Below are 140,867 nucleotides of genomic sequence, written 5' to 3'. Positions count from 1 at the left end.
TTAATCCCAATCCGATAGGGAAAAGGCTGCCGGGTGAGTGTAAATGGGGAGAGGTGTGTGAGACGGTTAATCCCACTCCGATAGGGAATAGGCTGACCGGTGTGTGGAAACGGGGAGAGGTGTGTGTGAGGGTTAATCCCACTCCGATAGGGAACAGGCTGCCTGGTGTGTGTAAATCGGTAGGGGTGGGTGAGAGGGTTAATCCCCCTCCGATAGGGAACAGTCTGCCCAGTCTGTGGATATGGGGAGAGGTGTGTGTGAGGGTTAATCCCACTCCGATAGGGAACAGGCTGCCCGATGTGCGTAAATGGGGAGAGGTGTGTGTGAGGGTTAATCCCACTCCGATAGGGAACAGGCTGCCCGATGTGTGTAAATGGGGAGAGGTGGGTGAGAGGTTTAATCCCACTCTGATCGGGAACAGGCTGCCCGGTCTGTGTAAATGGGGAGAGGTGGGTGAGAGGGTTAATCCCCCTCCGATAGGGAACAGGCTGCCCGGTGTGTGTAAATGGGGAGAGGTGGGAGAGAGGGTTATTCCCCCTCCAGTAGGGAAAAGGCTGCCCGTTGTGTGTAAATGGGGAGAGGTGGGTAAGAGGGTTAATCCCACTCCAATAGTGAACAGACTGCCAGGTGTTTGTAAATGGGAAGAGGTGAGTGAGAGGGTTAATCCCACTCCGATAGGGAACAGGCTGACCGGTGTGTGTAAATGGGGAGAGGTGGGTGAGAGGGTTAATCCCACTCTGATAGGGAACAGGCTGCCCGGTGTGTGTAAATGGGGACCGGTGGGTGAGAGGGTTAATCCCACTTCGATACGGAACAGACTGCCCGGTGTATGTAAATGGGGAGAGTTGGGTGAGAGGGTTAATCCCACTCTGATAGGGAACAGGCTGCCCGGTGTGTGTAAATGGGGAGAGGTGGGTGAGAGGGTTAATCCCACTCCGATTGGGAACAGGCTGCCCGGTGTGTGTAAATGGGGATAGGTGTGTTAGAGGGTTAATCCCATTCCGATAGGGAACAGGCTGCCCAGTGGGCGTAAATGGGGAGAGGCCGGTGAGAGGGTTAATCCCACTCCGATAGGGAACAGGCTTCCCTGTGTGTGTAAATGGGGAGAGGTGGGTGAGAGGGTTCATCCCACTCCGATAGGGAACAGGCTGCCCGGTGTGTGTAAATGGGGAGAGGTGGGTGAGAGGGTTAATCCCACTCCGATTGGGAACAGGCTGCCCGGTGTGTGTAAATGGGGAGAGCTGTGTGAGACCCCGATGTGTGCAAATGGGGAGAGGTGGGTGAGAGGGTTCATCCCACTCCGATAGGGAACAGGCTGCCCGGTGTGTGTAAATGGGGAGAGGTGGGTGAGAGGATTAATCCCACTCCGATATGGAACAGGCTGCCCGGTGTGTGTAAATGGGGAGAGGTGTGTGAGAGGGTTAATCCCATTCCGAAAGGGAACAGGCTGACCGGTGTGTGTAAATGGGGAGAGGTGGGTGTGAGGTTTAATCCCACTCTGATAGGGAACAGGCTGCCCGGTGTGTGTAAATGGGGAGAGGTGGGTGAGAGGGTTAATTCCCCTCCGATAGGGAACAGTCTACCCGGTGTGTGTAAATGGGGAGAGGTGTGTGAGAGGGTTAATCCCAATCCGATACGGAACAGGCTGCCTGGTGTGTGTAAATGGGGAGAGGTGGGTGAGAGGGTTAATCCCACTCCGATAGGGAACAGGCTGCCCGGTGTGAGTAAATGGGGAGAGGTGTGTGAGAGGGTTAATCCCACTCCGATAGGGAACAGGCTGCCCGGTGTGTGTAAATGGGGAGAGGTGGGTGAGAGGGTTAATTCCCCTCCGATAGGGAACAGTCTACCCGGTGTGTGTAAATGGGGAGAGGTGTGTGAGAGGGTTAATCCCAATCCGATACGGAACAGGCTGCCTGGTGTGTGTAAATGGGGAGAGGTGGGTGAGAGGGTTAATCCCACTCCGATAGGGAACAGGCTGCCCGGTGTGTGTAAATGGGGAGAGGTGGGTGAGAGTGTTAATCCCACTCCGATAGGGAAAAGGCTGACCGGTGTGTGTAAATGGGGAGAGGTGGGTGAGAGGGTTAATCCCACTCCGATAGGGAACAGGCTCCCCGGTGTGTGTAAATGGGGAGAGGTGGGTGAGAGGGTTAATTCCCCTCCGATAGGGAACTGGCTACCCGGTGTGTGTAAATGGGGACCAGTGTGTGTAAATGGGGAAAGGTGGGTGAGAGTGTTAATCCCACTCAGATAGGGAACAGGCTGCCCGGTGTGTGTAAATGGGGAGCCGTGGGTGAGAGTGTTAATCCCACTCCGATAGGGAACAGGCTGCCCGGTAAGTGTAAAAGGGGAGAGGTGGGTGAGAGGGTTAATCGCCTCCGATAGGGAACAGGCTGCCCGGTGTGTGTTAATGGGGAGAGGTGGGTGAGAGGGTTAATCCCAATCCGATAGGGAACAGGCTTCCCGGTGTGTGTTAATGGGGAGAGGTGGGTGAGAGGGTTAATCCCAATCCGATAGGGAACAGGCTGCCGGGTGAGTGTAAATGGGGAGAGGTGGGTGAGAGGGTTAATCCCCCTCCGATAGGGAACAGACTGCCCAGTCTGTGGATATGGGGAGAGGTGTGTGTGAGGGTTAATCCCACTCCGATAGGGAACAGGCTGCCCGGTGTGTGTAAATCGGTAGAGGTGGGTGAGAGGGTTAATCCCCCTCCGATATGGAACAGACTGCCCAGTCTGTGGATATGGGGAGAGGTGTGTGTGAGGGTTAATCCCACTCTGATAGGGAACAGGTTGCCCGGTGTGTGTAAATGGGGAGAGGTGGGTGAGAGGGTTAATCCCCCTCCGATCGGGAACAGGCTGCCCGGTGTGTGTAAATGGGGAGAGGTGGGTGAGAGGGTTAATCCCACTCCGATAGGGAACAGGCTGCCCGGTGTGTGTAAATGGGGAGAGGTGGGTGAGAGGGTTAATCCCACTCCGATAGGGAACAGGGTGCCCGGTGTTTGTAAATGGGGAGAGGTGGGTGAGAGGGTTAATCCCCTCCGATAGGGAACAGGCTGCCCCGTGTGTGCAAATGGGGAGAGGTGGGTAGGAGGGTTAATCCCACTCCGATAGGGAACTGGCTGCCCGGTGTGTGTAAATGGGGAGAGGTGGGTGAGAGGGTTAATCCCACTCCGATAGGGAACAGGCTGCCCGGTGTGTGTAAATGGGGAGAGGTGGGTGAGAGGGTTAATCCCACTCCGATAGGGAACAGGGTGCCCGGTGTTTGTAAATGGGGAGAGGTGGGTGAGAGGGTTAATCCCCTCCGATAGGGAACAGGCTGCCCCGTGTGTGCAAATGGGGAGAGGTGGGTAGGAGGGTTAATCCCACTCCGATAGGGAACAGGCTGCCCGGTGTGTGTAAATGGGGAGAGGTGGGTGAGAGAGTTAATCCCCTCCGATAGGGAACAGGCTGCCCGGTGTGTGTAAATGGGGAGAGGTGGGTGAGAGGGTTAATCCCCCTCCGATAGGGCAACAGGCTGCCCGGTGTGTGTAAATGGGGAGAGGTGGGTGAGAGGGTTAATCCCACTCCGATAGGGAACAGGGTGCCCGGTGTTTGTAAATGGGGAGAGGTGGGTGAGAGGGTTAATCCCCTCCGATAGGGAACAGGCTGCCCCGTGTGTGCAAATGGGGAGAGGTGGGTAGGAGGGTTAATCCCACTCCGATAGGGAACTGGCTGCCCGGTGTGTGTAAATGGGGAGAGGTGGGTGAGAGGGTTAATCCCACTCCGATAGGGAACAGGCTGCCCGGTGTGTGTAAATGGGGAGAGGTGGGTGAGAGGGTTAATCCCCTCCGATAGGGAACAGGCTGCCCCGTGTGTGCAAATGGGGAGAGGTGGGTAGGAGGGTTAATCCCACTCCGATAGGGAACTGGCTGCCCGGTGTGTGTAAATGGGGAGAGGTGGGTGAGAGGGTTAATCCCACTCCGATAGGGAACAGGCTGCCCGGTGTGTGTAAATGGGGAGAGGTGGGTGAGAGGGTTAATCCCACTCCGATAGGGAACAGGGTGCCCGGTGTTTGTAAATGGGGAGAGGTGGGTGAGAGGGTTAATCCCCTCCGATAGGGAACAGGCTGCCCCGTGTGTGCAAATGGGGAGAGGTGGGTAGGAGGGTTAATCCCACTCCGATAGGGAACAGGCTGCCCGGTGTGTGTAAATGGGGAGAGGTGGGTGAGACGGTTAATCCCACTCTGATAGGGAACAGGCTGCCCGGTGTGTGTAAATGGGGAGAGGTGGGTGAGAGGGTTAATCCCCCTCCGATAGGGAACAGACTGCCCGGTGTGTGTAAATGGGGAGAGGTGGGTGAGAGGGTTAATCCCACTCCGATAGGGAACAGACTGCCCGGTGTGTGTAAATGGGGAGAGGTGGGTGAGAGGGTTAATCCCACTCTGATAGGGAACAGACTGCCCGGTGTGTGTAAATGGGGAGAGGTGGGTGAGAGGGTTAATCCCACTCCGATAGGGAACAGGCTGCCCGGTGTGTGTAAATGGGGAGAGGTGGGTGAGAGGGTTAATCCCAATCCGATAGGGAACAGACTGCCCGGTGTGTGTAAATGGGGAGAGGTGGGTGAGAGGGTTAATCCCCCTCCGATAGGGAACAGACTGCCCGGTGTGTGTAAATGGGGAGAGGTGGGTGAGAGGGTTAATCCCACTCCGATAGTGAACAGACTGCCTGGTGTGTGTAAATGGGGAGAGGTGGGTGAGCGGGTTAATCCCCTCCGAAAGTGAACAGGCTGCCCGGTGTGTGTAAATGGGGAGAGGTGGGTGAGAGGGTTAATCCCACTCCGATAGGGAACAGGCTGCCCGGTGTGTGTAAATGGGGAGAGGTGGGTGAGAGTGTTAATCCCACTCCGATAGGGAACAGGCTGCCCGGTGTGTGTAAATGGGGAGAGGTGGGTGAGAGGGTTAATCCCAATCCGATAGGGAACAGACTGCCTGGTGTGTGTAAATGGGGAGAGGTGGGTGAGAGTGTTAATCCCAATCCGATAGGGAACAGGCTGCCCGGTGTGTGTAAATGGGGAGAGCTGGGTGAGAGGTTTAATCCCACTCCGATAGGGGACAGGCTGCCCTGTGTGTGTAACTGGGGAGAGGTTGGTGAGAGGGTTAATCCCACTCTGATAGGGAACAGGCTGCCCGGTGTGTGTAAATGGGGAGAGGTGGGTGAGAGGGTTAATCCCACTCTGATAGGGAACAGGCTGCCCGGTGTGTGTAAATGGGGAGAGGTGGGTGTGAGGGTTAATCCCCTCCAATAGGGAACAGGCTGCCCGGTGTGTGTAAATGGGGAGAGGTGGGTGAGAGGGTTAATCCCACTCTGATAGGTAACAGGCTGCCCGGTGTGTGTAAATGGCGAGAGGTGGGTGAGTGGGTTAATCCCACTCCGATAGGGAACAGGCTGCCCCGTGTGTGTAAATGGGGAGAGGTGTGTGAGAGGGTTAATCCCAATCCGATAGGGAACAGGCTGCCTGGTGTGTGTAACTGGGGAGAGGTGTGTGAGAGGGTTAATCCCACTCCGATAGGGAACAGGCTGCCCGGTAAGTGTAAAAGGGGAGAGGTGGGTGAGAGGGTTAATCCCAATCCGATAGGGAACAGGCTTCCCGGTGTGTGTAAATGGGGAGAGGTGGGTGAGAGGGTTAATCCCAATCCGATAGGGAAAAGGCTGCCGGGTGAGTGTAAATGGGGAGAGGTGTGTGAGACGGTTAATCCCACTCCGATAGGGAATAGGCTGACCGGTGTGTGGAAACGGGGAGAGGTGTGTGTGAGGGTTAATCCCACTCCGATAGGGAACAGGCTGCCTGGTGTGTGTAAATCGGTAGGGGTGGGTGAGAGGGTTAATCCCCCTCCGATAGGGAACAGTCTGCCCAGTCTGTGGATATGGGGAGAGGTGTGTGTGAGGGTTAATCCCACTCCGATAGGGAACAGGCTGCCCGATGTGCGTAAATGGGGAGAGGTGTGTGTGAGGGTTAATCCCACTCCGATAGGGAACAGGCTGCCCGATGTGTGTAAATGGGGAGAGGTGGGTGAGAGGTTTAATCCCACTCTGATCGGGAACAGGCTGCCCGGTCTGTGTAAATGGGGAGAGGTGGGTGAGAGGGTTAATCCCCCTCCGATAGGGAACAGGCTGCCCGGTGTGTGTAAATGGGGAGAGGTGGGAGAGAGGGTTATTCCCCCTCCAGTAGGGAAAAGGCTGCCCGTTGTGTGTAAATGGGGAGAGGTGGGTAAGAGGGTTAATCCCACTCCAATAGTGAACAGACTGCCAGGTGTTTGTAAATGGGAAGAGGTGAGTGAGAGGGTTAATCCCACTCCGATAGGGAACAGGCTGACCGGTGTGTGTAAATGGGGAGAGGTGGGTGAGAGGGTTAATCCCACTCTGATAGGGAACAGGCTGCCCGGTGTGTGTAAATGGGGACCGGTGGGTGAGAGGGTTAATCCCACTTCGATACGGAACAGACTGCCCGGTGTATGTAAATGGGGAGAGTTGGGTGAGAGGGTTAATCCCACTCTGATAGGGAACAGGCTGCCCGGTGTGTGTAAATGGGGAGAGGTGGGTGAGAGGGTTAATCCCACTCCGATTGGGAACAGGATGCCCGGTGTGTGTAAATGGGGATAGGTGTGTTAGAGGGTTAATCCCATTCCGATAGGGAACAGGCTGCCCAGTGGGCGTAAATGGGGAGAGGCCGGTGAGAGGGTTAATCCCACTCCGATAGGGAACAGGCTTCCCTGTGTGTGTAAATGGGGAGAGGTGGGTGAGAGGGTTCATCCCACTCCGATAGGGAACAGGCTGCCCGGTGTGTGTAAATGGGGAGAGGTGGGTGAGAGGGTTAATCCCACTCCGATTGGGAACAGGCTGCCCGGTGTGTGTAAATGGGGAGAGCTGTGTGAGACCCCGATGTGTGCAAATGGGGAAAGGTGTGTGAGAGGGTTAATCCCATTCCGAAAGGGAACAGGCTGACCGGTGTGTGTAAATGGGGAGAGGTGGGTGTGAGGTTTAATCCCACTCTGATAGGGAACAGGCTGCCCGGTGTGTGTAAATGGGGAGAGGTGGGTGAGAGGGTTAATTCCCCTCCGATAGGGAACAGTCTACCCGGTGTGTGTAAATGGGGAGAGGTGTGTGAGAGGGTTAATCCCAATCCGATACGGAACAGGCTGCCTGGTGTGTGTAAATGGGGAGAGGTGGGTGAGAGGGTTAATCCCACTCCGATAGGGAACAGGCTGCCCGGTGTGAGTAAATGGGGAGAGGTGTGTGAGAGGGTTAATCCCACTCCGATAGGGAACAGGCTGCCCGGTGTGTGTAAATGGGGAGAGGTGGGTGAGAGGGTTAATTCCCCTCCGATAGGGAACAGTCTACCCGGTGTGTGTAAATGGGGAGAGGTGTGTGAGAGGGTTAATCCCAATCCGATACGGAACAGGCTGCCTGGTGTGTGTAAATGGGGAGAGGTGGGTGAGAGGGTTAATCCCACTCCGATAGGGAACAGGCTGCCCGGTGTGTGTAAATGGGGAGAGGTGGGTGAGAGTGTTAATCCCACTCCGATAGGGAAAAGGCTGACCGGTGTGTGTAAATGGGGAGAGGTGGGTGAGAGGGTTAATCCCACTCCGATAGGGAACAGGCTGCCCGGTGTGAGTAAATGGGGAGAGGTGTGTGAGAGTGTTAATCCCACTCCGATAGGGAAAAGGCTGACCGGTGTGTGTAAATGCGGAGCGGTGGGTGAGAAGGTTAATCCCACTCCGATATGGAACAGGCTGCCTGGTGTGTGTAAATGGGGAGAGGTGTGTGAGAGGGTTAATCCCAATCCGATACGGAACAGGCTGCCTGGTGTGTGTAAATGGGGACCGGTGTGTGTAAATGGGAAGAGGTGGGTGAGAGTGTTAATCCCACTCCGATAGGGAACAGGCAGCTCGGTGAGTGTAAATGGGGAGAGGTGGGTGAGAGGGTTAATCCCAATCCGATACGGAACAGGCTGCCTGGTGTGTGTAAATGGGGAGAGGTGGGTGAGAGGGTTAATCCCACTCCGATAGGGAACAGGCTGCCCGGTGTGTGTAAATGGGGAGAGGTGTGTGAGAGTGTTAATCCCACTCCGATAGGGAAAAGGCTGCCTGGTGTGTGTAAATGGGGAGAGGTGGGTGAGAGGGTTAATCCCCTCCAATTGGGAACAGGCTGCCCGGTGTGTGTAAATGCGGAGCGGTGGGTGAGAAGGTTAATCCCACTCCGATAGGGAACAGGCTGCCTGGTGTGTGTAAATGGGGAGAGGTGTGTGAGAGGGTTAATCCCACTCCGATAGGGAACAGGCTGCCTGGTGTTTGTAAATGGGGAGAGGTGTGTGAGAGGGTTAATTCCATTCCGAAAGGGAACAGGCTGCCCGGTGTGTGTAAATAGGGAGAGGTGCGTGAGAGGGTTAATCCCACTCCGAAAGGGAACAGGCTGCCCGGTGTGTGTTAATAGGGAGAGGTGGGTGAGAGGGTTAATCCCCCTCCGATAGGGAGCAGGCTGCCTGGCGTGTGTAAATGGGGAGAGGTGGGTGAGAGTGTTAATCCCACTCCGATAGGGAACAGGCTGCCCGGTGAGTGTAAATGGGGAGAGGTGGGTGAGAGGGTTAATCCCAATCCGATAGGGAACAGGCTGCCTGGTGTGTGTAAATGGGGAGAGGTGGGTGAGAGGGTTAATCCCACTCCGATAGGGAACAGGCTGCCCGGTGAGTGTAAATGGGGAGAGGTGGGTGAGAGGGTTAATCCCAATCCGATTGGGAACAGGCTGCCCGGTGTGTGTAAATGGGGAGAGGTGTGTGAGAGTGTTAATCCCACTCCGATAGGGAAAAGGCTGCCCGGTGTGTGTAAATGGGGAGAGGTGGGTGAGAGGTTTACTCCCACTCCGAAAGGGGACAGGCTGCCTGGTGTGTGTAAATGGGGAGAGGTGGGTGAGAGGGTTAATCCCACTCCGATAAGGAACAGACTGCCCTGTGAGTGTAACTGGGGAGAGGTGTGTGAGAGGGTTAATCCCACTCTGATAGGGAACAGGCTGCCCGGTGTTTGTAAATGGGGAGAGGTGGGTGAGAGTGTTAATCCCACTCCGATAGGTAACAGGCTGTCCGGTGTGTGTAAATGGGGAGAGGTGGGTGAGTGGGTTAATTCCCCTCCGAAAGGGAACAGGCTACCCGGTGTGTGTAAATGGGGACCGGTGTGTGTAAATGGGGAGAGGTGGGTGAGAGTGTTAATCCCACTCCGATAGGGAACAGGCTGCCCGGTGAGTGTAAATGGGGAGAGGTGGGTGAGAGGGTTAATCCCAATCCGATAGGGAACAGGCTGCCTGGTGTGTGTAAATGGGGAGAGGTGGGTGAGAGGGTTAATCCCACTCCGATAGGGAACAGGCTGCCCGGTGAGTGTAAATGGGGAGAGGTGGGTGAGAGGGTTAATCCCAATCCGATTGGGAACAGGCTGCCCGGTGTGTGTAAATGGGGAGAGGTGTGTGAGAGTGTTAATCCCACTCCGATAGGGAAAAGGCTGCCCGGTGTGTGTAAATGGGGAGAGGTGGGTGAGAGATTTACTCCCACTCCAATAGCGGACAGGCTGCCTGGTGTGTGAAAATGGGGAGAGGTGGGTGAGAGGGTTAGTCCCACTCCGATAAGCAACAGACTGCCCTCTGTGTGTAACTGGGGAGAGGTGTGTGAGATGGTTAATCCCACTCTGATAGGGAACAGGCTGCCCGGTGTGTGTAACTGGGGAGAGGTGTGTGAGAGGGTTAATCCTAATCCGATAGGGAACAGGCTTCCCGGTGTGTGTAAATGGGGAGAGGTGGGTGAGAGGGTTAATCCCAATCCGATAGGGAACAGGCTGCCGGGTGAGTGTAAATGGGGAGAGGTGTGTGGGACGGTTAATCCCACTCCGATAGGGAATAGGCTGACCGGTGTGTGGAAACGGGGAGAGGTGTGTGTGAGGGTTAATCCCACTCCGATAGGGAACAGGCAGCCCGGTGTGTGTAAATCGGTAGAGGTGGGTGAGAGGGTTAATCCCCCTCCGATAGGGAACAGTCTGCCCAGTCTGTGGATATGGGGAGAGGTGTGTGTGAGGGTTAATCCCACTCCGATAGGGAACAGACTGCCCGGTGTGCATAAATGGGGAGAGGTGGGTGAGAGGTTTAATCCCACTCTGATCGGGAACAGGCTGCCCGGTCTGTGTAAATGGGGAGAGGTGGGTGAGAGGGTTAATCCCCCTCCGATAGGGAACAGGCTGCCCGGTGTGTGTAAATGGGGAGAGGTAGGTGAGAGGGTTAATCCCACTCCGATAGGGAACAGGCTGCCCGGTGTGTGTAAATGGGGAGAGGTGGGTGAGAGGTTTAATCCCACTCTGATCGGGAACAGGCTGCCCGGTGTGTGTAAATGGGGAGAGGTGGGTGAGAGGGTTAATCCCCCTCCGATAGGGAACAGGCTGCCCGGTGTGTGTAAATGGGGAGAGGTGGGTGAGAGGGTTATTCCCCCTCCAGTAGGGAAAAAGCTGCCCGTTGTGTGAAATTGGGAGAGGTGGGTAAGAGGGTTAATCCCACTCCAATAAGGATCAGACTGCCCGGTGTGTGTAAATGGGGAGAGGTGGGGGAGAGGGTTCATCCCACTCCGATAGGGAACAGGCTGACCGGTGTGTGTAAATGGGGAGAGGTGGGGGAGAGGGTTCATCCCACTCCGATATTGAACAGACTGCCCGGTGTGTGTAAATGGGGAGAGGTGGGTGAGAGTGTTAATCCCACTCCGATAGTGAACAGACTGCCCGGTGTGTGTAAATGGGGAGAGGTGGGGGAGAGGGTTCATCCCACTCCGATAGTGAACAGACTGCCCGGTGTGTGTAAATGGGGAAAGGTGGGTGAGAGGGTTCATCCCACTCCGATAGTGAACAGACTGCCCGGTGTGTGTAAATGGGGAAAGGTGGGTGAGAGGGTTAATCCCACTCCGATAGGGAACAGGCTGCCCAGTGGGCGTAAATGGGGAGAGGCCGGTGAGAGGGTTAATCCCACTCCGATAGGGAACAGGCTTCCCTGTGTGTGTAAATGGGGTGAGGTGGGTGAGAGGGTTCATCCCACTCCGATAGGGAACAGACTGCCCTCTGTGTGTAAACGGGAAAAGGCGGGTGAGAGGGTTAATCCCACTCCGATAGGGAACAGGCTTCTCTGTGTGTGTAAATGGGGAGAGGTGGGTGAGAGGGTTAATCCCACTCCGATAGGGAACAGGCTGCCCGGTGTGTGTAAATGGGGAGAGGTGGGTGAGAGGGTTAATCCCACTCTGATAGGGAACAGACTGCCCGGTGTTTGTAAATGGAGAGAGGTGTGTGAGAGGGTTAATCCCATTCCGAAAGGGAACAGGCTGCCCGGTGTGTGTAAATGGAGAGAGGTGTGTGAGAGGGTTAATCCCCCTCCGATAGGGAACAGGCTGCCCGGTGTGTGTAAATGGAGAGAGGTGTGTGAGAGGGTTAATCCCCCTCCGATAGGGAACAGGCTGCCCGGTGTGTGTAAATAGGGAGAGGTGTGTGAGAGGGTTAATCCCCCTCCGATAGGGAACAGACTGCCCGGTGTGTGTAAATGGGGAGAGGTGGGTGAGAGGATTAATCCCACTCCGATAGGGAACAGGCTGCCCGGTGTGTGTAAATGGGGTGAGGTGGGTGAGTGTGTTAATCCCCCTCCGATAGGGAACAGGCTGCCCGGTGTGTGTAAATGGGGAGAGGTGGGTGAGAGGGTTAATCCCAATCCGATAGGGAACAGGCTGCCCGGTGTTTGTAAATGTGGAGAGGTGGGTGTGAGGGTTAATCCCACTCCAATAGGGAAAAGACTGCCCGGTGTGTGTAAATGGGGTGAGGTGGGTGAGTGTGTTAATCCCCCTCCGATAGGGAACAGGCTGCCCGGTGTGTGTAAATGGGGAGAGGTGGGTGTGAGGGTTAATCCCACTCCAATAGGGAAAAGACTGCCCGGTGTGTGTAAATGGGGTGAGGTGGGTGAGTGTGTTAATCCCCCTCCGATAGGGAACAGGCTGCCCGGTGTTTGTAAATGTGGAGAGGTGGGTGTGAGGGTTAATCCCACTCCAATAGGGAAAAGACTGCCCGGTGTGTGTAAATGGGGAGAGGTGGGTGAGAGGGTTAATCCCACTCCAATAGGGAAAAGACTGCCCGGTGTGTGTAAATGGGGAGAGGTGGGTGTGAGGGTTAATCCCACTCCAATAGGGAAAAGACTGCCCGGTGTGTGTAAATGGGGTGAGGTGGGTGAGTGTGTTAATCCCCCTCCGATAGGGAACAGGCTGCCCGGTGTTTGTAAATGTGGAGAGGTGGGTGAGAGGGTTAATCCCCTCCCATAGGGAACAGGCTGCCCGGTGTGTGTAAATGGAGAGAGGTGTGTGAGAGGGTTAATCCCACTCCGATAGGGAACAGACTGCCCGGTGTGTGTAAATGGAGAGAGGTGTGTGAGAGGGTTAATCCCACTCCGATAGGGAACAGGCTGCCCGGTGTGTGTAAATGGGGAGAGGTGGGTGAGAGGGTTAATCCCCTCCCATAGGGAACAGGCTGCCCGGTGTGTGTAAATGGGGAGAGATGGGTGAGAGGGTTAATCCCAATCCGATAGTTAACAGGCTGCCCGGTGTGTGTAAATGGGGACCGGTGTGTGTAAATGGGAAGAGGTGGGTGAGAGTGTTAATCCCAATCCGATAGGGAACAGGCTTCCCGGTGTGTGTAAATGGGGAGAGGTGGGTGAGAGGGTTAATCCCACTCCGATAGGGAATAGGCTTACCGGTGTGTGGAAACGGGGAGAGGTGTGTGTGAGGGTTAATCCCACTCTGATAGGGAACAGGCTGCCCGGTGTGTGTAAATCGGTAGAGGTGGGTGAGAGGGTTAATCCCCCTCCGATAGGGAACAGGCTGCCCGGTGTGTGTTAATGGGGAGAGGTGGGTGAGAGGGTTAATCCCCCTCCGATAGGGAACAGGCTGCCCGGTGTGTGTAAATGGGGAGAGGTGGGGGAGAGGGTTAATCCCACTCCGATAGGGAACAGGCTGCCCAGTGGGCGTAAATGGGGAGAGGCCGGTGAGAGGGTTAATCCCACTCCGATAGGGAACAGGCTTCCCTGTGTGTGTAAATGGGGTGAGGTGGGTGAGAGGGTTAATCCCACTCCGATAGGGAACAGGCTGCCCGGTGTGTGTAAATGGGGAGAGGTGTGTGAGAGCCCGATGTGTGCAAATGGGGAAAGGTGTGTGAGAGGGTTAATCCCATTCCGAAAGGGAACAGGCTGCCCGGTGTGTGTAAATGGGGAGAGGTGGGTGAGAGGGTTAATCCCCCTCCGATAGGGAACAGACTGCCCGGTGTGTGTAAATGGAGAGAGGTGTGTGAGAGGGTTAATCCCCCTCCGATAGGGAACAGACTGCCCGGTGTTTGTAAATGGGGAGAGGTGTGTGAGAGGGTTAATCCCCCTCCGATAGGGAACAGACTGCCCGGTGTGTGTAAATGGAGAGAGGTGTGTGAGAGGGTTAATCCCCCTCCGATAGGGAACAGACTGCCCGGTGTGTGTAAATGGGGAGAGGTGGGTGAGAGGGTTAATCCCACTCCGATAGGGAATAGGCTGCCCGGTGTGTGTAAATGGGGAGAGGTGGGTGAGAGGGTTAATCCCACTCCAATAGGGAAAAGACTGCCCGATGTGTGTAAATGGGGTGAGGTGGGTGAGTGTGTTAATCCCCCTCCGATAGGGAACAGGCTGCCCGGTGTGTGTAAATGGGGAGAGATGGCTGAGAGAGTTAATCCCACTCCGATAGGGAACAGGCTGCCCGGTGTGTGTAAATGGGGAGAGGTGGGTGAGAGGGTTAATCCCACTCCGATAAGGAACAGACTGCCCTGTGTGTGTCACTGGGGAGAGGTGGGTGAGAGGGTTAATCCCACTCTGATAGGGAACAGGCTGCCCGGTGTGTGTAAATGGGGAGAGATGGCTGAGAGAGTTAATCCCACTCCGATAGGGAACAGGCTGCCCGGTGTGTGTAAATGGGGAGAGGTGGGTTAGAGGGTTAATCCCACTCCGATAGGGAACTGGCTGACCGTTGTGTGTAAATGGGGAGAGGTGGGTGAGAGGGTTAATCCCCTCCGATAGGGAACAGGCTGCCCGGTGTGTGTAAATGGGGAGAGATGAGTGAGAGGGTTAATCCCCTCCGATAGGGAACAGGCTGACCGGTGTGTGTAAATGGGGAGAGGTGGGTGAGAGGGTTAATCCCCTCCGATAGGGAATAGGCTGCCCGGTGTGTGTAAATGGGGAGAGATGAGTGAGAGGGTTAATCCCCTCCGATAGGGAACAGGCTGACCGGTGTGTGTAAATGGGGAGAGGTGGGTGAGAGGTTTAATCCCACTCTGATAGGGAACAGGCTGCCCGGTGTGTGTAAATGGGGAGAGGTGGGTGAGAGTGTTAATCCCACTCCGATAGGGAATAGGCTGCCCGGTGTGTGTAAATGGGGAGAGGTGGGTGAGAGGGTTAATTCCCCTCCGATAGGGAACAGTCTACCCGGTGTGTGTAAATGGGGAGAGGTGGGTGAGAGGGTTAATCCCACTCTGATAGGGAACAGGCTGCACGGTGTGTGTAAATGGGAAGAGGTGGGTGAGAGTGTTAATCCCACTCCGATACGGAACAGGCTGCCTGGTGTGTGTAAATGGGGAGAGGTGTGTGAGAGGGTTAATCCCACTCCGATAGGGAACAGGCTGCCTGGTGTTTGTAAATGGGGAGAGGTGTGTGAGAGGGTTAATCCCATTCCGAAAGGGAACAGGCTGCCCGGTGTGTGTAAATAGGGAGAGGTGGGTGAGAGGGTTAATCCCACTCCGATAGGGAATAGGCTGCCCGGTGTGTGTAAATGGGGAGAGGTGGGTGAGAGGGTTAATCCCACTCCGATAGGGAACAGGCTGCCCGGTGAGTGTAAATGGGGAGAGGTGGGTGAGAGGGTTAATCCCCCTCCGATAGGGAACAGACTGCCCGGTGTGTGTAAATGGAGAGAGGTGTGTGAGAGGGTTAATCCCCCTCCGATAGGGAACAGACTGCCCGGTGTGTGTAAATGGGGAGAGGTGGGTGAGAGGGTTAATCCCACTCCGATAGGGAATAGGCTGCCCGGTGTGTGTAAATGGGGAGAGGTGTGTGTGAGGGTTAATCCCACTCCAATAGGGAAAAGACTGCCCGATGTGTGTAAATGGGGTGAGGTGGGTGAGTGTGTTAATCCCCCTCCGATAGGGAACAGGCTGCCCGGTGTGTGTAAATGGGGAGAGATGGCTGAGAGAGTTAATCCCACTCCGATAGGGAACAGGCTGCCCGGTGTGTGTAAATGGGGAGAGGTGGGTGAGAGGGTTAATCCCACTCCGATAAGGAACAGACTGCCCTGTGTGTGTCACTGGGGAGAGGTGGGTGAGAGGGTTAATCCCACTCTGATAGGGAACAGGCTGCCCGGTGTGTGTAAATGGGGAGAGATGGCTGAGAGAGTTAATCCCACTCCGATAGGGAACAGGCTGCCCGGTGTGTGTAAATGGGGAGAGGTGGGTGAGAGGGTTAATCCCCTCCGATAGGGAACAGGCTGCCCGGTGTGTGTAAATGGGGAGAGATGAGTGAGAGGGTTAATCCCCTCCGATAGGGAACAGGCTGACCGGTGTGTGTAAATGGGGAGAGGTGGGTGAGAGGGTTAATCCCCTCCGATAGGGAATAGGCTGCCCGGTGTGTGTAAATGGGGAGAGATGAGTGAGAGGGTTAATCCCCTCCGATAGGGAACAGGCTGACCGGTGTGTGTAAATGGGGAGAGGTGGGTGAGAGGTTTAATCCCACTCTGATAGGGAACAGGCTGCCCGGTGTGTGTAAATGGGGAGAGGTGGGTGAGAGTGTTAATCCCACTCCGATAGGGAATAGGCTGCCCGGTGTGTGTAAATGGGGAGAGGTGGGTGAGAGGGTTAATTCCCCTCCGATAGGGAACAGTCTACCCGGTGTGTGTAAATGGGGAGAGGTGGGTGAGAGGGTTAATCCCACTCTGATAGGGAACAGGCTGCACGGTGTGTGTAAATGGGAAGAGGTGGGTGAGAGTGTTAATCCCACTCCGATACGGAACAGGCTGCCTGGTGTGTGTAAATGGGGAGAGGTGTGTGAGAGGGTTAATCCCACTCCGATAGGGAACAGGCTGCCTGGTGTTTGTAAATGGGGAGAGGTGTGTGAGAGGGTTAATCCCATTCCGAAAGGGAACAGGCTGCCCGGTGTGTGTAAATAGGGAGAGGTGGGTGAGAGGGTTAATCCCACTCCGATAGGGAATAGGCTGCCCGGTGTGTGTAAATGGGGAGAGGTGGGTGAGAGGGTTAATCCCACTCCGATAGGGAACAGGCTGCCCGGTGAGTGTAAATGGGGAGAGGTGGGTGAGAGGGTTAATCCCAATCCGATACGGAACAGGCTGCCTGGTGTGTGTAAATGGGGAGAGGTGTGTGAGAGGGTTAATCCCACTCCGATAGGGAACAGGCTGCCTGGTGTTTGTAAATGGGGAGAGGTGTGTGAGAGGGTTAATCCCATTCCGAAAGGGAACAGGCTGCCCGGTGTGTGTAAATAGGGAGAGGTGGGTGAGAGGGTTAATCCCACTCCGAAAGGGAACAGGCTGCCTGGTGTGTGTAAATAGGGAGAGGTGGGTTTAGAATTAGAATGTGAATTAGAATATTACAGCGCAGTACAGGCCCTTCGGCCCTCGATGTTGCGCCGATCATCTGACCTACACTATTCCATTTACATCCATATGTCTATCCAATGACCACTTAAATGCCCTTAAAGTTGGCGAGTCTACTACTGTTGCAGGCAGGGCGTTCCACGCCCCTACTACTCTCTGCGTAAAGAAACTACCTCTGACATCTGTCCTATATCATTCACCCCTCAACTTAAAGCTATGTCCCCTCGTGTTTGCCATCCTCATCCGAGGAAAAAGACTCTCACTATCCACCCTATCTAACCCTCTGATTATCTTGTATGTCTCTATTAAGTCACCTCTCCTCCTCCTTCTCTCTAACGAAAACAACCCCAAGTCCCTCAGCCTTTCCTCGTAAGACCTTCCTTCCATACCAGGCAACATCCTAGTAAATCTCCTCTGCACCCTTTCCAAAGCTTCGACAGGGTTAATCCCACTCCGATAGGGAACAGGCTGCCTGGTGTTTGTAAATGGGGAGAGGTGTGTGAGAGGGTTAATCCCACTCCGATAGGGAACAGGCTGCCCTGTGAGTGTAAATAGGGAGAGGTGTGTGAGAGTGTTAATCCCACTCCGATAGGGAAAAGGCTGCCTGGTGTGTGTAAATGGGGAGAGGTGGGTGAGAGGGTTAATCCCACTCCGATAAGGAACAGACTGCCCTGTGTGTGTAACTGGGGAGAGGTGTGTGAGAGGGTTAATCCCACTCTGATAGGGAACAGGCTGCCCGGTGTTTGTAAATGTGGAGAGGTGGGTGAGAGGGTTAATCCCCTCTGATAGGGAACAGGCTGCCCCGTGTGTGCAAATGGGGAGAGGTGGGTTAGAGGGTTAATCCCACTCCGATAGGGAACTGGCTGACCGGTGTGTGTAAATGGGGAGAGGTGGGTGAGAGGGTTAATCCCCTCCGATAGGGAACAGGCTGCCCGGTGTGTGCAAATGGGGAGAGGTGGGTTAGAGGGTTAATCCCACTCCGATAGGGAACTGGCTGACCGGTGTGTGTAAATGGGGAGAGATGGGTGAGAGGGTTAATCCCCTCCGATAGGGAACAGGCTGACCGGTGTGTGTAAATGGGGAGAGGTGGGTGAGAGGTTTAATCCCACTCTGATAGGGAACAGGCTGCCCGGTGTGTGTAAATGGGGAGAGGTGGGTGAGAGGGTTAATTCCCCTCCGATAGGGAACAGTCTACCCGGTGTGTGTAAATGGGGACCGGTGTGTGTAAATGGGAAGAGGTGGGTGAGAGTGTTAATCCCAATCTGATAGGGAACAGGCTGCCCGGTGTGTGTAAATGGGGAGAGGTGGGTGAGAGGGTTAATCCCAATCCGATAGGGAACAGGCTGCCGGGTGAGTGTAAATGGGGAGAGGTGTGTGAGACGGTTAATCCCACTCCGATAGGGAATAGGCTTACCGGTGTGTGGAAACGGGGAGAGGTGTGTGTGAGGGTTAATCCCACTCCGATAGGGAACAGGCTGCCCGGTGTGTGTAAATCGGTAGAGGTGGGTGAGAGGGTTAATCCCCCTCCGATAGGGAACAGTCTGCCCGGTGAGTGTAAATGGGGAGAGGTGGGTGAGAGGGTTAATCCCCCTCCGATAGGGAACAGGTTGCCCGGTGTGTGTTAATGGGGAGAGGTGGGTGAGAGGGTTAATCCCCCTCCGATAGGGAACAGACTGCCCGGTGTTTGTAAATGGGGAGAGGTGGGTGAGAGGGTTAATCCCACTCCGATAGGGAACAGGTTGCCCGGTGTGTGTTAATGGGGAGAGGTGGGTGAGAGGGTTAATCCCACTCCGATAGGGAACAGGCTGCCCGGTGAGTGTAAATGGGGAGAGGTGGGTGAGAGGGTTAATCCCCCTCCGATAGGGAACAGGCTGCCCGGTGTGTGTTAATGGGGAGAGGTGGGTGAGAGGGTTAATCCCCCTCCGATAGGGAACAGACTGCCCGGTGTTTGTAAATGGGGAGAGGTGGGTGAGAGGGTTAATCCCACTCCGATAGGGAACAGGCTTCCCTGTGTGTGTAAATGGGGAGAGGTGGGTGAGAGGGTTAATCCCACTCCGATAGGGAACAGGCTGACCGGTGTGTGTAAATGGGGAAAGGTGGGTGAGAGGGTTAATCCCACTCCGATAGTGAACAGACTGCCCGGTGTGTGTAAATGGGGAGAGGTGTGTTAGAGGGTTAATCCCACTCCGATAGGGAACAGGCTGCCCAGTGGGCGTAAATGGGGAGAGGCCGGTGAGAGGGTTAATCCCACTCCGATAGGGAACAGGCTTCCCTGTGTGTGTAAATGGGGTGAGGTGGGTGAGAGGGTTAATCCCACTCCGATAGGGAACAGACTGCCCTGTGTGTGTAAATGGGAAAAGGCGGGTGAGAGGGTTAATCCCACTCCGATAGGGAACAGGCTTCCCTGTGTGTGTAAATGGGGTGAGGTGGGTGAGAGGGTTAATCCCACTCCGATAGGGAACAGGCTGCCCGGTGTGTGTAAATGGGGAGAGGTGTGTGAGAGGGTTAATCCCACTCCGATAGGGAACAGGCTGCCCGATGTGTGTAAATGGGGAGAGGTGTGTGAGAGGGTTAATCCCACTCCGATAGGGAACAGGCTGCCCGGTGTGTGTAAATGGGGAGAGGTGTGTGAGAGCCCGATGTGTGCAAATGGGGAAAGGTGTGTGTGAGGGTTAATCCCATTCCGAAAGGGAACAGGCTGCCCGGTGTGTGTAAATAGGGAGAGGTGTGTGAGAGGGTTAATCCCCCTCCGATAGGGAACAGACTGCCCGGTGTTTGTAAATGGAGAGAGGTGTGTGAGAGGGTTAATCCCACTCTGATAGGGAACAGGCTGCCCGGTGTGTGTAAATGGGGAGAGGTGGGTGAGAGGGTTAATCCCACTCTGATAGGGAACAGGCTGCCCGGTGTTTGTAAATGTGGAGAGGTGGGTGAGAGGGTTAATCCCACTCCGATAGGGAACAGGCTGCCCCGTGTGTGCAAATGGGGAGAGGTGGGTGAGAGGGTTAATCCCACTCCGATAGGGAACTGGCTGACCGGTGTGTGTAAATGGGGAGAGGTGGGTGAGAGGGTTAATCCCCTCCGATAGGGAACAGGCTGCCCGGTGTGTGTAAATGGGGAGAGATGGGTGAGAGGGTTAATCCCACTCCGATAGGGAACTGGCTGACCGGTGTGTGTAAATGGGGAGAGGTGGGTGAGAGGGTTAATCCCCTCCGATAGGGAACAGGCTGACCGGTGTGTGTAAATGGGGAGAGGTGGGTGAGAGGTTTAATCCCACTCTGATAGGGAACAGGCTGCCCGGTGTGTGTAAATGGGGAGAGGTGGGTGAGAGTGTTAATCCCACTCCGATAGGTAACAGGCTGCCCGGTGTGTGTAAATGGGGAGAGGTGGGTGAGAGGGTTAATCCCACTCCGATAGGGAACAGGCTGCCCGGTGAGTGTAAATGGGGAGAGGTGGGTGAGAGGGTTAATTCCCCTCCGATAGGGAACAGTCTACCCGGTGTGTGTAAATTGGGACCGGTGTGTGTAAATGGGAAGAGGTGGGTGAGAGGGTTAATCCCAATCCGATACGGAACAGGCTGCCTGGTGTGTGTAAATGGGGAGAGGTGGGTGAGAGGGTTAATCCCACTCCGATAGGGAACAGGCTGCACGGTGTGTGTAAATGGGGAGAGGTGTGTGAAAGTGTTAATCCCACTCCGATAGGGAAAAGGCTGACCGGTGTGTGTAAATGGGGAGAGGTGTGTGAAAGTGTTAATCCCACTCTGATAGGGAACAGGCTGCCCGGTGTGTGTAAATGGGGAGAGGTGGGTGAGAGGGTTAATCCCACTCCGATAGGGAACAGGCTGCCCGGTGTGTGTAAATGGGGAGAGGTGGGTGAGAGGGTTAATCCCACTCCGATAGGGAACAGGCTGCCCGGTGAGTGTAAATGGGGAGAGGTGTGTGAGAGTGTTAATCCCAATCCGATAGGGAACAGGCTGCCCGGTGTGTTTAAATGGGGAGAGGTGTGTGAGAGTGTTAATCCCACTCCGATAGGGAACAGGCTGCCCGGTGTGTGTAAATGGGGAGAGGTGGGTGAGAGGGTTAATCCCCTCCAATTGGGAACAGGCTGCCCGGTGTGTGTAAATGGGGAGAGGTGAGTGAGAGGGTTAATCCCACTCCGATAGGGAACAGACTGCCCGGTGTGTGTAAATGGGGAGCGGTGGGTGAGAGGGTTAATCCCACTCCGATATGGAACAGGCTGCCTGGTGTGTGTAAATGGGGAGAGGTTTGTGAGAGGGTTAATCCCACTCCGATAGGGAACAGGCTGCCTGGTGTGTGTAAATGGGGAGCGGTGGGTGAGAGGGTTAATCCCACTCCGATATGGAACAGGCTGCCTGGTGTGTGTAAATGGGGAGAGGTTTGTGAGAGGGTTAATCCCACTCCGATAGGGAACAGGCTGCCCGGTGTGTGTAAATAGGGAGAGGTGGGTGAGAGGGTTAATCCCACTCCGAAAGGGAACAGGCTGCCCGGTGTGTGTAAATAGGGAGAGGTGGGTTTAGAATTAGAATTAGAATTAGAATATTACAGCGCAGTACAGGCCCTTCGGCCCTCGATGTTGCGCCGATCATCTGACCTACACTATTCCATTTACATCCATATGTCTATCCAATGACCACTTAAATGCCCTTAAAGTTGGCGAGTCTACTACTGTTGCAGGCAGGGCGTTCCACGCCCCTACTACTCTCTGCGTAAAGAAACTACCTCTGACATCTGTCCTATATCTTTCACCCCTCAACTTAAAGCTATGTCCCCTCGTGTTTGCCATCCTCATCCGAGGAAAAAGACTCTCACTATCCACCCTATCTAACCCTCTGATTATCTTGTATGTCTCTATTAAGTCACCTCTCCTCCTCCTTCTCTCTAACGAAAACAACCCCAAGTCCCTCAGCCTTTCCTCGTAAGACCTTCCTTCCATACCAGGCAACATCCTAGTAAATCTCCTCTGCACCCTTTCCAAAGCTTCGACAGGGTTAATCCCACTCCGATAGGGAACAGGCTGCCCTGTGTGTGTAAATAGGGAGAGGTGTGTGAGAGTGTTAATCCCACTCCGATAGGGAAAAGGCTGCCTGGTGTGTGTAAATGGGGAGAGGTGTGTGAGAGGGTTAATCCCCCTCCGATAGGGAAAAGACTGCCCGGTGTGTGTAAATGGGGAGAGGTGGGTGAGAGGGTTAATCCCACTCCGATAAGGAACAGTCTGCCCTGTGTGTGTAACTGGGGAGAGGTGTGTGAGAGGGTTAATCCCACTCCGATAGGGAAAAGGCTGCCTGGTGTGTGTAAATGGGGAGAGGTGTGTGAGAGGGTTAATCCCCCTCCGATAGGGAAAAGACTGCCCGGTGTGTGTAAATGGGGAGAGGTGTGTGAGAGGGTTAATCCCCCTCCGATAGGGAAAAGACTGCCCGGTGTGTGTAAATGGGGAGAGGTGGGTGAGAGGGTTAATCCCACTCCGATAGGGAAAAGGCTGCCTGGTGTGTGTAAATGGGGAGAGGTGTGTGAGAGGGTTAATCCCCCTCCGATAGGGAAAAGACTGCCCGGTGTGTGTAAATGGGGAGAGGTGGGTGAGAGGGTTAATCCCACTCCGATAGGGAAAAGGCTGCCTGGTGTGTGTAAATGGGGAGAGGTGTGTGAGAGGGTTAATCCCCCTCCGATAGGGAAAAGACTGCCCGGTGTGTGTAAATAGGGAGAGGTGGGTGAGAGGGTTAATCCCACTCCGATAGGGAAAAGGCTGCCTGGTGTGTGTAAATGGGGAGAGGTGGGTGAGAGGGTTAATCCCACTCCGATAAGGAACAGACTGCCCTGTGTGTGTAACTGGGGAGAGGTGTGTGAGAGGGTTAATCCCACTCTGATAGGGAACAGGCTGCCCGGTGTTTGTAAATGGGGAGAGGTGGGTGAGAGGGTTAATCCCACTCCGATAGGGAACTGGCTGACCGGTGTGTGTAAATGGGGAGAGGTGGGTGAGAGGGTTAATCGCCTCCGATAGGGAACAGGCTGCCCGGTGTGTGTAAATGGGGAGAGGTGGGTGAGAGGGTTAATCCCCTCCGATAGGGAACAGGCTGACCGGTGTGTGTAAATGGGGAGAGGTGGGTGAGAGGGTTAATCCCACTCTGATAGGGAACAGGCTGCCCAGTGTGTGTAAATGGGGAGAGGTGGGTGAGAGTGTTAATCCCACTCCGATAGGTAACAGGCTGCCCGGTGTGTGTAAATGGGGAGAGGTGGGTGAGAGGGTTAATCCCAATCCGATAGGGAACAGTCTGCCTGGTGTGTGTAAATGGGGAGAGGTGGGTGAGAGTGTTAATCCCACTCCGATAGGTAACAGGCTGCCCGGTGTGTGTAAATGGGGAGAGGTGGGTGAGAGGTTTACTCCCACTCCGATAGGGGACATGCTGCCTGGTGAGTGTAAATGGGGAGAGGTGGGTGAGAGGGTTAATCCCACTCCGATAGGTAACAGGCTGCCCGGTGTGTGTAAATGGGGAGAGGTGGGTGAGAGGTTTACTCCCACTCCGATAGGGGACATGCTGCCTGGTGAGTGTAAATGGGGAGAGGTGGGTGAGAGGGTTAATCCCACTCCGATAGGGAACAGGCTGCCCGGTGAGTGTAAATGGGGAGAGGTGGGTGAGAGGGTTAATCCCACTCCGATAAGGAACAGACTGCCCTGTGTGTGTAACTGGGGAGAGGTGTGTGAGAGGGTTAATCCCACTCTGATAGGGAACAGGCTGACCGGTGTGTGTAAATGGGGAGAGGTGGGTGTGAGGGTTAATCCCACTCCGATAGGGAACAGGCTGCCCGGTGTGTGTATATGGGGAGAGGTGGGTGTGAGGGTTAATCCCACTCCGATATTGAACAGGCTACCCGGTGTGTGTAAATGGGGAGAGGTGGGTGAGAGGGTTAATCCCCTCTGATAGGGAACAGGCTGACCGGTGTGTGTAAATGGGGAGAGGTGGGTGTGAGGGTTAATCCCACTCCGATAGGGAACAGGCTGCCCGGTGTGTGTATATGGGGAGAGGTGGGTGTGAGGGTTAATCCCACTCCGATATGGAACAGGCTACCCGGTGTGTGTAAATGGGGAGAGGTGGGTGAGAGGGTTAATCCCAATCCGATAGGGAACAGGATGCCCGGTGTGTGTAAATGGCGAGAGGTGGGTGAGAGGATTAATCCCACTCCGATATGGAACAGGCTGCCCAGTGTGTGTAAATGGGGAGAGGTGGGTGAGAAGGTTAATCCCACTCCGATAGGGAACAGGCTGCCCGGTGTGTGTAAATGGGGAGAGGTGTGTGAGAGGGTTAATCCCACTCCGATAGGGAACAGGCTGCCTGGCGTGTGTAAATGGCGAGAGGTGGGTGAGAGGGTTAATCCCACTCCGATAGGGAACAGACTGCCCGGTGTGTGTAAATGGGGAGAGGTGGGTGAGAAGGTTAATCCCACTCCGATAGGGAACAGGCTGCCCGGTGTGTGTAAATGGGGAGAGGTGTGTGAGAGGGTTAATCCCACTCCGATAGGGAACAGGCTGCCTGGCGTGTGTAAATGGGGAGAGGTGGGTGAGAGGGTTAATCCCACTCCGATAGGGAACAGGCTGCCCGGTGTGTGTAAATGGGGAGAGGTGGGTGAGAGGGTTAATCCCACTCCGATAGGGAACAGGCTGCCCGGTGTGTGTAAATGGGGAGAGGTGGGTGTGAGGGTTAATCCCACTCCGATAGGAAACAGGCTGCCCGGTGTGTGTAAATGGGGAGAGGTGGGTGTGAGGGTTAATCCCACTCCGATAGGGAACAGTGAACATGCCCCACCCACCTCCAGACATGGCACCGCACCCCGTCCATGGTCCAGAAGACGGGGTAGTTCGGCCCCTGGAACTCTGTATTTAGTGGCCCTCTGTGTCCTCCTCCCGCGCCAGCTGCATGAATAACTGGCGGCTGAAGGTGTGCACGTGCCGGAGGCTGTTGTCCCGAAGACCGAGCGGGACTGGGGTGAGCCCCGTCTTTACTTCCCCCAGATGGTGCAGGTGGGGAAGGAGGAACTCAGCAGGAATGAAGGGCGGGACGTTGGATAAAATGAGCCTTTGCGCAGTGGCCTCCAGGGGGTCCACTGGCAGAAAGGTACCGCCCATGGTGAGCCCCTTGTTCAGAGCCAGGGACACCGCCCGCTCGGTCTTCAGGAAAAACACTGCCTTCCCGTACATTTTAGAGGCTGCAACAATGGCCGAAGGGCCGACAACCTCGGCCATTGCTTTCACACATGCCTCTATAGTCATGTTGGGATGGACGTAGATCTTCACCCCATGCTTCGATGTTAATAAAGCAAACGGTGACGGGGATTGAGGTGCAGCTGCAGCAGCATACGTGCGAGAAGGCCCCGCCACCGGTGAAGAGGGACTTGCCATGGGGTCACAGAGCCTCGCCCACCCTTAAGAAATAAACTAACAGCTTTTAAACGAAATCAATATGATGGGAGGGGTGGGGTCGAGGAGAATAGGGGTGCAAAGTTAAAGGAGAAGGAGAGGAGAGGATAGACAGCTGAGTGATGGGAGGGAGAGATGAGGTGCGAGGATGTTGCTGTGGTTCGGTGGTTGGAGCAGCTTAGTTCAGAGTTCACAGTCCTGTCTTCCAGTTAGGAGAGGGTTCTTCGCCCGGGTCAGTTAGAGCCGCCCGGTTCTCTCCTTTTCCGCTGTTCTGTAAAGACTGGGAAGACATTCTTCACCCGGGCAGCTCCAGCCGTCCCGAGCCACACAGTTGGGGGTGGGGAGGGAGCCCCTTTTGTGCAGGATGGCAGATAAACACAGGAGCAAGACAGGGGCTCCCTATAGAATGTGGCAGCCCCACCCCTGGATCTTCCGGTGCCTTCTCCCTCCCCCAACAGTCCAAATAACAAACAGTTCTCTGGTGCTCCAACACCCACCTCTCCAAAATGACTTGCAGTTCTCCTTTGTCTAAGAATAAAGTACAACAGTTCCACAGTAAATGCAGCTCCCTCCACTCTGCGGTCTTCTCTCCAGTTACTCCACACTACAGTCACCTCTTTAGTTATTCCACTCTGCTCTCTGCTCTCCAGTTACTCCACTCTGCTATCTCCTCTCCAGTTAAACCACTCTGCACTCTCCAATCTACAGTTAATCCACTCTGCTCTCTCCTCCACAGTAACTACACTCTGCTCTCGCCTCTCCAGTTACTCCACTCTGCTCTCTCCTCTCCAGTTACTCCACTCTGCTGTCTACTCTCCAGTTACTCCACTCTGCTCTCTCCTCTCCAGTAACTCCACTCTGCTCTCTCGTCTCCAGTTACTCCACTCTGCTCTCTCGTCTCCAGTAACTCCACTCTGCTGTCTCCTCTCCAGTTACTCCACTCTGCTGACTACTCTCCAGTTACTCCACTCTGCTGTCTCCTCTCCAGTTACTCCACTCTGCTCTCTCCTCTCCAGTAACTCCACTCTGCTCTCTCGTCTCCAGTTACTCCACTCTGCTGTCTCCACTTTAGTTACTCCACTCTGCTCTCTCGTCTCCAGTTACTCCACTCTTCTCCCTCCTCTCCAGTATCTCCACTCTACAGTCACCTCTCCAGTTACTCCACTCTTCTCTCTCCTCTCCAGTTATTCCACTCTTCTCTCTCCCCTCCAGTTACTCCAATCTGCTGTCTCCTCTCCAGTTATTACACTCTGCTCTCTCGTCTCCAGTTACGCCACTCTTCTCTCTCCTCTCCAAATATTACACACTGCTGTCTCCTCTCCAGTTATTCCACTCCACAGTCACCTCTCCAGTAACTCCACTCTTCTCTCTCCTCTCCAGTTATTCCACACTGCTGTCTCCTCTCCAGTTATTCCACTCCACAGTCACCTCTCCAGTTATTCCACTCTACTCTCTCCTCTCCAGTTACTCGACTCTGCTCTCTCCTCTCCAGTTATTCCACTCTGCTCTCTCATCTCCAGTTACTCCACTCTGCTCTCTCTACTCCAGTTATTCCACTCTGCTGTCTCCTCTCTAGTTACTCCACTCTACAGTCACTGCTCCAGTTATTCCACTCTGCTCTCTCCTCTCCAGTTACTCCACTTTGCTGTCTCCTCTCCAGTTACTCCACTCTGCTCTCTCCTCTCCAGTAACTCCACTCTGCTCTCTCTACTCCAGTTACTCCACTCTGCTGTCTCCTCTCCAGTTACTCCATTCTGTTGTATCTTCTCCAGTAACTCCACTCTGCTCTCTCCTCTCCAGTTACTCCACTCTGCTCTCTCCTCTCCAGTTACTCCACTCTTCTCTCTCCTCTCCAGTTACTCTACTCTGCTGTCTCCTCTCCAGTTACTCCACTCTGCTCTCTCCTCTCCAGTTATTCCACTCTGCTCTCTCGTCTCCAGTTACCCCACTCTGCTCTCTCTACTCCAGTTATTCCACTCTGCTGTCTCCTCTCTAGTTACTCCACTCTACAGTCACTGCTCCAGTTATTCCACTCTGCTCTCCCCTCTCCAGTTACGCCACTCTGCTCTCTCTAATCCAGTTATTCCACTCTGCTGTCTCCTCTCCAGTTACTCCACTCTGCTGTCTCCTCTCCAGTTACTCCACTCTGCTCTCTACTCTCCAGATATTCCACTCTGCTCTCTCATCTCCAGTTACTCCACTCTGCTCTCTCTACTCCAGTTATTCCACTCTGCTGTCTCCTCTCTAGTTACTCCACTCTACAGTCACTGCTCCAGTTATTCCACACTGCTGTCTCCTCTCCAGTTACTCCACTCTGCTCTCTCCTCTCCAGTAACTCCACTCTGCTGTCTCCTCTCCAGTTATTCCTCTCTGCTCTCTCATCTCCAGTTACTCCACTCTGCTCTCTCTGCTCCAGTTATTCCACTCTGCTCTCTCCTCTCCAGTTACTCCACTCTGCTGTCTCCTCTCCAGTTACTCCACTCTGCTCTCTCCTCTCCATTTATTCCACTCTGCTCTCTCGCCTCCAGTTACTCCACTCTGCTCTCTCTACTCCAGTTATTCCACTCTGCTGTCTCCTCTCCAGTTACTCCACTCTGCTCTCTCCTCTGCAGTTATTATACTCTGCTCTCTCCTCTCCAGTTATTCCACTCTGCTGTCTCTTCTCCAGTTACTCCACTCTACAGTCAACTCTCCAGTTATTGCACTCTTCACTCTCCTCTCCAGTTACTCCACTATGCTGTCTCCTCTCCAGTTATTCCACTCTGCTGTCTCCTCTCCAGTTACGCCACTCTTCTCTCTCCTCTCCAGTTACTCCACTCTGCCGTCTCCTCTCCAGTTACTCCACTCTGCTCTCTCCTCTGCAGTTATTATACTCTGCTCTCTCCTCTCCAGTTACTCCACTCTACAGTCACCGCTCCAGTTATTCCACTCTGCTCTCGCCTCTCCAGTTACTCCACTCTGCTGTCTCCTCTCCAGTTACTCCACTCTGCTCTCTCCTCTCCAGTTATTCCACTCTGCTCTCTCATCTCCAGTTACTCCACTCTGCCCTCTCTACTCCAGTTATTCCACTCTGCTGTCTCCTCTCCAGTTACTCCACTCTACAGTCACTGCTCCAGTTATTCCACTCTGCTCTCTCCTCTCCAGTTACTCCACTCTGCTGTCTCCTCTCCAGTTACTCCACTCTGCTCTCTCCTCTCCAGTTACTCCACTCTACAGTCACCGCTCCAGTTATTCCACTCTGCTCTCGCCTCTCCAGTTACTCCACTCTGCTGTCTCCTCTCCAGTTACTCCACTCTGCTCTCTCCTCTCCAGTTATTCCACTCTGCTCTCTCATCTCCAGTTACTCCACTCTGCCCTCTCTACTCCAGTTATTCCACTCTGCTGTCTCCTCTCCAGTTACTCCACTCTACAGTCACTGCTCCAGTTATTCCACTCTGCTCTCTCCTCTCCAGTTATTCCACTCTGCTCTCTCCTCTCCAGTTACTCCACTCTGCTGTCTCCTCTCCAGTTATGCCACTCTGCTGTCTCCTCTCCAGTTACTCCACTCTGCTCTCTCCTCTCCAGTAACTCCACTCTGCTCTCTCCTCTCCAGTTACTCCACTCTGCTCTCTCGTCTCCAGTAACTCCACTCTGCTGTCTCCTCTTCAGTTACTCCACTCTGCTCTCACCTCTCGAGTTATTCCACTATGCTCTCTCCTCTCATGTTACTCCATTCTGCTCTCTCCTCTCCAGTTATTCCACTCTGCTGTCCCAACTCATTTTACTCCACTCTGCTGTCTCCTCTCCAGTTACTCCACGCTGCTGTCTCCTCTCCAGTTACTCCACTCTGCTGTCTCCTCTCCAGTTACTCCAATCTGCTCTCTCCTCTCCAGTTATTCCAATCTGCTCTCTCGTCTTCAGTTACTCCACTCTGCTCTCTCCGCTCCAGTTATATCACTCTGCTCTCTCCTCTCCAGTTACTCCACTCTGCTGTCTCCTCTCCAGTTACTCCACTCTGCTCTCTCCTCTCCATTTATTCCACTCTGCTCTCACGCCTCCAGTTACTCCACTCTGCTCTCTCTACTCCAGTTATTCCACCCGGCTGTCTCCTCTCCAGTTACTCCACTCTACTCTCTCCTCTCCAGTAACTCCACTCTGCTCTCTCCTCTCCAGTTACTCCACTCTGCTGTCTCCTCTCCAGTAACTCCGCTCTGCTCTCTCCTCTCCAGTTACTCCACTCTGCTCTCTCGTCTCCAGTAACTCCACTCTGCTGTCTCCGCTCCAGTAACTCCACTCTGCTCTCTCCTCTGCAGTTATTCCATTCTGCTCTCTCCTCTCCTGTTACTCCACTGTGCTGTCTCCTCTCCAGTTATTCCACTCTGCCGTCTCCTCTCCAGTTACTCCACTCTGCTCTCTCGTCTCCAGTAACTCCACTCTGCTCTCTCCTCTCCAGTAACTCCACTCTGCTCTCTCCTCTCCATTTATTCCACTCTGCTCTCACGCCTCCAGTTACTCCACTCTGCTCTCTCTACTCCAGTTATTCCACCCTGCTGTCTCCTCTCCAGTTACTCCATTCTGCTCCCTCCTCTCCAGTAACTCCACTCTGCTCTCTCCTCTCCAGTTACTCCACTCTGCTCTCTTGTCTCCAGTTACTCCACTCTGCTCTATCCTCTCCAGTTGCTCCACTCTGCTCTCTCCTCTCCAGTAACTCCACTCTGCTCTATCCTCTCCAGTTACTCCACTCTTCTCTCTCCTCTCCAGGTATTCCACTCTGCTCTCTCGTCTCCAGTTACGCCACTCTTCTCTCTACTCTCCAGTTATTCCACACTGCTGTCTCCTCTCCAGTTATTCCACTCTACAGTCACCTCTCCAGTTACTCCACTCTTCTCTCTCCTCTCCAGTTATTCCACACTGCTGTCTCCTCTCCAGTTATTCCACTCTACAGTCCCCTCTCCAGTTATTGCACTCTTCTCTCTCCTCTCCAGTTACACCACTCTGCTGTCTCCTCTCCAGTTATTCCACTCTGCTCTCTTGTGTCCAGTTACGCCACTCTTCTCTCTCCTCTCCAGTTACTCCACTCTGCTCTCTCCTCTCCAGTTATTCCACTCTGCTGTCTCCTCTCCAGTTATTCCACTCTACAGTCACCTCTCCAGTTACTCCACTCTACAGTCACCTCTCCAGTTATTGCACTCTTCTCTCTCCTCTCCAGTTACTCCACTCTGCTGTCTCCTCTCCAGTTATTCCACTCTGCTCTCGCGTCTCCAGTTACGCCACTCTTCTCTCTCCTCTCCAGTTACTCCACTCTGCTGTCTCCTCTCCAGTTACTCCACTCTGCTCTCTCCTCTGCAGTTATTATACTCTGCTCTCTCCTCTCCAGTTATTCCACTCTGCTGTCTCCTCTCCAGTTACTCCACTCTACAGTCACCTCTCCAGTTATTGCACTCTTCACTCTCGTCTCCAGTTACTCCACTCTGCTGTCTCCTCTCCAGTTATTCCACTCTGCTCTCTCGTCTCCAGTTACGGCACTCTTCTCTCTCCTCTCCAGTTAGTCCACTCTGCTGTCTCCTCTCCAGTTACTCCACTCTGCTGTCTCCTCTCCAGTTACTCCACTCTGCTCTCTCCTCTCCAGTTATTCCACTCTGCTCTCTCTTCTCCAGTTACTCCACTCTGCTGTCTCTACTCCAGTTATTCCACTCTGCTGTCTCCTCTCCAGTTACTCCACTCTACAGTCACTGCTCCAGTTATTCCACTCAGCTCTCTCCTCTCCAGTTACTCCACTCTGCTGACTCCTCTCCAGTTACTCCACTCTGCTCTCTCCTCTCCAGTTATTCCACTCTGCTCTCTCCTATCCAGTTACTCCACTCTGCTGTCTCCTCTCCAGTTATGCCACTCTGCTGTCTCCTCTCCAGTTACTCCACTCTGCTCTCTCCTCTCCAGTAACTGCACTCTGCTTCTCCTCTCCAGTTACTCCACTCTGCTGTCTCCTCTCCAGTTACTCCACTCTGCTCTCTCCTCTGCAGTTATTATACTCTGCTCTCTCCTCTCCAGTTATTCCACTCTGCTGTCTCCTCTCCAGTTATTCCACTCTGCTCTCTCGTCTCCAGTTACGCCACTCTTCTCTCTCCTCTCCATTTACTCCACTCTGCTGTCTCCTCTCCAGTTACTCCACTCTGCTCTCTCCTCTGCAGTTATTATACTCTGCTCTCTCCTCTCCAGTTATTCCACTCTGCTGTCTCCTCTCCAGTTACTCCACTCTACAGTCACCTCTCCAGTTATTGCACTCTTCTCTCTCCTCTCCAGTTACTCCACTCTGCTGTCTCCTCTCCAGTTATTCCACTCTGCTCTCTCGTCTCCAGTTACGCCACTCTTCTCTCTCCTCTCCAGTTACTCCACTCTGCTGTCTCCTCTCCAATTACTCCACTCTGCTCTCTCCTCTGCTGTTATTATACTCTGCTCTCTCCTCTCCAGTTATTCCACTCTGCTTTCTCCTCTCCAGTTACTCCACTCTACATTCACCTCTCCAGTTATTGCACTCTTCACTCTCGTCTCCAGTAACTCCACTCTGCTGTCTCCTCTCCAGTTATTCCACTCTGCTCTCTCGTCTCCAGTTACGCCACTCTTCTCTCTCCTCTCCAGTTAGTCCACTCTGCTGTCTCCTCTCCAGTTACTCCACTCTGCTGTCTCCTCTCCAGTTACTCCACTCTGCTCTCTCCTCTCCAGTTATTCCACTCTGCTCTCTCGTCTCCAGTTACTCCACTCTGCTGTCTCTACTCCAGTTATTCCACTCTGCTGTCTCCTCTCCAGTTACTCCACTCTACAGTCACTGCTCCAGTTATTCCACTCAGCTCTCTCCTCTCCAGTTACTCCACTCTGCTGACTCCTCTCCAGTTACACCACTCTGCTCTCTCCTCTCCAGTTATTCCACTCTGCTCTCTCCTATCCAGTTACTCCACTCTGCTGTCTCCTCTCCAGTTATGCCACTCTGCTGTCTCCTCTCCAGTTACTCCACTCTGCTCTCTCCTCTCTAGTAACTCCACTCTGCTCTCTCCTCTCCAGTTACTCCACTCTGCTCTCTCATCTCCAGGAACTCCACTCTGCTGTCTCCTCTTCAGTTACTCCACTCTGCTCTCACCTCTCGAGTTATTCCACTCTGCTTTCTCCTCTCATGTTACTCCATTCTGCTCTCTCCTCTCCAGTTATTCCACTCTGCTGTCTCCACTCATTTTACTCCACTCTGCTGTCTCCTCTCCAGTTACTCCACTCTGCTGTCTCCTCTCCAGTTACTCCACTCTGCTCTCTCCTCTCTAGTAACTCCACTCTGCTCTCTCCTCTCCAGTTACTCCACTCTGCTCTCTCGTCTCCAGGAACTCCACTCTGCTGTCTCCTCTTCAGTTACTCCACTCTGCTCTCACCTCTCGAGTTATTCCACTCTGCTTTCTCCTCTCATGTTACTCCATTCTGCTCTCTCCTCTCCAGTTATTCCACTCTGCTGTCTCCACTCATTTTACTCCACTCTGCTGTCTCCTCTCCAGTTACTCCACTCTGCTGTCTCCTCTCCAGTTACTCCACTCTGCTGTCTCCTCTCCAGTTACTCCACTCTGCTCTCCCCTCTCCAGTTATTCCAATCTGCTCTCTCGTCTTCAGTTAATCCACTCTGCTCTCTCCTCTCCAGTTACTCTACTCTGCTGTCTCCTCTCCAGTTACTCCACTCTACAGTCACCTCCACAGTTACTCCACTCTGCTCTCTCCTTTCCAGTATCTCCACTCTACAGTCACCTCTCCAGTTACTCCACTCTGCTCTCTCCTCTCCATTTATTCCACTCTGCTCTCTCGCCTCCAGTTACTCCACTCTGCTCTCTTGTCTCCAGTTATTCCACTCTGCTGTCTCCTCTCCAGTTACTCCACTCTGCTCTCTCCTCTGCAGTTATTATACTCTGCTCTCTCCTCTCCAGTTATTCCACTCTGCTGTCTCCTCTCCAGTTACTCCACTCTACAGTCAACTCTCCAGTTATTGCACTCTTCACTCTCCTCTCCAGTTACTAAACTATGCTGTCTCCTCTCCAGTTATTCCACTCTGCTCTCTCGTCTCCAGTTACGCCACTCTTCTCTCTCCTCTCCAGTTACTCCACTCTGCCGTCTCCTCTCCAGTTACTCCACTCTACTCTCTCCTCTGCAGTTATTATACTCTGCTCTCTCCTCTCCAGTTACTCCACTCTACAGTCACCGCTCCAGTTATTCCACTCTGCTCGCGCCTCTCCAGTTACTCCACTCTGCTGTCTCCTCTCCAGTTACTCCACTCTGCTCTCTCCTCTCCAGTTATTCCACTCTGCTCTCTCATCTCCAGTTACTCCACTCTGCCCTCTCTACTCCAGTTATTCCACTCTGCTGTCTCCTCTCCAGTTACTCCACTCTGCAGTCACTGCTCCAGTTATACCACTCTGCTCTCTCCTCTCCAGTTACTCCACTCTGCTCTCTCCTCTCCAGTAACTCCACTCTGCTCTCTCCTCTCCAGTTACTCCACTCTGCTCTCTCGTCTCCAGTAACTCCACTCTGCTGTCTCCTCTTCAGTTACTCCACTCTGCTCTCACCTCTCGAGTTATTCCACTCTGCTCTCTCCTCTCATGTTACTCCATTCTGCTCTCTCCTCTCCAGTTATTCCACTCTGCTGTCCCAACTCATTTTACTCCACTCTGCTGTCTCCTCTCCAGTTACTCCACGCTGCTGTCTCCTCTCCAGTTACTCCACTCTGCTGTCTCCTCTCCAGTTACTCCAATCTGCTCTCTCCTCTCCAGTTATTCCAATCTGCTCTCTCGTCTTCAGTTACTCCACTCTGCTCTCTCCGCTCCAGTTATTTCACTCTGCTCTCTCCTCTCCAGTTACTCCACTCTGCTGTCTCCTCTCCAGTTACTCCACTCTGCTCTCTCCTCTCCATTTATTCCACTCTGCTCTCACGCCTCCAGTTACTCCACTCTGCTCTCTCTACTCCAGTTATTCCACCCGGCTGTCTCCTCTCCAGTTACTCCACTCTGCTCTCTCCTCTCCATTTATTCCACTCTGCTCTCACGCCTCCAGTTACTCCACTCTGCTCTCTCTACTCCAGTTATTCCACCCGGCTGTCTCCTCTCCAGTTACTCCACTCTACTCTCTCCTCTCCAGTAACTCCACTCTGCTCTCTCCTCTCCAGTTACTCCACTCTGCTGTCTCCTCTCCAGTAACTCCGCTCTGCTCTCTCCTCTCCATTTACTCCACTCTGCTCTCTCGTCTCCAGTAACTCCACTCTGCTGTCTCCGCTCCAGTAACTCCACTCTGCTCTCTCCTCTGCAGTTATTCCATTCTGCTCTCTCCTCTCCTGTTACTCCACTGTGCTGTCTCCTCTCCAGTTATTCCACTCTGCCGTCTCCTCTCCAGTTACTCCACTCTGCTCTCTCGTCTCCAGTAACTCCACTCTGCTCTCTCCTCTCCAGTAACTCCACTCTGCTCTCTCCTCTCCATTTATTCCACTCTGCTCTCACGCCTCCAGTTACTCCACTCTGCTCTCTCTACTCCAGTTATTCCACCCTGCTGTCTCCTCTCCAGTTACTCCACTCTGCTCCCTCCTCTCCAGTAACTCCACTCTGCTCTCTCCTCTCCAGTTACTCCACTCTGCTCTCTCGTCTCCAGTTACTCCACTCTGCTCTATCCTCTCCAGTTACTCCACTCTGCTCTCTCCTCTCCAGTAACTCCACTCTGCTCTCTCCTCTCCAGTTACTCCACTCTTCTCTCTCCTCTCCAGGTATTCCACTCTGCTCTCTCGTCTCCAGTTACGCCACTCTTCTCTCTACTCTCCAGTTATTCCACACTGCTGTCTCCTCTCCAGTTATTCCACTCTACAGACACCTCTCCAGTTACTCCACTCTTCTCTCTCCTCTCCAGTTATTCCACACTGCTGTCTCCTCTCCAGTTATTCCACTCTACAGTCACCTCTCCAGTTATTGCACTCTTCTCTCTCCTCTCCAGTTACTCCACTCTGCTGTCTCCTCTCCAGTTATTCCACTCTGCTCTCTTGTCTCCAGTTACGCCACTCTTCTCTCTCCTCTCCAGTTACTCCACTCTGCTCTCTCCTCTCCAGTTATTCCACTCTGCTGTCTCCTCTCCAGATATTCCACTCTACAGTCGCCTCTCCAGTTACTCCACTCTACAGTCACCTCTCCAGTTATTGCACTCTTCTCTCTCCTCTCCAGTTACTCCACTCTGCTGTCTCCTCTCCAGTTATTCCACCCTGCTCTCTCGTCTCCAGTTACGCCACTCTTCTCTCTCCTCTCCAGTTACTCCACTCTGCTGTCTCCTCTCCAGTTACTCCACTCTGCTCTCTCCTCTGCAGTTATTATACTCTGCTCTCTCCTCTCCAGTTATTCCACTCTGCTGTCTCCTCTCCAGTTATTCCACTCTGCTCTCTCGTATCCAGTTACGCCACTCTTCTCTCTCCTCTCCAGTTACTCCACTCTGCTCTCTCCTCTCCAGTTATTCCACTCTGCTCTCTCGTCTCCAGTTACTCCACTCTGCTGTCTCTACTCCAGTTATTCCACTCTGTTGTCTCCTCTCCAGTTACTCCACTCTACAGTCACTGCTCCAGTTATTCCACTCAGCTCTCTCCTCTCCAGTTACTCCACTCTGCTGACTCCTCTCCAGTTACTCCACTCTGCTCTCTCCTCTCCAGTTATTCCACTCTGCTCTCTCCTATCCAGTTACTCCACTCTGCTGTCTCCTCTCCAGTTATGCCACTCTGCTGTCTCCTCTCCAGTTACTCCACTCTGCTCTCTCCTCTCCAGTAACTGCACTCTGCTTCTCCTCTCCAGTTACTCCACTCTGCTGTCTCCTCTCCAGTTACTCCACTCTGCTCTCTCCTCTGCAGTTATTATACTCTGCTCTCTCCTCTCCAGTTATTCCACTCTGCTGTCTCCTCTCCAGTTATTCCACTCTGCTCTCTCGTCTCCAGTTACGCCACTCTTCTCTCTCCTCTCCATTTACTCCACTCTGCTGTCTCCTCTCCAGTTACTCCACTCTGCTCTCTCCTCTGCAGTTATTATACTCTGCTCTCTCCTCTCCAGTTATTCCACTCTGCTGTCTCCTCTCCAGTTACTCCACTCTACAGTCACCTCTCCAGTTATTGCACTCTTCTCTCTCCTCTCCAGTTACTCCACTCTGCTGTCTCCTCTCCAGTTATTCCACTCTGCTCTCTCGTCTCCAGTTACGCCACTCTTCTCTCTCCTCTCCAGTTACTCCACTCTGCTGTCTCCTCTCCAATTACTCCACTCTGCTCTCTCCTCTGCTGTTATTATACTCTGCTCTCTCCTCTCCAGTTATTCCACTCTGCTTTCTCCTCTCCAGTTACTCCACTCTACAGTCACCTCTCCAGTTATTGCACTCTTCACTCTCGTCTCCAGTAACTCCACTCTGCTGTCTCCTCTCCAGTTATTCCACTCTGCTCTCTCGTCTCCAGTTACGCCACTCTTCTCTCTCCTCTCCAGTTCGTCCACTCTGCTGTCTCCTCTCCAGTTACTCCACTCTGCTGTCTCCTCTCCAGTTACTCCACTCTGCTCTCTCCTCTCCAGTTATTCCACTCTGCTCTCTCGTCTCCAGTTACTCCACTCTGCTGTCTCTACTCCAGTTATTCCACTCTGCTGTCTCCTCTCCAGTTACTCCACTCTGCAGTCACTGCTCCAGTTATTCCACTCAGCTCTCTCCTCTCCAGTTACTCCACTCTGCTGACTCCTCTCCAGTTACACCACTCTGCTCTCTCCTCTCCAGTTATTCCACTCTGCTCTCTCCTATCCAGTTACTCCACTCTGCTGTCTCCTCTCCAGTTATGCCACTCTGCTGTCTCCTCTCCAGTTACTCCACTCTGCTCTCTCCTCTCTAGTAACTCCACTCTGCTCTCTCCTCTCCAGTTACTCCACTCTGCTCTCTCGTCTCCAGGAACTCCACTCTGCAGTCTCCTCCAGTTACTCCACTCTGCTCTCACCTCTCGAGTTATTCCACTCTGCTTTCTCCTCTCATGTTACTCCATTCTGCTCTCTCCTCTCCAGTTATTCCTCTCTGCTGTCTCCACTCATTTTACTCCACTCTGCTGTCTCCTCTCCAGTAAATCCACTCTGCTGTCTCCTCTCCAGTTACTCCACTCTGCTCTCTCCTCTCCAGTTATTCCAATCTGCTCTCTCGTCTTCAGTTAATCCACTCTGCTCTCTCCTCTCCAGTTACTCTACTCTGCTCTCTCCTCTCCAGTTACTCCACTCTACAGTCACCTCCACAGTTACTCCACTCTGCTCTCTCCTTTCCAGTATCTCCACTCTACAGTCACCTCTCCAGTTACTCCACTATGCTCTCTCCTCTCCAGTTATTCCACTCTGCTCTCTCGTCTTCAGTTACTCCACTCTGCTCTCTCTGCTCCAGTTATTCCACTCTGCTCTCTCCTCTCCAGTTACTCCACTCTGCTGTCTCCTCTCCAGTTACTCCACTCTGCTCTCTCCTCTCCATTTATTCCACTCTGCTCTCTCGCCTCCAGTCACTCCACTCTGCTCTCTCTACTCCAGTTATTCCACTCTGCTGTCTCCTCTCCAGTTACTCCACTCTGCTCTCTCCTCTGCAGTTATTATACTCTGCTCTCTCCTCTCCAGTTATTCCACTCTGCTGTCTCCTCTCCAGTTACTCCACTCTACAGTCAACTCTCCAGTTATTGCACTCTTCACTCTCCTCTCCAGTTACTCCACATTGCTGTCTCCTCTCCAGTTATTCCACTCTGCTCTCTCGTCTCCAGTTACGCCACTCTTCTCTCTCCTCTCCAGTTACTCCACTCTGCCGTCTCCTCTCCAGTTACTCCACTCTGCTCTCTCCTCTGCAGTTATTATACTCTGCTCTCTCCTCTCCAGTTACTCCACTCTACAGTCACCGCTCCAGTTATTCCACTCTGCTCGCGCCTCTCCAGTTACTCCACTCTGCTGTCTCCTCTCCAGTTACTCCACTCTGCTCTCTCCTCTCCAGTTATTCCACTCTGCTCTCTCATCTCCAGTTACTCCACTCTGCCCTCTCTACTCCAGTTACTCCACTCTGCTGTCTCCTCTCCAGTTACTCCACTCTACAGTCACTGCTCCAGTTATTCCACTCTGCTCTCTCCTCTCCAGTTACTCCACTCTGCTGTCTCCTCTCCAGTTACTCCACTCTGCTCTCTCCTCTCCAGTTATTCCACTCTGCTCTCTCCTCTCCAGTTACTCAACTCTGCTGTCTCCTCTCCAGTTATGCCACTCTGCTGTCTCCTCTCCAGTTACTCCACTCTGCTCTCTCCTCTCCAGTAACTCCACTCTGCTCTCTCCTCTCCAGTTACTCCACTCTGCTCTCTCGTCTCCAGTAACTCCACTCTGCTGTCTCCTCTTCAGTTACTCCACTCTGCTCTCACCTCTCGAGTTATTCCACTCTGCTCTCTCCTCTCATGTTACTCCATTCTGCTCTCTCCTCTCCAGTTATTCCACTCTGCTGCCCCAACTCATTTTACTCCACTCTGCTGTCTCCTCTCCAGTTACTCCACGCTGCTGTCTCCTCTCCAGTTACTCCACTCTGCTGTCTCCTCTCCAGTTACTCCAATCTGCTCTCTCCTCTCCAGTTATTCCAATCTGCTCTCTCGTCTTCAGTTACTCCACTCTGCTCTCTCCGCTCCAGTTATTTCACTCTGCTGTCTCCTCTCCAGTTACTCCACTCTGCTCTCTCCTCTCCATTTATTCCACTCTGCTCTCTCGCCTCCAGTTACTCCACTCTGCTCTCTCTACTCCAGTTATTCCACTCTGCTCTCTCCTCTGCAGTTATTATACTCTGCTCTCTCCTCTCCATTTATTCCACTCTGCTCTCTCGCCTCCAGTTACTCCACTCTGCTCTCTCTACTCCAGTTATTCCACTCTGCTGTCTCCTCTCCAGTTACTCCACTCTGCTCTCTCCTCTGCAGTTATTATACTCCGCTCTCTCCTCTCCAGTTATTCCACTCTGCTGTCTCCTCTCCAGTTACTCCACTCTACAGTCAACTCTCCAGTTATTGCACTCTTCACTCTCCTCTCCAGTTACTCCACTATGCTGTCTCCTCTCCAGTTATTCCACTCTGCTCTCTCGTCTCCAGTTACGCCACTCTTCTCTCTCCTCTCCAGTTATTCCACTCTGCTCTCTCATCTCCAGTTACTCCACTCTGCCCTCTCTACTCCAGTTACTCCACTCTGCTGTCTCCTCTCCAGTTACTCCACTCTACAGTCACTGCTCCAGTTATTCCACTCTGCTCTCTCCTCTCCAGTTACTCCACTCTGCTGTCTCCTCTCCAGTTACTCCACTCTGCTCTCTCCTCTCCAGTTATTCCACTCTGCTCTCTCCTCTCCAGTTACTCAACTCTGCTGTCTCCTCTCCAGTTATGCCACTCTGCTGTCTCCTCTCCAGTTACTCCACTCTGCTCTCTCCTCTCCAGTAACTCCACTCTGCTCTCTCCTCTCCAGTTACTCCACTCTGCTCTCTCGTCTCCAGTAACTCCACTCTGCTGTCTCCTCTTCAGTTACTCCACTCTGCTCTCACCTCTCGAGTTATTCCACTCTGCTCTCTCCTCTCATGTTACTCCATTCTGCTCTCTCCTCTCCAGTTATTCCACTCTGCTGCCCCAACTCATTTTACTCCACTCTGCTGTCTCCTCTCCAGTTACTCCACGCTGCTGTCTCCTCTCCAGTTACTCCACTCTGCTGTCTCCTCTCCAGTTACTCCAATCTGCACTCTCCTCTCCAGTTATTCCAATCTGCTCTCTCGTCTTCAGTTACTCCACTCTGCTCTCTCCGCTCCAGTTATTTCACTCTGCTGTCTCCTCTCCAGTTACTCCACTCTGCTCTCTCCTCTCCATTTATTCCACTCTGCTCTCTCGCCTCCAGTTACTCCACTCTGCTCTCTCTACTCCAGTTATTCCACTCTGCTGTCTCCTCTCCAGTTACTCCACTCTGCTCTCTCCTCTGCAGTTATTATACTCTGCTCTCTCCTCTCCAGTTATTCCACTCTGCTGTCTCCTCTCCAGTTACTCCACTCTACAGTCAACTCTCCAGTTATTGCACTCTTCACTCTCCTCTCCAGTTACTCCACTATGCTGTCTCCTCTCCAGTTATTCCACTCTGCTCTCTCGTCTCCAGTTACGCCACTCTTCTCTCTCCTCTCCAGTTACTCCACTCTGCCGTCTCCTCTCCAGTTACTCCACTCTGCTCTCTCCTCTGCAGTTATTATACTCTGCTCTCTCCTCTCCAGTTACTCCACTCTACAGTCACCGCTCCAGTTATTCCACTCTGCTCGCGCCTCTCCAGTTACTCCACTCTGCTGTCTCCTCTCCAGTTACTCCACTCTGCTCTCTCCTCTCCAGTTATTCCACTCTGCTCTCTCATCTCCAGTTACTCCACTCTGCCCTCTCTACTCCAGTTATTCCACTCTGCTGTCTCCTCTCCAGTTACTCCACTCTACAGTCACTGCTCCAGTTATTCCACTCTGCTCTCTCCTCTCCAGTTACTCCACTCTGCTGTCTCCTCTCCAGTTACTCCACTCTGCTCTCTCCTCTCCAATTATTCCACTCTGCTCTCTCCTCTCCAGTTACTCAACTCTGCAGTCTCGTCTCCAGTTATGCCACTCTGCTGTCTCCTCTCCAGTTACTCCACTCTGCTCTCTCCTCTCCAGTAACTCCACTCTGCTCTCTCCTCTCCAGTTACTCCACTCTGCTCTCTCGTCTCCAGTAACTCCACTCTGCTGTCTCCTCTTCAGTTACTCCACTCTGCTCTCACCTCTCGAGTTATTCCACTCTGCTCTCTCCTCTCATGTTACTCCATTCTGCTCTCTCCTCTCCAGTTATTCCACTCTGCTGTCCCAACTCATTTTACTCCACTCTGCTGTCTCCTCTCCAGTTACTCCACGCTGCTGTCTCCTCTCCAGTTACTCCACTCTGCTGTCTCCTCTCCAGTTACTCCAATCTGCTCTCTCCTCTCCAGTTATTCCAATCTGCTCTCTCGTCTTCAGTTACTCCACTCTGCTCTCTCCGCTCCAGTTATTTCACTCTGCTGTCTCCTCTCCAGTTACTCCACTCTGCTGTCTCCTGTCCAGTTACTCCACTCTGCTCTCTCCTCTCCATTTATTCCACTCTGCTCTCACGCCTCCAGTTACTCCACTCTGCTCTCTCTACTCCAGTTATTCCACCCTGCTGTCTCCTCTCCAGTTACTCCACTCTACTCTCTCCTCTCCAGTAACTCCGCTCTGCTCTCTCCTCTCCAGTTACTCCACTCTGCTCTCTCGTCTCCAGTAACTCCACTCTGCTGTCTCCGCTCCAGTAACTCCACTCTGCTCTCTCCTCTGCAGTTATTCCATTCTGCTCTCTCCTCTCCTGTCACTCCACTGTGCTGTCTCCTCTCCAGTTATTCCACTCTGCCTTCTCCTCTCCAGTTACTCCACTCTGCTCTCTCGTCTCCAGTAACTCCACTCTGCTCTCTCCTCTCCAGTAACTCCACTCTGCTCTCTCCTCTCCATTTATTCCACTCTGCTCTCACGCCTCCAGTTACTCCACTCTGCTCTCTCTACTCCAGTTATTCCACCTTGCTGTCTCCTCTCCAGTTACTCCACTCTGCACCCTCCTCTCCGGTAACTCCACTCTGCTCTCTCCTCTCCAGTTACTCCACTCTGCTCTCTCGTCTCCAGTTACTCCACTCTGCTCTATCCTCTCCAGTTACTCCACTCTGCTCTCTCCTCTCCAGTAACTCCACTCTGCTCTCTCCTCTCCAGTTACTCCACTCTGCTCTCTCGTCTCCAGTTACTCCACTCTGCTCTATGCTCTCCAGTTATTCCACTCTGCTCTCTCCTCTCCAGTTACTCCACTCTTCTCTCTCCTCTCCATTTATTCCACTCTGCTGTCACCTCTCCAGTTACTCCACTCTACAGTCACCGCTCCAGGTATTCCAGTCTGCTCTCTACTCTCCAGTTACTCCACTCTGCTGTCTCCTCTCCAGTTTCTCCACTCTGCTCTCTCCTCTCCATTTATTCCACTCTGCTCTCTCGTCTCCAGTTACTCCACTCTGCACTCTCTACTCCAGTTATTCCACTCTGCTGTCTCCTCTCCAGTTACTCCACTCTGCAGTCACTGCTGCAGTTATTCCACTCTGCTCTCACCTCTCCAGGTACTCCACTCTGCTGTCTCCTCTCCAGTTACTCCACTCTGCTCTCTCCTCTCCAGTTATTCCACTCTGCTCTCTCCTCTCCAGTTACTCCACTCTGCTGTTTCCTCTCCAGTTATGCCACTCTGCTGTCTCCACTCCCGTTACTCCACTCTGCTCTCTCCTCTCCAGTAACTCCACTCTGCTCTCTCCTCTCCAGTTACTCCACTCTGCTCTCTCGTCTCCAGTAACTCCACTCTGCTGTCTCCTCTCCAGTAACTCCACTCTGCTCTCTCCTCTCCAGTTATTCCACTCTGCTTTCACCTCTCCAGTTACTCCTCTCTGCTCTCTCCTCTGCAGTTACTCCACTCTGCTCTCTCCTCTCCAGTAACTCCACTCTGCTGTCTCCTCTCCAGTTATTCCACTCTGCTGTCTCCTCTCCAGTAACTCCACTCTGCTCTCTCCTCTCCAGTTACTCCACTCTGCCGTCTCCTCTCCAGTAACTCCACTCTGCTCTCTCCTCTCCAGTTACTCCACTCTGCTCTCTCGTCTCCAGTTACTCCACTCTGCTGTCTCCTCTCCAGTAACTCCACTCTGCTCTCTCCTCTCCAGTAACTTCACTCTGCTTTCTCGTCACCAGTAACTCCACTCTGCTGTCTCCTCTCCAGTTACTCCACTCTGCTCTCTCTTCTCCAGTTACTCCACTCTGCTCTCTCCTCTCCAGTTACTCAACTCTGCTCTCTCCTCTCCAGTAAATCCACTCTGATCTCTCCTCTCCAGTAACTCCACTCTGCTGTCACCTCTCCAGTAACTCCAGTCTGCTGTCTCCTCTCCAGTTACTCCACTGTGCTGTCCCTTCTCCAGAAACTCCACTCTGCTCTCTCCTCTACAGATATTCTACTCTGCTGTCTCCTCTCCAGTTACGCCACTCTTCTCTCTCCTCTCCAGTTTCTCCACTCTGCTCTCTCCTCTCCATTTATTCCACTCTGCTCTCTCGTCTCCAGTTACTCCACTCTGCTCTCTCTACTCCAGTTATTCCACTCTGCTGTCTCCTCTCCAGTTACTCCACTCTGCAGTCACTGCTCCAGTTATTCCACTCTGCTCTCACCTCTCCAGTTACTCTACTCTGCTGTCTCCTCTCCAGTTGCTCCACTCTGCTCTCTCCTCTCCAGTATCTCCACTCTGCTCTCTCCTCTCCAGTTACTCCACTCTGCTGTCTCCTCTCCAGTTATGCCACTCTGCTGTCTCCACTCCAGTTACTCCACTCTGCTCTCCCCTCTGCAGTAACTCCACTCTGCTCTCTCCTCTCCAGTTACTCCACTCTGCTCTCTCGTCTCCAGTAACTCCACTCTGCTGTCTCCTCTCCAGTAACTCCACTCTGCTCTCTCCTCTCCAGTTATTCCACTCTGCTTTCACCTCTCCTGTTACTCCACTCTGCTCTCTCCTCTGCAGTTACTCCACTCTGCTCTCTCCTCTCCAGTAACTCCACTCTGCTGTCTCCTCTCCAGTTATTCCACTCTGCTGTCTCCTCGCCAGTAACTCCACTCTGCTATCTCCTCTCCAGTTATTCCACCCTGCTGTCTCCTCTCCAGTTACTCCACTCTACTCTCTCCTCTCCAGTAACTCCACTCTGCTCTCTCCTCTCCAGTTACTCCACTCTGCTGTCTCCTCTCCAGTAACTCCACTCTGCTCTCTCCTCTCCAGTTCCTCCCCTCTGCTCTCTCGTCTCCAGTAACTCCACTCTGCTGTCTCCTCTCCAGTAACTCCACTCTGCTCTCTCTTCTCCAGTTATTCCATTCTGCTCTCTCCTCTCCAGTTACTCCACTCTGCTGTCTCCTCTCCAGTTATTCCACTCTGCCGTCTCCTCTCCAGTTACTCCACTCTGCTCTCTCGTCTCCAGTAACTCCACTCTGCTCTCTCCTCTCCAGTAACTCCACTCTGCTCTCACCTCTCCAGTTACTCCACTCTGCTCCCTCCTCTCCAGTAACTCCACTCTGCTCTCTCCTCTCCAGTTACTCCACTCTGCTCTCTCGTCTCCAGTTACTCGACTCTGCTCTATCCTCTCCAGTTACTCCACTCTGCTCTCTCCTCTCCAGTAACTCCACCCTGCTCTCTCCTCTCCAGTTACTCCACTCTGCTCTCTCGTCTCCAGTTACACCACTCTGCTCTATCCTCTCCAGTTATTCCACTCTGCTCTCTCGTCTCCAGTTACTCCACTCTGCTCTCTCCTCTCCAGTATCTCCACTCTACAGTCACCTCTCCAGTTACTCCACTCTACAGTCATCTCTCCAGTTATTCCACTCTGCTCTCTCGTCTCCAGTTACTCCACTCTTCTCTCTCCTCGCCAGTTATTCCACTCTGCTGTCTCCTCTCCAGTTATTCCACTCTGCTCTCTCGTCTCCAATTATGCCACTCTTCTCTCTCCTCTCCAGTTACTCCACTCTGCTCTTTCCTCTCCAGTTACTCCACTCTGCTTTCTCCTCTGCAGTTATTATACTCTGCTCTCTCCTCTCCAGTTATTCCACTCTGCTGTCTCCTCTCTAGTTACTCCACTCTACAGTCCTCTCTCCAGTTATTGCACTCTTCACTCTCCTCTCCAGTTACTCCACTCTGCTCCCTCCTCTCCAGTTACTCCACTCTGCTCTCTCCTCTCCAGTATCTCCACTCTGCTCTCTCCTCTCCAGTAACTCCACTCTGCTGTCTCCTCTCCAGTTACTCCACTCTACAGTCACTGCTCCAGTTACGCCACTCTGCTCTCTCCACTCCAGTTACTCCACTCTGCTGTCTCCTCTCCAGTTACTCCACTCTGCTCTCTCCTCTCCAGTTATTCCACTCTGCTCTCTCCTCTCCAGTTACTCCACTCTGCTGTCTCCTCTCCAGTTATGCCACTCTGCTGTCTCCTCTCCAGTTACTCCAGTCTGCTCTCTCGTCTCCAGTAACTCCACTCTGCTGTCTCCTCTCCAGTTACTCCACTCTGCTCTCTCCTCTCCAGTTATACCGCTCTGCTCTCTCGTATCCAGTTACTCCACTCTGCTGTCTTCTCTTCAGTTACTCCACTCTGCTCACACCTCTCGAGTTATTCCACTCTGCTGTCTCCTCTCATTTTACTCCACTCTGCTGTCTCCTCTCCAGTTACTCAACTCTGCTGTCTCGTCTCCAGTAACTCCACTCTGCTCTCTCCTCTCCAGTAACTCCACTCTGCTCTCACCTCTCCAGTTACTCCACTCTGCTCCCTCCTCTCCAGTAACTCCACTCTGCTCTCTCCTCTCCAGTTACTCCACTCTGCTCTCTCGTCTCCAGTTACTCGACTCTGCTCTATCCTCTCCAGTTACTCCACTCTGCTCTCTCCTCTCCAGTAACTCCACCCTGCTCTCTCCTCTCCAGTTACTCCACTCTGCTCTCTCGTCTCCAGTTACTCCACTCTGCTCTATCCTCTCCAGTTATTCCACTCTGCTCTCTCGTCTCCAGTTACTCCACTCTGCTCTCTCCTCTCCAGTATCTCCACTCTACAGTCCCCTCTCCAGTTACTCCACTCTACAGTCATCTCTCCAGTTATTCCACTCTGCTCTCTCGTCTCCAGTTACTCCACTCTTCTCTCTCCTCGCCAGTTATTCCACTCTGCTGTCTCCTCTCCAGTTATTCCACTCTGCTCTCTCGTCTCCAATTATGCCACTCTTCTCTCTCCTCTCCAGTTACTCCACTCTGCTCTTTCCTCTCCAGTTACTCCACTCTGCTTTCTCCTCTGCAGTTATTATACTCTGCTCTCTCCTCTCCAGTTATTCCACTCTGCTGTCTCCTCTCTAGTTACTCCACTCTACAGTCCTCTCTCCAGTTATTGCACTCTTCACTCTCCTCTCCAGTTACTCCACTCTGCTCCCTCCTCTCCAGTTACTCCACTCTGCTCTCTCCTCTCCAGTATCTCCACTCTGCTCTCTCCTCTCCAGTAACTCCACTCTGCTGTCTCCTCTCCAGTTACTCCACTCTACAGTCACTGCTCCAGTTACGCCACTCTGCTCTCTCCTCTCCACTTACTCCACTCTGCTGTCTCCTCTCCAGTTACTCCACTCTGCTCTCTCCTCTCCAGTTATTCCACTCTGCTCTCTCCTCTCCAGTTACTCCACTCTGCTGTCTCCTCTCCAGTTATGCCACTCTGCTGTCTCCTCTCCAGTTACTCCAGTCTGCTCTCTCGTCTCCAGTAACTCCACTCTGCTGTCTCCTCTCCAGTTACTCCACTCTGCTCTCTCCTCTCCAGTTATACCGCTCTGCTCTCTCGTATCCAGTTACTCCACTCTGCTGTCTTCTCTTCAGTTACTCCACTCTGCTCACACCTCTCGAGTTATTCCACTCTGCTGTCTCCTCTCATTTTACTCCACTCTGCTGTCTCCTCTCCAGTTACTCAACTCTGCTGTCTCCTCTCCAGTTACTCCACTCTGCTGTCTCCTCTCCAGTTACTCCACTCTGCTCTCTCCTCTCCAGTTATTCCACTCTGCTCTCTCGTCTTCAGTTACTCCACTCTGCTCTCTCCTCACAGGTATGCTACTCTGCTCTCTCCTTTCCAGTTACTCCACTCTGCAGTCACCTCTCCAGTTACTCCACTCTGCTTTCTCCTCTCCACTATCTCCACTCTACAGTCACCTCTCCAGTTACTCCACTCTACAGTCATCTCTCCAGTTATTTCACTCTGCTCGCGCCTCTCCAATTACTCCACTCTGCTGTCTTCTCTCCAGTTATTCCACTCTGCTCTCTCGTCTCCAGTTACGCCACTCTTCTCTCTCCTCTCCAGTTACTCCACTCTGCTCTCTCGTCTCCAGTTACGCCACTCTTCTCTCTCCTCTCCAGTTATTCCACACTGCTGTCTCCTCTCCAGTTAATCCACTCTACAATCTCCTCTCCAGTTACTCCACTCTTCTCTCTCCTCTCCAGTTACTCCACTCTGCTGTCTCCTCTCCAGTTATTCCACTCTGCTCTCTCGTCTCCAGTTTCGCCACTCTTCTCTCTCCTCTCCAGTTACTCCACTCTGCTCTCTCCTCTCCAGTTACTCCACTCTGCTTTCTCCTCTCCAGTTATTCCACTCTACAGTCGCCTCTTCAGTTACTCCACTCTACAGTCACCTCTCCAGTTATTGCACTCTTCTCTCTCCTCTCCAGTTACTCCACTCTGCTGTCTGCTCTCCAGTTATTCCACTCTGCTCTCTCGTCTCCAGTTACTCCACTCTGCTCTCTCCTCTCCAGTTACTCCACTCTGCTGTCTCCTCTCCAGTTAGTCCACTCTACTGTCTCCTCTGCAGTTACTCCACTCTGCTGTCTCCTCTCCAGTTACTCCACTCTGCTCGCTCCTCTCCATTTACTCCACTTTGCTGTCTCCTCTCCAGTTATGCCACTCTGCTGTCTCCTCTCCAGTTACTCCAATCTGCTGTCTCCTCTCCAGTTACTCCACTCTGCTCTCTCCTCTCCAGTTATACCACTCTGCTCTCTCGTCTGCAGTTACTCCACTCTGCTGTCTCCTCTTCAGTTACTCCATTCTGCTCTCACCTCTCCAGTTATTCCACTCTGCTGTCTCCTCTCATGTTACTCCATTCTGCTCTCTCCTCTCCAGTAACTCCACTCTGCTGTCTCCTCTCCAGTAACTCCACTCTGCTGTCTCCTCTCCAGTTACTCCACTCGACTGTCACCTCAACAGTTACTCCACTCTACAGTCACCTCTCCAGTTATTGCACTCTTCTCTCTCCTGTCCAGTTATTCCACTCAGCTCTCTCGTCTCCAGTTACCCCACTCTGCTGTCTCCTCTCCAGTTACTCCACTCTGCTCTCTCCTCTCCAGTTATTCCACTCAGCTCTCTCCTCTCCAGTTACTCCACTCTGCTCTCTCCTCTCCAGTTATGCCACTCTGCTCTCTCCTCTCCAGTTACTCCACTCTGCTGTCTCCTCTCCAGTTATTCCACTCTGCTCTCTCGTCTCCAGTTACGCCACTCTTCTCTCTCCTCTCCAGTTACTCCACTCTGCTCTCTCCTCTCCAGTTACTCCACTCTGCTTTCTCCTCTCCAGTTATTCCACTCTACAGTCACCTCTCCAGTTACTCCACTCTACAGTCACCTCTCCAGTTATTGCACTCTTCTCTCTCCTCTCAGTTCGTCCACTCTACTGTCTCCTCTGCAGTTACTCCACTCTGCTGTCTCCTCTCCAGTTACTCCACTCTGCTCGCTCCTCTCCATTTACTCCACTTTGCTGTCTCCTCTCCAGTTATTCCACTCTGCTGTCTCCTCTCCAGTTACTCCACTCTGCTCTCTCGTCTCCAGTAACTCCACTCTGCTGTCTCCTCTCCAGTTACTCCACTCTGCTCTCTCCTCTCCAGTTATACCACTCTGCTCTCTCGTCTCCAGTTACTCCACTCTGCTCTCTCCTCTCCAGTATCTCCACTCTACAGTCCCCTCTCCAGTTACTCCACTCTACAGTCATCTCTCCAGTTATTCCACTCTGCTCTCTCGTCTCCAGTTACTCCACTCTTCTCTCTCCTCGCCAGTTATTCCACTCTGCTGTCTCCTCTCCAGTTATTCCACTCTGCTCTCTCGTCTCCAATTATGCCACTCTTCTCTCTCCTCTCCAGTTACTCCACTCTGCTCTTTCCTCTCCAGTTACTCCACTCTGCTTTCTCCTCTGCAGTTATTATACTCTGCTCTCTCCTCTCCAGTTATTCCACTCTGCTGTCTCCTCTCTAGTTACTCCACTCTACAGTCCTCTCTCCAGTTATTGCACTCTTCACTCTCCTCTCCAGTTACTCCACTCTGCTCCCTCCTCTCCAGTTACTCCACTCTGCTCTCTCCTCTCCAGTATCTCCACTCTGCTCTCTCCTCTCCAGTAACTCCACTCTGCTGTCTCCTCTCCAGTTACTCCACTCTACAGTCACTGCTCCAGTTACGCCACTCTGCTCTCTCCTCTCCACTTACTCCACTCTGCTGTCTCCTCTCCAGTTACTCCACTCTGCTCTCTCCTCTCCAGTTATTCCACTCTGCTCTCTCCTCTCCAGTTACTCCACTCTGCTGTCTCCTCTCCAGTTATGCCACTCTGCTGTCTCCTCTCCAGTTACTCCAGTCTGCTCTCTCGTCTCCAGTAACTCCACTCTGCTGTCTCCTCTCCAGTTACTCCACTCTGCTCTCTCCTCTCCAGTTATACCGCTCTGCTCTCTCGTATCCAGTTACTCCACTCTGCTGTCTTCTCTTCAGTTACTCCACTCTGCTCACACCTCTCGAGTTATTCCACTCTGCTGTCTCCTCTCATTTTACTCCACTCTGCTGTCTCCTCTCCAGTTACTCAACTCTGCTGTCTCCTCTCCAGTTACTCCACTCTGCTGTCTCCTCTCCAGTTACTCCACTCTGCTCTCTCCTCTCCAGTTATTCCACTCTGCTCTCTCGTCTTCAGTTACTCCACTCTGCTCTCTCCTCACAGGTATGCTACTCTGCTCTCTCCTTTCCAGTTACTCCACTCTGCAGTCACCTCTCCAGTTACTCCACTCTGCTTTCTCCTCTCCACTATCTCCACTCTACAGTCACCTCTCCAGTTACTCCACTCTACAGTCATCTCTCCAGTTATTTCACTCTGCTCGCGCCTCTCCAATTACTCCACTCTGCTGTCTTCTCTCCAGTTATTCCACTCTGCTCTCTCGTCTCCAGTTACGCCACTCTTCTCTCTCCTCTCCAGTTACTCCACTCTGCTCTCTCGTCTCCAGTTACGCCACTCTTCTCTCTCCTCTCCAGTTATTCCACACTGCTGTCTCCTCTCCAGTTAATCCACTCTACAATCTCCTCTCCAGTTACTCCACTCTTCTCTCTCCTCTCCAGTTACTCCACTCTGCTGTCTCCTCTCCAGTTATTCCACTCTGCTCTCTCGTCTCCAGTTTCGCCACTCTTCTCTCTCCTCTCCAGTTACTCCACTCTGCTCTCTCCTCTCCAGTTACTCCACTCTGCTTTCTCCTCTCCAGTTATTCCACTCTACAGTCGCCTCTTCAGTTACTCCACTCTACAGTCACCTCTCCAGTTATTGCACTCTTCTCTCTCCTCTCCAGTTACTCCACTCTGCTGTCTGCTCTCCAGTTATTCCACTCTGCTCTCTCGTCTCCAGTTACTCCACTCTGCTCTCTCCTCTCCAGTTACTCCACTCTGCTGTCTCCTCTCCAGTTAGTCCACTCTACTGTCTCCTCTGCAGTTACTCCACTCTGCTGTCTCCTCTCCAGTTACTCCACTCTGCTCGCTCCTCTCCATTTACTCCACTTTGCTGTCTCCTCTCCAGTTATGCCACTCTGCTGTCTCCTCTCCAGTTACTCCAATCTGCTGTCTCCTCTCCAGTTACTCCACTCTGCTCTCTCCTCTCCAGTTATACCACTCTGCTCTCTCGTCTGCAGTTACTCCACTCTGCTGTCTCCTCTTCAGTTACTCCATTCTGCTCTCACCTCTCCAGTTATTCCACTCTGCTGTCTCCTCTCATGTTACTCCATTCTGCTCTCTCCTCTCCAGTAACTCCACTCTGCTGTCTCCTCTCCAGTAACTCCACTCTGCTGTCTCCTCTCCAGTTACTCCACTCGACTGTCACCTCAACAGTTACTCCACTCTACAGTCACCTCTCCAGTTATTGCACTCTTCTCTCTCCTGTCCAGTTATTCCACTCAGCTCTCTCGTCTCCAGTTACCCCACTCTGCTGTCTCCTCTCCAGTTACTCCACTCTGCTCTCTCCTCTCCAGTTATTCCACTCAGCTCTCTCCTCTCCAGTTACTCCACTCTGCTCTCTCCTCTCCAGTTATGCCACTCTGCTCTCTCCTCTCCAGTTACTCCACTCTGCTGTCTCCTCTCCAGTTATTCCACTCTGCTCTCTCGTCTCCAGTTACGCCACTCTTCTCTCTCCTCTCCAGTTACTCCACTCTGCTCTCTCCTCTCCAGTTACTCCACTCTGCTTTCTCCTCTCCAGTTATTCCACTCTACAGTCACCTCTCCAGTTACTCCACTCTACAGTCACCTCTCCAGTTATTGCACTCTTCTCTCTCCTCTCAGTTCGTCCACTCTACTGTCTCCTCTGCAGTTACTCCACTCTGCTGTCTCCTCTCCAGTTACTCCACTCTGCTCGCTCCTCTCCATTTACTCCACTTTGCTGTCTCCTCTCCAGTTATTCCACTCTGCTGTCTCCTCTCCAGTTACTCCACTCTGCTCTCTCGTCTCCAGTAACTCCACTCTGCTGTCTCCTCTCCAGTTACTCCACTCTGCTCTCTCCTCTCCAGTTATACCACTCTGCTCTCTCGTCTGCAGTTACTCCACTCTGCTGTCTCCTCTTCAGTTACTCCATTCTGCTCTCACCTCTCCAGTTATTCCACTCTGCTGTCTCCTCTCATGTTACTCCATTCTGCTCTCTCCTCTCCAGTTACTCCACTCTGCTGTTTCCTCTCCAGTAACTCCACTCTGCTCTCTCCTCTCCAGTTACACAACGCTGCTGTCTCCTCTCCAGTTACTCCACTCTACTGTCACCTCAACAGTTACTCCACTCTACAGTCACCTCTCCAGTTATTGCACTCTTCTCTCTCCTGTCCAGTTATTCCACTCAGCTCTCTCGTCTCCAGTTATTCCACTCAGCTCTCTCCTCTCCAGTTACTCCACTCTGCTCTCTCCTCTCCAGTTATGCCACTCTGCTCTCTCCTCTCCAGTTACTCCACTCTGCTCTCTCGTCTCCAGTAACTCCACTCTGCTGTCTCCTCTCCAGTTACTCCACTCTGCTCTCTCCTCTCCAGTTACTCCACTCTGCTGTCTCCTCTCCAGTTACTCCACTCTGCTCTCACCTCTCGAGTTATTCCACTCTGCTCTCTCCTCTCCAGTTACTCCACTCTGCTATCTCGTCTCCAGTAACTCCACTCTGCTGTCTCCTCTCCAGTTACTCCACTCTGCTCTCTCCTCTCCAGTTATACCACTCTGCTCTCTCCTCTCCAGTTACTCCATTCTGCTGTCTCCTCTCCAGTTACTCCACTCTGCTCTCTCCTCTCCAGTTACTCCACTCTGCTTTCTCCTCTCCAGTTACGCCACTCTTCTCACTCCTCTCCAGTTACTCCACTCTGCTCTCTCCTCTCCAGTTATACCACTCTGCTCTCTCGTCTGCAGTTACTCCACTCTGCTGTCTCCTCTTCAATTACTCCACTCTGCTCTCACCTCTCGAGTTATTCCACTCTGCTCTCTCCTCTCATGTTACTCCATTCTGCTCTCTCCTCTCCAGTTATTCCACTCTGCTCTCTCCACTCATTTTACTCCACTCTGCTGTCTCCTCTCCAGTTACTCCACTTTGCTCTCTCCTCTCCAGATAGTCCACTCTGCTCTCTCCTCTCCAGTTACTCCACTCTGCTCTCTCCTCTCCAGTTATTCCACTCTGCTCTCTCGTCTTCAGTTACTCCACCCTGCTCTCTCCACTCCAGTTATTCTACTCTGCTCTCTCCTCTCCAGTTACTCCACTCTACAGTCACCTCTCCAGTTACTCAACTCTGCTCTCTCCTCTCCAGTATCTCCACTCTACAGTCACCTCTCCAGTTACTCCACTCTACAGTCATCTCTCCAGTTATTCCACTCTGCTCTCTCGTCTCCAGTTACTCCACTCTTCTCTCTCCTCGCCAGTTATTCCACTCTGCTGTCTCCTCTCCAGTTATTCCACTCTGCTCTCTCGTCTCCAATTACGCCACTCTTCTCTCTCCTCTCCAGTTACTCCACTCTGCTCTTTCCTCTTCAGTTACTGCACTCTGCTCTCTCCTCTGCAGTTATTATACTCTGCTCTCTCCTCTCCAGTTATTCCACTCTGCTGTCTCCTCTCTAGTTACTCCACTCTGCTGTCTCCTCTCCAGTTACTCCACTCTTCTCTCTCCTCGCCAGTTATTCCACTCTGCTGTCTCCTCTCCAGTTATTCCACTCTGCTCTCTCGTCTCCAATTACGCCACTCTTCTCTCTCCTCTCCAGTTACTCCACTCTGCTCTTTCCTCTTCAGTTACTGCACTCTGCTCTCTCCTCTGCAGTTATTATACTCTGCTCTCTCCTCTCCAGTTATTCCACTCTGCTCTCTCCTCTCCAGTTACTCCACTCTGCTGTCTCCTCTCCAGTTACTCCACTCTGCTCTCTCTACTCCAGTTATTCCACTCTGCTGTCTCCTCTCCAGTTACTCCACTTTACAGTCACTGCTCCAGTTACGCCACTCTGCTCTCTCCTCTCCAGTTACTCCACTCTGCTGTCTCCTCTCCAGTTACTCCACTCTGCTCTCTCCTCTCCAGTTATTCCACTCTGCTCTCTCCTCTCCAGTTACTCCACTCTGCTGTCTCCTCTCCAGTTATGCCACTCTGCTTTCTCCTCTCCAGTTACTCCTGTCTGCTCTCTCGTCTCCAGTAACTCCACTCTGCTGTCTCCTCTCCAGTTACTCCACTCTGCTCTCTCCTCTCCAGTTATACCGCTCTGCTCTCTCGTATCCAGTTACTCCACTCTGCTGTCTCCTCTTCAGTTACTCCACTCTGCTCACACCTCTCGAGTTATTCCACTCTGCTGTCTCCTCTCATTTTACTCCACTCTGCTGTCTCCTCTCCAGTTACTCAACTCTGCTGTCTCCTCTCCAGTTACTCCACTCTGCTGTCTCCTCTCCAGTTACTCCACTCTGCTCTCTCCTCTCCAGTTATTCCACTCTGCTCTCTCGTCTTCAGTTACTCCACTCTGCTCTCTCCTCTCCAGTTATGCTACTCTGCTCTCTCCTCTCCAGTTACTCCACTCTGCAGTCACCTCTCCAGTTACTCCACTCTGCTCTCTCCTCTCCACTATCTCCACTCTACAGTCACCTCTCCAGTTACTCCACTCGACAGTCATCTCTCCAGTTATTCCACTCTGCTCGCGCCTCTCATTTTACTCCACTCTGCTGTCTCCTCTCCAATTACTCCACTCTGCTCTCTCGTCTCCAGTTACACCACTCTGCTCTATCCTCTCCAGTTACTCCACTCTGCTCTCTCCTCTCCAGTAACTCCACTCTGTTCTCTCGTCTCCAGTAACTCCACTCTGCTGTCTCCTCTCCAGTTACTCCACTCTGCTCTCTCCTCTTTAGTTACTCCACTCTGCTCTCTCCTCTCCAGTAACTCCACTCTGATCTCTCCTCTCCAGTAACTCCACTCTGCTGTCTCCTCTCCAGTTACTGCACCCTGCTCTCACCTCTCCAGTAACTCCACTCTGATGACTCCTCTCCAGTTACTCCACTCTGCTCTCTCCTCTCCAGTAACTCCACTCTGCTGTCTCCTCTCCTGTTACTCCACTCTGCTGTCCCTTCTCCAGTAACTCCACTCTGCTCTCTACTCCACAGTTATTCCACTCTGCTCTCTCCTCACCAGTTACTCCACTCTGCTCTCTCCTCTCCAGTAATTCTACTCTGCTGTCTCCTCTCCAGTTATTCCACTCTGCTCTCTCGTCTCCAGTTACGCCACTCTTCTCTCTCCTCTCCAGTTTCTCCACTCTTCTCTCTCCTCTCCAGTTACACCACTCTGCTCTCTCCTCTCCAGTTACCCCACTCTGCTGTCTCCTCTCCAGTAACTCCACTCTGCTCTCTCCTCTCCAGTTATTGCGTTCTGCTCTCTCCTCTCCAGTGATTCCACTCTGCTCTCTCCACTCCCGTTACTCCACTCTGCTCTCACCTCTCCAGTGACTCCCCTCTGCTCCCTCCTCTCCAGTAACTCCACTCTGCTCTCTCCTCTCCAATTACTCCACTCTGCTCTCTCCTCTCCAGTTACACCACTCTGCTCTATCCTCTCCAGTTACTCCACTCTGCTCTCTCCTCTCCAGTAACTCCACTCTGCTCTCTCGTCTCCAGTAACTCCACTCTGCTGTCTCCTCTCCAGTTACTCCACTCTGCTCTCTCCTCTCCAGTTACTCCACTCTGCTCTCTCCTCTCCAGTAACTCCACTCTGATCTCTCCTCTCCAGTTACTCCACTCTGCTGTCTCCTCTCCAGTTACTCCACCCTGCTGTCACCTCTCCAGTAACTCCACTCTGATGACTCCTCTCCAGTTACTCCACTCTGCTCCCTCCTCTCCAGTAACTCCACTCTGCTGTCTCCTCTCCAGTAACTCCACTCTGCTGTCTCCTCTCCAGTTATTCCACTCTGCTCTCTCGTCTCCAGTTACGCCACTCTTCTCTCTCCTCTCCAGTTTCTCCACTCTTCTCTCTCCTCTCCAGTTACACCACTCTGCTCTCTCCTCTCCAGTTACCCCACTCTGCTGTCTCCTCTCCAGTAACTCCACTCTGCTCTCTCCTCACCAGTTACTCCACTCTGCTCTCTCGTCTCCAGTAACTCCACTCTGCTGTCTCCTCTCCAGTAACTCGACTCTGCTCTCTCCTCTCCAGTTATTCCATTCTGCTCTCTCCTCTCCAGTTATTCCACTCTGCTCACTCCTCTCCAGTTACTCCACTCTGCTCTCTCGACTCCAGTTACTCCACTCTGCTCTCTCCTCTCCAGTAACTCCACTCTGCTCTCACCTCTCCAGTTACTCCACTCTGCTCCCTCCTCTGCAGTAACTCCACTCTGCTCTCTCCTCTCCAGTTACTCCACTCTGCTCTCTCGTCTCCAGTTACACCGCTCTGCTCTGTCCTCTCCAGTTAGTCCACTCTGCTCTCTCCTCTCCAGTAAATCCACTCTGCTCTCTCGTCTCCAGTAACTCCACTCTGCTGTCTCCTCTCCAGTTACTCCACTCTGCTCTCTCCTCTCCAGTTACTCCACTCTGCTCTCTCCTCTCCAGTAACTCCACTCTGCTGTCTCCTCTCCAGTTACCTCACTCTGCTCTCTCCTCTCCAGTTACTCCACTCTGCTGTCCCTTCTCCAGTAACTCCACTCTGCTATCTCCTCTCCAGTTATTCCATTCTGCTTTCTCCTCTCCAGTATCTCCACTCTGCTCTCTCCTCACCAGTTACTCCACTCTGCTCTCTCGTCTCCAGTAACTCCACTCTGCTGTCTCCTCTCCAGTAACTCCACTCTGCTCTCTCCTCTCCAGTTATTGCGTTCTGCTCTCTCCTCTCCAGTTATTCCACTCTGCTCTCACCTCTCCAGTTACTCCCCTCTGCTCACTCCTCTCCAGTAACTCCACTCTGCTCTCTCCTCTCCAATTACTCCACTCTGCTCTCTCGTCTCCAGTTACACCACTCTGCTCTATCCTCTCCAGTTACTCCACTCTGCTCTCTCCTCTCCAGTAACTCCACTCTGCTCTCTCGTCTCCAGTAACTCCACTCTGCTGTCTCCTCTCCAGTTACTCCACTCTGCTCTCTCCTCTCCAGTAACTCCACTCTGATCTCTCCTCTCCAGTAACTCCACTCTGCTGTCTCCTCTCCAGTTACTGCACCCTGCTCTCACCTCTCCAGTAACTCCACTCTGATGACTCCTCTCCAGTTACTCCACTCTGCTCTCTCCTCTCCAGTAACTCCACTCTGCTGTCTCCTCTCCTGTTACTCCACTCTGCTGTCCCTTCTCCAGTAACTCCACTCTGCTCTCTACTCCACAGTTATTCCACTCTGCTCTCTCCTCTCCAGTTACTCCACTCTGCTCTCTCCTCTCCAGTAATTCTACTCTGCTGTCTCCTCTCCAGTTATTCCACTCTGCTCTCTCGTCTCCAGTTACGCCACTCTTCTCTCTCCTCTCCAGTTTCTCCACTCTTCTCTCTCCTCTCCAGTTACACCACTCTGCTCTCTCCTCTCCAGTTACCCCACTCTGCTCTCTCCTCTCCAGTTATTGCGTTCTGCTCTCTCCTCTCCAGTTATTCCACTCTGCTCTCTCCACTCCCGTTACTCCACTCTGCTCTCACCTCTCCAGTGACTCCCCTCTGCTCCCTCCTCTCCAGTAACTCCACTCTGCTCTCTCCTCTCCAATTACTCCACTCTGCTCTCTCCTCTCCAGTTACACCACTCTGCTCTATCCTCTCCAGTTACTCCACTCTGCTCTCTCCTCTCCAGTAACTCCACTCTGCTCTCTCGTCTCCAGTAACTCCACTCTGCTGTCTCCTCTCCAGTTACTCCACTCTGCTCTCTCCTCTCCAGTTACTCCACTCTGCTCTCTCCTCTCCAGTAACTCCACTCTGATCTCTCCTCTCCAGTTACTCCACTCTGCTGTCTCCTCTCCAGTTACTCCACCCTGCTGTCACCTCTCCAGTAACTCCACTCTGATGACTCCTCTCCAGTTACTCCACTCTGCTCCCTCCTCTCCAGTAACTCCACTCTGCTGTCTCCTCTCCAGTAACTCCACTCTGCTGTCTCCTCTCCAGTTATTCCACTCTGCTCTCTCGTCTCCAGTTACGCCACTCTTCTCTCTCCTCTCCAGTTTCTCCACTCTTCTCTCTCCTCTCCAGTTACACCACTCAGCTCTCTCCTCTCCAGTTACCCCACTCTGCTGTCTCCTCTCCAGTAACTCCACTCTGCTCTCTCCTCACCAGTTACTCCACTCTGCTCTCTCGTCTCCAGTAACTCCACTCTGCTGTCTCCTCTCCAGTAACTCCACTCTGCTCTCTCCTCTCCAGTTACTCCACTCTGCTCTCTCGACTCCAGTTACTCCACTCTGCTCTCTCCTCTCCAGTAACTCCACTCTGCTCTCACCTCTCCAGTTACTCCACTCTGCTCCCTCCTCTGCAGTAACTCCACTCTGCTATCTCCTCTCCAGTTACTCCACTCTGCTCTCTCGTCTCCAGTTACACCGCTCTGCTCTGTCCTCTCCAGTTAGTCCACTCTGCTCTCTCCTCTCCAGTAAATCCACTCTGCTCTCTCGTCTCCAGTAACTCCACTCTGCTGTCTCCTCTCCAGTTACTCCACTCTGCTCTCTCCTCTCCAGTTACTCCACTCTGCTCTCTCCTCTCCAGTAACTCCACTCTGCTGTCTCCTCTCCAGTTACTCCACCCTGCTCTCACCTCTCCAGTAGCTCCACTCTGATGACTCCTCTCCAGTTACCTCACTCTGCTCTCTCCTCTCCAGTTACTCCACTCTGCTGTCTCTTCTCCAGTAACTCCACTCTGCTCTAAACTCTCCAGTTATTCCATTCTGCTTTCTCCTCTCCAGTATCTCCACTCTGCTCTCTCCTCACCAGTTACTCCACTCTGCTCTCTCGTCTCCAGTAACTCCACTCTGCTGTCTCCTCTCCAGTAACTCCACTCTGCTCTCTCCTCTCCAGTTATTGCGTTCTGCTCTCTCCTCTCCAGTTATTCCACTCTGCTCTCTCCTCTCCAGTTACTCCACTCTGCTCTCACCTCTCCAGTTACTCCCCTCTGCTCCCTCCTCTCCAGTAACTCCACTCTGCTCTCTCCTCTCCAATTACTCCACTCTGCTCTCTCGTTTCCATTTACACCACTCTGCTCTATCCTCTCCAGTTACTCCAGTCTGCTCTCTCCTCTCCAGTAACTCCACTCTGCTCTCTCGTCTCCAGTAACTCCACTCTGCTGTCTCCTCTCCAGTTACTCCACTCTGCTCTCTCCTCTCCAGTTACTCCACTCTGCTCTCTCGTCTCCAGTAACTCCACTCTGATCTCTCCTCTCCAGTAACTCCACTCTGCTGTCTCCTCTCCAGTTACTCCACTCTGCTCTCTCCTCTCCAGTAACTCCACTCTGCTGTCTCCTCTCCTGTTACTCCACTCTGCTGTCCCTTCTCCAGTAACTCCACTCTGCTCTCTCCTCCACAGTTATTCCACTCTGCTCTCTCCTCGCCAGTTACTCCACTCTGCTCTCTCGTCTCCAGTAACTCCACTCTGCTGTCTCCTCTCCAGTTACTCCACTCTGCTCTCTCCTCTCCAGTTACTCCATTCTGCTCTCTCCTCTCCAGTAACTCCACTCTGCTCTCTCCTCTCCAGTTACTCCACTCTGCTGTCTCCTCTCCAGTGACTCCACTCTGCTCTCTCATCTCCAGTAACTCTACTCTGTTGTCTCCTCTCCAGTTACTCCACTGTGCTGTCTCATCTCCAGTACCTCCACTCTGCTCTCTCCTCTCCAGTATCTCCACTCTGCTCTCTCCTCTCCAGTTAATCCACTCTGCTGTCTCCTCTCCAGTAACTCCGCTCTGCTCTCTCCTCTCCAGTAACTCCACTCTGCTGTCTCCTCTCCAGTTGCAGTTGCAGCAACACAGATGCAGCTGCTCCCCCTGATTGCAGGCAGGAAGTGCTTCCCAAATTGCCCAGCCAGTGCCGGTTTTTTTCTTTTTTTTTTGCACACAGCCACAGTCAGCTGCACCTCGTTGAACCTGTCGTGGGAGTGTTTGATGGGGACAGTGTAGAGGGAGCTTTACTCTGTATCTAACCCCGTACTGTACCTGTCCTGGGAGTGTTTGATGGAGACAGTGTAGAGGGAGATTTACTCTGTATCTAACCCCTGTACTGTACCTGTCCTGGGAGTGTTTGATGGGGACAGTGTAGACGGTGGTTTATAGCTGATACAATGACTGTATTTGTGTTTCTATTTTCTCAGCACTGGTTGACCCGTTATGGATACCTCCCTCCTCAGGACACAGTTACCGGGAAGCTGCAGACCTGGGATACAGTGATCAATGCTATCAGATCCATGCAGAGATTTGGAGGAATTGAAGTGACAGGTGCCGTTGGTACGGTCAGCCCGATATCCTCTAGCATTAGCAGCATTCCTGAATGGTATTCTTTCAATCTGTGTTGTGTGTATTCCCTGTCTGCTCCCCTGGTGTATTCCTGGTCACAAGGATGAGGAAAGTCCCAGGATCCAATCGTAGCCTCGGCTTGCATTACCGAGTCTGCCCAGCCTTTTGATTTGATCGTGACTGATCGTCCACTTCAATGCCTTTTTCCCACACTATAATCAGATGCCTTTCTATCTGAAAGATTAACCAGGCTGGAGCTCTTTTCTCGAGAGAAGAGAAGGCTGAGGGATAACCTGATGGCACAGAAACAGGCCATTCGGCCCATCCACTGCGTGCCGGGTTTCCTGCTCCACATGATCCTCCTCCCACCCCCTCTCCATATCCTTACATTCCTTTCTCCCTCCTGTGTTAATCCAGCTTCCCCCTTAAATACATCGACACTGTTCACCTCAATCACTCCCTGTGGGAGTGAGTTCCACATCCTCCCCACTCTCTGGGGAAAGAGGTTTCTCCTCAATTCCCCATTGGATTTATTAGTGAGTGTCTTCTAGTGATGGGCCCTAGTTCAGGTCTGGCTGACAAGTGGAAACATCATCTCTACGTCTACCCTATCAAACACAGTGTCACAGTGCTCCGAGTGTGGTCTAACAGAGGGATATGGAGACCGGAACTGTGCACAGTGCTCTGAGTGTGGTCTAACTGAGGGATATGGAGACTGGAACTGTGCACAGTGCTCCGAGTGTGGTCTAACCGAGGGATATGGAGACCGGAACTGTGCACAGTGCTCCGAGTGTGGTCTAACCGAGGGATATGGAGACCGGAACTGTGCACAGTGCTCCGAGTGTGGTCTAACCGAGGGATATGGAGACCGGAACTGTGCACAGTGGTCCGAGTGTGGTCTAACCGAGGGATACGGAGACTGGAACTGTGCACAGTGCTCCGAGTGTGGTCTAACCGAGGGATATGGAGACCGGAACTGTGCACAGTGCTCCGAGTGTGGTCTAACCGAGGGATATGGAGACTGGAACTGTGCACAGTGCTCCGAGTGTGGTCTAACCGAGGGATATGGAGACTGGAACTGTGCACAGTGCTCCGAGTGTGGTCTAACCAAGGGATATGGAGACTGGAACTGTGCACAGTGCTCCGAGTGTGGTCTAACCGAGGGATATGGAGACTGGAACTGTGCACAGTGCTCCGAGTGTGGCCTAACCGAGGGATATGCAGACTGGAACTGTGCACAGTGCTCCGAGTGTGGTCTAACCGAGGGATATGGAGACTGGAACTGTGCACAGTGCTCCGAATGTGGTCTAACCGAGGGATATGCAGACTGGAACTGTGCACAGTGCTCCGAGTGTGGTCTAACCGAGGGATATGGAGACCGGAACTGTGCACAGTGCTCCGAGTGTGGTCTAACCGAGGGATATGGAGACTGGAACTGTGCACAGTGCTCCGAGTGTGGTCTAACCAAGGGATATGGAGACTGGAACTGTGCACAGTGCTCCGAGTGTGGTCTAACTGAGGGATATGGAGACTGGAACTGTGCACAGTGCTCCGAGTGTGGTCTAACTGAGGGATATGGAGACTGGAACTGTGCACAGTTCTCTGTGTGTGGTCTAACTGAGGGATATGGAGACTGGAACTGTACACACTGCTCCGAGTGTGGTCTAACCGAGGGATATGGAGACTGGAACTGTGCACAGTGCTCCGAGTGTGGTCTAACTGAGGGATATGGAGACTGGAACTGTACACAGTGCTCCGAGTGTGGTCTAACAGAGGGATATGGAGACTGGAACTGTGCACAGTGCTCCGAGTGTGGTCTAACCAAGGGATATGGAGAATGGAACTGTACACAGTGCTCCGAGTGTGGTCTAACAGAGGGATATGGAGACTGGAACTGTGCACAGTGCTCCGAGTGTGGTCCAACTGAGGGATATGGAGACTGGAACTGTGCACAGTGCTCCGAGTGTGGTCTAACCGAGGGATATGGAGACCGGAACTGTGCACAGTGCTCCGAGTGTGGTCTAACCGAGGGATATGGAGACCAGAACTGTGCACAGTGCTCCGAGTTTGGTCTAACCGAGGGAAATGGAGACTGGAACTGAGCACAGTGCTCCAAGTTTGGTCTAACCGAGGGATATGGAGACTGGAACTGTGCACAGTGCTCCGAGTGTGGTCTAACTGAGGGATATGGAGACCGGAACTGTGCACAGTGCTCCGAGTGTGGCCTAACAGAGAGATATGGAGACTGGAACTGTACACAGTGCTCTGAGTGTGGTCTAACCGAGGGACATGGAGACTGGAACTGTGCACAGTGCTCCGAGTGTGGTCTAACCGAGGGATATGGAGACTGGAACTGTGCACAGTTCTCCGAGTGTGGTCTAACTGAGGGATATGGAGACTGGAACTGTGCACAGTGCTCCGAGTGTGGTCTAACCGAGGGATATGGAGACTGGAACTGTGCACAGTGCTCCGAGTGTGGTCTAACTGAGGGATATGGAGACTGGAACTGTGCACAGTGCTCCGAGTGTGGTCTAACTGAGGGATATGGAGACTGGAATTGTGCACAGTGCTCCGAGTGTGGTCTAACCGAGGGATATGGAGACTGGAACTGTGCACAGTGCTCCGAGTGTGGTCTAACCGAGGGATATGGAGACTGGAACTGTACACAGTGCTCCGAGTGTGGTCTAACTGAGGGATATGGAGACTGGAACTGTGCACAGTGCTCCGAATGTGGTCTAACTGAGGGATATGGAGACCGGAACTGTGCACAGTGCTCCGAATGTGGTCTAACTGAGGGATATGGAGACTGGAACTGTGCACAGTGCTCCGAGTGTGGTCTAACCGAGGGATATGGAGACTGGAACTGTACACAGTGCTCCGAGTGTGGTCTAACCGAGGGATATGGAGACTGGAACTGTACACAGTGCTCCGAGTGTGGTCTAACCGAGGGATATGGAGACTGGAACTGTACACAGTGCTCCGAGTGTGGTCTAACCGAGGGATATGGAGACTGGAACTGTACACAGTGCTCCGAGTGTGGTCTAACCGAGGGATATGGAGACCGGAACTGTGCACAGTGCTCCAAGTGTGGTCTAACTGAGGGATATGGAGACTGGAACTGTGCACAGTGCTCCTTGTGTGGTCTAACTGAGGGATACGGAGACCGGAACTGTGCACAGTGCTCCGAGTGTGGTCTAACTGAGGGATATGGAGAACGGAACTGTGCACAGTGCTCCGAGTGTGGTCTAACTGAGGGATATGGAGACCGGAACTGTGCACAGTGCTCCGAGTGTGGTCTAACTGAGGGATATGGAGACCGGAACTGTGAACAGTGCTCCGAGTGTGGTCTAACCGAGGGATTTGGAGAGCGGAACTGTGCACAGTGCTCCGAGTGTGGTCTAACCGAGGGATATGGAGACTGGAACTGTGCACAGTGCTCCGAGTGTGGTCTAACCGAGGGATATGGAGACCGGAACCGTGCACAGTGCTCCGAGTGTGGTCTAACCGAGGGATATGGAGACCGGAACTGTGCACAGTGCTCCGAGTGTGGTCTAACTGAGGGAGATGGAGACCGGAACTGTGCACAGTGCTCCGAGTGTGGTCTAACTGAGGGATATGGAGACTGGAACTGTGCACAGTGCTCCGAGTGTGGTCTAACTGAGGGATATGGAGACTGGAACTGTGCACAGTGCTCCGAGTGTGGTCTAACTGAGGGATATGGAGACTGGAACTGTGCACAGTGCTCCGAGTGTGGTCTAACTGAGGGATATGGAGACTGGAACTGTGCACAGTGCTCCGAGTGTGGTCTAACCGAGGGATATGGAGACTGGAACTGTGCACAGTGCTCCAAGTGTGGTCTAACTGAGGGATATGGAGACTGGAACTGTACACAGTGCTCCGAGTGTGGTCTAACTGAGGGATATGGAGACTGGAACTGTGCACAGTGCTCCGAGTGTGGTCTAACTGAGGGATATGGAGACTGGAACTGTGCACAGTGCTCCGAGTTGGTCTAACTGAGGGATATGGAGACTGGAACTGTACACAGTGCTCCGAGTGTGGTCTAACTGAGGGATATGGAGACTGGAACTGTGCACAGTGCTCCGAGTGTGGTCTAACCGAGGGATACGGAGACTGGAACTGTGCACAGTGCTCCGAGTTGGTCTAACTGAGGGATATGGAGACTGGAACTGTACACAGTGCTCCGAGTGTGGTCTAACTGAGGGATATGGAGACTGGAACTGTGCACAGTGCTCCGAGTGTGGTCTAACTGAGGGATATGGAGACTGGAACTGTGCACAGTGCTCCGAGTTGGTCTAACTGAGGGATATGGAGACTGGAACTGTACACAGTGCTCCGAGTGTGGTCTAACTGAGGGATATGGAGACTGGAACTGTGCACAGTGCTCCTTGTGTGGTCTAACCGAGGGATATGGAGACTGGAACTGTGCACAGTGCTCCAAGTGTCGTCTAACCGAGGGATATGGAGACTGGAACTGTGCACAGTGCTCCGAGTGTGGTCTAACTGAGGGATATGGAGACTGGAACTGTACACAGTGCTCCGAGTGTGGTCTAACTGAGGGATATGGAGACTGGAACTGTGCACAGTGCTCCTTGTGTGGTCTAACCGAGGGATATGGAGACTGGAACTGTGCACAGTGCTCCAAGTGTCGTCTAACCGAGGGATATGGAGACTGGAACTGTGCACAGTGCTCCGAGTGTGGTCTAACCGAGGGATACGGAGACTGGAACTGTGCACAGTGCTCCGAGTTGGTCTAACTGAGGGATATGGAGACTGGAACTGTGCACAGTGCTCCGAGTGTGGTCTAACCGAGGGATACGGAGACTGGAACTGTGCACAGTGCTCCTTGTGTGGTCTAACTGAGGGATACGGAGACCGGAACTGTGCACAGTGCTCCGAGTGTGGTCTAACCGAGGGATATGGAGACCGGAACTGTGCACAGTGCTCCGAGTGTGGTCTAACCGAGGGATATGGAGACCGGAACTGTGCACAGTGCTCCGAGTGTGGTCTAACCGAGGGATACGGAGACTGGAACTGTGCACAGTGCTCCTTGTGTGGTCTAACTGAGGGATACGGAGACCGGAACTGTGCACAGTGCTCCGAGTGTGGTCTAACCGAGGGATACGGAGACTGGAACTGTGCACAGTGCTCCGAGTGTGGTCTAACCGAGGGATATGGAGACCGGAACTGTGCACAGTGCTCCGAGTGTGGTCTAACCGAGGGATATGGAGACTGGAACTGTGCACAGTGCTCCGAGTGTGGTCTAACCGAGGGATATGGAGACTGGAACTGTGCACAGTGCTCCGAGTGTGGTCTAACCGAGGGATATGGAGACTGGAACTGTGCACAGTGCTCCGAGTGTGGTCTAACTGAGGGATATGGAGACTGGAACTGTGCACAGTGCTCCGAGTGTGGTCTAACCGAGGGATATGGAGACTGGAACTGTGCACAGTGCTCCGAATGTGGTCTAACTGAGGGATAGGGAGACCGGAACTGTGCACAGTGCTCCGAGTGTGGTCTAACAGAGGGATATGGAGACCGGAACTGTGCACAGTGCTCCGAATGTGGTCTAACTGAGGGATATGGAGACTGGAACTGTGCACAGTGCTCCGAGTGTGGTCCAACTGAGGGATATGGAGACTGGAACTGTGCACAGTGCTCCGAGTGTGGTCTAACCGAGGGATATGGAGACCGGAACTGTGCACAGTGCTCCGAGTGTGGTCCAACTGAGGGATATGGAGACTGGAACTGTACACAGTGCTCCGAGTGTGGTCTAACCGAGGGATATGGAGACTGGAACTGTACACAGTGCTCCGAGTGTGGTCTAACCGAGGGATAAGGAGACCGGAACTGTGCACAGTGCTCCAAGTGTGGTCTAACTGAGGGATATGGAGACTGGAACTGTGCACAGTGCTCCTTGTGTGGTCTAACTGAGGGATACGGAGACCGGAACTGTGCACAGTGCTCCGAGTGTGGTCTAACTGAGGGATATGGAGACCGGAACTGTGCACAGTGCTCCGAGTGTGGTCTAACTGAGGGATATGGAGACCGGAACTGTGCACAGTGCTCCGAGTGTGGTCTAACTGAGGGATATGGAGACCGGAACTGTGAACAGTGCTCCGAGTGTGGTCTAACCGAGGGATTTGGAGACCGGAACTGTGCACAGTGCTCCGAGTGCGGTCTAACCGAGGGATATGGAGACTGGAACTGTGCACAGTGCTCCGAGTGTGGTCTAACTGAGGGATACGGAGACCGGAACTGTACACAGTGCTCCTTGTGTGGTCTAACTGAGGGATACGGAGACCGGAACTGTGCACAGTGCTCTGAGTGTGGTCTAACCGAGGGATACGGAGACTGGAACTGTGCACAGTGCTCCAAGTGTGGTCTAACAGAGGGATATGGAGACTGGAACTGTGCACAGTGCTCCGCGTGTGGTCTAACTGAGGGATATGGAGACCGGAACTGTGCACAGTGCTCCGAGTGTGGTCTAACTGAGGGATATGGAGACCGGAACTGTGAACAGTGCTCCGAGTGTGGTCTAACCGAGGGATTTGGAGACCGGAACTGTGCACAGTGCTCCGAGTGTGGTCTAACCGAGGGATATGGAGACTGGAACTGTGCACAGTGCTCCGGGTGTGGTCTAACCGAGGGATACGGAGACTGGAACTGTGCACAGTGCTCCGAGTGTGGTCTAACCGAGGGATATGGAGACTGGAACTGTGCACAGTGCTCCGAGTGTGGTCTAACCGAGGGATATGGAGACTGGAACTGTGCACAGTGCTCCGAGTGTGGTCTAACCGAGGGATATGGAGACTGGAACTGTGCACAGTGCTCCGAGTGTGGTCTAACCGAGGGATATGGAGACTGGAACTGTGCACAGTGCTCCGAGTGTGGTCTAACCGAGGGATATGGAGACCGGAACTGTGCACAGTGCTCCGAGTGTGGTCTAACCGAGGGATATGGAGACTGGAACTGTGCACAGTGCTCCGAGTGTGGTCTAACCAAGGGATATGGAGACTGGAACTGTGCACAGTGCTCCGAGTGTGGTCTAACTGAGGGATATGGAGACTGGAACTGTACACACTGCTCCGAGTGTGGTCTAACCGAGGGATATGGAGACTGGAACTGTGCACAGTGCTCCGAGTGTGGTCTAACTGAGGGATATGGAGACTGGAACTGTACACAGTGCTCCGAGTGTGGTCTAACAGAGGGATATGGAGACTGGAACTGTGCACAGTGCTCCGAGTGTGGTCCAACTGAGGGATATGGAGACTGGAACTGTGCACAGTGCTCCGAGTGTGGTCTAACCGAGGGATATGGAGACCGGAACTGTGCACAGTGCTCCGAGTGTGGTCTAACCGAGGGATATGGAGACCGGAACTGTGCACAGTGCTCCGAGTTTGGTCTAACCGAGGGAAATGGAGACTGGAACTGTGCACAGTGCTCCAAGTTTGGTCTAACCGAGGGATATGGAGACTGGAACTGTGCACAGTGCTCCGAGTGTGGTCTAACTGAGGGATATGGAGACCGGAACTGTGCACAGTGCTCCGAGTGTGGCCTAACAGAGAGATATGGAGACTGGAACTGTACACAGTGCTCCGAGTGTGGTCTAACTGAGGGATATGGAGACTGGAACTGTGCACAGTGCTCCGAGTGTGGTCTAACCGAGGGATATGGAGACTGGAACTGTGCACAGTGCTCCGAGTGTGGTCTAACTGAAGGATATGGAGACTGGAACTGTGCACAGTGCTCCGAGTGTGGTCTAACCGAGGGATATGGAGACTGGAACTGTGCACAGTGCTCCGAGTGTGGTCTAACTGAGGGATATGGAGACTGGAACTGTGCACAGTGCTCCGAGTGTGGTCTAACTGAGGGATATGGAGACTGGAACTGTGCACAGTGCTCCGAGTGTGGTCTAACCGAGGGATATGGAGACTGGAACTGTGCACAGTGCTCCGAATGTGGTCTAACTGAGGGATAGGGAGACCGGAACTGTGCACAGTGCTCCGAGTGTGGTCTAACAGAGGGATATGGAGACCGGAACTGTGCACAGTGCTCCGAATGTGGTCTAACTGAGGGATATGGAGACTGGAACTGTGCACAGTGCTCCGAGTGTGGTCCAACTGAGGGATATGGAGACTGGAACTGTGCACAGTGCTCCGAGTGTGGTCTAACCGAGGGATATGGAGACCGGAACTGTGCACAGTGCTCCGAGTGTGGTCCAACTGAGGGATATGGAGACTGGAACTGTACACAGTGCTCCGAGTGTGGTCTAACCGAGGGATATGGAGACTGGAACTGTACACAGTGCTCCGAGTGTGGTCTAACCGAGGGATATGGAGACCGGAACTGTGCACAGTGCTCCAAGTGTGGTCTAACTGAGGGATATGGAGACTGGAACTGTGCACAGTGCTCCTTGTGTGGTCTAACTGAGGGATACGGAGACCGGAACTGTGCACAGTGCTCCGAGTGTGGTCTAACTGAGGGTTATGGAGACCGGAACTGTGCACAGTGCTCCGAGTGTGGTCTAACTGAGGGATATGGAGACCGGAACTGTGCACAGTGCTCCGAGTGTGGTCTAACTGAGGGATATGGAGACCGGAACTGTGAACAGTGCTCCGAGTGTGGTCTAACCGAGGGATTTGGAGACCGGAACTGTGCACAGTGCTCCGAGTGTGGTCTAACCGAGGGATATGGAGACTGGAACTGTGCACAGTGCTCCGAGTGTGGTCTAACTGAGGGATACGGAGACCGGAACTGTACACAGTGCTCCTTGTGTGGTCTAACTGAGGGATACGGAGACCGGAACTGTGCACAGTGCTCTGAGTGTGGTCTAACCGAGGGATACGGAGACTGGAACTGTGCACAGTGCTCCGAGTGTGGTCTAACCGAGGGATATGGAGACCGGAACTGTGCACAGTGCTCCGAGTGTGGTCTAACTGAGGGATATGGAGACTGGAACTGTGCACAGTGCTCCGAGTGTGGTCTAACCGAGGGATATGGAGACTGGAACTGTGCACAGTGCTCCGAGTGTGGTCTAACCAAGGGATATGGAGACTGGAACTGTGCACAGTGCTCCGAGTGTGGTCTAACCGAGGGATATGGAGACTGGAACTGTGCACAGTGCTCCGAGTGTGGCCTAACCGAGGGATATGCAGACTGGAACTGTGCACAGTGCTCCGAGTGTGGTCTAACCGAGGGATATGGAGACTGGAACTGTGCACAGTGCTCCGAATGTGGTCTAACCGAGGGATATGCAGACTGGAACTGTGCACAGTGCTCCGAGTGTGGTCTAACCGAGGGATATGGAGACCGGAACTGTGCACAGTGCTCCGAGTGTGGTCTAACCGAGGGATATGGAGACTGGAACTGTGCACAGTGCTCCGAGTGTGGTCTAACCAAGGGATATGGAGACTGGAACTGTGCACAGTGCTCCGAGTGTGGTCTAACTGAGGGATATGGAGACTGGAACTGTGCACAGTGCTCCGAGTGTGGTCTAACTGAGGGATATGGAGACTGGAACTGTGCACAGTGCTCCGAGTGTGGTCTAACTGAGGGATATGGAGACTGGAACTGTACACACTGCTCCGAGTGTGGTCTAACCGAGGGATATGGAGACTGGAACTGTGCACAGTGCTCCGAGTGTGGTCTAACTGAGGGATATGGAGACTGGAACTGTACACAGTGCTCCGAGTGTGGTCTAACAGAGGGATATGGAGACTGGAACTGTGCACAGTGCTCCGAGTGTGGTCCAACTGAGGGATATGGAGACTGGAACTGTGCACAGTGCTCCGAGTGTGGTCTAACCGAGGGATATGGAGACCGGAACTGTGCACAGTGCTCCGAGTGTGGTCTAACCGAGGGATATGGAGACCGGAACTGTGCACAGTGCTCCGAGTTTGGTCTAACCGAGGGAAATGGAGACTGGAACTGTGCACAGTGCTCCAAGTTTGGTCTAACCGAGGGATATGGAGACTGGAACTGTGCACAGTGCTCCGAGTGTGGTCGAACTGAGGGATATGGAGACCGGAACTGTGCACAGTGCTCCGAGTGTGGTCTAACCGAGGGATATGGAGACCGGAACTGTGCACAGTGCTCCGAGTGTGGTCTAACTGAGGGATATGGAGACTGGAACTGTGCACAGTGCTCCGAGTGTGGTCTAACCGAGGGATATGGAGACTGGAACTGTGCACAGTGCTCCGAGTGTGGTCTAACTGAGGGATATGGAGACAGGAACTGTGCACAGTGCTCCGAGTGTGGTCTAACCGAGGGATATGGAGACTGGAACTGTGCACAGTGCTCCGAGTGTGGTCTAACTGAGGGATATGGAGACTGGAACTGTGCACAGTGCTCCGAGTGTGGTCTAACTGAGGGATATGGAGACTGGAACTGTGCACAGTGCTCCGAGTGTGGTCTAACCGAGGGATATGGAGACTGGAACTGTGCACAGTGCTCCGAATGTGGTCTAACTGAGGGATAGGGAGACCGGAACTGTGCACAGTGCTCCGAGTGTGGTCTAACTGAGGGATATGGAGACTGGAACTGTGCACAGTGCTCCGAGTGTGGTCTAACCGAGGGATATGGAGACTGGAACTGTGCACAGTGCTCCGAGTGTGGTCTAACTGAGGGATATGGAGACCGGTACTGTGCACAGTGCTCCGAATGTGGTCTAACTGAGGGATATGGAGACTGGAACTGTACACAGTGCTCCGAGTGTGGTCTAACTGAGGGATATGGAGACTGGAACTGTGCACAGTGCTCCGAGTGTGGTCTAACCGAGGGATATGGAGACTGGAACTGTACACAGTGCTCCGAGTGTGGTCTAACTGAGGGATATGGAGACTGGAACTGTGCACAGTGCTCCGAAAGTGGTCTAACTGAGGGATATGGAGACCGGAACTGTGCACAGTGCTCCGAATGTGGTCTAACTGAGGGATATGGAGACTGGAACTGTACACAGTGCTCCGAGTGTGGTCTAACCGAGGGATATGGAGACCGGAACTGTGCACAGTGCTCCAAGTGTGGTCTAACTGAGGGATATGGAGACTGGAACTGTGCACAGTGCTCCTTGTGTGGTCTAACTGAGGGATATGGAGACTGGAACTGTGCACAGTGCTCCGAGTGTGGTCTAACTGAGGGATATTGAGACTGAAACTGTGCACAGTGCTCCGAGTGTGGTCTAACTGAGGGATATGGAGACTGGAACTGTGCACAGTGCTCCGAGTGTGGTCTAACTGAGGGATATGGAGATTGGAACTGTGCACAGTGCTCCGAGTGTGGTCTAACTGAGGGATATGGAGACCGGAACTGTGCACAGTGCTCCAAGTGTGGTCTAACCGAGGGATATGGAGACCGGAACTGTGCACAGTGCTCCGAGTGTGGTCTAACTGAGGGATATGGAGACCGGAACTGTGCACAGTGCTCCGAGTGTGGTCTAACTGAGGGATATGGAGACCGGAACTGTGCACAGTGCTCCGAGTGTGGTCTAACTGAGGGATATGGAGACCGGAACTGTGAACAGTGCTCCGAGTGTGGTCTAACCGAGGGATTTGGAGACCGGAACTGTGCACAGTGCTCCGAATGTGGTCTAACTGAGGGATATGGAGACTGGAACTGTACACAGTGCTCCGAGTGTGGTCTAACCGAGGGATATGGAGACTGGAACTGTGCACAGTGCTCCGAGTGTGGTCTAACCGAGGGATATGGAGACCGGAACCGTGCACAGTGCTCCGAGTGTGGTCTAACCGAGGGATATGGAGACCGGAACTGTGCACAGTGCTCCGAGTGTGGTCTAACTGAGGGAGATGGAGACCGGAACTGTGCACAGTGCTCCGAGTGTGGTCTAACTGAGGGATATGGAGACTGGAACTGTGCACAGTGCTCCGAGTTGGTCTAACTGAGGGATATGGAGACTGGAACTGTACACAGTGCTCCGAGTGTGGTCTAACTGAGGGATATGGAGACTGGAACTGTGCACAGTGCTCCGAGTGTGGTCTAACTGAGGGATATGGAGACTGGAACTGTGCACAGTGCTCCGAGTTGGTCTAACTGAGGGATATGGAGACTGGAACTGTACACAGTGCTCCGAGTGTGGTCTAACTGAGGGATATGGAGACTGGAACTGTGCACAGTGCTCCTTGTGTGGTCTAACCGAGGGATATGGAGACTGGAACTGTGCACAGTGCTCCAAGTGTGGTCTAACCGAGGGATATGGAGACTGGAACTGTGCACAGTGCTCCGAGTGTGGTCTAACTGAGGGATATGGAGACTGGAACTGTGCACAGTGCTCCGAGTGTGGTCTAACCGAGGGATACGGAGACTGGAACTGTGCACAGTGCTCCGAGTTGGTCTAACTGAGGGATATGGAGACTGGAACTGTGCACAGTGCTCCGAGTGTGGTCTAACCGAGGGATACGGAGACTGGAACTGTGCACAGTGCTCCTTGTGTGGTCTAACTGAGGGATACGGAGACCGGAACTGTGCACAGTGCTCCGAGTGTGGTCTAACCGAGGGATATGGAGACCGGAACTGTGCACAGTGCTCCGAGTGTGGTCTAACCGAGGGATATGGAGACCGGAACTGTGCACAGTGCTCCGAGTGTGGTCTAACCGAGGGATACGGAGACTGGAACTGTGCACAGTGCTCCTTGTGTGGTCTAACTGAGGGATACGGAGACCGGAACTGTGCACAGTGCTCCGAGTGTGGTCTAACCGAGGGATATGGAGACCGGAACTGTGCCCAGTGCTCCGAGTGTGGTCTAACCGAGGGATATGGAGACCGGAACTGTGCACAGTGCTCCCAGTGTGGTCTAACTGAGGGATATGGAGACCGGAACTGTGCACAGTGCACCGAGTGTGGTCTAACTGAGGGATATGGAGACTGGAACTGTGCACAGTGCTCCTTGTGTGGTCTAACCGAGGGATATGGAGACTGGAACTGTGCACAGTGCTCCGAGTGTGGTCTAACCGAGGGATACGGAGACTGGAACTGTGCACAGTGCTCCGAGCGTGGTCTAACTGAGGGATATGGAGACTGGAACTGTGCACAGTGCTCCTTGTGTTGTCTAACTGAGGGATACGGAGACCGGAACTGTGCACAGTGCTCCGTGTGTGGTCTAACCGAGGGATATGGAGACCGGAACTTTGCACAGTGCTCCGAGTGTGGTCTAACCGAGGGATATGGAGACCGGAACTGTGAACAGTGCTCCGAGTGTGGTCTAACCGAGGGATATGGAGACCGGAACTTTGCACAGTGCTCCGAGTGTGGTCTAACCGAGGGATATGGAGACCGGAACTGTGCACAGTGCTCCGAGTGTGGTCTAACTGAGGGATATGGAGACCGGAACTGTGCACAGTGCTCCGAGTGTGGTCTAACTGAGGGATATGGAGACTGGAACTGTGAACAGTGCTCCGAGTGTGGTCTAACCGAGGGATATGGAGACCGGAACTGTGAACAGTGCTCCGAGTGTGGTCTAACCGAGGGATATGGAGACCGGAACTTTGCACAGTGCTCCGAGTGTGGTCTAACCGAGGGATATGGAGACCGGAACTGTGCACAGTGCTCCGAGTGTGGTCTAACTGAGGGATATGGAGACCGGAACTGTGCACAGTGCTCCGAGTGTGGTCTAACTGAGGGATATGGAGACTGGAACTGTGCACAGTGCTCCGAGTGTGGTCTAACTGAGGGATATGGAGACCGGAACTGTGCACAGTGCTCCGAGTGTGGTCTAACTGAGGGATATGGAGACCGGAACTTTGAACAGTGCTCCGAGTGTGGTCTAACCAAGGGATTTGGAGACCGGAACTGTGCACAGTGCTCCGAGTGTGGTCTAACTGAGGGATATGGAGACTGGAACTGTGAACAGTGCTCCGAGTGTGGTCTAACCGAGGGATTTGGAGACCGGAACTGTGCACAGTGCTCCGAGTGTGGTCTAACTGAGGGATATGGAGACTGGAACTGTGCACAGTGCTCCGAGTGTGGTCTAACCGAGGGATATGGAGACCGGAACTGTGCACAGTGCTCCGAGTGTGGTCTAACCGAGGGATATGGAGACCGGAACTGTGCACAGTGCTCCGAGTGTGGTCTAACAGAGGGATATGGAGACTGGAACTGTGCACAGTGCTCCAAGTGTGGTCTAACTGAGGGATATGGAGACTGGAACTGTGCACAGTGCTCCGAGTGTGGTCTAACTGAGGGATATGGAGACCGGAACTGTGCACAGTGCTCCAAGTGTGGTCTAACTGAGGGATATGGAGACCGGAACTGTGCACAGTGCTCCGAGTGTGGTCTAACTGAGGGATATGGAGACTGGAACTGTGAACAGTGCTCCGAGTGTGGTCTAACCGAGGGATTTGGAGACCGGAACTGTGCACAGTGCTCCGAGTGTGGTCTAACTGAGGGATATGGAGACTGGAACTGTGCACAGTGCTCCGAGTGTGGTCTAACCGAGGGATATGGAGACCGGAACTGTGCACAGTGCTCCGAGTGTGGTCTAACCGAGGGATATGGAGACCGGAACTGTGCACAGTGCTCCGAGTGTGGTCTAACAGAGGGATATGGAGACTGGAACTGTGCACAGTGCTCCAAGTGTGGTCTAACTGAGGGATATGGAGACTGGAACTGTGCACAGTGCTCCGAGTGTGGTCTAACTGAGGGATATGGAGACCGGAACTGTGCACAGTGCTCCAAGTGTGGTCTAACTGAGGGATATGGAGACTGGAACTGTGCACAGTGCTCCGAGTGTGGTCTAACTGAGGGATACGGAGACCGGAACTGTGCACAGTGCTCCGAGTGTGGTCTAACTGAGGGATATGGAGACTGGAACTGTGCACAGTGCTCCGAGTGTGGTCTAACCGAGGGATATGGAGACCGGAACTGTGCACAGTGCTCCGAGTGTGGTCTAACCGAGGGATATGGAGACTGGAACTGTGCACAGTGCTCCGAGTGTGGTCTAACCGAGGGATATGGAGAACGGAACTGTGCACAGTGCTCCGAGTGTGGTCTAACTGAGGGATATGGAGACCGGAACTGTGCACAGTGCTCCGAGTGTGGTCTAACTGAGGGATACGGAGAACGGAACTGTGCACAGTGCTCCGAGTGTGGTCTAACCAAGTTCCATTCACCCAGTATCCCTTGTCTTCAGTGACCTAAACTGACTCCCGGTCCGGACTAGCCTCGATTTTTAAATTCTCAGATGTGTGTTCCAAATTCTTCATGATCGCACCCCTCCCTATCTCTAACCTCCTCCAGCCTCTACACCCCTCCCTATCTCTAACCTCCTCCAGCATCTACGACCCTCCCTATGTCTGTAACCTCCTCCAGACCCTCAAACCCTCCCTATCCCTGTAACCTCCTCCAGCCCCTACAACCTTCCCTATCTCTGTAAAGTCCTCCAGCCCCTACAACCCTCCCTATCTCTAACCTCCTCCGGCCTCTACGACCCTCCCTCTCTCTGTAACCTCCTCCAGTCCCCACACCCCTCCCTATCTCTGGAGCCTCCTCCAACCCCTACACTCCTCCGAGATCTCTGTGCTCCTCCAATTCCAGCCTCTTGTCCATCCCCCGATTCCCATCGCTCCAACATTGGCGGCCGTGTCTTCAGCTGCCTGGGGCCCTAAGCTCTGGAATTCCCTCCCTGAACCTCTCCGCCTCTCTCTCTCTCTCCTCCTTTCAGACTCTCCTTAAAACCTCCCTCTTTGGTCACCTGTCCGAATATCTCCCAATGGGTCTCGATGTCAGATTCCTGTCTGAGTATCTCTGCTGTAAAGAGTCATCGAATCCTTTTTTTTTCATTCCCTCATGGGATGTGGGCGTCGCTGGCCAGGCCAGCATTTATTGCCCATCTCTAATTGCCCTTGAGAAGGTGGTGGTGAGCTGCCTTCTTGAACCGCTGCAGTCCGTGTGGGGTAGGTACACCCACAGTGCTGTTAGGAAGGGAGTTCCAGGATTTTGACCCAGTGACAGTGAAGGAACGGTGATATAGTTCCAAGTCAGGATGGTGTGTGACTCGGAGGGGAACTTGCAGGTGTTGGTGTTCCCATGTATTTGCTGTCCTTGTCCTTATAGTTGGTAGAGGTCGCAGGTTTGGAAGGTGCTGTCTAAGGAGCCTTGGTGCATTGCTGCAGTGCATCTTGTAGATGGTACACACTGCTGCCACTGTGTGTCGGTGGTGGAGGGAGTGAATGTTTGTAGATGGGGTGCCAATCAAGTGGGCTGCTTTGTCCTGGATGGGGTTGAGCTTCTTGAGTGTTGTTGGAGCTGCACTCATCCAGGCAAGTGGAGAGTATTCCATCACACTCCTGACTTGTGTCTTGTAGATGGTGAACAGGCTTTGGAGAGTCAGGAGGTGAGTTACTCACCTCAGGATTCCTAGCCTCTGACCTGCTCTTGTAGGCACGGTATTTATATGGCTACTCCAGTTCAGTTTCTGGTCAATGGTAACCGCCAGGATGTTTATATTTATGACACAGAATTCTGCCCATCTAGTCCATGCAGTCTCTCTGCAGAGTAATCCACTCAGTCCCACTCCCCCGCTCGATCCCTGTAGCCTGCAAGTTAATTTCCCTCAATTACCCATCCAGTTTCCTTTAGAAATCATTGACCGTCTTCACTTCCACCTCCCTCGTGGGCAGTGAGTTCCAGATCATTACCACCCACTGTGTAAAAAAGATTTCCCTCAGATCCCTTCACCACCCACCCCCCACCGCATCTCTTACCCAAAATCTTCAATCTGTGTCTCCCAGTCCTTGTACCATCAGTTAATGGGAACAGTTTTTCCTTGTTTAACTTCTCTAAACCTGTCAGTATCTTGTACATCTCTATTAAATCACCCCTCAATCTCCTTTGCTCCATGGAGAACAACCCCAGCTTTTCCAACCTAACCTTGTAACTCAAATCCCCCATCCCTGGAACCATTCTGTGTAAATCTCCTCTGCACCCTCTCAAGGACCCTCACATCCTTCCTGAAGTGTGGTGACCAGAACTGGACACAATACTCCAGTTGTGTCCCAACCAGAGCTTTATAAAGGTTCAGCATGACTTCCCTGCTTTTGTACTCAATGTCTCTGTTCATGAAGCCCAAGATCCCATAAGCTTTACTAACCAGTCTCTCAGTATATCCGACCACCTTCAAAGATCGATGCACAAGCACCTCCAGGTCCCTCTGCTCCTGCGCACTCTTTAGAACTCTGCCATTAAGTCTATATTACCTCTCCCTATTCCTTCTGACAAAATGCATCACCTCACACTTGTCAGTATTAAACTCCATCTGCCACCTCTCTGCCCATTCTGCTAGCCTATCTATGTCCTGTTGCAGGCAGTTCGGATCATCCTCACACTTTCTCATTCCTCCAAGTTTGGCATCATCAAATTTTCAGATTCTACTCTGTATTCCAGTATCAAAAAAAAGGCAGTGGTCCCAGCACTGACCCTTGGGGAACATCACTGTCTACCATCCTCCAGTCTGAAAAACAACCATTTACAATGGCTCGCTGTTTTCTCTCTCCTGAAGCCAATATTTTTGACACAATTGGACACTGACCCTCCTTTTCCATGAGCCTCAATTTTGTTAACCAGCCTTTTATATGGTACCTTATCAAATGCTTTCTTAAAATCCAGATTAACAACATCTACCGCATTCCCTTCATTAAAAAATTCAATGAGATTAGTCAAGCAGGATCTGCCTTTTACAAATCCGTGCTGGCTCTCACTAATTAACTGCGTGCAATGTTTTCCTGTGTTAAAGACACAATACAAACAAGAATTGTTGGTGGGATTAATTAATTTGACTTCTCTCTCTCTAGACGAAGCAACATTGAATCTAACACAGACTCCTCGGTGCTCCATTCCCGACGTATTCCCTGTACAATCGGGCCGAAGGCGGAGGAATCCAGAAAATATCTGGAAGAAGAAGCACATTTCATGGAAGTGGGTATCAGGGATTAAAGGTTACATCGAAGCATCTCTCCATTTACACCCACCTCTCCCCATTTACACACACCAGGCAGTTTGTTCCCTATCGGAGTGGGATTAACCCTCTCACCCACCTCTCCCCATTTACTCACACCGGGCAGTCTGTTCCCTATCGGAGTGGGATTAACCCTCTCACCCACCTCTCCCCATTTACTCACACCAGGCAGTTTGTTCCCTATCGGAGTGGGATTAACCCTCTCACCCACCTCTCCCCATTTACACACACCGGGCAGCCTGTTCCCTATCAGAGTGGGATTAACCCTCTCACCCACCTCTCCCCATTTACACACACCGGTCCCCATTTACACTCACCGGGCAGCCTGTTCCCTATCGGAGTGGGATTAACCCTCTCACCCACCTCTCCCCATTTACACACACCGGGCAGCCTGTTCCCTATCAGAGTGGGATTAACCCTCTCACCCACCTCTCCCCATTTACACACACCGGGCAGCCTGTTCCCTATCAGAGTGGGATTAACCCTCTCTCCCATCTCTCCCCATTTACACACACCGGGCAGCCTGTTCCCTATCGGAGTGGGATTAACCCTCTCACACACCTCTCCCCATTTACACACACCGGGCAGCCTGTTCCTTATCAGAGTGGGATTAACCCTCTCACCCACCTCTCCCCATTTACACACACCGGGCAGTCTGTTCCCTATCGGAGTGGGATTAACCCTCTCACCCACCTCTCCCCATTTACACTCACCGGGCAGTCTGTTCCCTATCGGAGTGGGATTAAACATTTCACCCACCTCGCCCCATTTACACACACCGGGCAGCCTGTTCCCTATCGGAGTGGGATTAAACATTTCACACATCTCCCCCCATTTACACACACCGGGCAGCCTGTTTCCTATCGGAGTGGGATTAACCCTCTCACCCACCTCTCCCCATTTACACACACCGGGCAGCCTGTTCCCTATCGGAGTGGGATTAACCCTCTCACCCACCTCTCCCCATTTACACTCACCGGGCAGCCTGTTCCCTATCAGAGTGGGATTAACCCTCTCACCCACCTCTCACCATTTACACACACCGGGCAGCCTGTTCCCTATCGGAGTGGGATTAACCCTCTCACCCACCTCTCCCCATTTACACTCACCGGGCAGTCTGTTCCCTATCGGAGTGGGATTAAACATTTCACCCACCTCGCCCCATTTACACACACCGGGCAGCCTGTTCCCTATCGGAGTGGGATTAAACATTTCACACATCTCCCCCCATTTACACACACCGGGCAGCCTGTTTCCTATCGGAGTGGGATTAACCCTCTCACCCACCTCTCCCCATTTACACACACCGGGCAGCCTGTTCCCTATCGGAGTGGGATTAACCCTCTCACCCACCTCTCCCCATTTACACTCACCGGGCAGCCTGTTCCCTATCAGAGTGGGATTAACCCTCTCACCCACCTCTCCCCATTTACACACACCGGGCAACCTGTTCCCTATCGGAGTGGGATTAACCCTCTCACCCACCTCTCACCATTTACACACACCGGGCAGCCTGTTCCCTATCGGAGTGGGATTAACCCTCTCACCCACCTCTCCCCATTTACACACACCGGGCAGCCTGTTCCCTATCGGAGTGGGATTAACCCTCTCACCCACCTCTCCCCATTTACACACACCGGGCAGCCTGTTCCCTATCGGAGTGGGATTAACCCTCTCACCCACCTCTTCCCATTTACACACACAAGGAACAAAGAACAAAGAACAGTACAGCACAGGAACAGGCCATTCGGCCCTCCAAGCCTGCGCCGATCTTGATGCCTGCCTAAACTAAAACCTTCTGCACTTCCGGGTTCCGTATCCCTCTATTCCCATTCTGTTCATGTATTTGTCAAGATGCCTCTTAAACGTCCCTATGGTACCTGCTTCCACCACCTCCCCCGGTAACAAGTTCCAGACACTCACCAGCCTCTGTGTAAAGAACTTGCCTCACACATCCCCTCTCAACTTTGCCCCTCTCACCTTAAACCGGGCAGCCTTTTCCCTTAAACTTTTGCGACAGACGTTATACGTAAGGTCCCGAATGGGAGATTGGTCATGGAGGTAAGAGCCCATGGGATCCAGGGCAATTTGGCAAATTGGATCCAAAATTGGCTTAGTGGCAGGAGGCAGAGGGTGATGGTCGAGGGTTGTTTTTGCGATTGGAAGCCTGTGACCAGTGGTGTACCACAGGGATCGGTGCTGTGACCCTTGCTGTTTGTAATGTACATTAATGATTGAGATGTGAATATAGGAGGTATGATCAGTAAGTTTGCAGATGACCCAAAAATTGGTGGTGTTCTAAATAGTGAGGAGGAAAGCCTTAGATTACAGGACTATATAGATGGGCTGGTAAGATGGGCGGAGCAGTGGCAAATGGAATTTAATCCTGAGAAGTGTGAGGTGATGCATTTTGGGAGGACTAACAAGGCAAGGGAATAAACAATGGATGGTAGGACCATAGGAAGTACAGAGTATCAGAGGGACCTTGGTGTACTTGTCCATAGATCACTGAAGGCAGCAGCACAGGTAGATAAGGTGGTTAGGAAGGCATATGGGATACTTGCCTTTATTAGCCGAGGAATAGAATATAAGAGCAGGGAGGTTATGATGGAGCTGTATAAAATGCTAGTTAGACCACAGCTGGAGTACTGTGTACAGTTCTGGGCACCACACTATAGGAAGGATGTGATTGCACTGGAGAGGGTGCAGAGGAGATTCACCAGGATGTTGCCTGGGCTGGAGCATTTCAGCTATGAAGAGAGACTGGATAGGCTAGGGTTGTTTTCCTTAGAGCTGAGAAGGCTGAGGGGGGACCTGATTGAGGTATACAAAATTATGAGGGGCATTGATAGGTTGGATAGGAAGAAACTTATTCCCTTAGTGGAGGTGTCAATAACCAGGGGGCATAGATTTAAGGTAAGGGGCAGGAGGTTTAGAGGGGATTTGAGGAAGAATTTTTCACCCAGAGGGTGATTGGAATCTGGAACGCACTGCCTGAAGAGGTGGTAGAGGCAGGATCCCTCAACATTTAAGAAGTATTTAGACGAACACTTGAAATGCCACAGTATACAAAGCTACGGGCCAAATGCTGGAAAATGGGATTCGAATAGTTAGTTGCTTGATGGCCTGCACAGACACGATGGGCCGAAGGGTCTGTTTCTGTACTGTATAACTCTTTGACTTCATGACTCTGTGACTCACTGAAACAGATTGTCTGGTTGTTATCACATGCTGTGTGTGGGATCTTGCTGTGCACAATGTCCTTGCCATGTTTCCTATGTTACAAGAGTACTTCACACTTCAACTCATTGGCTGTTCAGCACCCGGGATATCCAGAGGAGGTGAATGCTGCTGGAAAACCTGGAGGTCGTTCCAATCAGTCGGGTGTTTGGGAGGAGACTGAGGCAGAGTCTCTCTGTGTCTCCCACTCTCTCTCTGTCTCTGTCTCTCTCTGTCTCTCACTGTGTCTCTCACTCTATCTTTCACTCGGTCTCTTTATCTCTGTCTCTCACTCTTTGTCTTTGTCGCTCTGCCTCTCTCTCTGTCTCTCACTCTGTCACCCGCTCTCTCACTCTGTGTTTCTTACTCGCTCTGTCTGTCTGAGTCTCTCTCTCTGTCTGAGTGTGTGTGTGTGTGTGTGTGCGTCTCTCTCTCTCTCTCTCTGTCTGTGTGTGTGTCCCACTCTCTCTCTCTCAGTCTCTCCTTATCTCTCAGTTTCTCCATGTGTCTCTCCCCCCTCTGTCTGTGTGTCTCTCTCTGTCTGTATGTGTGTGTGTGTCTCTCACTCTGTCTTTCTGTGTGTTTCTCTGTCTGTGCGTCTGTCTGTCTGTGTGTCTCTCTCTGTCTCACAGTCTCTCCTTATCTCTCAGTTTCTCCATGTGTCTCTCCCCCCTCTGTCTGTCTGTGTGTGTGCGTGTCTCTCACTCTGTCTGTCTCTCTCTGTCTGTGTGTGTGTGTGTCTCTCTCACTCTGTCTTTCTGTGTGTTTCTCTGTCTCTGTGTGTGTCCCTCTCTCTCTCTCACAGTCTCTCCTTATCTCTCAGTTTCTCCATGTGTCTCTCCCCCCTCTGTCTGTCTGTGTGTGTGCGTGTCTCTCACTCTGTCTGTCTCTCTCTGTCTGTGTGTGTGTGTGTCTCTCTCACTCTGTCTTTCTGTGTGTTTCTCTGTCTCTGTGTGTGTCCCTCTCTCTCTCTCACAGTCTCTGCCTATCTCTCAGTTACTCCATGTGTCTCTCCCCCCTCTGTCTGTCTGTGTGTGTGCGTGTCTCTCACTCTGTCTGTCTCTCTCTGTCTGTGTGTGTGTGTGTCTCTCTCACTCTGTCTTTCTGTGTGTTTCTCTGTCTCTGTGTGTGTCCCACTCTCTCTCTCACAGTCTCTCCCTATCTCTCAGTTTCTCCATGTGTCTCTCCCCCCTCTGTCTGTCTGTGTGTGTGTCTCTCTCTTTCTCTCCTTGTGTTTCCCTCTCCCTATCTCTGCCCCTCTCTCTGTCTCTATGCCTCTCTTTCTGCATCTCTCTCCCTGCTTCTATCTCTCACTCACTCTCTCTCTCTTTCTCTCATTGTCTCTGTGTCTCTATCTCTCATTCTGCCTCACTCAATGCTGCTCTCTCTCGGTATCCAGAATCCAGAGCTATCCCAGTGACCCCTCGTTGGACCGCGAGACGATTCGTGCTCTCATGTTCTATGGGCTGAAGATCTGGAGTGATGTTTCACCGTTACATTTCCATGAAGTAGTGGGAGAGAGAGCGGACATTGTGATCGGGTTCCCGACAGCTCAACACGGAGACAGTTACCCCTTCGATGGGACAGGAGGGATGGTGGCACACGCATTCCTACCCGGAGAGTACAAGATGGCCGGGAGCGTCCACTTCGACGGAGAGGAAACCTGGAGCTTCAGATCACCCGGTGACTTACTGTGTATCTAACCCTGTACTGTACCTGTCCTGGGAGTGTTTGATGGGGACAGTGTAGAGGGAGCTTTACTGTGTATCTAACCCCGTACTGTACCTGTCCTGGGAGTGTTTGATGGGGACAGTGTAGAGGGAGCTTTACTCTGTATCTAACCCCGTACTGTACCTGTCCTGGGAGTGTTTGATGGGGACAGTGTAGAGGGAGCTTTACTCTGTATCTAACCCCCGTTTTTTTTTTTTTTTTTTTTTTTTTTTTTCTTTTTTTTTAAGCATTTTTGAGATTGGGGACAGTGTAGAGGGAGCTTTGCTCTGTATCTAACCCTGTTTTTTTTTATCTAACCCCATTTTTTTTTTTCTTTTTTCTATTTTTTTCTTTCTTTACACTGTATCTAACCCCCGTGCTGTACCTGTCCTGGGAGTGTTTGATTGGGACAGTGTAGAGGGAGCTTTGCTCTGTATCTAACCCTGTTTTTTTTTATCTAACCCCATTTTTTTTTTTCTTTTTTCTATTTTTTTCTTTCTTTACACTGTATCTAACCCCCGTTTTTTTTTTTTTTTTTTTTTTTTTTTTTTTTCTTGGGAGTGTTTGATGGGGACAGTGTAGAGGGAGCTTTACTCTGTATCTAACCCCTTTTTATTTTCTTCTTTTTGCAATAAAGTCCCCACCCCCTCTCCACCCAGCTCACTGTGAGGCCACTGGTGTAGGTGATAGGGGACTCTCCATCTGATGTTGGGGCAGTGTAGAGTGAGTTTTATACTCTGTATCTAACCCCATTTTTTTTTTTTTTTTTTTTTTTTTTTTTCTTTTTTTCTTCCTTTTTTTTTTCAAGGTGACCTTTATACCCCAGGCCCCTTTTATATTTTTCACATCGAGGGGGCCTTTATCCCTCAGGCCCCCTTTATGTACATATTTACAGTTTTAAAATAACTTTATTAAAACAGATAAATAAACAAAAAAACTCAAATTAAAATGCCATTCTCGGCGTTGACAATGCACTCCAGTCCCTGCGGTGCCCACCGGTCGCGGAAGGCCTCAAGCGTACCGGCGGACACCGCATGCTCCTTTTCCAGGGACACCCGGGCGCGAACGTAACCGCGGAAGAGGGGCAGGCAATCGGGGAGGACGGACCCCCCGACGGCCCGCAACCTGGACCTGTGAATTGCCACCTTGGCCAGGCCCAGGAGCAGACCGACGAGGAGATCCTCCTCCCGGCCCGAGCCCCTCCGCACCGGGTGCCCAAAGATCAGGAGCGTGGGACTGAAGTGCAGCCAGAATTTGAGGAGCAGCCCCTTCAGATACTCAAATAGGGGCTGCAACCTCGCACACTCCGTATAAATGTGGAACACGGACTCGTCCAGGCCGCAGAAAGTACAGCTGGCCTGGGAGTCCGTGAACCTACTTAAAAGCCTATTGCACGGGACTGCTCTGTGCAGCACCCTCCACCCCAGGTCCCCGATGTAAAGGGGGAAGACTCCCGCGTAGAGAGACCTCCATCGGGGTTTCCCCTCGCCGCCAGATGGCAACGCGGACCGCCAGGGCGTGTCCGGCCGGCTGACGAGGGCGAGGAAGTGGAGAGTGTGCAGGAGCAGCCCGTACAGGAAACCCCTCCGCGCCGATTGGAATGGCACGGAGGGCATTTCCGAGAGGCGGCTCGGGTTGTGCGGGACCGGCTCCCGAGGAGGGTTTCGGGGCCTGGGTCCGATGAGCAGTTCCGGCCCAGCGGGGGTCAGCTCGGCCGGGATCGCTCCGCACTCCCGAGCCCCCTCGCCACCCGCAGTGAGGGGCGTCCCGGGGGTTTTGGCTACTCCTCCGCCCGCCGGACCGTCCCCGGAGTCGGCCGCCCGGACAGCCGAGGCGCTCTCCTCCGCCGGCGGGGGAGCGCCCTGACTGGAGGCGACCATGTTCCAGACTCGGAAAAGATCCCGGTAAAAGACAGGCAACTCCCTCAGAGAGGCGCGGCTAACGGACTCCACCGGGAGCTGCGTGTCGTCTTGAAGGCAGTGACACTGGCGGAAAAAATACGTCGCCAGTGCACACCATCTGGGAAGACGCTCGACGTACAGGTATCTCTGCAGGGTCCGAAGGCGGAGAGTCGCAGCCTGGGTGCGGACGCACACCAGCGACTGACCGCCCTCCTCGATCGGGAGACTCAGGACCGCGGCAGAGACCCAGTGTTTCCTCTTGCCCCAGAAGAAATCGACGAGTTTCTTCTGGATCTTGGTGGCAAATACAGGGGGCGGGGCCAAAGTGACCAACCGGTACCACAGCATGGAGGCCACCAGTTGGTTTATGACCAACGCTCGGCCCCTGTAGGAAAGCACTCGGAGCAGTCCTGTCCAGCGCCCCAGCCGAGCGGTGACTTTTGCCTCCAACTCCTGCCAGTTTGCCGGCCAGGCTTCCTCAGCGGGGCTAAGGTGGACTCCCAGATAGAGGAGGTGCGTGGTGCTCCACGCAAAAGGTGTCATCTCCTCCGGCAGGGAGTCCACCCGCCACTGACCAACCAGGAGTCCGGAACATTTCTCCCAATTGATCCTCGCGGAGGACGCGGCAGAAAAGGTCTGCTGGCAGTCGCGCATCCTCCGCAAGTCAACGGGATCTGTGATTGCGAGGAGCACGTCGTCGGCGTAAGCCGAGAGGACGACCCGCATGGCCGGCTCGCGCAGAGCCAATCCCGTCAACCTCCTGCGAAGCAGGCACAGGAAGGGCTCCACGCAGATGGTATACAATTGGCCGGACATGGGGCACCCCTGACGCACTCCTCTCCCAAATCGAAGGGGCGCCGTCAAGGACCCGTTAACTTTGACTAGACACTCTGCGGCGGCGTATAAAAGTCGGACCCAGGCCACGAAATGCGGCCCGAGTCCGAAAGCGCGCAGAGTCCCGAAAAGGTAATCATGATCCACCCTGTCGAACGCCTTCTCCTGATCGAGGGAGAGAAAGGCGACCGACTGACCAGTCCTCTGGGAAAGATGGATCAGGTCCCGGACCAGGTGGATGTTGTCCTGGATGGACCGGCCCGGGACCGTGTAGGACTGGTCGGGGTGGATCATGTGGGCCAGCACGGAGCCCAGGCGGGTAGACATAGCCCGGGCAAATATCTTAAAATCCGTGCTGAGGAGGGAGACTGGACGCCAGTTTTTAAGCAGGCGGAGATCGCCCCTCTTCGGCAGCAGGACAATGACCGCCCTGCGCCACGAGAGGGGCATCTCCCCGGTCGCCAGGCTTTCCCCCAGGACCCGCGCGTAATCGTCCCCCAGGACGTCCCAGAACGCCCTGAGGAACTCCACGGTCAACCCATCCAGCCCTGGGGATTTGCCCCTCGAGAGCTGGTGGAGGGCGCCAGTCAGCTCCGCCAACGTGAGCGGAGCCTCCAATCCTTCAGCGCCCTCCGGGCTGACCTGCGGCAGGTCCTCCCACAAAACTCTGCGCGCATCCTCACTGGACGGATCCGGAGAGAACAACGCACTGTAATACGTCCGGACCAGGAGGCCCATTCCCTCCGGATCCGTGATGGAGGATCCGTCGTCGGCCAGCAGCTCGACGAGCTGCTTACGGACCCCCCGCCATTTTTCCAGCGAGTAGAAGAAGGGTGAGGCGCGGTCCAAATCTTCCAGGATCTGGATCCGCGACCTCACGTACGCGCCTCGGGACCCTATGAGCTGCAGGTTCTTCAGCGCGCCCTTCTTCTCTTTGTACGCCTGCCACAGGGCCGGGTCCGCGACGGCATGACCGAGGCGGGATTCCAAGTCGAGCACCTCCCTCTCAAGGCGCCCGATCTCGGCTTCCCGCCTTTTGGTCGACCCCTTCGCGTACTCCTGACAGAAGACGCGGATGTGAGTCTTGCCCACATCCCACCATAGCCTCAAGGAGGGGAAGCCCCCCTGCTTCCTTCTCCAGTCGGCCCAGAATCGACAGAACGAGTCCCGAAATCGCACGTCCTCCAGCAGCCGGTTGTTAAAGTGCCAGTACGCGGACCCCGCCCGCGTGCGGAGCGGAGTGAACTCCGCCCACACCAGGCGGTGGTCCGAGCACGGCACCAGCCGCATGGAGGCCGCCGAAACGCGGGAGACGTACGCCTGCGAAATGTAGAGGCGGTCGATTCGCGACCCCCCTCCTCCAGACCTCCACGTGAAGGCGCTGGAGTCGGGATGGAGATTCCGCCAGACGTCCACCAAGTTAAGGGAGCTGATCAGTCCCCTCAACTTCTCCACCGACTTTTGGCCGCGCTGGGGACCGGAGCGATCCCCCACCTCGAGGGTGCAGTTAAAATCCCCCCCGAGGATGATGCACTCGCCGCTATCGATGGAGCTCAAGAGAGCGGACACTTCTTCAAAGAAGCGCGCTTGCAAAGCGCCGGGCCTGGGCGCGTACACGTTCACAAAGTGGAGCGGCACGCTACCCAGGCGAACGGCGAGGTGGAGCAAGCGGCCCGGCACTAGCTCCTTGACCCCCAAGATCTCCGGCTGAAAAGTCGGGGCCAACAAGATAGCCACCCCACTAGAAATAGGGGTGAGGTGACTCATGTAGACCCCACCCTGCCACTCCAGGAGCCAGGTGGCTTCGTCTCCCGGAACGGTGTGGGTTTCCTGCAGAAAGCTCACCGCGTATCTCCCTTCCCTAAGGACTGAGAGATTGTGAAATCTGCGGTGAGCCCCTCTGCTGCCGTTGATGTTGAGGCTGGCTATGGTTATCTTCATGTCAAAGGTACTTAAAACCCGTCATCAACACCTCACTGTGAGGAGGGAGTGGAAGTGCACCTGGCCCTCCACTCCCCCAGCAACCCATTGAGGAACACATTAAAACGGCGCCTCTCAACCAGTTTCACGTCCGCGCGCTTGCCCGCTATCTTAAGGGCGGCACGGACGGACTGGATGATCAGCGCCAGATTCGACCAACGGTCGAGGGCCAGCTGAACTTTATTGCGGCAACCCCTGCAAGCCGCGAGGAAATCCCGGAGTTCCGCCGTGGGGATGAGAGGAGATTCGGTGGGAGGCACGAGGGACTCCACCACCTCACTGGCGATGGAATCAAGATCATCCTCCGTGCCCCGCACCGAATCCCCATCCTCCTCCGGGTCGTCACCGCCAGCGGCCAACACATCCACCACACACTGTGGGGCGGACGTCCCGGCCGCGCCAGCTGGTCCCGCCTCCGTCACGATCCCACCCCCAGGATCGATGGCGGAGGAGTCCTCTCTGGGTTCTATTGTGAAACTGGAGCCTGTAGGCACCAGCGGCTCAGGACCCCCCTCCACCTCCGTCCCCAGGGCAATGAGTGGTCCAGGGGAGACAGAAGTTCCCGACTCCGGGAAACCAGCCGGAGCCGAGACTGGAGGCGGAGGGAGGAGGCTATCTCCCGCTCCGCCAGCACCCACAGGCCCAGCAGGTGGGGCAGCATTCTCAGTTATAACTGGGTCGGGTGTCTCCTGGTTGGTGGTGGACTCCGGCTGGGAGGCCCGACCCTCTGGGGCCTCGCCCTCCCCTTCATTCAGGACACCCGACCCAGTAGCAGTGGCAGAATGGGCGGCTTCCCCAGGCTCCCCCACCACAAGCAGGGCCCCACTTACTCCTTCAGGAGGGGCCTCATGTACCGGGGCCATCCCCTCCCCTCCATCCTGAGGAATAGGGAGCACCTGCCCGGACTTTGCAGCCTTGGTGGTGGCGGTAGGGGAAACCTGGGGACCCGAAACAGGAGACAGCTCCCCTCCAACAGATGGGCCCCGCGCCTCAGGGCCCCTTGTTACCTCTGTGGAGGGGTGCCTTCTCCTCTTTTTCCCAGTTGTGTGCGGAGGCTCAGAGACCTCCATATCATCAGAGGCCTCCACCTCCACACTCTCCTTTTTTTTATTCACCCTGGGCCTGAGCCCAGCCCTGGGGCAAGTTGACTTCCCGAGATCGGGCCTTGGGCTGAGCTCAGGCTCGGGTAGTGTCACGATATCCAGGGGACGCGCCTCTCGATGTTTATTTCTCCTCCGCGCCTTCCTTCCACTTGGACGGTCACCCCCCTCCCTGCCGGAGGCCGTGAAAACCACAGCCTCCGGTACCGACTGAATGGTATCTGGTGGTGGTGTAGTGGGGGTGGGAGGAGGTGCAGCGTCGCCACCCTGGGCCGCTGAGTTGGAGTTGGCAGCCGGGAGGTTGGGGCAGTTCTTACGAACATGCCCCACCCCCTTACAGACATGGCACCGCACCCCGTCCAAGGTCCAGAAGACGCGGTAGGCCGTCCCCTGGAATTCTACATTGAAGTGGCCCTCTGTCACCTCCTCCCGCGCCAGCCGCATGAATAACTGGCGGCGGAAGGAGTAGACGTGTCGGAGGCTGTTCTCCCGAAGACCGAGCGGGACTGGGGTGAGCCCCGTCTTTACCTCCCCCAGATGGTGCAGGTGGGGAAGGAGGAGCTCACCAGGGATGAAGGGCGGGACATTGGATAAAATGAGCCTTTGCGCAGTGGCCTCCAGGGGGTCCACTGGCAGAAAGGTCCCGCCCACGGTGAGCCCCTTGCTCAGAGCCAGGGACACCGCCCGCTCGGTCTTCAGGAAAAACACTGCCTTCCCGTACATTTTAGAGGCTGCAACAATGGCCGAAGGGCCGACAACCTCGGCCATTGCTTTCACGCATGCCTCTATAGTCATGTTCGGGTGGACATAGCTCTTGACCCCATGCTTCGTTGTTAATAAAGCAAACGGTGACGGGGCAACAGGTGCAGCTGCAGCAGCCGCAGCAGCATATGAACGGGAAGGCCCCGCCACCGGCGAAGAGGGGCTTGCCATGGGGTCTAAGAGCTACGTCCACCCCCAAGAAACAAAACAAATTTACACAATTTTTTTTAAAAAAGCAAACTTTAAACAAGGTGGAGTGGGAGTAGAGGAGGATGGCGTAGGATGGTAAAGGAAAAGGGGAGGATAGGTGATTGAGGCGACTGAGTGGAGGAAGGGAGAGAAAGGCTGAAAAGGATGTTTGTTTCAACTGCCAGTTGGAGCACCTTTATCACAATTAGTCCAAAACTGTATGTTGTCTTCCAGTTGGGGGAGGCTTCTTCGCCCGGGACAGCTGGAGCCGCCCGGTACTCTCCTCTTCTGATTTTAACAAGACAGTCTTCACCCGGGCAACTCCAGCTGTCCCGAGCAGGCAGTTGGGGTGGGGAGGGAGCTCCCTGTGTGCAAACACCAATACAAACACAGGGGCCCCTACTGGATTTGGCTGCCCCACCCCTGAGTCTTCAGGCCTCTTCTCCCTCCCCCAAACAGTTTAAACTTAATAGTCTTTCAGGTGCCCTGACACCCACCTCTCCAGAAAAATTGCAGCCTTCCTTGATGGTTTCCCTCCACTCTGTATTCACCTTTCTCCAATCTCTCTCTCCAGTTGCTGCAGTTTCCACTCTCCACTCTGTTTTCACCTTTCTCCAGTCTCTCTCTCCAGTTGCTGCAGTTTCCAGTCTCCACTCTCCTCTCCCCAGTTGCTGCACTCTCCACTCTGCAATTGCTGCAACACAGGTGCAGCTGCTCCCCCTGATTGCTGGCAGGAAATGCTCCAAATTGCCCAGCCAATCCCAGTGCTGTACCTGTCCTGGGAGTGTTTGATGGGGACAGTGTAGAGGGAGCTTTACTCTGTATTTAACCCCTTTTTTTTTTTTTTTTTTTTTTTCTCTTTTTTTTTCACATCGAGGGGGCCTTTATCCCTCAGGCCCCCTTTATGTACATATTTACAGTTTTAAAATAACTTTATTAAAACAGATAAATAAACAAAAAAAAACTCAAATTAAAATGCCATTCTCGGCGTCGACGATGCACTCCAGTCCCTGCGGTGCACACCGGTCGCGGAAGGCCTCAAGCGTACCGGCGGACACCGCATGCTCCTTTTCCAGGGACACCCGGGCGCGAACGTAACCGCGGAAGAGGGGCAGGCAATCGGGGAGGACGGACCCCCCGACGGCCCGCAACCTGGACCTGTGAATTGCCACCTTGGCCAGGCCCAGGAGCAGACCGACGAGGAGATCCTCCTCCCGGCCCAAGCCCCTCCGCACCGGGTGCCCAAAGATCAGGAGCGTGGGACTGAAGTGCAGCCAGAATTTGAGGAGCAACCCCTTCAGATACTCAAATAGGGGCTGCAACCTCGCACACTCCATATAAATGTGGAACACGGACTCGTCCAGGCCGCAGAAAGTACAGGTGGCCTGGGAGTCCGTGAACCTACTTAAAAGCCTATTGCACGGGACTGCTCTGTGCAGCACCCTCCACCCCAGGTCCCCGATGTAAAGGGGGAAGACTCCCGCGTAGAGAGACCTCCATCGGGGTTTCCCCTCGCCGCCAGATGGCAACGCGGACCGCCAGGGCGTGTCCGGCCGGCTGACGAGGGCGAGGAAGTGGAGAGTGTGCAGGAGCAGCCCATACAGGAAACCCCTCCGCGCCGATTGGAATGGCACGGAGGGCATTTCCGAGAGGCGGCTCGGGTTGTGCGGGACCGGCTCCCGAGGAGGGTTTCGGGGCCTGGGTCCGATGAGCAGTTCCGGCCGAGCGGGGGTCAGCTCGGCCGGGATCGCTCCGCACTCCCGAGCCCCCTCGCTACCCGCAGTGAGGGGCGTCCCGGGGGTTTCGGCTACTCCTCCGCCCGCCGGACCGTCCCCGGAGTCGGCCGCCCGGACAGCCGAGGCGCTCTCCTCCGCCGGCGGGGGAGCGCCCTGACTGGAGGCGACCATGTTCCAGACTCGGAAAAGATCCCGGTAAAAGACAGGCAACTCCCTCAGAGTGGCGCGGCTAACGGACTCCACCGGGAGCTGCGTGTCGTCTTGAAGGCAGTGACACTGGCGGAAAAAATACGTCGCCAGCGCACACCATCTGGGAGGACGCTCGACGTACAGGTATCTCTGCAGGGTCCGAAGGCGGAGAGTCGCAGCCTGGGTGCGGACGCACACCAGCGACTGACCGCCCTCCTCGATCGGGAGACTCAGGACCGCGGCAGAGACCCAGTGTTTCCTCTTGCCCCAGAAGAAATCGACGAGTTTCTTCTGGATCTTGGTGGCAAATACAGGGGGCGGGGCCAAAGTGACCAACCGGTACCACAGCATGGAGGCCACCAGTTGGTTTATGACCAACGCTCGGCCCCTGTAGGAAAGCACTCGGAGCAGTCCTGTCCAGCGCCCCAGCCGAGCGGTGACTTTCGCCTCCAACTCCTGCCAGTTTGCCGGCCAGGCTTCCTCAGCGGGGCTAAGGTGGACTCCCAGATAGAGGAGGTGCGTGGTGCTCCACGCAAAAGGTGTCATCTCCTCCGGCAGGGAGTCCACCCGCCACTGACCAACCAGGAGTCCGGAACATTTCTCCCAATTGATCCTCGCGGAGGACGCGGCAGAAAAGGTCTGCTGGCAGTCGCGCATCCTCCGCGAGTCAACGGGATCTGTGATTGCGAGGAGCACGTCGTCGGCGTAAGCCGAGAGGACGACCTGCATGGCCGGCTCGCGCAGAGCCAATCCCGTCAACCTCCTGCGAAGCAGGCACAGGAAGGGCTCCACGCAGATGGTATACAGTTGGCCGGACATGGGGCACCCCTGACGCACTCCTCTCCCAAATCGAAGGGGCGCCGTCAAGGACCCGTTAACTTTGACTAGACACTCTGCGGCGGCGTATAAAAGTCGGACCCGGGCCACGAAATGCGGCCCGAGTCCGAAAGCGCGCAGAGTCCCGAAAAGGTAATCGTGATCCACCCTGTCGAACGCCTTCTCCTGATCGAGGGAGAGAAAGGCGACCGACTGACCAGTCCTCTGGGAAAGATGGATCAGGTCCCGGACCAGGTGGATGTTGTCCTGGATGGACCGGCCCGGGACCGTGTAGGACTGGTCGGGGTGGATCATGTGGGCCAGCACGGAGCCCAGGCGGGTAGACATAGCCCGGGCAAAGATCTTATAATCCGTGCTGAGGAGGGAGACCGGACGCCAGTTTTTAAGCAGGCGGAGATCGCCCCTCTTCGGCAGCAGGACGATGACCGCCCTGCGCCACGAGAGAGGCATCTCCCCGGTCGCCAGGCTTTCCCCCAGGACCCGCGCGTAATCGTCCCCCAGGACGTCCCAGAACGCCCTGAGGAACTCCACGGTCAACCCATCCAGCCCTGGGGATTTGCCCCTCGAGAGCTGGTGGAGGGCGCCAGTCAGCTCCGCCAACGTGAGCGGAGCCTCCAATCCTTCGGCGCCCTCCGGGCTGACCTGCGGCAGGTCCTCCCACAAAACTCTGCGCGCATCCTCGCTGGACGGATCCGGAGAGAACAACGCACTGTAATACGTCCGGACCAGGAGGCCCATTCCCTCCGGATCCGTGATGGAGGATCCGTCGTCGGCCAGCAGCTCGATGAGCTGCTTACGGACCCCCCGCCATTTTTCCAGCGAGTAGAAGAAGGGTGAGGCGCGGTCCAAATCTTCCAGGATCTGGATCCGCGACCTCACGTACGCGCCTCGGGACCCTATGAGCTGCAGGTTCCTCAGCGCGCCCTTCTTCTCTTTGTACGCCTGCCACAGGGCCGGGTCCGCGACGGCATGACCGAGGCGGGATTCCAAGTCGAGCACCTCCCTCTCAAGGCGCCCGACCTCGGCTTCCCGCCTCTTGGTCGACCCCCTCGCGTACTCCTGACAGAAGACGCGGATGTGAGTCTTGCCCACATCCCACCATAGCCTCAAGGAGGGGAAGCCCCCCTGCTTCCTTCTCCAGTCGGCCCAGAATCGACAGAACGAGTCCCGAAATCGCACGTCCTCCAGCAGCCGGTTGTTAAAGTGCCAGTACGCGGACCCCGCCCGCGTGCGGAGCGGAGTGAACTCCGCCCACACCAGGCGGTGGTCCGAGCACGGCACCAGCCGCATGGAGGCCGCCGAGACGCGGGAGACGTACGCCTGCGAAATGTAGAGGCGGTCGATTCGCGACCCCCCTCCTCCAGACCTCCACGTGAAGGCGCTGGAGTCGGGATGGAGATTCCGCCAGACGTCCACCAAGTTAAGGGAGCTGATCAGTCCCCTCAACTTCTCCACCGACGCTTGGCCGCGCTGGGGACCGGAGCGATCCCCCACCTCGAGGGTGCAGTTAAAATCCCCCCCGAGGATGATGCACTCGCCGCTATCGATGGAGCTCAAGAGAGCGGACACTTCTTCAAAGAAGCGCGCTTGCAAAGCGCCGGGCCTGGGCGCGTACACGTTCACAAAGTGGAGCGGCACGCTACCCAGGCGAACGGCGAGGTGGAGCAAGCGGCCCGGCACTAGCTCCTTGACCCCCAAGATCTCCGGCTGAAAAGTCGGGGCCAACAAGATAGCCACCCCACTAGAAATAGGGGTGAGGTGACTCATGTAGACCCCACCCTGCCACTCCAGGAGCCAGGTGGCTTCGTCTCCCGGAACGGTGTGGGTTTCCTGCAGAAAGCTCACCGCGTATCTCCCTTCCCTAAGGACTGAGAGATTGTGAAATCTGCGGTGAGCCCCTCTGCTGCCGTTGATGTTGAGGCTGGCTATGGTTATCTTCATGTCAAAGGTACGTAAAACCCGTCACCAACAGCTCACTGTGAGGAGGGAGTGGAAGTGCACCTGGCCCTCCACTCCCCCAGCAACCCATTGAGGAACACATTAAAACGGCGCCTCTCAACCAGTTTCACGTCCGCGCGCTTGCCCGCTATCTTAAGGGCGGCACGGACGGACTGGATGATCAGCGCCAGATTCGACCAACGGTCGAGGGCCAGCTGAACTTTATTGCGGCAACCTCTGCAAGCCGCGAGGAAATCCCGGAGTTCCGCCGTGGGGATGAGAGGAGATTCGGTGGGAGGCACGAGGGACTCCACCACCTCACTGGCGATGGAATCAAGATCATCCTCCGTGCCCCGCACCGAATCCCCATCCTCCTCCGGGTCGTCACCGCCAGCGGCCGACACATCTACCACACACTGTGGGGCGGACGTCCCGGCCGCGCCAGCTGGTCCCGCCTCCGTCACGATCCCACCCCCAGGATCGATGGCGGAGGAGTCCTCTCTGGGTTCTATTGTGAAACTGGAGCCTGTAGGCACCAGCGGTTCAGGACCCCCCTCCACCTCCATCCCCAGGCCAATGACTGGTCCAGGGGAGACAGAAGTTCCGGACTCCGGGAAACCAGCCGGAGCCGAGACTGGAGGCGGCGAGAAGAGGCCATCTCCCGCTCCGCCAGCACCCACAGGCCCAGCAGATGGGGCAGCATTCTCAGTTATAACTGGGTCGGGTGTCTCCTGGTTGGTGGTGGACTCCGGCTGGGAGGCCCGACCCTCTGGGGCCTCGCCCTCCCCTTCATTCAGGACACCCGACCCAGTAGCAGTGGCGGAACGGGCGGTTTCCCCAGGCTCCCCCACCACAAGCAGGGCCCCACTTACTCCTTCAGGAGGGGCCTCACGTACCGGGGCCATCCCCTCCCCTCCATCCTGAGGAATAGGGAGCACCTGCCCGGACTTAGCAGCCTTGGTGGTGGCGGTAGGGGGCACCTGAGGACCAGAAACAGGAGGCAGCTCCCCTCCAACAGATGGGCCCTGCACCTCAGGGCCCTGTGTTATTTCTGTGGAGGGGTGCCTTCGCCTCTTTTTCGCACTTGGGCGCGGAGACTCAGAGACCTCCATGTCATCAGAGGCCTCCGCCTCCGCACCCTTTTTTCCTTTTTTAGTCACCCTGGGCCTGAGCCCAGCCCTGGGACAGGTGGATTCCATGGGAATGGGCTTTGGGCTGAGCTCAGGCTCGGGTTGAGTCAAAGTGTCCAGGGGACGCGCCTCACGATGTTTCTTTTTTCCCCGCGTCTTCCTTCCGCTCGGACGGACGCTCCCCTCCCCGCCAGAGGCTGTGAAAACCACAGCCTCCGGAACCGACTGAGCGGTGTCTGTTGGATGTGCGGGGGGAGTGGGAGGAGGTGCTGTGGAACCACTCTGGGCCGCCGAGGTGGAGCTGGCGGCCGGGAGGTTGGGGCAGTTCTTCCGAACATGCCCCACCCCCTTGCAGACGTGGCACCGCGCCCCGTCCGAGGTCCAAAAGACGCGGTAGGCCGTCCCCTGGAACTCCACATTAAATTGGCCCTCCGTGTCCTCCTCCCGCGCCAGCTGCATAAATAACTGGCGGCGGAAGGAGTAGACATGTTGGAGGCTGTGCTCCCGAAGACCAAGCCGGACTGGGGTGATCCCCGACCTCACCTCCCCCAGATGGTGCAGGTGGGGGAGGAGGAGCTCACTGGGAATGAAGGGTGGGACGTTGGACAACATTATCCGATGCGCAGTGGCCCCCAGAGGGTCCACTGGCAGGAAGGTCCCCCCCACAGTGAGCCCTTTACTCAGGGCCAGGGACACCGCCCGCTCAGTCTTCAAAAAGAACACAGCCTTCCCATACATCTTTGAGGCCGCAACAATGGCCGAGGGGCCGACAACCACGGCCATTGCCTTAACGCAGGCCTCAATAGACATGTTGGGGTGGGGATAGCTCTTCACCCCATGGCTGCATGTCAATAATTTAAAGGGTGACGGGGCCACGTGGGCAGCCACAGAAGCTGCAGCTGCGTAGGTAGTAGAGGGCCCCGCCACCGGTGATGAAGGGCTTGCCATGGGTCCAAGAGCTAAACCCACCCCAAATTGTGGACTTGCACACTAAATAACAGATTCACAGAAAAATTTGAAAAGACAAACAAACAAACAAACAACAGGTTAGTGGAGAGGCTGAGGTAAGAGAGGAGAGGCAAAGGCAGGCTGGAAGGGATGACTTGCTTTCTGGAGGTGGTGCTCACAGTACACTTAAAACAAACAGTCTTTGAAGTTGGTCTTCCGGTCTTCTGGTTGGGGGAGTCGTCTTCACCTGGGTCAGCTGAAGCTGCCCAGGCACTATCTATCCCCTTCCGTCTGTTTAGCTGGGCAGCTTCAGCTGACCCAGGTTTGGCAAATTGGGGTGGGGAGGGAGCTTTCCTGTGTGCTTTTGCAGCAGCACAGACTCCTGTTGAATTGGCAGCCCCACCCCTTGTTGTTCCAGCCACTTGTTCCTCCCCCAACAGTCCAAAGTAAATTACTGGTATTCAGCACCCACCTCCAGACAAAGCCTTGTTTCCACAAAATGTCCCTTTCTTCTCTTTAATGGAGACTGTTGTTGGAGTTTTCCTCTGCTTGTTGGTAGCTGCTCTCCCTTGCTCAGTGCAGCTCCTCTCTCCACCTCTGCAACCTCCAACTGCCACCAGCACTGTCAGCTGCACCTCGTTGAGGCTCTCAACACTCAGGCTCCCAAATCAGTGGGCAGCCAATCCCAGTGCTGTACCTGTCCTGGGAGTGTTTGATGGGGACAGTGTAGAGGGAGCTTTACTCTGTATCTAACCCCGTACTGTACCTGTCCTGGGAGTGTTTGATGGGGACAGTGTAGAGGGAGCTTTACTCTGTATCTAACCCCGTACTGTACCTGTCCTGGGAGTGTTTGATGGGGGACAGAGTAGAGGGAGCTTTACTCTGTATCTAACCCCGTACTGTACCTGTCCTGGGAGTGTTTGATGGGGACAGTGTAGAGGGAGCTTTACTCTGTATCTAACCCCGTACTGTACCTGTCCTGGGAGTGTTTGATGGGGGACAGTGTAGAGGGAGATTTACTCTGTATCTAACCCCCGTGCTGTCCCTGTCCTGGGAGTGTTTGATGGGGGACAGTGTAGAGGGAGCTTTACTCTGTATCTAACCCCGTACTGTACCTGTCCTGGGAGTGTTTGATGGGGACAGTGTAGATGGAGCTTTACTCTGTATCTAACCCCGTACTGTACCTGTCCTGGGAGTGTTTGATGGGGACAGTGTAGAGGGAGCTTTACTCTGTATCTAACCCCCGTACTGTACCTGTCCTGGGAGTGTTTGATGGGGGACAGTGTAGAGGGAGCTTTACTCTGTATCTAACCCCGTACTGTACCTGTCCTGGGAGTGTTTGATGGGGACAGTGTAGATGGAGCTTTACTCTGTATCTAACCCCGTACTGTACCTGTCCTGGGAGTGTTTGATGGGGACAGTGTAGATGGAGCTTTACTCTGTATCTAACCCCCGTACTGTACCTGTCCTGGGAGTGTTTGATGGGGACAGTGTAGATGGAGCTTTACTCTGTATCTAACCCTGTGATTCTCTGTCTAGCTGACCGGGGAACTGATTTATTCGCTGTGGCTGTCCATGAGTTTGGACACGCACTCGGTCTCTCACATTCTGCCTCCAGGAATTCCATCATGCGTCCCTATTACCGGGGCCCGGTTGGAGATCCCTTACAGTACCAGCTATCCACTAATGATCGTACTGACATCGAGCGACTGTATGGTGAGGGCTGAGGGAGTAATCACTGCTGGTTTGACATGCTGACTATTTGAACGGCTGATCTCGGCTGAAATACAGAGAGGGCCCAGACTGTTATCTCATTGCATTGGATTTCAGCATTGTGAACAGACTGAGAGACGGAGTGAGAGAATGGGGAGAGAGAGAGAGACAGAACGGGGGAGCGATAGAGTGGAGGGCCAAGAGGGAGAGAAGGGGAGTGAGACAACACAGGGAAGAGGAGAGATGGAGTGGTGGAGTGTGAGAGCACAGAGGGAGAGAAGGGGGGAGGGAGTGAGGAAATGGAGGAGGAGAGGAGAGAGGGAGAGAAGGAATGGAGGAGGAGAGGAGTGAGGGAGTGGGAGAATAGAGGCGGAATGGAGAGAGGGAGTGAGAAAATGGACCTGGAGGGGAGAGGGAGAATGGAGGAGGAGAGGAGAGATGGAGTGAGACAATGGAGCAGGGAAGAGAGAGGGAGTGAGAGAACGGAGGGTGAAAGCAGAGGAGCGAGTTGAACATTTGGGTTTGAGTTTGGCTAAGATTTGGCTGTGGCTTACTGTGACGCCTTCCCTGTCCAAATAGCTTTGTGCCGTTCCCTGTCCAAGGGGTCTGCATGGAAGCAGGAGGGTGAGGGACTGGAGGGAGACTCGAGGCTGCGACACTGAGTGCTCGAATTGGCCCCTAGCATTTTAACAGAGCATCTCCCATGTAAAAGATCAGAGTTCCTGAGAGTGGAACAATGTCGAAGTTCAAAGGGAAAGACAGTGAAAATACGGTCAGGTTACGGTGAAGATATGGTGAGGTTACGGTCAGGTTACGGTGACGATACAGCCGATGTGAGGCTCCGGTGCCCTCCAGCCGAAGGAGGCGAGTAAGGAGCGGACAGGGAGACTAGTGAAACGTCCGGAGCCCGGCAAAGGGCTCACCAGTTCGCCGTCGGCTCTCAGCCCTGGCTACTTCACAGCTAATGTGTTGGAGCGGTAACTCGTTGTCCTTCTCTTCCTGGACAGGCTCGAGGGAATCCAGGAATTACACGGATCTGGAGTCCGGAATCCAAACGTCCCAGCTTCCCTCACTGCCTGAGGATCCGGGAAGAGGCCCGTCTGTACGGTGAGGAACAGACAGTCATCAGGTTAAATAGATCAGTCAACGGAGCAGGGTGTCCTGTACACAGAGAGCGGGTCGTCCCGTTACTCCAGCGTGCTGCACCGCCGGCATCCCGTTAATCCAGTCCCCTCCCCCCGGGAATCCTGTTAATCCAGTCCCCTCCCCACGGGAATCCCGTTAATCCAGTCCCCTCCCCCCGGGAATCCTGTTAATCCAGTCCCCTCCCCCCGGGAATCCCGTTAATCCAGTCCCCTCCCCCCGGGAATCCCGTTAATCCAGTCCCCTCCCCCCGGGAATCCTGTTAATCCAGTCCCATCCCCCCGGGAATCCTGTTAATCCAGTCCCCTCCCCCCGGGAATCCCGTTAATCCAGTCCCCTCCCCCCGGGAATCCTGTTAATCCAGTCCCATCCCCCCGGGAATCCTGTTAATCCAGTCCCCTCCCCCCGGGAATCCCGTTAATCCAGTCCCCTCCCCCCGGGAATCCTGTTAATCCAGTCCCCTCCCCCCGGGAATCCTGTTAATCCAGTCCCCTCCCCCCTGGGTATCCTGTTAATCCAGTCCCATCCCCCCGGGAATCCTGTTAATCCAGTCCCCTCCCCCCGGGTATCCTGTTAATCCAGTCCCCTCCCCCCGGGAATCCTGTTAATCCAGTCCCCTCCCCCCCTGGGTATCCTGTTAATCCAGTCCCATCCCCCCGGGAATCCTGTTAATCCAGTCCCCTCCCCCCTGGGTATCCTGTTAATCCAGTCCCATCCCCCCGGGAATCCTGTTAATCCAGTCCCCTCCCCCCGGGAATCCTGTTAATCCAGTCCCCTCCCCCCGGGTATCCTGTTAATCCAGTCCCATCCCCCCGGGAATCCTGTTAATCCAGTCCCCTCCCCCCGGGAATCCTGTTAATCCAGTCCCCTCCCCCCTGGGTATCCTGTTAATCCAGTCCCATCCCCCCGGGAATCCTGTTAATCCAGTCCCCTCCCCCCGGGTATCCTGTTAATCCAGTCCCCTCCCCCCGGGAATCCTGTTAATCCAGTCCCCTCCCCCCGGGCATCCTGTTAATCCAGTCCCCTCCCCCCGGGAATCCTGTTAATCCAGTCCCATCCCCCCGGGAATCCTGTTAATCCAGTCCCCTCCCCCCGGGTATCCTGTTAATCCAGTCCCCTCCCCCCGGGAATCCTGTTAATCCAGTCCCCTCCCCCCGGGAATCCTGTTAATCCAGTCCCCTCCCCTCAGGGCATCCTGTTAATCCAGTCCCCTCCCCCCGGGAATCCTGTTAATCCAGTCCCCTCCCCCCGGGAATCCTGTTAATCCAGTCCCCTCCCCCTCAGGGCATCCTGTTAATCCAGTCCCCTCCCCCCTGGGCATCCTGTTAATCCAGTCCCCTCCCCCCTGGGCATCCTGTTAATCCAGTCCCCTCCCCCTCAGGGCATCCTGTTAATCCAGTCCCCTCCCCCCTGGGCATCCTGTTAATCCAGTCCCCTCCCCCCTGGGCATCCTGTTAATCCAGTCCCCTCCCCCCTGGGCATCCTGTTAATCCAGTCCCCTCCCCCTCAGGGCATCCTGTTAATCCAGTCCCCTCCCCCCGGGCATCCTGTTAATCCAGTCCCCTCCCCCCTGGGCATCCTGTTAATCCAGTCCCCTCCCCCCGGGCATCCTGTTAATCCAGTCCCCTCCCCCCTGGGCATCCTGTTAATCCAGTCCCCTCCCCCCTGGGCATCCTGTTAATCCAGTCCCCTCCCCCTCAGGGCATCCTGTTAATCCAGTCCCCTCCCTGGGCATCCTGTTAATCCAGTCCCCTCCCCCCGGGAATCCTGTTAATCCAGTCCCCTCCCCCCGGGAATCCTGTTAATCCAGTCCCCTCCCCTCAGGGCATCCTGTTAATCCAGTCCCCTCCCCCCGGGAATCCTGTTAATCCAGTCCCCTCCCCCTCAGGGCATCCTGTTAATCCAGTCCCCTCCCCCCTGGGCATCCTGTTAATCCAGTCCCCTCCCCCTCAGGGCATCCTGTTAATCCAGTCCCCTCCCCCCTGGGCATCCTGTTAATCCAGTCCCCTCCCCCCTGGGCATCCTGTTAATCCAGTCCCCTCCCCCTCAGGGCATCCTGTTAATCCAGTCCCCTCCCCCCGGGCATCCTGTTAATCCAGTCCCCTCCCCCCTGGGCATCCTGTTAATCCAGTCCCCTCCCCCCGGGCATCCTGTTAATCCAGTCCCCTCCCCCCTGGGCATCCTGTTAATCCAGTCCCCTCCCCCCTGGGTATCCTGTTAATCCAGTCCCCTCCCCCCTGGGCATCCTGTTAATCCAGTCCCCTCCCCCCTGGGCATCCTGTTAATCCAGTCCCCTCCCCCTCAGGGCATCCTGTTAATCCAGTCCCCTCCCTGGGCATCCTGTTAATCCAGTCCCCTCCCCCCTGGGCATCCTGTTAATCCAGTCCTCTCCCCCCGGGCATCCTGTTAATCCAGTCCCCTCCCCTCAGGGCATCCTGTTAATCCAGTCCCCTCCCCCCGGGAATCCTGTTAATCCAGTCCCCTCCCCTCAGGGCATCCTGTTAATCCAGTCCCCTCCCCCCGGGAATCCTGTTAATCCAGTCCCCTCCCCTCAGGGCATCCTGTTAATCCAGTCCCCTCCCCCCGGGAATCCTGTTAATCCAGTCCCCTCCCCTCAGGGCATCCTGTTAATCCAGTCCCCTCCCCCCTGGGCATCCTGTTAATCCAGTCCCCTCCCCCCTGGGCATCCTGTTAATCCAGTCCCCTCCCCCCTGGGTATCCTGTTAATCCAGTCCCCTCCCCCCTGGGTATCCTGTTAATCCAGTCCCCTCCCCTCAGGGCATCCTGTTAATCCAGTCCCCTCCCCCCTGGGCATCCTGTTAATCCAGTCCCCTCCCCCCGGGCATCCTGTTAATCCAGTCCCCTCCCCCCTGGGCATCCTGTTAATCCAGTCCCCTCCCCCCGAGAATCCTGTTAATCCAGTCCCCTCCCCCCGAGAATCCTGTTAATCCAGTCCCCTCCCCCCTGGGCATCCTGTTAATCCAGTCCCCTCCCCCCTGGGCATCCTGTTAATCCAGTCCCCTCCCCCCTGGGCATCCTGTTAATCCAGTCCCCTCCCCCCTGGGCATCCTGTTAATCCAGTCCCCTCCCCACCGGGCATCCTGTTAATCCAGTCCCCTCCCCCCTGGGCATCCTGTTAATCCAGTCCCCTCCCCACCGGGCATCCTGTTAATCCAGTCCCCTCCCCCCTGGGCATCCTGTTAATCCAGTCCCCTCCCCCCGAGAATCCTGTTAATCCAGTCCCCTCCCCCCTGGGCATCCTGTTAATCCAGTCCCCTCCCCCCTGGGCATCCTGTTAATCCAGTCCCCTCCCCCCTGGGCATCCTGTTAATCCAGTCCCCTCCTCCCTGGGCATCCTGTTAAACCAGTCCCCTCCCCCGGGAATCCTGTTAATCCAGTCCCCTCCCCTCCCTGGGCATCCTGTTAAACCAGTTCCCTCCCCCGGGAATCCTGTTAATCCAGTCCCCTCCCCCGGGAATCCCGTTAATCCAGTCCCCTCCCCTCCCTGGGCATCCTGTTAATCCAGTCCCCTCCCCCCGGGAATCCTGTTGATCCAGTCCCCTCCCCCCTGGGCATCCTGTTAATCCAGTCCTCTCCCCTCCCTGGGCATCCTGTTAAACCAGTTCCCTCCCCCGGGAATCCTGTTAATCCAGTCCCCTCCCCCGGGAATCCCGTTAATCCAGTCCCCTCCCCTCCCTGGGCATCCTGTTAATCCAGTCCCCTCCCCCCGGGAATCCTGTTAAACCAGTTCCCTCCCCCGGGAATCCCGTTAATCCAGTCCCCTCCCCTCCCTGGGCATCCTGTTAATCCAGTCCCCTCCCCCCGGGCATCCTGTTAATCCAGTCCCCTCCCCCCGGGAATCCTGTTAATCCAGTCCCCTCCCCCCGGGAATCCTGTTAATCCAGTCCCCTCCCCCCTGGGCATCCTGTTAATCCAGTCCCCTCCCCCCGAGAATCCAGTTAATCCAGTCCCCTCCCCCCGAGAATCCTGTTAATCCAGTCCCCTCCCCCCGGGAATCCTGTTAATCCAGTCCCCTCCCCCCGGGAATCCTGTTAATCCAGTCCCCTCCCCCCTGGGCATCCTGTTAATCCAGTCCCCTCCCCCGGGAATCCTGTTAATCCAGTCCCCTCCCCCGGGAATCCTGTTAATCCAGTCCCCTCCCCCCTGGGCATCCTGTTGATCCAGTCCCCTCCCCCCGGGCATCCTGTTAATCCAGTCCCCTCCCCCCTGGGCATCCTGTTAATCCAGTCCCCTCCCCCCTGGGCATCCTGTTAACCCAGTCCCCTCCCCCCGGGCATCCTGTTAATCCAGTCCCCTCCCCCCTGGGCATCCTGTTAATCCAGTCCCCTCCCCCCTGGGCATCCTGTTAATCCAGTCCCCTCCCCCCTGGGTATCCTGTTAATCCAGTCCCCTCCCCCCGGGAATCCTGTTAATCCAGTCCCCTCCCCCCTGGGCATCCTGTTAATCCAGTCCCCTCCCCCCGAGAATCCTGTTAATCCTGTCACCTCCCCCCTGGGTATCCTGTTAATCCAGTCCCCTCCCCCCTGGGTATCCTGTTAATCCAGTCCCCTCCCCCCGAGAATCCTGTTAATCCAGTCCCCTCCCCCTGGGCATCCTGTTAATCCAGTCCCCTCCCCCCTGGGCATCCTGTTAATCCAGTCCCCTCCCCCCTGGGCATCCTGTTAATCCAGTCCCCTCCCCCCTGGGTATCCTGTTAATCCAGTCCCCTCCCCCCTGGGTATCCTGTTGATCCAGTCCCCTCCCCCCTGGGTATCCTGTTAATCCAGTCCCCTCCCCTCAGGGCATCCTGTTAATCCAGTCCCCTCCCCCCGAGAATCCTGTTAATCCAGTCCCCTCCCCCCTGGGTATCCTGTTAATCCAGTCCCCTCCCCCCTGGGCATCCTGTTAATCCAGTCCCCTCCCCCCGAGAATCCTGTTAATCCAGTCCCCTCCCCCTGGGTATCCTGTTAATCCAGTCCCCTCCCCCCTGGGTATCCTGTTAATCCAGTCCCCTCCCCCCTGGGTATCCTGTTAATCCAGTCCCCTCCCCTCAGGGCATCCTGTTAATCCAGTCCCCTCCCCCCGAGAATCCTGTTAATCCAGTCCCCTCCCCCCGGGAATCCTGTTAATCCAGTCCCCTCCCCCCTGGGTATCCTGTTAATCCAGTCCCCTCCCCCCTGGGCATCCTGTTAATCCAGTCCCCTCCCCCCTGGGTATCCTGTTAATCCAGTCCCCTCCCCCCTGGGCATCCTGTTAATCCAGTCCCCTCCCCCCTGGGCATCCTGTTAATCCAGTCCCCTCCCCCCGGGAATCCTGTTAATCCAGTCCCCTCCCCCCTGGGCATCCTGTTAATCCAGTCCCCTCCCCCCGAGAATCCTGTTAATCCAGTCCCCTCCCCCCGGGAATCCTGTTAATCCAGTCCCCTCCCCCCTGGGTATCCTGTTAATCCAGTCCCCTCCCCCCTGGGCATCCTGTTAATCCAGTCCCCTCCCCCCTGGGTATCCTGTTAATCCAGTCCCCTCCCCCCTGGGTATCCTGTTAATCCAGTCCCCTCCCCCCTGGGTATCCTGTTAATCCAGTCCCCTCCCCTCAGGGCATCCTGTTAATCCAGTCCCCTCCCCCCGGGAATCCTGTTAATCCAGTCCCCTCCCCCCTGGGCATCCTGTTAATCCAGTCCCCTCCCCCCGAGAATCCTGTTAATCCAGTCCCCTCCCCCTGGGCATCCTGTTAATCCAGTCCCCTCCCCCCTGGGCATCCTGTTAATCCAGTCCCCTCCCCCCTGGGCATCCTGTTAATCCAGTCCCCTCCCCCCTGGGTATCCTGTTAATCCAGTCCCCTCCCCCCTGGGTATCCTGTTGATCCAGTCCCCTCCCCCCTGGGTATCCTGTTAATCCAGTCCCCTCCCCTCAGGGCATCCTGTTAATCCAGTCCCCTCCCCCCGAGAATCCTGTTAATCCAGTCCCCTCCCCCCTGGGTATCCTGTTAATCCAGTCCCCTCCCCCCTGGGCATCCTGTTAATCCAGTCCCCTCCCCCCGAGAATCCTGTTAATCCAGTCCCCTCCCCCTGGGTATCCTGTTAATCCAGTCCCCTCCCCCCTGGGTATCCTGTTAATCCAGTCCCCTCCCCCCTGGGTATCCTGTTAATCCAGTCCCCTCCCCTCAGGGCATCCTGTTAATCCAGTCCCCTCCCCCCGAGAATCCTGTTAATCCAGTCCCCTCCCCCCGGGAATCCTGTTAATCCAGTCCCCTCCCCCCTGGGTATCCTGTTAATCCAGTCCCCTCCCCCCTGGGCATCCTGTTAATCCAGTCCCCTCCCCCCTGGGTATCCTGTTAATCCAGTCCCCTCCCCCCTGGGCATCCTGTTAATCCAGTCCCCTCCCCCCTGGGCATCCTGTTAATCCAGTCCCCTCCCCCCGGGAATCCTGTTAATCCAGTCCCCTCCCCCCTGGGCATCCTGTTAATCCAGTCCCCTCCCCCCGAGAATCCTGTTAATCCAGTCCCCTCCCCCCGGGAATCCTGTTAATCCAGTCCCCTCCCCCCTGGGTATCCTGTTAATCCAGTCCCCTCCCCCCTGGGCATCCTGTTAATCCAGTCCCCTCCCCCCTGGGTATCCTGTTAATCCAGTCCCCTCCCCCCTGGGTATCCTGTTAATCCAGTCCCCTCCCCCCTGGGTATCCTGTTAATCCAGTCCCCTCCCCTCAGGGCATCCTGTTAATCCAGTCCCCTCCCCCCGAGAATCCTGTTAATCCAGTCCCCTCCCCCCGGGAATCCTGTTAATCCAGTCCCCTCCCCCCTGGGTATCCTGTTAATCCAGTCCCCTCCCCCCGAGAATCCTGTTAATCCAGTCCCCTCCCCCTGGGCATCCTGTTAATCCAGTCCCCTCCCCCCTGGGCATCCTGTTAATCCAGTCCCCTCCCCCCTGGGCATCCTGTTAATCCAGTCCCCTCCCCCCTGGGTATCCTGTTAATCCAGTCCCCTCCCCCCTGGGTATCCTGTTGATCCAGTCCCCTCCCCCCTGGGTATCCTGTTAATCCAGTCCCCTCCCCTCAGGGCATCCTGTTAATCCAGTCCCCTCCCCCCGAGAATCCTGTTAATCCAGTCCCCTCCCCCCTGGGTATCCTGTTAATCCAGTCCCCTCCCCCCTGGGCATCCTGTTAATCCAGTCCCCTCCCCCCGAGAATCCTGTTAATCCAGTCCCCTCCCCCCTGGGCATCCTGTTAATCCAGTCCCCTCCCCCCTGGGCATCCTGTTAATCCAGTCCCCTCCCCCCTGGGCATCCTGTTAATCCAGTCCCCTCCCCCTCAGGGCATCCTGTTAATCCAGTCCCCTCCCCCCGGGCATCCTGTTAATCCAGTCCCCTCCCCCCTGGGCATCCTGTTAATCCAGTCCCCTCCCCCCGGGCATCCTGTTAATCCAGTCCCCTCCCCCCTGGGCATCCTGTTAATCCAGTCCCCTCCCCCCTGGGCATCCTGTTAATCCAGTCCCCTCCCCCTCAGGGCATCCTGTTAATCCAGTCCCCTCCCTGGGCATCCTGTTAATCCAGTCCCCTCCCCCCGGGAATCCTGTTAATCCAGTCCCCTCCCCCCGGGAATCCTGTTAATCCAGTCCCCTCCCCTCAGGGCATCCTGTTAATCCAGTCCCCTCCCCCCGGGAATCCTGTTAATCCAGTCCCCTCCCCCTCAGGGCATCCTGTTAATCCAGTCCCCTCCCCCCTGGGCATCCTGTTAATCCAGTCCCCTCCCCCTCAGGGCATCCTGTTAATCCAGTCCCCTCCCCCCTGGGCATCCTGTTAATCCAGTCCCCTCCCCCCTGGGCATCCTGTTAATCCAGTCCCCTCCCCCTCAGGGCATCCTGTTAATCCAGTCCCCTCCCCCCGGGCATCCTGTTAATCCAGTCCCCTCCCCCCTGGGCATCCTGTTAATCCAGTCCCCTCCCCCCGGGCATCCTGTTAATCCAGTCCCCTCCCCCCTGGGCATCCTGTTAATCCAGTCCCCTCCCCCCTGGGTATCCTGTTAATCCAGTCCCCTCCCCCCTGGGCATCCTGTTAATCCAGTCCCCTCCCCCCTGGGCATCCTGTTAATCCAGTCCCCTCCCCCTCAGGGCATCCTGTTAATCCAGTCCCCTCCCTGGGCATCCTGTTAATCCAGTCCCCTCCCCCCTGGGCATCCTGTTAATCCAGTCCTCTCCCCCCGGGCATCCTGTTAATCCAGTCCCCTCCCCTCAGGGCATCCTGTTAATCCAGTCTCCTCCCCCCGGGAATCCTGTTAATCCAGTCCCCTCCCCTCAGGGCATCCTGTTAATCCAGTCCCCTCCCCCCGGGAATCCTGTTAATCCAGTCCCCTCCCCTCAGGGCATCCTGTTAATCCAGTCCCCTCCCCCCGGGAATCCTGTTAATCCAGTCCCCTCCCCTCAGGGCATCCTGTTAATCCAGTCCCCTCCCCCCTGGGCATCCTGTTAATCCAGTCCCCTCCCCCCTGGGCATCCTGTTAATCCAGTCCCCTCCCCCCTGGGCATCCTGTTAATCCAGTCCCCTCCCCCCTGGGTATCCTGGTAATCCAGTCCCCTCCCCCCTGGGTATCCTGTTAATCCAGTCCCCTCCCCTCAGGGCATCCTGTTAATCCAGTCCCCTCCCCCCTGGGCATCCTGTTAATCCAGTCCCCTCCCCCCGGGCATCCTGTTAATCCAGTCCCCTCCCCCCTGGGCATCCTGTTAATCCAGTCCCCTCCCCCCGAGAATCCTGTTAATCCAGTCCCCTCCCCCCGAGAATCCTGTTAATCCAGTCCCCTCCCCCCTGGGTATCCTGTTAATCCAGTCCCCTCCCCTCAGGGCATCCTGTTAATCCAGTCCCCTCCCCCCTGGGCATCCTGTTAATCCAGTCCCCTCCCCCCTGGGCATCCTGTTAATCCAGTCCCCTCCCCCCTGGGCATCCTGTTAATCCAGTCCCCTCCCCCCTGGGCATCCTGTTAATCCAGTCCCCTCCCCACCGGGCATCCTGTTAATCCAGTCCCCTCCCCCCTGGGCATCCTGTTAATCCAGTCCCCTCCCCACCGGGCATCCTGTTAATCCAGTCCCCTCCCCCCTGGGCATCCTGTTAATCCAGTCCCCTCCCCCCGAGAATCCTGTTAATCCAGTCCCCTCCCCCCTGGGCATCCTGTTAATCCAGTCCCCTCCCCCCTGGGCATCCTGTTAATCCAGTCCCCTCCCCCCTGGGCATCCTGTTAATCCAGTCCCCTCCTCCCTGGGCATCCTGTTAAACCAGTCCCCTCCCCCGGGAATCCTGTTAATCCAGTCCCCTCCCCTCCCTGGGCATCCTGTTAAACCAGTTCCCTCCCCCGGGAATCCTGTTAATCCAGTCCCCTCCCCCGGGAATCCCGTTAATCCAGTCCCCTCCCCTCCCTGGGCATCCTGTTAATCCAGTCCCCTCCCCCCGGGAATCCTGTTGATCCAGTCCCCTCCCCCCTGGGCATCCTGTTAATCCAGTCCTCTCCCCTCCCTGGGCATCCTGTTAAACCAGTTCCCTCCCCCGGGAATCCTGTTAATCCAGTCCCCTCCCCCGGGAATCCCGTTAATCCAGTCCCCTCCCCTCCCTGGGCATCCTGTTAATCCAGTCCCCTCCCCCCGGGAATCCTGTTAAACCAGTTCCCTCCCCCGGGAATCCCGTTAATCCAGTCCCCTCCCCTCCCTGGGCATCCTGTTAATCCAGTCCCCTCCCCCCGGGCATCCTGTTAATCCAGTCCCCTCCCCCCGGGAATCCTGTTAATCCAGTCCCCTCCCCCCGGGAATCCTGTTAATCCAGTCCCCTCCCCCCTGGGCATCCTGTTAATCCAGTCCCCTCCCCCCGAGAATCCTGTTAATCCAGTCCCCTCCCCCCGAGAATCCTGTTAATCCAGTCCCCTCCCCCCGGGAATCCTGTTAATCCAGTCCCCTCCCCCCGGGAATCCTGTTAATCCAGTCCCCTCCCCCCTGGGCATCCTGTTAATCCAGTCCCCTCCCCCGGGAATCCTGTTAATCCAGTCCCCTCCCCCGGGAATCCTGTTAATCCAGTCCCCTCCCCCCTGGGCATCCTGTTGATCCAGTCCCCTCCCCCCGGGCATCCTGTTAATCCAGTCCCCTCCCCCCTGGGCATCCTGTTAATCCAGTCCCCTCCCCCCTGGGCATCCTGTTAACCCAGTCCCCTCCCCCCGGGCATCCTGTTAATCCAGTCCCCTCCCCCCTGGGCATCCTGTTAATCCAGTCCCCTCCCCCCAAGAATCCTGTTAATCCAGTCCCCTCCCCCCCGGGTATCCTGTTAATCCAGTCCCCTCCCCCCTGGGTATCCTGTTAATCCAGTCCCCTCCCCCCTGGGCATCCTGTTAATCCAGTCCCCTCCCCCCTGGGTATCCTGTTAATCCAGTCCCCTCCCCCCGGGAATCCTGTTAATCCAGTCCCCTCCCCCCTGGGCATCCTGTTAATCCAGTCCCCTCCCCCCGAGAATCCTGTTAATCCTGTCACCTCCCCCCTGGGTATCCTGTTAATCCAGTCCCCTCCCCCCTGGGTATCCTGTTAATCCAGTCCCCTCCCCCCGAGAATCCTGTTAATCCAGTCCCCTCCCCCTGGGCATCCTGTTAATCCAGTCCCCTCCCCCCTGGGCATCCTGTTAATCCAGTCCCCTCCCCCCTGGGCATCCTGTTAATCCAGTCCCCTCCCCCCTGGGTATCCTGTTAATCCAGTCCCCTCCCCCCTGGGTATCCTGTTGATCCAGTCCCCTCCCCCCTGGGTATCCTGTTAATCCAGTCCCCTCCCCTCAGGGCATCCTGTTAATCCAGTCCCCTCCCCCCTGGGCATCCTGTTAATCCAGTCCCCTCCCCCCGAGAATCCTGTTAATCCAGTCCCCTCCCCCTGGGTATCCTGTTAATCCAGTCCCCTCCCCCCTGGGTATCCTGTTAATCCAGTCCCCTCCCCCCTGGGTATCCTGTTAATCCAGTCCCCTCCCCCCTGGGTATCCTGTTAATCCAGTCCCCTCCCCTCAGGGCATCCTGTTAATCCAGTCCCCTCCCCCCGAGAATCCTGTTAATCCAGTCCCCTCCCCCCGGGAATCCTGTTAATCCAGTCCCCTCCCCCCTGGGTATCCTGTTAATCCAGTCCCCTCCCCCCTGGGCATCCTGTTAATCCAGTCCCCTCCCCCCTGGGTATCCTGTTAATCCAGTCCCCTCCCCTCAGGGCATCCTGTTAATCCAGTCCCCTCCCCCCGAGAATCCTGTTAATCCAGTCCCCTCCCCCCGGGAATCCTGTTAATCCAGTCCCCTCCCCCCTGGGTATCCTGTTAATCCAGTCCCCTCCCCCCTGGGCATCCTGTTAATCCAGTCCCCTCCCCCCTGGGTATCCTGTTAATCCAGTCCCCTCCCCCCTGGGCATCCTGTTAATCCAGTCCCCTCCCCCCTGGGCATCCTGTTAATCCAGTCCCCTCCCCCCGGGAATCCTGTTAATCCAGTCCCCTCCCCCCTGGGCATCCTGTTAATCCAGTCCCCTCCCCCCGAGAATCCTGTTAATCCAGTCCCCTCCCCCCGGGAATCCTGTTAATCCAGTCCCCTCCCCCCTGGGTATCCTGTTAATCCAGTCCCCTCCCCCCTGGGCATCCTGTTAATCCAGTCCCCTCCCCCCTGGGTATCCTGTTAATCCAGTCCCCTCCCCCCTGGGTATCCTGTTAATCCAGTCCCCTCCCCCCTGGGTATCCTGTTAATCCAGTCCCCTCCCCTCAGGGCATCCTGTTAATCCAGTCCCCTCCCCCCGAGAATCCTGTTAATCCAGTCCCCTCCCCCCGGGAATCCTGTTAATCCAGTCCCCTCCCCCCTGGGTATCCTGTTAATCCAGTCCCCTCCCCCCGAGAATCCTGTTAATCCAGTCCCCTCCCCCTGGGCATCCTGTTAATCCAGTCCCCTCCCCCCTGGGCATCCTGTTAATCCAGTCCCCTCCCCCCTGGGCATCCTGTTAATCCAGTCCCCTCCCCCCTGGGTATCCTGTTAATCCAGTCCCCTCCCCCCTGGGTATCCTGTTGATCCAGTCCCCTCCCCCCTGGGTATCCTGTTAATCCAGTCCCCTCCCCTCAGGGCATCCTGTTAATCCAGTCCCCTCCCCCCGAGAATCCTGTTAATCCAGTCCCCTCCCCCCTGGGTATCCTGTTAATCCAGTCCCCTCCCCCCTGGGCATCCTGTTAATCCAGTCCCCTCCCCCCGAGAATCCTGTTAATCCAGTCCCCTCCCCCCTGGGCATCCTGTTAATCCAGTCCCCTCCCCCCTGGGTATCCTGTTAATCCAGTCCCCTCCCCCTGGGTATCCTGTTAATCCAGTCCCCTCCCCCCTGGGTATCCTGTTAATCCAGTCCCCTCCCCCCTGGGTATCCTGTTAATCCAGTCCCCTCCCCCCTGGGTATCCTGTTAATCCAGTCCCCTCCCCCCTGGGTATCCTGTTAATCCAGTCCCCTCCCCCCTGGGTATCCTGTTAATCCAGTCCCCTCCCCTCAGGGCATCCTGTTAATCCAGTCCCCTCCCCCCGAGAATCCTGTTAATCCAGTCCCCTCCCCCCTGGGTATCCTGTTAATCCAGTCCCCTCCCCCCGAGAATCCTGTTAATCCAGTCCCCTCCCCCCGAGAATCCTGTTAATCCAGTCCCCTCCCCCCTGGGCATCCTGTTAATCCAGTCCCCTCCCCCCGAGAATCCTGTTAATCCAGTCCCCTCCCCCCGAGAATCCTGTTAATCCAGTCCCCTCCCCCCTGGGCATCCTGTTAATCCAGTCCCCTCCCCTCAGGGCATCCTGTTAATCCAGTCCCCTCCCCCCTGGGTATCCTGTTAATCCAGTCCCCTCCCCCCTGGGCATCCTGTTAATCCAGTCCCCTCCCCCCGAGAATCCTGTTAATCCAGTCCCCTCCCCCCTGGGCATCCTGTTAATCCAGTCCCCTCCCCCCGAGAATCCTGTTAATCCAGTCCCCTCCCCCCGAGAATCCTGTTAATCCAGTCCCCTCCCCCCTGGGTATCCTGTTAATCCAGTCCCCTCCCCCCTGGGCATCCTGTTAATCCAGTCCCCTCCCCCCTGGGTATCCTGTTAATCCAGTCCCCTCCCCCCTGGGCATCCTGTTAATCCAGTCCCCTCCCCCCTGGGTATCCTGTTAATCCAGTCCCCTCCCCCCGAGAATCCTGTTAATCCAGTCCCCTCCCTCCTGGGCATCCTGTTAATCCAGTCCCCTCCCCCCGAGAATCCTGTTAATCCAGTCCCCTCCCCCCGAGAATCCTGTTAATCCAGTCCCCTCCCCCCTGGGTATCCTGTTAATCCAGTCCCCTCCCCCCGGGAATCCTGTTAATCCAGTCCCCTCCCCCCGGGCATCCTGTTAATCCAGTCCCCTCCCCCCTGGGTATCCTGTTAATCCAGTCCCCTCCCCCCCGGGCATTCTGTTATTCCAGTCCCCTCCCCCCGAGAATCCTGTTATTCCAGTCCCCTCCCCCCGAGAATCCTGTTAATCCAGTCCCCTCCCCCCGAGAATCCTGTTAATCCAGTCCCCTCCCCCCTGGGTATCCTGTTAATCCAGTCCCCTCCCCCCTGGGTATCCTGTTAATCCAGTCCCCTCCCCCCGGGCATCCTGTTAATCCAGTCCCCTCCCCCCTGGGTATCCTGTTAATCCAGTCCCCTCCCCCCTGGGCATCCTGTTAATCCAGTCCCCTCCCCCCTGGGCATCCTGTTAATCCAGTCCCCTCCCCCCGAGAATCCTGTTAATCCAGTCCCCTCCCCCCGAGAATCCTGTTAATCCAGTCCCCTCCCCCCTGGGTATCCTGTTAATCCAGTCCCCTCCCCCCTGGGCATCCTGTTAATCCAGTCCCCTCCCCCCTGGGTATCCTGTTAATCCAGTCCCCTCCCCCCTGGGCATCCTGTTAATCCAGTCCCCTCCCCCCTGGGTATCCTGTTAATCCAGTCCCCTCCCCCCGAGAATCCTGTTAATCCAGTCCCCTCCCCCCTGGGCATCCTGTTAATCCAGTCCCCTCCCCCCGAGAATCCTGTTAATCCAGTCCCCTCCCCCCGAGAATCCTGTTAATCCAGTCCCCTCCCCCCTGGGTATCCTGTTAATCCAGTCCCCTCCCCCCGGGAATCCTGTTAATCCAGTCCCCTCCCCCCGGGCATCCTGTTAATCCAGTCCCCTCCCCCCTGGGTATCCTGTTAATCCAGTCCCCTCCCCCCCCCGGGCATTCTGTTATTCCAGTCCCCTCCCCCCGAGAATCCTGTTATTCCAGTCCCCTCCCCCCGAGAATCCTGTTAATCCAGTCCCCTCCCCCCGAGAATCCTGTTAATCCAGTCCCCTCCCCCCTGGGTATCCTGTTAATCCAGTCCCCTCCCCCCTGGGTATCCTGTTAATCCAGTCCCCTCCCCCCGGGAATCCTGTTAATCCAGTCCCCTCCCCCCTGGGTATCCTGTTAATCCAGTCCCCTCCCCCCGAGAATCCTGTTAATCCAGTCCCCTCCCCCCTGGGTATCCTGTTAATCCAGTCCCCTCCCCCCGAGAATCCTGTTAATCCAGTCCCCTCCCCCCTGGGTATCCTGTTAATCCAGTCCCCTCCCCCCTGGGTATCCTGTTAATCCAGTCCCCTCCCCCCGGGAATCCTGTTAATCCAGTCCCCTCCCCCCGAGAATCCTGTTAATCCAGTCCCCTCCCCCCGGGCATCCTGTTAATCCAGTCCCCTCCCCCCTGGGTATCCTGTTAATCCAGTCCCCTCCCCCCCGGGCATTCTGTTATTCCAGTCCCCTCCCCCCGAGAATCCTGTTAATCCAGTCCCCTCCCCCCTGGGTATCCTGTTAATCCAGTCCCCTCCCCCCTGGGCATCCTGTTAATCCAGTCCCCTCCCCCCTGGGTATCCTGTTAATCCAGTCCCCTCCCCCCTGGGTATCCTGTTAATCCAGTCCCCGCCCCTCTGGGTATCCTGTTAATCCAGTCCCCTCCCCCCTGGGCATCCTGTTAATCCAGTCCCCTCCCCCCTGGGCATCCTGTTAATCCAGTCCCCTCCCCCCTGGGTATCCTGTTAATCCAGTCCCCTCCCCCCGGGAATCCTGTTAATCCAGTCCCCTCCCTGGGCATCCTGTTAATCCAGTCCCCTCCCCCCTGGGCATCCTGTTAATCCAATCCCCTCCCCCCTGGGTATCCTGTTAATCCAGTCCCCTCCCCTCTGGGCATCCTGTTAATCCAGTCCCCTCCCCCCGAGAATCCTGTTAATCCAGTCCCCTCCCCCCTGGGCATCCTGTTAATCCAGTCCTCTCCCCCCGGGCATCCTGTTTATCCAGTCCCCTCCCCCCTGGGCATCCTGTTAATCCAGTCCTCTCCCCCCTGGGCATCCTGTTAATCCATCCCCCTCCCCCCCAGGCATCCTGTTAATCCAGTCCCCTCCCCCCTGGGCATCCTGTTAATCCAGTCCCCTCCCCCCTGGGCATCCTGTTAATCCAGTCCTCTCCCCCCGGGCATCCTGTTTATCCAGTCCCCTCCCCCCTGGGCATCCTGTTAATCCAGTCCTCTCCCCCCTGGGCATCCTGTTAATCCATCCCCCTCCCCCCCAGGCATCCTGTTAATCCATTCCCCTCCCCCCTGGGTATCCTGTTAATCCAGCCCCCTCTTCCCGGCCGTCCCCTTAAACCAGCTTCCTCCCCCCTTGCCGTCTCGTTAATCCAGCCCCCTCTTCCTGGCTGTCCCAATAATCCAGTCCCTTCCCCCGGGGCGTCCTGTTAATCCATTCCCCTCCCCCCTGGGTATCCTGTTAATCCAGCCCCCTCTTCCCGGCCGTCCCCTTAAACCAGCTTCCTCCCCCCTTGCCGTCTCGTTAATCCAGCCCCCTCTTCCTGGCTGTCCCAATAATCCAGTCCCTTCCCCCGGGGCGTCCTGTTAATCCATTCCCCCGCTCCCTGCCGTATCGTTAATCCAGCCCCCTCCCCACGGCCGTCCCGTTAATCCATTCCCCTCCTCCCAGCCGTCCCGTTAATCCAGCCCCCTCCCCCCAGCAGTCCCGTTAATGCAGTCCCCTCCCCCTGGGCATCCCAGCAATCCAGCCCCCTCCCCCCCGGGCATCCCATTAATCCAGCCACCGTCTCCCCTGCCCCATTTCCCCCTCCTTCCCGGGACATTTCCAGAACACCTCTCAGCCAATGGGGTTTCACTATCTGAAGCAGAGTCACTGCAGTGTTGTTGGAAACCAACATTTTCGCACAGCAAGATCCCACTAACAGCAGGCAGTTTAATGACCTATTTTTGTTGGTGTTGATCGAGGAATGGATGGTGGGTTTGAGGGCTATGGGGAGAAGGTGGGAGTGAGGAGATTGAGGAGAGGATGGAGGGAGTTGAGGAGATGTTTGGTTGAGGAACAATGGTTTGCCCTTATCTCTAACAGTGTTCATCATCTTCTTCCTCCCCCCTCCACCTCCTCCTCCTCCTTCTCTTCCTCCTCCACCTCCTCCTCTTCCTCCTCGTCCTCCTTCTCTTCCTCCTCCACCTCCTCCTCTTCTTCCTCCCCCTCCACCTCCTCTCCTCCTCCTTCTCTTCCTCCTCCACCTCCTCCTCTTCTTCTTCCTCCTCCACCTTCTCTGTCTCCTCCTCCACTTCCTCCTCCTCTTCCTCCTCCTCTTCCACATCTTCCTCTTGCTCCTCCTCCTCTTTCTCCTCCTCCTGCTCCTCCTTCTCCTCTCCTCCTCCACACCTCCTCCACACCTCTTCCTCCTCCTCCTCTTCCTCCTCCTCCTCTTCCTCCTCCTCCTCCTCCTTTCCCCTCCCAGGCCGGGTAACTATGGCCCCGATCGGTGCCGAACCTCCTTTGATGCCGCAGCGCAGATCCGGGGGGAGACTTTCCTCTTCAAAGGTGGGCTGCTGATTTGAGCTCAGTACCACCAGCCACCTCAACCTTCCTGCCCTCACCTCTCTCCTGACAGTGCAGGGTATCTGGCTCCAACAGGGATCCTCATTTACCCGGAACATGGGCATGGCTTAGACAGCAAAGTGTCAGTGAGCAATTCAACTCTGAGGGGCATTGCAATCAATCCTGAACATTGTCGGATGGCACCCAGTGTGTGGGATTGAGGCCCACTGGGAGCTGGAAAGGCCCAGGCTCTCATCCTGGCCTAGTCACCACTCGGAGCAGGAAGATCCCAGGCTCTGACCCCCGGCCTGTGCCCAGGCTCTGACCCCCAACATGTGCCCTGGCTCTGACCCTCACCTGTGCCCATGCTCTGTCTTTGGTCTGTGCCCTGGCTTTGATCCCCGGTCTGTGCCCAGCCTCTGATCCCCGGCCTGTGCCCTGGCTCTGATCCCCGGTCTGTGCCCAGCCTCTGATCCCCGGCCTGTGCCCAAGCTCTGATCCCCGGCCTGTGCCCAAGCTCTGTTCCCAGCCTGTGCCCAAGCTCTGATCCCCAGCCTGTGGCTAGACTCTGATTCCCGGCCTGTGCCCAAGCTCTGATCCCCAGCCTGCGGCTAGGCTCTGATTCCCAGCCAGTGCCCTGGCTCTGTTCCCAGCCTGTGCCCAGGCTCTGGTCCCCGGCCTGTGCCCAGGCTCTGATCCCCAGCCTGTGGCTAGGCTCTGATTCCCAGCCTGTGCCCTGGCTCTGATCCCCGGCCTGTGCCCAGGCTCTGATCCCCAGCCTGTGGCTAGGCTCTGATCCCCGGCCTGTGCCCAGGCTCTGATCCCCGGCCTGTGCCCAGGCTCTGATCCCCAGCCTGTGGCTAGGCTCTGATCCCCGGCCTGTGCCCAGGCTCTGATCCCCGGCCTGTGCCCTGGCTCTGATTCCCGGCCTGTGCCCAAGCTCTGTTCCCAGCCTGTGCCCAAGCTCTGTTCCCAGCCTCGGAGCCCTGGCCTGTGCCCAAGCTCTGATCCCCGGCCTGTGCCCTGGCTCTGATCCCCGGCCTGTGCCCTGGCTCTGATTCCCGGCCTGTGCCCAAGCTCTGTTCCCAGCCTGTGCCCAGCCTCGGAGCCCTGGCCTGTGCCTAGGCTCTGATCCCCGGCCTGTGCCCAGGCTCTGTATCCCGGCCTGTGCCCAAGCTCTGTTCCCAGCCTGTGCCCAAGCTCTGTTCCCAGCCTCGGAGCCCTGGCCTGTGCCCAGGCTCTGAACCCCGGCCTGTGCCCAGGCTCTGATTCCCGGCCTGTGCCCAAGCTCTGTTCCCAGCCTGTGCCCAAGCTCTGTTCCCAGCCTGTGCCCAGGCTCTGATCCCCGGCCTGTGCCCAGGCACTGATCCTCAGCCTGTGCCCAGGCTCTGATCCCCGGCCTGTGCCCAAGCTCTGTTCCCAGCCTGTGCCCAGGCTCTGATCCCCGGCCTGTGCCCAGGCTCTGATCCCCGGCCTCTGCCCAGGATCTAATCCCCGGCCTGTGCCCAAGCTCTGTTCCCCGGCCTGTGGCTAGGCTCTGATCCCTGGCCTGTGCCCAGGCTCTGATCCCCAGCCTGTGCCCAAGCTCTGTTCCCAGCCTGTGCCCAGGCTCTGATCCCCAGCCTGTGCCCAGGCTCTGATCCCCGGCCTGTGCCCCAGCTCTGTTCCCCGGCCTGTGCCCAAGCTCTGTTCCCAGCCTGTGGCTAGGCTCTGATCACCGGCCTGTGCCCAGGCTCTGATCCCCGGCCTGTGCCCAAGCTCTGTTCCCAGCATGTGCCCAGGCTCTGATCCCCGGCCTGTGCCCAAGCTCTGTTCCCAGCCTGTGGCTAGGCTCTGATCCCCGGCCTGTGCCCAGGCTCTGATCCCCGGCCTGTGCCCTGGCTCTGATCCCCGGCCTGTGCCCAGGCTCTGATCCCCGGCCTGTGCCCAAGCTCTGTTCCCAGCCTGTGGCTAGGCTCTGATCCCCGGCCTGTGCCCAGGCTCTGATCCCCGGCCTGTGCCCAGGCTCTGTTCCCAGCCTGTGCCCAGGCTCTGAACCCCGGCCTGTGCCCAAGCTCTGTTGCCCGGCCTGTGCCCAGGCTCTGATCCCCAGCCTGTGGCTAGGCTCCGATTCCCAGCCTGTGCCCTGGCTCTGATCCCCAGCCTGTGCCCAGGCTCTGATCCCCGGCCTGTGCCCAGGCTCTGATCCCCGGCCTGTGCCCTGGCTCTGATCCCCGGCCTGTGCCCTGGCTCTGATCCCCGGCCTGTGCCCAGGCTCTGATTCCCGGCCTGTGCCCTGGCTCTGATTCCCGGCCTGTGCCCAAGCTCTGTTCCCAGCCTGTGCCAAGGCTCTGATCCCCGGCCTGTGCCCAGGCTCTGATCCCCGGCCTCTGCCCAGGATCTAATCCCCGGCCTCTGCCCCGGCTCTGTGCCCAGCCTGTGCCCAGGCTCTGATCCCCGGCCTGTGCCCAGGCTCTGATCCCCGGCCTGTGCCCAAGCTCTGATCCCCGGCCTGTGGCCAAGCTCTGTTCCCCGGCCTGTGCCCAAGCTCTGTTCCCAGCCTGTGGCTAGGCTCTGATCCCTGGCCTGTGCCCAGGCTCTGATCCCCGGCCTGTGCCCAAGCTCTGTTCCCAGCCTGTGGCTAGGCTCTGATCACCGGCCTGTGCCCAGGCTCTGATCCCCGGCCTGTGCCCAAGCTCTGTTCCCAGCCTGTGCCCAGGCTCTGATCCCCGGCCTGTGCCCAAGCTCTGTTCCCAGCCTGTGGCTAGGCTCTGATCCCCGGCCTGTGCCCAGGGTCTGATCCCCGGCCTGTGCCCTGGCTCTGATCCCCGGCCTGTGCCCAGGCTCTGATCCCCGGCCTGTGCCCAAGCTCTGTTCCCAGCCTGTGGCTAGGCTCTGATCCTCGGCCTGTGCCTAGGCTCTGATCCCCGGCCTGTGCCCAAACTCTGTTCCCAGCCTGTGGCCAGGCTCTGATCCCCGGCCTGTGCCAAGCTCTGTTCCCAGCCTGTGGCTAGGCTCTGATCCCCGGCCTGTGCCAAGCTCTGTTCCCAGCCTGTGGCTAGGCTCTGATCCCCGGCCTGTGCCCAGGCTCTGATCCCCGGCCTGTGCCCAGGCTCTGATCCCCAGCCTGTGCCCAGACTCTGTTCCCAGCCTGTGCCCAGGCTCTGATCCCCAGCATGTGCCCAGACTCTGTTCCCAGCCTGTGCCCAGGCTCTGTTCCCCGGCCTGTGCCCAAGCTCTGTTCCCAGCCTGTGGCTAGGCTCTGATCCCCGGCCTGTGCCCAGGCTCCGATCCCCGGCCTGTGCCCAGACTCTGTTCCCGGCCTGTGGCTAGGCTCTGATTCCCGGCCTGTGGCTAGGCTCTGATTCCCAGCCTGTGGCTAGGCTCTGATTCCCGGCCTGTGCCCAGGCTCTGTTCCCCGGCCTGTGCCCAGGCTCTGTTCCCAGCCTGTGGCCAGGCTCTGATTCCCGGCCTGTGCCCAGGCTCTGTTCCCCGGCCTGTGCCCTGGCTCTGTTCCCAGCCTGTGGCTAGGCTCTGATTCCCGGCCTGTGCCCAGGCTCTGTTCCCGGTCTGTGCCCAAGCCCTGACCCCAGGCATGTGCCCAGGCTCTGTTCTCGGCCTGTGCCCAGGCTCTGATTCCCGGCCTGTGCCCAAGCTCTGTTCCCCAGCCTGTGCCCAGGCTCTGACTCCTGGCCTGTGCTGGGAATTCTGTTTCCCCCCTGACAGCCATTTCTCTCCATTGCTCCCTCAGGCCGGTTTTTCTGGCGTCTCACCCATTCTGGACACCTGGCCTCCCTCCGGCCTGCACGCATCAGCCGCTTCTGGTGGGGTTTGCCTGGCAACCTCAACCGTGTGGACGCCCTGTATGAGCGGACAGCCGATCACAGGATTGTCTTCTTCACAGGTGAGGATCTGGGACCTGCGGACTGGGGTCTGGGGACTGGGATCGGGGCCTGGGGACTGGGGTCTGGGGACTGGGATCGGGGTCTGGGGTCTGGGATTCTGGATTCTGTGGACTCGGGGTCTGTGGGTCTGGGGCCTGGGGCCTGGGCACTACTATCTGCACCTGTCCCACATGTAGGGCACCAGTACTGGCTGTTTGGGGATCGGGGCCTGGGATCAGGGCCTGGGGACTGGGATTGAAGTCTGAGATTGGGGCCTAGGGCATAGTGTTACGTCTTCTTGTTTTCTGGTTCTCGGATGTTGGAAATAATCACACTTTAAACTTGGAAAGGCTTAAGCTTTACATTTATTTGTTCAGTCACCATACTGCCTGCTGTAGGGCTGGTGAGACTGGTTTTGTGTTACATATCACATGACTCTCCAGTACAACCATAAATGTAGCCCCGTTGGAATACTTAACAGAACAACTAGTTCCCAGCTAATTAGTTCCTAGCACTTTACATTTAGTATAACAATATGTAACACCTGTGATCGGAGCCTGGGTCCCGGATCCTGGACACAAATATCTGCCCCGATCCCACATACTGGGCACCAGTACTGGCTGTTTGGGGTCCGTGGTCTGGGATTGGAGCCTGGGGCCTGGGATTGGGGCCTGCGATCTAGGTATGGGATTGGGGCCTGGGCTTTGGCCTAGGATTTGGGCCTGGGCTTTGGGCTCTAATATCTGCCCCTATCCCACATACAGGGCACCAGTACTGGCTGTTTGGGGTCCGGGGCCTGGGATTGGAGCCTGGGGCCTTGGATTGGGGTCTGTGATCTAAGTCTGGGATCGGGGCCTGGGCTTTGGCCTAGGATTTGGGCCTGGGCTTTGGGCTCTAATATCTGCCCCTATCCCAAACATTGGGCACCAGTACTGGCTGTTTGGGGTCTGGGATTGGAGCCTGGGGCCTGGGATTGGGGTCTGCGATCTAGGTCTGGGATCGGGGCCTAGGGCCTGTGCTTTGGGCCTGGGCTTTGGGCTCTAATATCTGCCCCTATCCCATACACAGGGCACCAGTACTGGCTGTTTAAGGATAACCGGCTCCAGGAGGGTTACCCCAGGTCCGTCACGGATTTTGGTCTGCCCGCCGCTGGGATCGATGCTGCCTTCACCTGGGCCCCCAGCGGGAAGACTTACTTCTTCAGGGACGGCCTGTTGTGGCGCTACGATGAGGGGGAGCGCAGGGTAGATCCCGGTTACCCGTCGGCCTCCTGGCCCTGGACGGAACTGCCCCGGAAGATCGACAGCGCCCTGGCGGGGAACGACGGTGAGTCCCTTCCCTCCTTCCCTCATCCACTCTGCTCCCGTCTCCCCTTTCTCCAGGACAATCCGGGTCACTGTGGACTCCCATCCAGACCAGCTCCGGCAAAGGGGAAGGATCCAGCCCTCTGCCATTTCGGCATTGGGATTCGGGTTGGAGCTGAGGTTCTTCACGGTAGTTATGGGGTTAATGATGAAGGTGAGGGGTTAGTGTGACAGTATTCAGGTTAGTGATGATTGATTAGAAGTTGACCCTGAGGGTAGTCAAGTGAGTCGCGAGGATTTAGTGACTCGAGGGTTTAGGTTTAATGGTGAGGGGTTAAGGGTTTGAATTGGGGATTAAGACTAAGTGTCGGAGAATCATTTATGCTACAGGCTGAGGCCATTCTGCCCATCTAGTCCATGCCGTCTCTCTGCAGAGTAATCCACTCAGTCCCACTCCCCCGCTCGATCCCTGTAGCCTGCAAGTTAATTTCCCTCAATTACCCATCCAGTTTCCTTTAGAAATCATTGACCGTCTTCACTTCCACCTCCCTCGAGGACAGTGAGTTCCAGATCATTACCACCCACTGTGTAAAAAAGATTTCCCTCAGATCCCTTCACCCACCCACCCCCCACCGCATCTCTTACCCAAAATCTTCAATCTGTGTCTCCCAGTCCTTGTACCATCAGTTACTGGGAACAGTTTTTCCTTGTTTAACTTCTCTAAACCTGTCAGTATCTTGTACATCTCTATTAAATCACCCCTCAATCTCCTTTGCTCCATGGAGAACAACCCCAGCTTTTCCAACCTAACCTTGTAACTCAAATCCCCCATCCCTGGTACCATTCTGTGTAAATCTCCTCCGCACCCTCTCAAGGACCCTCACATCCTTCCTGAAGTGTGGTGACCAGAACTGGACACAATACTCCAGTTGTGTCCCAACCAGAGCTTTATAAAGGTTCAGCATGACTTCCCTGCTTTTGTACTCAATGTCTCTGTTCATGAAGCCCAAGATCTCATAAGCTTTACTAACCAGTCTCTCAGTATATCCGACCACCTTCAAAGATCGATGCACAAGCACCTCCAGGTCCCTCTGCTCCTGCGCACTCTTTAGAACTCTGCCATTAAGTCTATATTACCTCTCCCTATTCCTTCTGACAAAATGCATCACCTCACACTTGTCAGTATTAAACTCCATCTGCCACCTCTCTGCCCATTCTGCTAGCCTATCTATGTCTTGTTGCAGGCGGTTCGGATCATCCTGTTTGTCATTCCTCCAAGTTTGGCATCATCAAATTTTCAGATTCTACTCTGTATTCCAGTATCAAAAAAAAGGCAGTGGTCCCAGCACTGACCCTTGGGGAACATCACTGTCTACCATCCTCCAGTCTGAAAAACAACCATTTACAATGGCTCGCTGTTTTCTCTCTCCTGAAGCCAATATTTTTGACACAATTGGACACTGACCCTCCTTTTCCATGAGCCTCAATTTTGTTAACCAGCCTTTTATATGGTACCTTATCAAATGCTTTCTTAAAATCCAGATTAACAACATCTACCGCATTCCCTTCATTAAAAAATTCAATGAGATTAGTCAAGCAGGATCTGCCTTTTACAAATCCGTGCTGGCTCTCACTAATTAACCCAAACCTCTCCAAATGCCTGTTAATATTGTCCCTGATTATTGTTTCTAAAAGCTTACCCACCACTGATGTTTAACTGACTGGCCTGCAGTTACTGGAACTGTCCTTACACCCTTTCTTGATTAAGGGTGTCACATTTGCCACTCTCCAATCCTCTGGCACCTCTTCCTGTATCCAGGGAAGATTAAGGAAAGCTCTTCTGCTATCACCATTCCCACTACCTTCTGCAACCTGGGATGCAAGCTGTGATGGGTGGCACTAACAGATGAACAGGGAGTGAATGTTTGTAGATGGGGTGCCAATCAAGCGGGCTGCTTTGTCCTGGATGGTGTCGAGTTTCTTGAGTGTTGTTGGAGCTGCTCCCATCCAAGCAAGTGGAGAGTATTCCATCACACTCCTGACTTGTGCCTTGTAGATGGTGAACAGGCTTTGGGGAGTCAGGAGGTGAGTTACTCACCGCAGGATTCCTAGCCTCTGACCTGCTCCTTTAGCCATGGTATTTATATGGCTACTCCAGTTCAGTTTCTGGTCAATGGTAGCCCCCCAGGATGTTGATAGTGGGAGATTCAGTGATGGTAATGCCGTTGAATGTCAAGGGGAGATAGTTAGATTCTCTCTTGTTGGAGATGGTCATTGCCTGGCACTTGTGTGGCGCGAATGTTACTTGCTACTTATCAGCCCAAGCCTGGATATTGTCCAGGTCTTGCTGCATTTCTACACTGACTGCTTCAGTATTTGAGGAGTCACGAATGGTGCTGAACATTGTGCAATCATCAGCGAACATCCCCACTTCTAACCTTATGATTGAAGGAAGGTCATTGATGAAGCAGGTGAAGATGGTTGGGCCTAGGACACTACCCTGAGGAACTCCTGCAGTGATGTCCTGGGACTGAGATGATTGACCTCCAACAACCACAACCATCTTCCTTTGTGCTAGGTATGACTCCAACCAGCAGAGAGTTTTCCCCCTGATTCCCATTGACCTCAGTTTTGCCAGGGCTTCTTGATGCCATACTCGGTCAAATGCTGCCTTGATGTCAAGGGCAGTCACTCTCACCTCACCTCTTCAGTTCAGCTCTTTTGTCCATGTTTGAACCAAGGCTGTAATGAGGTCAGGATATGAGTGGCCCTGGTGGAACCCAAACTGAGCGTCACTGAGCAGGTTATTGCTAAGCAAGTGCTGCTTGATGGCACTGTCGATGACACCTTCCATCCCTTTACTGATGATTGAGAGTAGGCTGATGGGGCGGTAATTGACCGGTTGGACTTGTCCTGCTTTTTGTGTACAGGACATACCTGGGCAATTTTCCACATTGCCGGGTAGATGCCAGTGTTGTAGCTGTACTGGAACAGCTTGGCTCGGGACGCGGCAAGTTCTGGAGCACAGGTCTTCAGTACTATTGCCGGAATATTGTCAGGGCCCATAGCCTTTGCAGTATCCAGGGCCTTCAGTCGTTTCTTGATATCACACGGAGTGAATCGAATTGGCTGAGGTCTGGCACCTGTGATGCTGGGGACTTCAGGAGGAGGCCGAGATGGATCATCAACTCGGTACTTCTGGCTGAAGATTGTTGCAAATGCTTCAGTCTTATCTTTCGCATTGATGTGCTGGGCTCCCCCATCATTGAGGATGGGGATATTTGTGGAGCCACCTCCTCCAGTTAGTTGTTTAATTGTCCACCACCATTCACGGCTGGATGTGGCAGGACTGCAGAGCTTAGATCTGATCCGTTGGTTATGGGATCGCTTAGCTCTGTCTATTGCATGCTGCTTACGCAGTTTGACACGCAAGTAGTCCTGGGTTGTAGCTTCACCAGGTTGACACCTCATTTTGACGTTTGCCTGGTGCTGCTCCTGGCATGCCCTCCTGCACTCTTCATTGAACCAGGGTTGGTCTCCTGGCTTGATGGTAATGGTAGAGTGGGGGATATGCTGGGCCATGAGGTTACAGATTGTGTTTGAGTACAATTCTGCTGCTGCTGATGGCCCACAGCGCCTCATGGATGCCCAGTTTTGCATTGCTAGATCTGCTTGAAATCTATCCCATTTAGCACGGTGGGAGTGCCACACAACACGATGGACGGTATCCTCAATGTGAAGGGGGGACTTCGTCTCCACAAGGACTGTGCAGTGGTCACTCCTACCAGTACTGTCATGGACAGATGCATCTGCAGCAGGCAGATTGGTGAGGATGAGGTCAAGTATGTTTTTCCCTCGTGTTGGTTCCCCCACCACCTGCCGCAGACCCAGTCTAGCAGCTATGTCCTTTAGGATTGGCCAGCTCGGTCAGTAGTGGTGCTACCGAGCCACTCTTGGTGATGGACATTGAAGTCCCCCACCCAGAGTACATTCTGTGCCCTTGCCACCCTCAGTGCTTCCTCCAAGTGGTTTTCAACATGGAGGAGTACTGAGTCATCAGCTGAGGAAGGGCGGTAGGTGGTAATCAGTAGGAGGTTCCCTTGCCCATGTTTGACCGGATGCCGTGAGTCTTCATGGGGTCCGGAGTCGATGTTGAGGACTCCCAGGGTAACTCCCTCCCTACTGTATACCACTGTGCCACCACCTCTGGTGGGTCTGTCCTGCCGGTGGGACAGGTCATACCCGGGGATGGTGATGGCAGTGTCTGGGACATTGTCTGTAAGGTATGATTCCGTGAGTATGACTATGTCAGGCTGTTGCTTGACTAGTCTGTGGGACAGCTCTCCCAACTTTGGCACAAGCCCCCAGATGTTAGTAAGGAGGACTTTGCAGGGTCGACAGGGCTGGGTTTGCCGTTGTCGTTTCCGGTGCCTAGGTCGATGCCGGGTGGTCTGTCTGGTTTCATTCCTTTTTATTGACTTTGTCGTGGTTAGATACAACTGAGTGTCTTGCTAGGTCATTTCAGAGGGCATGTAAGAGTTAACCACATTGCTGTGGGTCTGGAGTCACATGTAGGCCAGACCAGGTAAGGACAGCAGATTTCCTTCCCGAAAGGACATTCGTGAACCAGATGGGTTTTAACAACAATCAACAATGGTTTCATGGCCATCATTAGACTAGCTTTTAATTCCAGATTTATTAATTAAATTCAAATTCTACCTTCTGCTGTGGTGGGATTCGAACCCATGTCTCCAGAGCACCAGCCTGGGTCTCTGGGTTACTAGTTTAGTGACAGTACCATTAGGCTACCATCTCGCTCTCTCTCTCTCTCTCTCTCCTCCCCCCTCCCTCCCAGAATCTTAGAAAGTTTAAGACACAGAAAGAGGCCACTTGGCCCATCGTGTCTGTGCTGGCCGAAAAACGATCCACTCATTCTAATCCCACCTTCCAGCATTTGGTCCGTAGCCCTGCAGATTACAGCACTTGAGGTGCCTATCCAGACTCCTTTTGAATGAGTTGAGGGTTTCTGCCTCAACTACCCTTTCAGGCAGTGAGTTCCAGACCATCACCACCCTCTGGGTGAAAATGTTTTTCCTCATCACCCCTCTAATCTTTCTACCAATCACTTTAAATCTATGACCCCCTCATCACTGACCTCTCTGCTAAGGTGAATAGACCCTTCACCTCCACTCTATCCAGGCTACTCAAAATTTTGTACATTTCAATCAGATCTCCCCTCAGCCTTCTCTGTTCCAAGGAGAACAACCCCAGTCTATCCAATCTTTCCTCATTGCTGCATTTTTCCAGTCCTGGTAACATCCTCGTAAATCTCCTCTGTACCCTCTCTAGTGCAATTATATCCTTTCTGTAATGAGCTGACCAGAACTGTACACAGTACTCAAGTTGTGGCCTAACCAATGAGTTATACAGTTCCAGCATAACCTCCCTGCTCCTGTATTCTATACCTCGGCTAATAAAGGAAAGGATTCCATATGCCTTCTTAACCACCTTATTGACCTGTCCTGCTACCTTCAGGGATCTGTGGACATTCACTCCAAGGTCCCTCACTTCCTCTACACTGCTCAGTATTTTCTCATTAATCATGTATTCCTTTGCCTTGTTTGACCTCCCCAAATGCATCACCTCACACTTCTCCAGGTTGAATTCCATTTGCCACTTTTCTGCCCATCTGACCAGACTATAAATATCTTCCTGCAGCCTACAGCTATCCTCCTCGCTACCTACCACACGGCCAATCTTTGTGTTGCCCGCAAACTTCTTGATCATGCCCCTACATTCATGTCCAAATCGTTAATATACACTACAAAAAGCAGGGGACCCAGTACTGAGTCCTGCGGAACACCACTGGAAACAGCCCTCCAGTCACCAAAACACCGGTCAACAATTACTCTTTGTTTCCTGCCACTGAGCTAATTTTATATCCATCTTGCTGCGTTTCCCTGGATCCCGTGGGATTTAATTTTTTTAACCAGTCTGCCCTGTGGGACCTTGTCAAAAGTCTTGCTAAAATCCATGTAGACCACATCAACTGCACTACCCTCATCTATCTTCCTTGTTACTTCTTCAAAAAATTCGACCAAGTTGGTCAAACAAGATCTTCCCTTAACAATTTCATGCTGACTATCTTTGATTAACTTGTGCCTTTCTAAGTGACAGTTTATCCTGCCTTTCAGAATAGATTCCAATAATTTGCCCACTACTGAGATTAGACTGACTGGCCTGTAATTATTCGGTCAATCCTTTGCTCCCTTTTTAAACAGAGGTACAACGTTAGCAGTTCTCCAATCCTCCGACACCGTACCTGTATCCAGTGAGGACTGGAAAATGATGGTCAGACCCTCTGCTATTTCCTCTCTTGCTTCTTTTAACAGCCTGGGGTACATTTCATCCGGCCCTGGTGATTTATCAACTTTCAAGGATGCTAATCCCATTAATATTTCCTCTCTCCCATGTTTATCACATCCAATAATTCACACTCCTCTTCCTGAACAACAATATCTGCATCGCCCCCCGCTTTTGTGAAGACAGACTCAAAGTATTCATTAAGAACCGTACCAATATCTTCCACCCCTACACATAGGTTACCTTTTTGGTCTTTTATGGGCCCTACTCTTTCCTTAGTTATCCTCTTAATGTATTGATAAAACACCTTTAGGTTCACCATGATTTTGCTTGCCAATATTCTTTCATGCCCTCTCTTTGTTTTCCTAATTTCCTTTTTGATTTCACCCCTCCACTTCCTGTACTCCTCTCGGCTTTCTGTAGTGTTGAGTTCTCGGTGTCGGACATAAGCTTTCCTTTACTGCCTTATCTTACCCTGTAGGCTCCTTGACATCCAGGGGGCTCGAGATTTGGCCCTCTCACCGTTTTTTGTTTGTGGTAACATGTTTACTCTGAACCCCTTGAATCTCCCCTTTGAATACCTCCCACTGTTCTGACACTCATTTACCTTCATGTCGCTGTTTCCAGTTCACTTTCACTCCCCCTTTAAAATATTGATTAAAATCTCCCTCTTTGATCGAGAATTGGCTCACCCGTGATATCCCAGTTTACGGCTTGCCGTTTGTTTTTATGTCTGATTTCTGCTCCTGTGACATGTCTTGGTCTGATTTTCCGGAGAGTCAACGTGTCGGACCGAACGGGAGACGGTGTCGATAAATTTTACCTGCTTTTTTCCCACCAGGAGCTGTGTATTTCCTCAGCGGCCAGGATTGCTGGCGATATGAGGGAGGAGACTGGGTCCTGTCAGCAGGGTACCCTCGTGCCCTGGGACCGCTGTGGATGGACTGCAAGGGGACGATGGAGGGAGAGGATGTCGCAGTGGAGACAGGGGGTCCTGAGGCCGGGACCAGTGTCCGTGAGGACGGAGCGGGAGAGGAGAGGGAGAGGTGTGTGTGTGGGGATGAAGCCCGGGCCGGAGCGGAGCTGAGTCCATATTCCAACTGGATCCTCACCATCCTGCTGGCCTCGCTTATCCTGTTAGAGTGAACCCCTTCCCCAGATACCCCTCCACAGGTCCTCCTCCGCAGATACCCCTCCACACGTCCTCCTCCACAGATACCCCTCCACAGGTCCTCCTCCGCAGATACCCCTCCCCAGATACCCCTCCCCAGGTCACCCTCCCCAGATACCCCTCCACAGGTCCTCCTCCGCAGATACCCCTCCCCAGATACCCCTCCCCAGGTCACCCTCCCCAGATACCCCTCCACAGGTCCTCCTCCGCAGATACCCCTCCACAGGTCCTCCTCCACAGATACCCCTCCACAGGTCCTCCTCCGCAGATACCCCTCCACAGGTCCTCCTCCACAGATACCCCTCCACAGGTCCTCCTCCACAGATACCCCTCCCCAGATACCCCTCCCCAGGTCACCCTCCACAGATACCCCTCCACAGGTCCTCCTCCCCAGATACCCCTCCACAGGTCACCCTCCGCAGATACCCCTCCACAGGTCACCCTCCCCAGATACCCCTCCACAGTTACCCCTCCACAGGTCCTCCTCCGCAGATACCCCTCCCCAGGTCCCCCTCCCCAGATACCCCTCCACAGTTACCCCTCCACAGGTCCTCCTCCGCAGATACCCCTCCCCAGGTCCCCCTCCCCAGATACCCCTCCACAGGTCGTCCTCCGCAGATACCCCTCCACAGGTCCCCCTCCATAGATACCCCTCCCCAGGTCCCCCTCCGCAGATGCCCCTTCCCAGGTCACCCTCCACAGATACCCCTCCACAGGTCCTCCTCCACAGATACCCCTCCCCAGGTCCTCCTCCGCAGATACCCCTCCACAGGTCCTCCTCCGCAGATACCCCTCCACAGCTCCTCCTCCCCAGATACCCCTCCCCAGGTCACCCTCCACAGATACCCCTCCACAGGTCCTCCTCCGCAGATACCCCTCCACAGGTCCTCCTCCACAGATATCCCTCCACAGGTCCTCCTCCCCAGATACCCCTCCCCAGGTCACCCTCCGCAGATACCCCTCCACAGGTCCTCCTCCGCAGAGACCCCTCCACAGGTCCTCCTCCCCAGATACCCCTCCACAGGTCCTCCTCCCCAGATACCCCTCCACAGGTCCTCCTCCGCAGATACCCCTCCACAGGTTCACCTCCCCAGATATCCCTCCACAGGTCCTCCTCCCCAGATACCCCTCCACAGGTCCTCCTCCGCAGATACCCCTCCACAGGTTCGCCTCCCCAGATACCCCTGCCTAGGCCCCCTCCCCAGGTCCCCCTCCCCAGATACCCCTCCCCAGTTCCACCTCCCCAGATACGCCTCCCCAGGTCCCCCTCCCCAGATACCCCTCCCCAGGTCCACCTCCCCAGATACCCCTCCCCAGGTCCCCCTCACCAGATACCCCTCCCCAGTTACCCCTCCCCAGGTCCCCCTCCCCAGTAACCCCTCCCCAAAGGGGTTCCTGCCTCCACCACCACCTCTGGCAGCTCATTCCAGATACCCACTATTCTTTGTGTGAAAAATTTACCCCTTTGATCCCCTTTAAACCTCCTGCCAGTCCCCAACCCTCGGGAGAGGGGAGTCATCAGAGATGGGGGATGGGACAGTGGCCTCTCACTCGGACTGGAGACACCCAGTGAAGCCGGTCAGGCGCAGGGAAAGGAGAGCAGACACAAGCAACCACAATCTGTCTGCTCCTCAATCAAGAGGATTTCGTTTTCCATTCATCCAGAGACAGTGACATTCATCTTTATTTCAATCATTAAAGAAAACAGTGAAAAAATTGCCTGCTCAGTAATTTCTAATATAAAGCAGCCAAGCACAGAAAGAGGCTGTGGTCAACACCAAATCAGAGGAGGCAGTTTCAGTATCCCATCAAACACTCTCAGGACAGGTACAGTACGGGGGTTCGATACAGAGTAAAGCTCCCTCGACACTGTCCCCAGTAAACAGTCCCAGGACAGGTACAGTACGGGGTTAGATACAGAGTAAAGCTCCCTCTACACTGTCCCCCATCAAACACTCCCAGGACAGGTACAGTACGGGGGTGAGATACAGAGTAAAGCTCCCTCTACACTGTCCCCATCAAACACTCCCAGGACAGGTACAGTACGGGGGTGAGATACAGAGTAAAGCTCCCTCTACACTGTCCCCATCAAACACTCCCAGGACAGGTACAGCACGGGGGTTAGATACAGAGTAAAGCTCCCTCTACACTGTCCCCATCAAACACTAAAAAAAAAAAAAAAACGGGGGTGAGATACAGAGTAAAGCTCCCTCTACACTGTCCCCATCAAACACTCCCAGGACAGGTACAGTACGGGGTTAGATACAGAGTAAAGCTCCCTCTACACTGTCCCCATCAAACACTCCCAGGACAGGTACAGCACGGGATTGGCTGCTCTCTGATTTGGGAGCCTGAGTGTTGAGAGCCTCAACGAGGTGCAGCTGAGAGTGCTGGTGGCAGTTGGAGGTTGCAGAGGTGGAGAGAGGAGCTGCACTGAGCAAAGGAGAGCAGCTACCAACAAGCAGAGGAAAACTCCAACAACAGTCTCCATTAAAGAGAAGAAAGGGACATTTTGTGGAAACAAGGCTTTGTCTGGAGGTGGGTGCTGAACACCAGTAATTTACTTTGGACTGTTGGGGGAGGAACAAGTGGCTGGAACAACAAGGGGTGGGGCTGCCAATTCAACAGGAATCTGTGCTGCTGCAAAAGCACACAGGGAAGCTCCCTCCCCACCCCAATTGCCAAGCCTGGGTCAGCTGAAGCTGCCCAGCTAAACAGACAGAAGGGGATAGATAGTTCCTGGGCAGCTTCAGCTGACCCAGGTGAAGACGACTCCCCCCACCCCAACCAGAAGACCGGAAGACCAACTTCAAAGACTGTTTGTTTTAAGTGTACTGTGAGCACCACCTCCAGAAAGCAAGTCATCCCTTCCAGCCTGCCTTTGCCTCTCCTCTCTTACCTCAGCCTCTCCACTAACCTGTTGTTTGTTTGTTTGTCTTTTCAAATTTTTCTGTGAATCTGTTATTTAGTGTGCAAGTCCACATTTTGGGGTGGGTTTAGCTCTTGGACCCATGGCAAGCCCTTCATCACCGGTGGCGGGGCCCTCTACTACCTACGCAGCTGCAGCTTCTGTGGCTGCCCACGTGGCCCCGTCACCCTTTAAATTATTGACATGCAGCCATGGGGTGAAGAGCTATCCCCACCCCAACATGTCTATTGAGGCCTGCGTTAAGGCAATGGCCGTGGTTGTCGGCCCCTCGGCCATTGTTGCGGCCTCAAAGATGTATGGGAAGGCTGTGTTCTTTTTGAAGACCGAGCGGGCGGTGTCCCTGGCCCTGAGTAAAGGGCTCACTGTGGGGGGGACCTTCCTGCCAGTGGACCCTCTGGGGGCCACTGCACATCGGATAATGTTGTCCAACGTCCCACCCTTCATTCCCAGTGAGCTCCTCCTCCCCCACCTGCACCATCTGGGGGAGGTGAGGTCGGGGATCACCCCAGTCCGGCTTGGTCTTCGGGAGCACAGCCTCCAACATGTCTACTCCTTCCGCCGCCAGTTATTTATGCAGCTGGCGCGGGAGGAGGACACGGAGGGCCAATTTTATGTGGAGTTCCAGGGGACGGCCTACCGCGTCTTCTGGACCTCGGATGGCGCGCGGTGCCACGTCTGCAAGGGGGTGGGGCATGTTCGTAAGAACTGCCCCAACCTCCCGGCCGCCAGCTCCACCTCGGCGGCCCAGAGTGGTTCCACAGCACCTCCTCCCACTCCCCCCGCAGATCCAACAGACACCGCTCAGTCGGTTCCGGAGGCTGTGGTTTTCACAGCCTCTGGCGGGGAGGAGAGCGTCCGTCCGAGCGGAAGGAAGACGCGGGGAAAAAAGAAACATCGTGAGGCGCGTCCCCTGGACACTTTGACTCAACCCGAGCCTGAGCTCAGCCCAAAGCCCATTCCCATGGAATCCACCTGTCCCAGGGCTGGGCTCAGGCCCAGGGTGACTAAAAAAGGAAAAAAGGGTGCGGAGGCGGAGGCCTCTGATGACATGGAGGTCTCTGAGTCTCCGCGCCCAAGTGCGAAAAAGAGGAGAAGGCACCCCTCCACAGAAATAACACAGGGCCCTGAGGTGCAGGGCCCATCTGTTGGAGGGGAGCTGCCTCCTGTTTCTGGTCCTCAGGTGCCCCCTACCGCCACCACCAAGGCTGCAAAGTCCGGGCAGGTGCTCCCTATTCCTCAGGATGGAGGGGAGGGGATGGCCCCGGTACGTGAGGCCCCTCCTGAAGGAGTAAGTGGGGCCCTGCTTGTGGTGGGGGAGCCTGGGGAAACCGCCCATTCCGCCACTGCTACTGGGTCGGGTGTCCTGAATGAAGGGGAGGGCGAGGCCCCAGAGGGCCGGGCCTCCCAGCCGGAGTCCACCACCAACCAGGAGACACCCGACCCAGTTATAACTGAGAATGCTGCCCCATCTGCTGGGCCTGTGGGTGCTGGCGGAGCGGGAGATGGCCTCCTCTCGCCGCCTCCAGTCTCGGCTCCGGCTGGTTACCCGGAGTCCGGAACTTCTGTCTCCCCTGGACCAGTCATTGGCCTGGGGATGGAGGTGGAGGGGGGTCCTGAACCGCTGGTGCCTACAGGCTCCAGTTTCACAATAGAACCCAGAGAGGACTCCTCCGCCATCGATCCTGGGGGTGGGATCGTGACGGAGGCGGGACCAGCTGGCGCGGCCGGGACGTCCGCCCCACAGTGTGTGGTGGATGTGTCGGCCGCTGGCGGTGACGACCCGGAGGAGGATGGGGATTCGGTGCGGGGCACGGAGGATGATCTTGATTCCATCGCCAGTGAGGTGGTGGAGTCCCTCGTGCCTCCCACCGAATCTCCTCTCATCCCCACGGCGGAACTCCGGGATTTCCTCGCGGCTTGCAGAGGTTGCCGCAATAAAGTTCAGCTGGCCCTCGACCGTTGGTCGAATCTGGCGCTGATCATCCAGTCCGTCCGTGCCGCCCTTAAGATAGCGGGCAAGCGCGCGGACGTGAAACTGGTTGAGAGGCGCCGTTTTAATGTGTTCCTCAATGGGTTGCTGGGGGAGTGGAGGGCCAGGTGCACTTCCACTCCCTCCTCACAGTGAGCTGTTGGTGACGGGTTTTAAGTACCTTTGACATGAAGATAACCATAGCCAGCCTCAACATCAACGGCAGCAGAGGGTCTCACCGCAGATTTCACAATCTCTCAGTCCTCAGGGAAGGGAGATACGCGGTGAGCTTTCTGCAGGAAACCCACACCGTTCCGGGAGACGAAGCCACCTGGCTCCTGGAGTGGCAGGGTGGGGTCTACATGAGTCACCTCACCCCTATTTCTAGTGGGGTGGCTATCTTGTTGGCCCCGACTTTTCAGCCGGAGATCTTGGGGGTCAAGGAGCTAGTGCCGGGCCGCTTGCTCCACCTCGCCGTTCGCCTGGGTAGCGTGCCGCTCCACTTTGTGAACGTGTACGCGCCCAGGCCCGGCGCTTTGCAAGCGCGCTTCTTTGAAGAAGTGTCCGCTCTCTTGAGCTCCATCGATAGCGGCGAGTGCATCATCCTCGGGGGGGATTTTAACTGCACCCTCGAGGTGGGGGATCGCTCCGGTCCCCAGCGCGGCCAAGCGTCGGTGGAGAAGTTGAGGGGACTGATCAGCTCCCTTAACTTGGTGGACGTCTGGCGGAATCTCCATCCCGACTCCAGCGCCTTCACGTGGAGGTCTGGAGGAGGGGGGTCGCGAATCGACCGCCTCTACATTTCGCAGGCGTACGTCTCCCGCGTCTCGGCGGCCTCCATGCGGCTGGTGCCGTGCTCGGACCACCGCCTGGTGTGGGCGGAGTTCACTCCGCTCCGCACGCGGGCGGGGTCCGCGTACTGGCACTTTAACAACCGGCTGCTGGAGGACGTGCGATTTCGGGACTCGTTCTGTCGATTCTGGGCCGACTGGAGAAGGAAGCAGGGGGGCTTCCCCTCCTTGAGGCTATGGTGGGATGTGGGCAAGACTCACATCCGCGTCTTCTGTCAGGAGTACGCGAAGGGGTCGACCAAGAGGCGGGAAGCCGAGGTCGGGCGCCTTGAGAGGGAGGTGCTCGACTTGGAATCCCGCCTCGGTCATGCCGTCGCGGACCCGGCCCTGTGGCAGGCGTACAAAGAGAAGAAGGGCGCGCTGAGGAACCTGCAGCTCATAGGGTCCCGAGGCGCGTACGTGAGGTCGCGGATCCAGATCCTGGAAGATTTGGACCGCGCCTCACCCTTCTTCTACTCGCTGGAAAAATGGCGGGGGGTCCGTAAGCAGCTCGTCGAGCTGCTGGCCGACGACGGATCCTCCATCACGGATCCGGAGGGAATGGGCCTCCTGGTCCGGACGTATTACAGTGCGTTGTTCTCTCCGGATCCGTCCAGCGAGGATGCGCGCAGAGTTTTGTGGGAGGACCTGCCGCAGGTCAGCCCGGAGGGCGCCGAAGGATTGGAGGCTCCGCTCACGTTGGCGGAGCTGACTGGCGCCCTCCACCAGCTCTCGAGGGGCAAATCCCCAGGGCTGGATGGGTTGACCGTGGAGTTCCTCAGGGCGTTCTGGGACGTCCTGGGGGACGATTACGCGCGGGTCCTGGGGGAAAGCCTGGCGACCGGGGAGATGCCCCTCTCGTGGCGCAGGGCGGTCATCGTCCTGCTGCCGAAGAGGGGCGATCTCCGCCTGCTTAAAAACTGGCGTCCGGTCTCCCTCCTCAGCACGGATTATAAGATCTTTGCCCGGGCTATGTCTACCCGCCTGGGCTCCGTGCTGGCCCACATGATCCACCCCGACCAGTCCTACACGGTCCCGGGCCGGTCCATCCAGGACAACATCCACCTGGTCCGGGACCTGATCCATCTTTCCCAGAGGACTGGTCAGTCGGTCGCCTTTCTCTCCCTCGATCAGGAGAAGGCGTTTGACAGGGTGGATCACGAATACCTTTTCGGGACTCTGCGCGCTTTCGGACTCGGGCCGCATTTCGTGGCCCGGGTCCGACTTTTATACACTGCCGCAGAGTGTCTTGTCAAAGTTAACGGGTCCTTGACGGCGCACCTTCGATTTGGGAGAGGAGTGCGTCAGGGGTGCCCCATGTCCGGCCAATTGTATACCATCTGCGTGGAGCCCTTCCTGTGCCTGCTTCGCAGGAGGTTGACGGGATTGGCTCTGCGCGAGCCGGCCATGCGGGTCGTCCTCTCGGCTTACGCCGACGACGTGCTCCTCGCAATCACAGATCCCGTTGACTTGTGGAGGATGCGCGACTGCCAGCAGACCTTTTCTGCCGCGTCCTCCGCGAGGATCAATTGGGAGAAATGTTCCGGACTCCTGGTTGGTCAGTGGCGGGTGGACTCCCTGCCGGAGGAGATGACACCTTTTGCGTGGAGCACCACGCACCTCCTCTATCTGGGAGTCCACCTTAGCCCCGCTGAGGAAGCCTGGCCGGCAAACTGGCAGGAGTTGGAGGCGAAAGTCACCGCTCGGCTGGGGCGCTGGACAGGACTGCTCCGAGTGCTTTCCTACAGGGGCCGAGCGTTGGTCATAAACCAACTGGTGGCCTCCATGCTGTGGTACCGGTTGGTCACTTTGGCCCCGCCCCCTGTATTTGCCACCAAGATCCAGAAGAAACTCGTCGATTTCTTCTGGGGCAAGAGGAAACACTGGGTCTCTGCCGCGGTCCTGAGTCTCCCGATCGAGGAGGGCGGTCAGTCGCTGGTGTGCGTCCGCACCCAGGCTGCGACTCTCCGCCTTCGGACCCTGCAGAGATACCTGTACGTCGAGCGTCCTCCCAGATGGTGTGCGCTGGCGACGTATTTTTTCCGCCAGTGTCACTGCCTTCAAGACGACACGCAGCTCCCGGTGGAGTCCGTTAGCCGCGCCTCTCTGAGGGAGTTGCCTGTCTTTTACCGGGATCTTTTCCGAGTCTGGAACATGGTCGCCTCCAGTCAGGGCGCTCCCCCGCCGGCGGAGGAGAGCGCCTCGGCTGTCCGGGCGGCCGACTCCGGGGACGGTCCGGCGGGCGGAGGAGTAGCCGAAACCCCCGGGACGCCCCTCACTGCGGGTGGCGAGGGGGCTCGGGAGTGCGGAGCGATCCCGGCCGAGCTGACCCCCGCTGGGCCGGAACTGCTCATCGGACCCAGGCCCCGAAACCCTCCTCGGGAGCCGGTCCCGCACAACCCGAGCCGCCTCTCGGGAATGCCCTCCGTGCCATTCCAATCGGCGCGGAGGGGTTTCCTGTACGGGCTGCTCCTGCACACTTTCCACTTCCTCGCCCTCGTCAGCCGGCCGGACACGCCCTGGCGGTCCGCGTTGCCATCTGGCGGCGAGGGGAAACCCCGATGGAGGTCTCTCTACGCGGGAGTCTTCCCCCTTTACATCGGGGACCTGGGGTGGAGGGTGCTGCACAGAGCAGTCCCGTGCAATAGGCTTTTAAGTAGGTTCACGGACTCCCAGGCCAGCTGTACTTTCTGCGGCCTGGACGAGTCCGTGTTCCACATTTATACGGAGTGTGCGAGGTTGCAGCCCCTATTTGAGTATCTGAAGGGGCTGCTCCTCAAATTCTGGCTGCACTTCAGTCCCACGCTCCTGATCTTTGGGCACCCGGTGCGGAGGGGCTTGGGCCGGGAGGAGGATCTCCTCGTCGGTCTGCTCCTGGGCCTGGCCAAGGTGGCAATTCACAGGTCCAGGTTGCGGGCCGTCGGGGGGTCCGTCCTCCCCGATTGCCTGCCCCTCTTCCGCGGTTACGTTCGCGCCCGGGTGTCCCTGGAAAAGGAGCATGCGGTGTCCGCCGGTACGCTTGAGGCCTTCCGCGACCGGTGGGCACCGCAGGGACTGGAGTGCATCGTCGACGCCGAGAATGGCATTTTAATTTGAGTTTTTTGTTTATTTATCTGTTTTAATAAAGTTATTTTAAAACTGTAAATATGTACATAAAGGGGGCCTGAGGGATAAAGGCCCCCTCGATGTGAAAAATATAAAAGGGGCCTGTGGTATAAAGGTCACCTTGTAAAAAAAAAAGAAAAAAAAAAAAAAAACGGGGTTAGAAAAAAAAAAAAACGGGGGTTAGATACAGAGTAAAGCTCCCTCTACACTGTCCCCATCAAACACTAAAAAAAAAAAAAAAAAACGGGGGTGAGATACAGAGTAAAGCTCCCTCTACACTGTCCCCATCAAACACTCCCAGGACAGGTACAGTACGGGGTTAGATACAGAGTAAAGCTCCCTCTACACTGTCCCCATCAAACACTCCCAGGACAGGTACAGCACGGGGATTGGCTCCTCTGTGACTGGGAATACTGAGTGCTGAGTGCATCAACGAGGTGCAGCTGACAGTGCTGGTGGCAGTTGGAGGTTGCAGAGGTGGAGAGAGGAGCTGCACTGAGCAAGGGAGAGCAGCTACCAACAAGCAGAGGAAAACTCCAACAACAGTCTCCATTAAAGAGAAGAAAGGGACATTTTGTGGAAACAAGGCTTTGTCTGGAGGTGGGTGCTGAACACCAGTAATTTACTTTGGACTGTTGGGGGAGGAACAAGTGGCTGGAACAACAAGGGGTGGGGCTGCCAATTCAACAGGAGTCTGTGCTGCTGCAAAAGCACACAGGGAAGCTCCCTCCCCACCCCAATTGCCAAGCCTGGGTCAGCTGAAGCTGCCCAGCTAAACAGACGGAAGGGGATAGATAGTGCCTGGGCAGCTTCAGCTGACCCAGGTGAAGACGACTCCCCCAACCAGAAGACCGGAAGATCAACTTCAAAGACTGTTTGTTTTAAGTGTACTGTGAGCACCACCTCCAGAAAGCAAGTCATCCCTTCCAGCCTGCCTTTGCCTCTCCTCTCTTACCTCAGCCTCTCCACTAACCTGTTGTTTGTTTGTTTGTCTTTTCAAATCTTTCTGTGAATCTGTTATTTAGTGTGCAAGTCCACAATTTGGGGTGGGTTTAGCTCTTGGACCCATGGCAAGCCCTTCATCACCGGTGGCGGGGCCCTCTACTACCTACGCAGCTGCAGCTTCTGTGGCTGCCCACGTGGCCCCGTCACCCTTTAAATTATTGACATGCAGCCATGGGGTGAAGAGCTATCCCCACCCCAACATGTCTATTGAGGCCTGCGTTAAGGCAATGGCCGTGGTTGTCGGCCCCTCGGCCATTGTTGCGGCCTCAAAGATGTATGGGAAGGCTGTGTTCTTTTTGAAGACCGAGCGGGCGGTGTCCCTGGCCCTGAGTAAAGGGCTCACTGTGGGGGGGACCTTCCTGCCAGTGGACCCTCTGGGGGCCACTGCGCATCGGATAATGTTGTCCAACGTCCCACCCTTCATTCCCAGTGAGCTCCTCCTCCCCCACCTGCACCATCTGGGGGAGGTGAGGTCGGGGATCACCCCAGTCCGGCTTGGTCTTCGGGAGCACAGCCTCCAACATGTCTACTCCTTCCGCCGCCAGTTATTTATGCAGCTGGCGCGGGAGGAGGACATGGAGGGCCAATTTAATGTGGAGTTCCAGGGGACGGCCTACCGCGTCTTTTGGACCTCGGACGGGGCGCGGTGCCACGTCTGCAAGGGGGTGGGGCATGTTCGGAAGAACTGCCCCAACCTCCCGGCCGCCAGCTCCACCTCGGCGGCCCAGAGTGGTTCCACAGCACCTCCTCCCACTCCCCCCGCACATCCAACAGACACCGCTCAGTCGGTTCCGGAGGCTGTGGTTTTCACAGCCTCTGGCGGGGAGGGGAGCGTCCGTCCGAGCGGAAGGAAGACGCGGGGAAAAAAGAAACATCGTGAGGCGCGTCCCCTGGACACTTTGACTCAACCCGAGCCTGAGCTCAGCCCAAAGCCCATTCCCATGGAATCCACCTGTCCCAGGGCTGGGCTCAGGCCCAGGGTGACGAAAAAAGGAAAAAAGGGTGCGGAGGCGGAGGCCTCTGATGACATGGAGGTCTCTGAGTCTCCGCGCCCAAGTGCGAAAAAGAGGAGAAGGCACCCCTCCACAGAAATAACACAGGGCCCTGAGGTGCAGGGCCCATCTGTTGGAGGGGAGCTGCCTCCTGTTTCTGGTCCTCAGGTGCCCCCTACCGCCACCACCAAGGCTGCAAAGTCCGGGCAGGTGCTCCCTATTCCTCAGGATGGAGGGGAGGGGATGGCCCCGGTACGTGAGGCCCCTCCTGAAGGAGTAAGTGGGGCCCTGCTTGTGGTGGGGGAGCCTGGGGAAACCGCCCATTCCGCCACTGCTACTGGGTCGGGTGTCCTGAATGAAGGGGAGGGCGAGGCCGCAGAGGGCCGGGCCTCCCAGCCGGAGTCCACCACCAACCAGGAGACACCCGACCCAGTTATAACTGAGAATGCTGCCCCATCTGCTGGGCCTGTGGGTGCTGGCGGAGCGGGAGATGGCCTCCTCTCGCCGCCTCCAGTCTCGGCTCCGGCTGGTTTCCCGGAGTCCGGAACTTCTGTCTCCCCTGGACCAGTCATTGGCCTGGGGATGGAGGTGGAGGGGGGTCCTGAACCGCTGGTGCCTACAGGCTCCAGTTTCACAATAGAACCCAGAGAGGACTCCTCCGCTATCGATCCTGGGGGTGGGATCGTGACGGAGGCGGGACCAGCTGGCGCGGCCGGGACGTCCGCCCCACAGTGTGTGGTGGATGTGTCGGCCGCTGGCGGTGACGACCCGGAGGAGGATGGGGATTCGGTGCGGGGCACGGAGGATGATCTTGATTCCATCGCCAGTGAGGTGGTGGAGTCCCTCGTGCCTCCCACCGAATCTCCTCTCATCCCCACGGCGGAACTCCGGGATTTCCTCGCGGCTTGCAGAGGTTGCCGCAATAAAGTTCAGCTGGCCCTCGACCGTTGGTCGAATCTGGCGCTGATCATCCAGTCCGTCCGTGCCGCCCTTAAGATAGCGGGCAAGCGCGCGGACGTGAAACTGGTTGAGAGGCGCCGTTTTAATGTGTTCCTCAATGGGTTGCTGGGGGAGTGGAGGGCCAGGTGCACTTCCACTCCCTCCTCACAGTGAGCTGTTGGTGACGGGTTTTACGTACCTTTGACATGAAGATAACCATAGCCAGCCTCAACATCAACGGCAGCAGAGGGGCTCACCGCAGATTTCACAATCTCTCAGTCCTGAGGGAAGGGAGATACGCGGTGAGCTTTCTGCAGGAAACCCACACCGTTCCGGGAGACAAAGCCACCTGGCTCCTGGAGTGGCAGGGTGGGG

At 55.2% G+C, this 140,867-nt stretch overlaps 1 protein-coding gene across 1 annotated transcript; it reads left to right on the top strand.

Annotated features, from left to right (window-relative positions):
* Positions 1-25,003: 25,003 nt before the first annotated feature.
* On the top strand, positions 25,004-128,698 carry LOC137385203 (matrix metalloproteinase-17-like). The gene is made up of 11 exons (XM_068060192.1): positions 25,004-25,078; positions 59,718-59,850; positions 77,679-77,802; positions 82,461-82,744; positions 97,855-98,026; positions 98,741-98,861; positions 99,036-99,157; positions 115,943-116,025; positions 119,753-119,905; positions 120,954-121,211; positions 128,394-128,698. Exons 1-11 carry the CDS (start codon positions 25,004-25,006, stop codon positions 128,696-128,698), a joined length of 1,830 nt encoding a protein of 609 aa, XP_067916293.1.
* The last annotated feature ends 12,169 nt before the right edge of the window (positions 128,699-140,867 follow it).

This window comes from Heterodontus francisci, chromosome 28, assembly GCF_036365525.1.
Source record: "Heterodontus francisci isolate sHetFra1 chromosome 28, sHetFra1.hap1, whole genome shotgun sequence".
NCBI classification, from domain to species: Eukaryota; Metazoa; Chordata; class Chondrichthyes; order Heterodontiformes; family Heterodontidae; genus Heterodontus; species Heterodontus francisci.
This window is presented reverse-complemented; position numbering and strand designations above follow the sequence as displayed.

Coding starts and splice junctions, on each gene's coding strand:
- LOC137385203 (XM_068060192.1), top strand. CDS start 25,004: ATGTTAATAAAGCAAACGGTGACGGGGATTGAGGTGCAGCTGCAGCAG. Junction 82,745..97,854: donor CTGGAGCTTCAGATCACCCG/GTGACTTACTGT, acceptor TTCTCTGTCTAG/CTGACCGGGGAACTGATTTA. Junction 98,027..98,740: donor CGTACTGACATCGAGCGACT/GTATGGTGAGGG, acceptor CCCATGTAAAAG/ATCAGAGTTCCTGAGAGTGG.